We start from the raw sequence: 144,179 nt of genomic DNA, 5'->3' as shown, positions 1-144,179 counted from the left end.
CTTTTGCTGTATGTAAGAAGTTCTTATAAAGAAAACACTGACATTTTTCTTGGTGTCAGATGGAATAAGTAAAAAAGTAATGGGATTCAATTACTGCAAAGTTGCAAGTTGATTTATGTAAGATATTAGGAAAAATTAAATGATGAAAGTTATGAAGCACTGAAAGATGTATCTAAGGAGGCTTAGAATTTCCTTCACTGTACATTTTTAGCAACAAATTAGACTGAAATCAATCAGGAATGGTCTTGAAATATTTATCCAACTGTTGTGCGAGGGGAGGAACTTGCTGACCTTTTGAGTCTTCCTTTTCTATGATAATCTGTCTCAAAAATCAATTCCTGCTATTTTGCTTACAAGAAATTCAGCTTCTAAAATTCTCATGTGCGTGAAGCTGGTTTTGTGACTGTTTTCCAATTTGTTTTTTTCTCTTACATGTTTTGTTTGATTTTGCCCCGCGCTTGTGGATGCGTGTTGGCTTTAAGACATGCACAGGGCTGGATGGAGAACGATAATTTTGCTATGTTGAAAATATTGAGATTTCTAGAACATTTTTATCTACTTACGAAGAAAGAAAACTCTATTTTTTTCAAACAAATTCCATAAAACTTGGGAAAGGTCAATGCAAAATATTCATTTTGATATGTTTGGCATGTTTTGATGCCTATCAGTAATAACACATGGAGAGATAAAAGTAGGGAGGAGGAAAATACTGATGTTGTTATTAGAAGACTAGGTTCATGTCATTTATTCTGAACAAATACAAAACTGCTACTTAACGCAATGCTGATAAGTGCTTGGACGACAGATGTAAGTGTGAGAGTTGGGGTTTGAGCACACAGTTGGCATGTAGCAGCGCAGAAAACCACTTCAGGCCGTGTTGTTCTTTGTGCCAGTGCCCATGCTTTTGATGTGGCTGCCACATGTGCACGGCCTTGCCAGGACCGAATTAGGCAAACATTTCATTAGAAAGAAAATTGTCAACCACTACTTTTACATGCTTCCAAGAGCGAATCCTTCCCTCCACCCCACCCCCACTCCCAATACTGTTATTTGGGGGGAGCAAAGCTTTCTGGATAGAAGTCTGGTTTCTTGATTGCGTGAATAACTAGAACTGGCCAGATACAGAATTTGCCACCTTGACAACACCAGGGCTGACAGCAAGGCGAGGACTTCTTTTGATTCCAGTGATCGTTTCGGGTGCTCATTTTCTGGGATGACAGACAGGTGTCTTGGTGTCTTGATTAACGTTGTCAGACCTCAGGTTAGCTATAGAGATGACAGCAGGAAGAGAAAATAAATCAGTTAATGAAGTTGTGTGAGTCATTGCTGGGTATCCATGTTAGAATAACGCTTTCTCACCCTCCTAGCAGGATACGTGACCTCATATGCCCACAGGAGACTCTCCGTTGGATTTGTTCCATTTTGTGTAATTTTGAAATTCATGAAGTTCATTGGAAGGATTAATTATGTATAAGGCATGTGTCTGCATGTTCTTTTCATCTGTGAATGTTACCCTGCATGCAGTTATTAGGGGCCTGATTGGACTGAACATTTTGACAAGAATTCAGTGACAAAAGGGGCCCGTTAGTCTTTGAAGTCATGGGCCAAGGAAGAAGAATGCAAGTAACATCAGTAATGACCTCATTTAACTTGTGACAGAGTACAAGATAATCACGAAAGGTCACTGTAATGTAACTGCGTGTTACTCTATATGCTGCACTGCTCATGTTTCAGCCAGTCTGTATTGCAGTTTTAATGAATGCTGGAATCCTCTTGTGTTCAAATACAGGAAGGATGGACAGAACAAGACAGCAAAAACTGGAAAGACCCTTCCCTCTCTCACATACTTAAAAGTGAATTAGCAAAGAGCTAGAAACAGTGAAAGACTTTTTATCTACTGCGAGTTTTCCATGGAAAAATTAATTTTTTACTAAAGGAATGATCTTGTTAAAAGAAAAAAAAAAAAGTGGTTTCCATAGAAAATGTTGTCTTTTCATCATAGCTACAAAGCGAAAAGATTTCTCTTTTCAGTCAAAACTGAAAAGCTGTAGGGACAAACAGTTTATTCAAAATTGCCAGGGAAAACAAAATACAGTCAGCATTAATAGAACATCTCTGTGAACCTCTAATGTAATTATCCAGCTAGTTTTATGAGCAGCAGGAAAAGAGTATTCAGTGGCCAGCTTTGGAAATCCATCTCCTTTCTCCATAACAGTTACACTAAAAGTAACAAAACTTTTGGGAAAGAAAAGAAAATAAGCAAAAGGAAGGCAACTTTATTGCCTATTTCATACTCTTTCCTTATATTTTGCCCTCTTATGACTCTGTACACTTTTAGATTTTGGAACAGATTTATATAAAAGTACAAAAATACCATAAACCAGACAATTCTCATAGTATTTTTGTCCTGATGGGAGACAGGCATTACTGGAAATCTCTTGGAATAAACCTGCACTCAGAGGAAGCAACTCTCCATGCAGTCCTCAGAGATTTGAGTATTTTACAAACGGCTTGGGTCAACATAAATCTTTTATGTTACTAGTGTGGATCAGCTTTTGTGTATTGACACTGTAGGCACTTTCCATTAGATGACCGTAGGCTGCCTTTCTCTCTTCTGTTTTGCTTCTTAGCTGTGTCTTTTCAATAGTTAACTTCTATGGTTTCAGCAGTTTCCAGTTGAGGTTTGCAGACATCTCCAGTCAGGATGAATTGTCATCCATATGGACAGACTTCTGTTTCATAAAATTTTTGGAATCATGAATATTTTGTCATCAGCATAAGAAAGGATGGTATTTCCTTTGTTTAGCCCTTGTTGGGAATGTTTTGAATAGACGCAGCCCACAATGGCCTGATTTCCAAAACCAGCTCTAGATAGTGCCATCAGCTTATTTCCCTCCTGTACAAAATTGGCTTGTGTTTGTGTTTTAAGTAGCAAGCCATTTAACAGCCAAGGTTGCATGCACAGTCAATTATGTGTGGACCCGTTTACAGAAGATGGCAAATCTACATCTATGTGGACATGGGGTTCATCAGACTTGAGATACCTCCACATTGTGTCTCAGAACTAAAATAACTCTGTAAAGAAATATGTAAACTCTCCCATTATGTACAAAGTATACCATGTTTAGGAGACCAGTGAAGCAGGAGATAATGTATGATGTAAGGTCTTGTCTGTGCCTTATGCACAGCAGACAAAGTTATTTGGAAATCTGCGTGCTTTTCTGATTTCTTCATGCTGTTTGGTATTACGTAAGTACCGATGACAGTAACCACCATGTGCTCAGTGTTCTCCATTGATCACATCAACACTGTACAAGTTTCCACACAGCGGTGATTAAACTTTGTGGATCCTGCTTTGGGATGCATTGATTGCAGGGTAAAACACGGTACAGATTTTTTTTCAGGCTAATTCTTTCTGCTGGTACTACATAGTCCTTGTCAAGAGTTTTTGAAGGGATATTTCTCATCCCCACCCCTAAAATGTTGGGCAATGCTACAAATTTTAATTCCACAGGTCTGCTTGAATATCCAAACAGTTGACTCTTATTTCACAATAGCTGCATGTTTGAAAACATTCAAGTGTGTAGAAATACTGTTATACTAATTTAAATGTCCCACAGTCAAGCCTTGCAGTTGTTTTCTTGCAACACGTGTCTCTTACTGGAAGTAAAACAAGTGGGGCTAGTGGAAAACATGTGACTTTATCCGTTATTTACATCTCCTTTCCACCCCCACCAGCCAACATAGTTTGAACATGAAAGTCACTGGAGAACAGCAGCCTATAAATATTCAGAGAAATCCAGGCAGGGCAAAAACTTTGCAAAAACCTTTGACTCACAGACCCTGAGAGTTCGGACTAACCACTGCTGGCCAGGGACACAAGCTGAATTCAAACAAAGACTGATTGTAATTTTGTGGTTGGACATGAATGTTTTGCACAACACTGATTGAGGCTACTTTGAAAACTGGGCCAGGGTTGTAAAATAACCTATTTACTGCAGTGTGCATTGTATTTGAAAACACAATGAAGCCTTGTAGATTCTAACTGGGCTTGGTAGAGACCTTACAGCTGAAAAAAGCTCTTCTGGCTATGAGAAGCCTTGTGGGACCTTGCTGATTTTATTTGTTGCCCTTGATTAGGTGAGGTAAAGTGGATTAAACACAAAGCAAGGAATTGGGTATAGTTCTAATTCCAGTTTTCCCATTGATTTTTTTCTTTGACCTTTGGCAAATCACTTAACCCTTTGGCCCTTTGATTTCTTACCCAAAGAACTGGCATAAGACTGGGCCACTCAGACAGCTTGGTGTGATGACTAATGAAATAATGTTAATGAATTAATAATTGTAAAGCCTGTAATACATGAAAAGCCTTGTGTTAGTGGTAAATTATACAGGAGTCTCATGAGTCTGTACGGCATTGTCTGTGTATGGCAAAGTCACCTCCCATTGATTTACTTTGGAGCCTCAGTTGAACGCAAGCTTGAGCTTGGGGATTGAACTTGTGACCCATGGCACTGGCAGTGTGATGACCTTCTGCCTGAGGCAGAATATTACCAACTGGAGTCTTAAAAGTAAGTAAGTGTTGAAAGATGTAGATTGGCTGTTTCTGAGCTTTGCACAAGGGTGTAAGTGCCTGAAGTCCATGGATCTTTGTGGAGCTCCCTCGGAGCCTGTCTGTAAGCAGCGCGGTCAGACAGCCAGCTGCACCTGAAACGAAATGAAACCCTTGTTCGGCTGTGTGGTGTAATCTGAGGAAACTCAGGCATCCCGAGGATAGTCCCTGGTCTAGCTAAGGAAGAGAGGGAGCAAAGGCCTACACTTGCTCCTCACGGAAAGAAGGCGTAACCTGCCTGCCCAGGCTCCCTCCAGTGCAGCAAGGAGTAAGTGGGTTTCCTTGACTACCTGAAGTTGTTGATCAGTCTTTTCGTCAGACAGTTCATTTGGTTATTTCCATCCTTTCTGTTATATCTTGCACAGCAGATCTAAGTACCTGCCTGCCCTGGAAATATGAGTGGTTTGAGATCAAAAAGAAGTGTTGTCTGTAGAGACTGAGCCTCAGCTGAGGGACCGACTCTCTTTGTCACCCTACTAAGACTTGGCTGTTTGTGGCAAGCCGAGCAATCCATGGCTTTCAGTAGTTAGCATGTAGTAGGCTCCCTCATCCCTTTCCCAGTCATTTTGGGGTCTGAGAGAGAACCTAATTAAAATACTTGCTTTGATAAAAAAAATAAGCAGGTCTTGACTAAATTCCAACAGCAAAGGCAAAAATGTGTGTGTGGGGGGGTGATGCGGAATAGACAGGTATTGTAGATCATTTACTATAACAAATTTGCTTTCAGATGTAACTTTGGCTTCTTTCTCACCTGTTTAGGGCCTAACTGCTACAAATCTGCTCTGCATGATCTGCCTCCATATATTTATATGTCGTCTGTGTGACTTCCACACAGAACAAGCCATGATAGAAATCTTTCATTTAATTAAAATTGATTTTAAAATTCCCTTGATCAATAATGAGTTAAAATTCATCCCAGCAGTGATGGGAACAGCAAACCTTCTGAGAAAAGCTTTCAGGCCAGTGGTTTTGGCTCTGGAGACTGGGTCTTGCCTGAAATTATCCCTTTCTTGGCTCCAGGCTCCGTGGTGCTTGGCACATTATGGTTTACCCTATAGCCCAGCTTGTCAACCACCCATATGAAAAGCTGAGACATCCAGGCTAAAGGTCTCTTTCTGTTCTGCCTTTTTCAGTATAGATGCTTTAAACATCAGACTCTTTATAACATCTATTGCCTTCAGGTTGATAGTGCCTACTAGGCTTCAAAATTAAATTAGTATTTTGTGGAAAATGACCCAATATTTCTTCTTTGATTCCTATACAACAGCCTATCTAATCCTTTTGAAGTGCTCACTCAGATGGCAAAATGGGGGTAAGTTATTAGGAAAGCGATATTTAACAGCTAAGTTTAAAAAATTGCAAAAGGGTCCCTCTGCATTTGAATTTTATGCCCCTGGAGAAGAAAGGCCCCAATCATATATGTATAATAGAATAGAATATGGTTTATGTAACCTTTCCTAACAGAAATTTGAGAGATTAATAAAGATTGGCTTCAAATGACAGTAATACTCTGTTGTTCACACTCCAGGGTGCTTCCTAATTAATTGTCTCAAGCCTTCACTGAGAGATACTTTATGAAAAGTGCTGTGATCAAGGAAAATTAAGAGGCTGAAGTACTCACTTGGTGTGGCTTCTCTCCTGAGAGTTGCTCATTTGGTCCCATACCAGCACGTGATGAGAACTTTGTTCCTGATCAGGCTGGATCACCCTGGATCACCCTGCTTGACTTCCTCTGAAGTCACACTGACCTGAAATAACAAATTAACACAGAGGATCTGACAGCAGGATTGGGGCTCTCATTAACTCTGGACTAGAATAAATGCAGAAGGTAGCACCAGAGTGGTTTAACTTAAAAAAAAAAAAAAAGAAGTCAGCTATGTAACTAATGTGTAAATAACAGCAGTTTACAGTTTCATAGAGAGTGAAACTGGGGTGCTATAAAGAGTGCATTGAACAGGAATTACAGAAAATTTGTCCAAGCAGATTGGTCCAGTAGAAAGTTCTGGCATGATCTCAGATCTGGTGGGTACATGTTACCATCGTATTCCCTAGTTAAGGGAAACTGGTTTATTAAATTGCTAATTCACATTTTGTGTTGAAAATATTGTGAGATGATTTGCTGTTGTTTGCTGTCTTTTATAGAAGTATAGAATTCAAAAAGATGCCATGATAAGAAAATGGTTTTGGAAGTAGAGAAACAGGCACCCCCCTAAGCATTCCCTAGCACGTGGAAAAGGGTACACAGTGCAATAATGGCTCAGTTTAAATTAATTCTATAACATTGAAAGTATTGTGTAAAATTAGAAAACATTGTGATAGTGGGACTTTCTTTGCCATTGAAAAGAAAGTTTAGACACCTTCATGTTAGTAGGAGCGGTAATAATTAATAAAAAGATTTAAAACTCTAAAAGATTGCAAATCTTACGCAAACAACAACAACAAAAATCCTTGATAAAGTATTTAACGTATATATCTATTCAGAGTCTGCCCTTGAATAATGATAAATAATAATACCTATTACAACCTCTGGGGCACTTGTATGTAAAGGTCTGAAAAGCACCCTGCAGCCATTCGTTACGCGAGTGGCACGGTGCCCTAGCCGTGTAGCTGCCTGTGATTATAATACCGGCGTGACAGGGGAGTAACATGAGCCTTAGCGATGCTAAGCCACTTGCTGGGTGTGCTGCCGCGAGCTGATGACAGTATCAGGAACAGACTCCGGTTCTCCCAGCTTCCGTGCTCTCACCTCTAGACAACACTGCTCTGCCTGCAAAAATTCCTTTGGCAATTTTTTTTTTTTTTGTACCTGTGTTTTTACAGAGCCAGTAAAGCAGCCAAAGCTTAATCATTTTACTTTATGATGAGAAACATTTTTCACAGCTCTGCTTGATAATAGAAGTAGATGCTTGATGCTTTTTCAATCATGCATGTTGTGATTAGGGACTTGTTTTATGCTTGCTGCAGCCCAGTTTCTCTGAGCACCTTGGAAAATTCCACTCTCTTCCCCAGATGGACTTTAGGCCATCTTGCACTGTGGCACCCTGTATTTCAATGTACTTGTTCTGTGATGTGAGATGACTGGAACTCTTGCCTTCCTGTTTCTCCATCCTTGCTTTTCCCCCGTCTGCTCCCAAACAACTAAAAAATATTGCAGGTAATGTGTTCTGACTATTGATTTCTTTTGCTTGTCTTCCTTAGCCCTGGAAGTAGGAAGAAGAGCCTCTGAAACAACCAGTAGGATGAAACACAAATGCCTTTCTTGAATTTGCTTATTTATATTTAAAAATAAAAAATCAGTAACTGACTGAATTTTTGTTTTTCTCAAATGGTTCCTTCTGTGGGGGCATATTCTGATTGGATAGTATGAGCACTAGTTTGTATTTCTTGTGGGAAGAAGACTATTGTCAGAATGGTAGGAAAGAATATACTGTGATTTTTTTTTTCCCCCCCCTTTCCACTCTCCTGATACACTGTTCCGCAGTGGAGCATAAAGCTGTTAGATCCTTGCTAATAGTGTAGTTCCCGTGACTGTGCAAAGAAATGTCAAAATGTTAATATAGTTATCAAGAGCTCCCGTGCTGCCTCAGCTATTTGAATCTATTTCAGAAAGAGAGTTCTGATCAGAGGAACAGTTCCTTGCTTGGAGTTTAAATATGCTTTATTTTCCGTGAAGGTATTTTGGAGCCTCTACCTTCCTTCCTAAAGACATAGTTGAGGGAACATTTGCCAACTTAAACAACCCCCATTTTCCCTCCTCACCCACGCACCTGCTATTTGTTTCTCTGCTGCTCCATCCTTGTAATTGTGCCTTTACAGTTGTTGCTCATTGCCACAAGGGAACTGGGTGCATAAAGCTGAGGTAATTTAAGGGAAATGGCAGACAAACGTAATTGCCTGAATTTTCATTTTGGCCAGTATGAGCTAACACACAGGTATTAAAACAAAAGCTTTCATATATTTCAGGATGAAGAATGGCCAGTGTCTGGATTTCCAAATGATGTGAAGAACAGGACCTCTGAACAGCCTGATGCCACCTACCCCTGCCACAATGGGAAGCTCAGTAAGTCCCATTTCAGAGTAGAGAGACTTGTTGTGAGTAACCACCACCACCTCCTCGGTGAGAAATGTTGTCCTGTTTACTTTGTCGTAATTTTATTATTGAACATAATTTCAAGTTTCCTAGGCAAGTTCATTAAAAGATATGTGTTTTGCTGTAATAAAAACAAGAATATGTATCATCTTAGCTATAGAGAAATGGTGGTTATTTCCTTCATCTAATTGTATTTTGATTGCAGATGAAAACAGACAGTGCTTCCCAGAAGAAAGCTTGACCCTGCACAAGACTATACTGGAGGAAATTTAGGGATTATAGTTTGTGTTTTCTGAAAGCATTGTCTGTTTTGTGGAAAATTCAGTTTTCAGAAAGTCCACAAAATTGGACAGAGGTAGAGAGATATTCCACTACTTTCAATCATCAAACAGTTGGTTTAAATGAAAGGTCGTCTTGTCTTTGTTGTATGATTTCTGCCTCAGCCTTATTGCTTGTGAGCCATGTATTTACAGTCTGTAGATCTGAAAAGAGCACCAAAGTCTTGGCAAATTATTTTATTTGGTGTTTCTGGTGTGGTGTATCTGGTGTGTTGCAAAATGGCTTACAGAGCTTACCTGCTTCAAAGGCAGAAAGCTTAGACAATGGTTTGAGAAAGCCGAGAGAAAGGAAAAACGGCAAAAGCTGCCGCTGCTGTATCTGTTTTTCTAGTGCATCCTTTTCAGTGGTAGTATTGAGTCCCTAGGACACACCTTGAGTTCTGTTACTCTCTGCAGTTCCTTTGTGGTTGCTTTTTGTCTCTTCCTCTCAGGACCCTTTTGACCATCTGTGGCTTGTGGAGAATATGAAAGCTCCTTCCTGTGTCCAAGATCAATAGCTTTAAAAACAGAGCACAAGGAGCCACTAATCATCTTTTCCACCAGGCATGATTAATTTCTGAAGTGCTTCAGCTAGTTCCCTTTGAAGTTCCGTTTCCATTTTTTTAATTTTTTTTTTTTTTTTCCAGCAAGTGTCCAAAACTCAGAGGCCCACACCCACATGTGTCCTGCAATAGGCTGGGGCTGGCGATGACTCCTCCAGAGTCTATGCTGTTTGGACGTGGGTGGGCCACAGCACTTTTTGGAAAGCTCTCCCAGATCCTGGAAATAAGATTTCAAAAGCCAGTTGAGAAGTTTCCCAAAGCACCCTGGCTTCAGTGGAAAGCAGTGCTGCTTTCCTGTCTGAATCTTGGACTAAGAAAAGAAGGAAAAGGGAGGGGGAGGAAAAAAAAAACCCCAAACAGCCACTCTACAAACTTAAATTGAATGTGGTTCAGTTCCTCAGCTCCACTCCAACTGAATAACAGAGTGACTGAGAGAAGCTACATCCCCACAACCACCTCCTCTTTATGTGAGTAAATAAGACATTCCAGCAGTGCTGAGGCTGGGCCAGTGGAAAGATTTTTTTTTTTTAAATATTATTTTTAAAGTTACTAAGTCATCCACAAATCCACCTGGTCTCTCTTCCTGCTTCTGCTGCACTCCACAGCAACACTGAGAGCTGCTATTATTACAGCATTACTTGCAGAAGGAGAGATTATATGTAAGGTGTGTGAACTGGTTCCCTGGAATTCTGAAACTCCACAAATTCGACACTGTCTTCTTTGCAAGTACCAAAAAAATGGTTGCACTGCAAAATGGGTGATATGGTATTGGCTCACTCAGAAATGAACAAGCCAGCATATCGGTGTGGATACGTACATGAGCCTCAACGTTGCTTCCAGTTGTATTTGGCCAGAATTGTCTAATACATCTTTGGCACTCAAAGTTGTGCACTTGTATACAAGCCATTGATGGCTGACTTGTAACTGACTGTTGCTCAGCTTGCAGGTACAAATAAACATGTGCATACATTTCCTCCTTTGCACAGATACATTTCTAATGAACAGACCTTGGAAATGTGTTATATTGCATGTGTGTATCAAAAATATATGCTACTCTTGTAAGACTGCCACTGAATGCTAGGTAAGGAAGACGTCCATAATCTGTTGCCAGGAGACCCCTGTTTGAAAACAGGACCTGGCTATCATTTATTTTTATTATACTGGATTTGTTTATTTTTTGTTCATGTACATCTCAGTCATAACCACTTCTGGCTGCTACAGAAGTGCTGAGGCTCTACGAGAAAGTGTGTTTTCTTCATTTTTGCAGCATTAGTTAGGATGGAACTGAAATGTAATGAGGAAGCTTGAGCTGGCAAGGTTTCTTACCCAAACGTATCAGCTTATGAATTTCTGGGCATCTGTGCTCAATATGAAGCACCTGCTCATGTAAGGTATGTTCTGTAAAGATTGGATGATGGCCCAATTGGAAAGGAAGAATTCCCACATTTAAGAAAAAATACCTGTTGAAGGCACAGCAGTGGGCAAAGAAGCATGTGGCTCTACAATACACAGGAATAACAGGGATGGGAAGAAAGTCTCTACAGCAGGAAAAGATAAATGTACACAAGAAATTAAAATGTTCTGTAGTGATTACAGTAAACTGCTAATGTGCAAAATGGAGGAAAGTGTTTCCCTCTGTGTTTCTGGAAGTGTGAAATGCATTTTATACTGTCTCTTGAGGGTGACCCACTTACAAAGCAGATGAATGATGACAGTGAGGCTAAAACTAAATAGATACAGCTGTAGACATTTTCATAAAAAGAGAATCTCCCAGGAAATAAGTCTGTTAGGGAATCCAGGCCTTGTTTTTAGTTAATACTGGATGCAGTTTCTCCTGATCTTACTGGAGATGTGTGTTTGTCAAATTAAGTATAAAAACTATGCTCCATTTAATCCATTCTCCCTTGTTTCTTTCTCACCTGTCACATGTAAGGAGGCTGTTTCTGTTGTATCTTCTAAGATTACTTGTCATGTCCCAGAATGGGATGAGGTCTCTGTTCTCTGGGCACTTCGTGTTCCAGGGTTTCATAGCTAATGCTCGTGCCTCTGGTGTCTCCTTTCTTGTGGCTGGCCGTTATGGGGGAATCATGACTAATGTGATTTGGAGTATACACATAAACTGGGGTTTTCAAGTCCTTGTAAGAATCAGGTGGCAAAAGACAGCCTTCATTGAATTATGTGATAAATAGTATATAAATATTTATAACATTTTTGACATTAAAAAAAGAAAAAAAAAGTATTAGTCCTTATATAGGATTTTCATGTGCTGGTCACCTAGTGTGAAACAAAGTTTCCTGCATGATGGTCCCCAGTCTCTGTCCAGAATTACATGCAGCTGATACGATATTAATTTGGCTGATATCCAAATAAGGACTTAAAGTGAAATTCTGTCCCCAAGAAAGAAAATGGTATCATTGCCAAGTCAAGGCTTGGATTGTCACTGAGCCATCTTATAGATTCGTTGCTTCGGAAAACATGTGATTCACAAACTAGGTGTTAGTGCAGAGACCATTTGAAACCATCGAGTTTAATTGCTTTGCACTCTCCTAGTTTCAAAACAGGCATGTGATTTTTTTTTTTTCTGTCATAATTTGGGCATGGAGAAAATATTTGTTTCTGGGGCTGTAACGTTGTATTAAATACCAAGTTTAATTCTAATTCAAATACTTACGGATGAGTTAAGCCCCCTTTAAAAGAATGGGGCCATTTATTTAGAGAGTAGAGATGTTAGTCTTCAGGAAAAGGCTGCCAAGCCATTTATTCCCCTCCTTCTCCTTGTGTGCCATACAACTATTCCTTAAGGTGTCTCTTAGACAATAGATTTTATTGTTAGCTGTCCATTTACTGCAAAGGCATTCTTGCACCTGATGCAGCAGCTCCTGGCAAGGAATATGGGGTACAAGGGCTTGTGCTTATGCTGGAAGTTGTAGGATGTTTTAAGGGTTCAGTCTTTTCCCTGTGATGCTCCATCACTGTACAGTTCTTTTCCTGTTACTTTCCTCCCAGCTTATGTTCCCGTGCCTCAGCCCATAGAATGGAGGTTGGTTTGTCTCATCAGGACTGAGGACCTAATTCACAGCTAGAGGCCTCTTTTCTGACTTTTTTACATATTGTTTTGCCCCTTGTGCCAGAGCAACGTGGGCACAGTGTGTAAGTGAGGTTCTGCTTGATCAGAGTGGCAGCATTTCCCCAGTCTGCCATGTGATGAAGGGTGAAGGTGGCAGGACATTAGGTCTAGCATTGGCTGCTTGGATGATATTTGTTTAATATAATTAATAATTTTAAGCTGCTTTTTTTCCTTCTTTTCTTTTTTTTCTGTCTCCTTTCCTCATCCGTTACAGGTTTTCCTTTCCTGTTTTTGGGGAGGTTTATGGGTGAAGCTGTAGTCTCAGTAAAGTTAGTAAGAGTAGAATTTCACCACACCCACAGAAATTATGGTTGGTGGTGCACTGTTTCTATACAAATGTTTCACTGAATCTGTAGCCATTGTATTAAGCTGCATTTTCTCCCTGAATGGTTTTAAAATGGTTGGCAAGTGAGGATTTCAGGCCCTTCAAATCTCACCCACCCCCCAATAAAATTAATGTTGCTATTGAACATTTTGGATGGAAAAATAGTGCTAAAAAAATTGCTTTGAAAAGCTATGAATGTAAAAATGTAAGAGGTTTTCCCCATGGTTGTTTATTGTCTTTATCTTGTGCCCGGGAATGCTATTTTGGATGCATGTGTGAAATGGCGGGGGCTCCCCGCTTCCCCCCCCCGTAAACAATCTATTTCCTTCTTGTGGAGAAAGCAGCTTTGCAAAAAGAAAGGAGATAAAGAGAGGGCTACATGACTGTAAGGGATAGATGATGGAGTGCTAATATTGGCATATGTACAGGTCTGTCTTTTATTTGTGGCTAACTGAAGCGCATTGTGCGTATGCCTCTGTAAGGCAGTGTCTGCCTTGGCACAAGAGCTCCCTAATATTCATGAAACTTATAAAGCACATGAAGATACATTTCTTTCTCTTCCCCTCCTTTCCCCCTTCTTTTGAAACCTTAAGGTGTTGACTGGTGGCTCACTATAGCACTTAGTATGTTACCACCCATTCACACCTCTACTTGTCTACTGTCCCCACCTACTCTCACACTTCTCTTGCTGTAATGATGTGTTGCAGAAATAAATTGTGTTGCACAATGAATGCGTAGAAAGAACAAGGGGGTATTTAAAAGCTGAGAAACAGGAGAACTAGTGTGGAAAGAGAGAGAGGGAAGTGCTTTTGGCACATTGAGCTGGTAGTGTATTATAATTCAAGCTAGATGACTGCTGTGCCGGAGCGATTATAACATTCATTTGAATGCTGGAAGTTGAATTTAACAGGAAGGGAGGCCAGGGTGTCGCTTCTCTGTTTTGCTCTAGGACCTGTATGAAAAAGGAATCTTTTTGTGTGTTTGTTTTGGGCTTGGTTTTTTCCCCCCATTCAGGTCTGTACCCCAAGAAGGTCTTGGGCAGGTACTGCTGAAATGTGGATCCTTAAAAATCCCACTCAGCACCTTGGATTTTTTACTTTATTTTCCTCGATGTGAGAGAAGAGAGACTTTCTGAGAGAGAGAAATGAGTTGAAATAAACATTTAGTGTTTTAGCCATGCAATCCTAACACTTGCCTGTAATTCCATGTCTCTTTGGGAAGATTGAGCCCCTTGATCCCGCTTTGAATGAGCCAAGGCTGTGCTTTGCATTCACAGCACGACCAGACACCAGGCAACTTTTGCATTCCATGTGCAAACCTCCTTTGCTCACTCCTCGGAAGCTGGTGCTGCAAGAGATGGCACAAAACTTTATTATTTTCTTTCCAATTTCGTTAAATTTCAGTGAGCTCACAATTTGAAATGATGGCTTGCCCTTAAAGAGCTGGTTGTACTTGACAAGTGTGTGGCAGTACTTCATTAATTACAAGCAGCCCTTCCCAGTGCAACCTCAGTTAGGTAGAATATTTGTTCAGCTCACATAATTATCTCTCTGTCGTTTTCTCTCTCGTATTGATTCATGTGGAAAAATATGATTAAAACATGAACATCTACAAATGATTCAGAATAACAAGAGAGGAAAGGCCATTGTTTTTTTGCACTGACTATACCAGATTACTATAATTACAGCTGAATGGTTATACATTTCTCTGTGCCCCCCACAAGACTGTATGCTCCTTCACAGCTCCGATGTACCATTTAAAAGTAGAAATGTTTAAAAGAAATACGCTGTTAAGGATGTTTCTTTGACCCATTAAGAACCTTTACCTTGGCACTTGTACATGTAATCTCTGGCATAAGGTCATGCGAAGGGGGGGTAGGGATAGGAAAAGAAACACCAACCCTTCAGACATCTGTTCTGGTGTTTCGGCCAAGAACAGGAGGGAAGGCTGTGCCAGTTCGGCAGCCGCTCCTGCAGATTGCAGTCGGCTTGCTTTTGATGCCAGCGTTAATAATGTGGGCTTCCCGCTGAGGGGGTGGCACTGCCAGATTCCTAATTAGAATCCACTAAGAGCAGCAAAAGGTGAAGTGGTCATTTCTTTCCACCTCCCACGTCTTCAGCTCTTCTCCTGGTAGATTTGTTTAGCCTCGTTTTTATTTTGGCCACTTAGCCCAATGGAGAAGAGTGGGGCAGGGTCCTGTGTGCTCTTGCCTTGATCTCAAATTAAACAACTGGAAATTTTGATGTGCCGAACCCCTCAGGAAGGCCTGATTCACCGTGGTGTGTGTGGAGATGACAGAACTAATTTCACACTTCATCCATTGTGCGCAGTGGGTTTACTTGTTGTTTGCTCTTGCAGCTGGTGCAGACTCCTAAGACAGGACGTTGTTTTCCTCTTCTATTTTGATATGGACTATGTTGGAAAAGCCTAGTTCAGAGGGCAAAAACATGTTATGTGTATCCCGTTGGCAGTTCTTGCTTCCTCTTAAGAGGCTGTAAATACTATTCAAGAGGTCTTGTTTGTTCCTGAATAGCTTCAGGCCAGTTTTTGGTCAGTTCTGGATGAACTGGCTGATTTGGAGATCCTTGAAAAGGTTCTGGCAACAGAGGCTGAGAAATAATTGCATTGTGGGATTGTTGGCATGAAGTGTTGCTGGTATGGGTATATGTGCCCATGTCCTCTGGGAGAACAAGCCTGGAAGCAGGCAGGACACAGAGACGCAGCTTGGAGAAACCAGATCAGAGTAGCACAAGCCAGCCTGAGTGTCCTGTGGCCACCCCTCTCAGACCGGGTGGTGGCACTTCCCAGGATCTCTGTTGTAAAGGAAAGGATGGCAAGTTTGATGGAAGGTGGGATAATGGTTTTCAGGATAAGGTGTTGGGTTCCCCCCCCCCCCACTCCTTCTGTTTACTTTTCTTGAGAAAGGGGCCTTGTAGTTTATTATAGATCTGTTTGTCTCTGGTTACTTGAGGAAGGAATGGGATTAGTTGTATGAAAAATGCAACCTGCAAAATGTGGGCCAAAGAGTTCAGCAGGAATTGCAGCCCTGAGCCTGAAATGACGGTCACTGGAGCCCTTGTAAGGAATGTGCAGCGCTTTTTTCTTGACATGAAACAGGGCATTCAGCTTTTGCTTGTAAGGTTTTGAGTTGCAAACCTGGAACTCGGGCTGTGCAAAGTTGCTTATGAATCAAAACTGAAGAAAGGAGTCCCGTGAACCTTTGCCAGCTGAAATTTCTGACTTTTCCTTGGCTTTACCTATAATTTGCTGTTAGAAAACCTGTGATCAAGTTTTAGCCTGTGAGCCAGCAGTAGCCAACTAATCAGCAGCCTTTCTCATCACCTGATTAAATGAAATCCTTCATACGGTCGTGCCTTTTGATCAGTAATGCAATATGATGCATATTCCAGTAATTGTGAATACAGAACAATGAGTCTTCTACCAGAAGTATTTTAAAACAACTGCACTGCCCACTGCAAATAACATTTGATTAGCCGACCTTCATGATGGAAGGGAAATTCTCTTTCTTGATGTCCGTGAAATACTTACTGTGAGCCAGTAAATATCTTCTAGTTAGCACGTTATTTCAGTTCCTTTCTATTTACGTCCTATAAAACTAAACAATGCCAACTCTCTTTTTGGCTATCTACTAACAAGGACATAATATTTGTAATAAATATTTTGGAAAATTCCTATAACATATGTATGGATATAAATGAGAAAGAGCTGAAAAGCTGAAAAAAGTCCAGGTTCCAGACAGGGTAAGACAGAAAGGGAGGGGAAAAAAAAAGATTTTGTGAGAGACAGCAAATGTGTATCTTTTTGTTTGGTAATATGGTATCCATGTAATGTCTCTGAAATGGCCACAGTTAAAGTTCATGCTACATTAGGAAAGCAAAGTGGTTTACATTGAAACTTAATAGAAGTCAATTGTGTTTGAAACATCTGATGCAGAAATAAAACACCTTATGTTTTATGGGAGCGAGGAGCTGCATATTTGGCACTCGTTCCTCTTTCTAACCACGTGTGCTCTCTCTATCAGTTTGAGATAATCCAGGCCTGGCGCCTGCCCAGTCACTCCTCCTAACCAGAATTACGCGAGACGTGCTGCACTGCCTGCACGCACACACGTGCACACGCACACTCCCTCTTGAACCACAAATTAACTTGAGTGAGAATTAGTTGGCATCTTTTACAAATCTTTCGCCTTCCAAGAGAGCATTATTAACAACAGATATCTCTTCCTTCATCGATGTGATATTTTTCATTTGGGAAGACCTTGGTTTTTCCCCCTATATTTTTGCTGTTACTCAATGATTTCTTGATGCAAACTTCACACTTTTGAAGTTCACATCAGAGTACAATCTATATAGGACTGCTGTTGCTTTGATCCACTTACCTAGACAACCAGAAAATGTCGTTTCACTGACAAAACCACTCTATTTTATAGATAAGTATGGTTATGAACTGATCCTCCAGTTGAACTAAATTTTCTTGTGGACATCTTCCAACTTCTCTTGCTGCTTTCACTCAATTACATGCTTATTTTTTTATGCCTCTACTTGACAGGCACAGATTTTTACATTCTTGCATTCAAACTGAAATGAGGACCTCTGTTCTCTGCTGCATTACATGTATGCAGGCGTTCACACCTCCAGAGTGCGGGGAGATCTAAACACAGGGAATCAATCTATGAAAACATAATCTAATATTAATGCATTTCTTCACCTTCTTCCTTCTGAGGATCTCAAAGTCAATTTAATTAGCTATTGCAATATCCTGTTTGGTAGATTAGTTAGGATTTGGATTTTATGACAAGATCAATGTTTTGTTCTTAGCAGGTTATATGACAAGTCTACAACAGAACTGAAAATAATAACCAGAACTCCAAATCCCTAGTCTGGTGCCTTCGCTATTGCTTCATACCTCCTCCCTTTAAATTTGACAGTGTTTTCACCGGGAGCAAGTAGCAAACTTTATGCAATCACATACGTATTTTAGAGGCAAACTAAGTTACTCAATAACTTTAAGTAAATGACATATTTGGTTTTTTTCTTGTCTAAACTTAGGTAAACGAATGTGTGAAAATTTGTAAGACTCTGTTGGAAGTCAAAAAATACAAGAAAATGTGAGCTCATCAGCCACAGTTAAGATTGTATACATTTAGTCAAATCTTTCACAGTAATCCTTTTATTTTTTAATATAAATCTAACTTTTGATGGAAAATTAAACACAAGTATTTTGTTTAATATATTATCTTTTTTGTTTACTGACAGAAAGTGAACAATTTTCACTGGGAGACTTATACATTAACTTGTTTTGTACAGCTAACAGTGGTTAGACCTAGCAACATTTTCTATGCTTTCAGTATATTTTAGTTTGCTGTTAAGGACAGAATTAGGATAGGCCCGTTGAAATTAACATATTCTGCATTAATTATGTGAGTTTCTGACTTGACTTTTCCAATTAATCGTGTGCTATTGGAAACCAGGATTTGTCTAAAGTCTTGATCTGTGCAAGAAATGGAGATCAGGTTGTTATATTTCATGTACCAGTATATTAAAGCATATTCTCCTAACAGCTATTTCTAATAAATAGGAATCGGTCAGTTTTGTACTATTTTATACTATGCTAGTTTCATAAATAGGAGAACAATATGTTTTGTGAAACAATCTAAAGTGTGTGGAAAACCTAATCCCAAAGGGGAATGTGATAAAGCAGTGAACTTTTTATGTCAAAATTTTTAACTCTGCTCTAGCGTTACCTTTCCTGGGGATTAATTTCCATAGCACTGAAGCTGTAAGTCACCTTCCGTTACCATGCTTTGTTTTTGTTGGCTCTCTTAGAGGTTTTCCTTTTTCTTTTGCAAAGCTTTGGTGAGTATGTGAAGGCAATCTAGTTAGCTGTGCATGAGAATGTGAGGAAGGCAGATCTGTCTGTAAAGAGGAATGGGTATTGTTCTGCGTGCTTGAGAAGTACCTTGTATAGTGAAATATTTGTCATGAGTAAGGAAACAGACTCTGCTCCAGAAAGAATTAAGTGCTGAGCACGGAACTGGAAAGGAGCTGAAGTGTAGAGCTAGTGTAGAGTGTAGAGCTGTATTTTGAAGGCTAGTCCTCTCTGAATACGTCTTCAAGATTCAGAAGTCTACAACATGAAATTTCTTCCTGGTTTTAGCTATGGCTGCTCCAAGCTTTGAGCAATTGTTTCGGTTTTGGGTTTTTTCTTTTTTTTTTTTGTAACACAAGAATGATTCAGTTTGAGGCTTCCAGCTTTTCCATTTCTATCCTTATTTGTCCATCTCTTTCCTTCTTTTTTATGAGAACAACTCCAAAACAAACAAGGAAATGAAATAATAATAACCTATGTTAATGCAAATTTAAAGCCATTTGAATCCACAGCATAAGGCAGGAAATGCAAGTTTTCTCACATCAACACTAATATTGTCATAAAAAACAGATGGTGGTGTGGCTAAATGTCAGTCCTACCTGGGTTTTCTCAGTATTTTTCCTAAAGCCACAGTTCTTGCCATTCTAGAAATAGGTGAATATCTGGTCTTCCTGGATGGGAGAGAAAATTTAGGAACTTGAGCAAAACCAGTGATTTAAAACTTGAAAAGAAGACATGTGATTATTATTTTAAATTGGATTTTTTTTTTTCCTTTTAGATTAGCTCCATGACCTTTAAGTCCTGAGTCCTGATTTTTGAATGCTCAGATTTGACAATCCTGGAGTAATCTGAAGTGGAAAGCCATTCCTGGTAGGGAAGACTGACCCAAGCATGGAGTTCTGCCATGGTGTATGCTCTGTAAGTGGGCCTAGTGTAAAAGTGAGACTTAATATTGCCCTGTGCCACAAGCCAGAGGAAGAGAGACATTCACTGGACAGTCTAGGCTTTCAGTGCAGTTACTGGGACAGCAGTCTTTCCTTCCCCTAAACTCCTTGGACATATGGTCAGCTTATGTGTCAGCCCTCGCCATGTCTCCCCAGGGGCTGCTGGCTGGGGGTGAGGAGATGTGATGGCCCCGCAGCTGGCTAGCATCAGTGCTGCTGTCAGCGGCAACTACTAGCCTGGAGCACACACTGCTCCTGTGCACAGAAAAAGCCAAGTCCCAGCGTGGTTCCCTGGCCCAATCTGTTGAAGCCAGTAAGTGCCCCTGAGCAGGGAGCTTTTGTCTTTTCTCCCCTTGATCATACTGACACAATTGATAATTACAAATACATTTCATGTATGATGTCTGTGGAATTCATACAGCAGTGCAGACCTTAGTCTTCCCTGTCTCTTTTAAGTTCTCAGCGTTAGTTTTGCATGCATCTCGGACAGTCTATCTCTTCCCTTCATCGCTGCAGTGGCAGTATGGCAGGAAATCCTCTCTTTTGGGTGCAGTCATTGCTGTCTCCTTCTTCCTCTTCTAGCCCCACACTTGAGCAATCCTGTTCCTTGATTGCTATCTAAATTGTCCTTATCATATGCCAGACACTTGAAGAGCTGCAAGGCATCATTTCCTGCAGGGCAATGCCAGGCACATAACATATGCTAGACATCTACAGGCAGATGGGGTTGGTTAGGGCCAGTGAAGCATGAAAAAACAGGGGCTTTGGTAGGAAGAGGCTAAAGAACTCCACAAATTGGTTGAATGCCATATCCCAAGCAATGTTAACAGCTCATTAACATTCCCTGCAGGGCTGGCAGGTCAGTACAGGAGGTCAAAAAAATTAAGAACTATTTCCTTAAGGAAACAGGAGGTAAAGAGGGTTAGGTACATACAGCTGGTGTAGGACACAATGTAAGGATTGGTCTGAGAGAAGGCAAAGGGGAATGCTTCGTCTCAGTCTCTGCCTGCTTAACTAGGACCAGCCATCTGTCCATTTTCTACCTGGGATTCTCCCCATGCTGAGCTGAAACTTGCTTTATTATTCAAAAGCAAACTTACCCAATGGCACAAGATGTTGGGAGGCAGCTGATTCGTGACCTAGCCAAAGACATCGGGAGGAGGGAGCGAGGCTTTCCTTTGAACCAGGCTCTGTAAGCATATGGTAGGCCTTGTACTTCAGGACGTGATCCATATGCTGCTCTTCAGTGCCCATATGCTTTCTATATTTTTCGTATTTATTTATTTTAATCAGGATTGAGTCTGTGATCTTGATTTTCCTTTTGCTGCTGGCTGTAATTACATTTGGTCGTGCTACTGGAGGTAAGGCAATGAGGTTAAAAATGAACACCAGAGTGTTCAGTTGTGTCCTTTTAACATTGTCCTGTCCTGTGCATTTTGTGGAGAGAATTGTATTCCAGGTTAACAATCTGTAACGCTATTAGTTTACATTTCTTCTTCTTGTTGGAGCTCGGAAGTGGAGTTTCATTGACTCAGGGTCAGAGGAGAGACAAGCTCCAACAAAAGCGTTTTACAAACATTAACTGATATTCACTGTTTCTTGTTGGGTTAGAGGCTATAAATCAGTGTATTCTTATTTCACTGGAAAGAGCAGTGGATTTGAGAAAGCAGCTCCAGTCTCTGTCTCCAACCAACGTGGCAGAATTTGACCTAAGATAGTTAAGATTTATAGGTACAAGGAAGCACTATCAGCCACTCTCTTTATCTTCTTTACTAATATGGGGACATTTTGCCTTCAGTAGGGCAGTATTTTCTGGTCTCTTTAGCCGAACCCTTCCTGTCACATAGGCTACATGGTGGAGACGGACACGGCTCCTTAGGTCCCAAACCGAGCAAGAACGGCGCTGTTGAGAGCCCACCTCTGCACGGCAGACCTGAGCACAGAGGGGCCACCGCAACCAGGGAGTATTAGCCTGACCCGAACCCAGAGGAGCAACGCCTGCTGAGCACAACAGTGGGGCTGTTGTGGCCCACTGTAGCTGTGTACAGGGTCCAAACGCACTGTAACTCCGTTAGTGCCTGTTCCCTCCTCCCACGCTCCGGCAGGGATGCCCCTTGCATTCCTCGTGCAGCCCTACAACAGAGAGCAGGAGTAAAGGGCTGCTGGAGTCACAAGATTCTTTTCTAGTGTGCCCAGCCCATACCCATCTGCAGAAAATCCACAATGTGCTAAAACAAAGTAATTGTAGGCACAAAAGGTATTAAAAAAAAAATGAAAGCGTGGTCCAAAAAGAAGAGCTACAATTTCACGTATTTAGTTCTTCAGCCTGCAAGAAGTCTTGCTTTCACACTGCCTGCTGTGGAGGGCCAGGGCTGAAAACAGAAAGTAATTTCTCACAGCCAAAGTGCTTTATGGCCAAATTATTTTAACCCTGTGCTTTTTGTTTTCTCGTGAACCTGCTAAAGAATTAATTGTGAAATCTGATTTCTTTTTCATTTCCACATTTTTATACAAAAATAACTCCTGACAAAATAATTCCTCTTTGGTTTTGTGATATTGGAGTGGGGAGGTATTGGTTTTTTTGGTATATTTTTTTTCTGTGGGAAAGAATGCACTATACTATGGGTCTACTGTTAATGAAACCATACTCTTGTGAGGATTCACACCAGTGATTACATGCATATTCCTCACTTTTCATTGCATACAAATAGCAAATGAGCAGACTGGGTATATCCTGCATGAAGTGATAACATCTGCATATTATTGGGGAATACTTAAGTCCTTTATCACTGTGTAGTAACTCACATTAAGATTATTTGGAATCAATGACAGTTTTGTATGAGCAAAAACTATGTCCTGGCTTCTTAAAGGCTTTATCATTGACGTGTTTTACCACCACAAAATTCTTAGACGCTGAGAAGATCCTGTGATGTCAAGGTCTTGGAACAAAACAAGAGCTTTCTTGCAAGAAGAACCATCTCAAATCTTCATCTTGTGCTGAAAAGTTTTCAGGTAAGAAAAAGTTAGCAGTATTTATCCATAAATACTTTTTAATTTCATATTTGTTATTACTGGAGAATTGGAAGTGGCAAAATACTGCATGGAAATCTGTTGTTTCTGATCTCAAAAGGAAGCAGGAGATATTATAAACCTTGCAGAAGAGCCTGCTTTTGTAAGAAATTGGAGATCCTTTCCAGAATGAAGCTTTAGAAAGAAAACTATTCAGGAGCTTTCTGCTGAAGACCATTTGGTGGAAAATAAAGTTTTTAAAAAGCAAAGATTTTTGCAAGGGAGGTATAACACGGTCCTTCCAGGAGAATAGGGGCCACACAACATTGAACTCTAACTCCTGTGAGGCATCACAGTGTTTGAAGAAGATGCAGTCCAGTTCTAACAGGGGATATTAAATCGCTTTGTATTAACAACAACGACAAAAAAATTCTGCTTTCTCCAGTAAAAATTGCATTGAAACTATCTGCTCTACCCTTTCCCCTTAACAAATATTTTTATTTTCATCTCAATTGGGAAGGAGAGTCAAATTAAGAGATACTGGAGTTTCCATAGCACATGAATTCCAGTGTTTAAGGAACTCCAGTTAGGAAAGATAGCCTTCAAACAGAAAACATAGGAAAGGATCTGAATCTCAGACCTTGCAAGGCTCAGTCATTTCTCTACTTTAGAACTTACATTGTCACATTAATATAGGGTCTCATTTATTCATTTTAAAACTTTTCTGAGTCATAGAATAGAAACCAAATCTTTTAGATTATCACAAGATAATTCTCTGGGCAGTCTTCCTTTCTGTCATAAGCAGCTGGGGAATGTGACAACCTCACTTGGCTTTTCCAACATGGGGAGTTAGGCTCTGCTTTCTTAACCTGTGCAAGCCTCAGGCTGCTGTCAAATCAATTGCTGATAATGATGGTAATCATTGCTCTACTGAGGCTTAAATGACAATCTTCCTTATAGTTCTGGAAAGAACATCATTATCTTGCAACATATTCTGAAAAAAATCACATTTTAACTCTCCTGGAGAAGCCGTGGAAAGTACCCGTGTGTTTTATGGCAAGCCTTGGATGGGATTTTCCAAGCATAAGTAGACAATAGAGGGCAAAACCAGTCTTGACTGAATTTTAAGAATCCATGTGAGGCAGGGTATGTCCTTGATACAAAGGAGAAATAAGCAAGATCATCAATGTTTGCTTGAATGTGTTGCTCGCATGCTGAGCAAACTGTGTTATTGGCCAGGAGTACTTTGGCATTCTGGGCTCCAGGTAAGTGGAGAGCAGAGTAACACCTGCATTGTACAGCTTCAGGGAAATCCATCTTCCTTGTCCACCCTGAAGAGCCAGAACTGGGTAAGAAGAGGGGAAGCTCTGAGACCTACAGCCCATCTCTCTGGATGGGAAATACTATCATTTTCTCTTTGTTCTCCCAATGAGATTTCAGGGCATCTGTCATTATCTCTTCTTTCACCATTTAAATGATAAGAACCAAACAGATCGGAAAATGTCTCCTGCATCTTACAGCAGTGAGCTTTGATTCACACTTCCTTTAATTCACTGCTGTGAAAAATGGGCTGGCATCCTACTGTGAATTTAAATACTCCCAACCCAGAAATAAATGGATCCCATGGCTCATTTATCTTTCAGCTATTAATTAATAGTGGTTAATTGTAGTTATGAACTGCAGCATTCCAGTCTCCAGCATCCATACATTTTATTTAATATATTCTGATTAAGGTGGAGTCAGCGAGTTGGAGAATAATTAAAACAGCTCCTTACCATCAGCTTCTTACAAAATTTCAGCTTCCTCATAATTCGTAAGATAATTGCATCTACCTCTTTAGAGAGAGAGTTGCTTTGGGACTGAAGCATAGCAAACCCTGTGAGAAGATCCATCTGAACACAGCACTCATTTGCCTGTCTTTGATGTCACAGACTGACTTCTTACTACCGTTCCTACCATTGCACTAATGGAATAACATTGCCCATCTGCAGTCTTTGTTCTGGAATCAGAGGATGAGAACAGTCTCAACTCTTGCTTCTATCCCTCCTTTATGCAAAGAAATAGGTGATAATATGAGTAGGGCAATCCATGTCTGTGAGTCTACAGTTGGAGATAATTCCATGAATGGCTACTTCTGTATTAACTTTCTGAAACCTGTTGCTACCCCAGAAAGGATGGGTCAGAGAACCCTAGGGCTAGGGCAGTAGTTTGCTTAGATGGACAGCATTTTCTTAATTCACATTTCCTTTTTCTGCAGACATATAAATAGTATTTTTCTGGGCTTTATTGAGATTTCATTTACTGGTGTTTTAATAAGTAGATTTTAGGCTGATGGAAATATAAAATGTCATTTATTTGAATGTGTATTAGTGAGCTTTGGTTTCAGAGCTAGCCCCCCAAGTTTTATTTTGAATGTAGATCTATGTTTCAGTCACTTTACATAGCTCTAGGCAAAGTGGGGGTCCATGAAGACTGGCAGGTGTTAAGGCACATACATGGCAAGCTTTAGGGGCTGTTTCCTGAGAGACTTCCTCCTGAAGGCAGCTATTGTTTGTTTAAGAGAAAGCCATATGCACTCTGCTCCCAGTGGCATCCTGAAACATACTTGCAACACAGAAAAAATGATGACTCTCAAATTGATTTGATGATAAAGCTTCCCCCACCCCCCATAAATGCTTGTGGCTGAGCTCTGGCAGAGAGATGTCCTGTTGGAAATTGAACTTCGTTCATCTGTGCTCTGGTGGGAACCCTGTGTTCAAGATAAACATGCTAGTGCTCTTTGAAGTTGTTTGCTCATCAAAAGCACAGTTACTTTGTTTGTATTATGCTTGATACTCCCGTGAGATGTAGTTCGATTTATGGTATAAAATCTTGGCAAGAGGAAGGCAGTTTAAAAAAAAAATCCTCCCAAAATGAAACAAAACCCCCTTTATGCTGCTGGGAAGGTGGGAATATTGTCCTCAGAGTCCATCATATGTTTCTTTTCACAGTATTAACAGATTTTACTTGTACTTTTTCCATAGTTTATATGAAAAATCTTCCTCATGCCTCCAATACTTTTCTAAGTGTTTTGGGGTAAGTTACAAGTAAAATCTCTCGATATTTTAAACTGGGCCAGAGACTCTGGTCTGTTAATAAGATGGTAGTTACTTCTTTTATGATCTTTGACTGCCATTGCTGTAGGAGTAAAAATCCCCTTGTTGGGGGGTCAATCATTTGTTCCTTCTTTCTCTGCATCCCATAGGATGGAAGTTAGTGATGTACCTTTGGTGGTAGTTTTTAGATGGTTTCATTTCCTTCTAGATTTGAAAATGTCCTTATATACAAATTCTAAGCTAGGTGAAATACATATCACAATTAGACCACCAGGAAGCATCATGAAACATGGCAGGATGGGAATAAGTACTGTTCCTACTGAAGGCATCATCCATCCTCGCGTGAGCCAGGATACATGCGCAAGTATTAATGACTGAAGGTATTTGAAATGTATTTTTATCAAGCTCAGACGGTTCATTGCACTTTTGTGCAAAGAGAAGAGTGTGTTCGATTCCAACCTTTTGGAGCTGAACTTTACCTGGGAAAAACATGTCTGTCCCTTACCTATCTTCATCTCATGGACCCGATACGGGTCCCACTAAGCTTGGGTTTTGGAAGCACAATGTGCTTCACCTGCAATATGATTGTTCTCACAATTGGGGATTCACTCCACCGGCTCATAACTGCTCTTCTCAAGTTTTTTTTTTTTTTATTCAAACTTAGCTGGAGCCTCCTAGGAACCTTTTGTTGTGAACTGTGGCATCTGAATTGCAAGGACATCATTTTCTGAGGCTGACAATTTAGCACTGACAATGTAAAGGAATTTGAGTTCTAGCGAGTTTTGCTAGTGGCTAACCCTAGTTTAAACCTTTTTTTTCCCTGATCATAATTTGAAAAAACAAAACCCAACCAAACAAAAATTTTTAGAAATAAGCCATAGTAATGACCTGCTCACTCTAAAATGTAAATTTGTAAGTTTTGTGCAGATATAATCACATAATCTCCAAGTGTGACAAATCTGTGAGTACTGGCAATTTATAGCAAGAAATGTACTATATACATAAATATGTATATTTATATATATTCTTTACAAGTGGGTAAAAATGCATTCTGAGCAGTCGTAGCTGAACTTAGGGAAGTTTGTCATGTTGTGCTAAATACTCAAAGAAAATAGGAAAGGAATATGACTTATTTTTCTTATGCTGTGCTTTCTTTTTCTTTGAGACAAGTCTTATATTCCCCGTCTGTCTTCTAGTCTACATTAATGATAATTGATACATCTGAAGAAGTACTGGTAAATTAAATGTAATTTTAAGCTTCTGCATTGCCTCCTGAGAATCTTAAAGTAATTTGCTTTTAGTAAAGAATTAAAGAAGGATGCCACTGTTATGAAAATGACCATCATTGTAACGATGATAATTTTTTAAAAGGTGAGACATCTAAATCATAGAAACGCTAAGCTCAGGATTTTCAGAGCACTTTAAGTACATCATTTTTGTGATTGCTTGCTTTGAGATTGCTTAATGTAGTCATCTAAAATTCAAGGCTCCTAAAATCACTCCATGGAATCACTCCATCACTACATGGATTTTGCCCAAGATCACGGTGGGAGCCTGTAATAATGCTGGGCCCAGAACCTACATGCTGATTCTGACCTTGCTTAAGCTAATCTTAAATCTTCTACAGCTATTAATGTCAGTAGATTTACTTTTGATACGTTACTGTCACTAAGATTAAAATTCAGATTTCCAGACTTTTCATCCTGTGCTTTAGCTCAGCAGAAAATAATTCTTTCTCCATATGCTATTTTTTGGATGAGCCTTAAAATGAGATGCTTATCTCAGTCTCTTCTGTTGGCAAAAGTGAACTGGAAATCCCAGCTGGAGTTTTCTATTCTGGTTGTGTCAGAAATGTCTCAGGAGCAGCTTTCTTTGCTATGTTTCAGTGCTGCTCATTCTGCTCCCATTCACAATATCAGGAAGTACAAAACAAAATTTACATTCTGGTGTTTTAGACTTAAGAAAAATATTCTACTTGATTGGTTTAGCGGTGGCTGAAAACATTTGTAATTTTGAAATAGTGCTGTGTAGCTGGAGATGAGATCACAAATGATTTTTATGTTTTCTGTATGTTTACCACTTACACAATACCAAAGGTAGAATTTTATTTCATAATATCTGATACAGCTCATAAGTTCATACTTAGCCATTTGGCAGTCAACATAAAGTGTTATCCATAAAACTGTTTTGTCTTTCTCATTCTATCTTTATTTCTATGTGCATACACTGATAGTGACGATGCGAGGAGGTAAAGTTCAGCTGCATACACGTTTCAGGTTGTATCTGCTTGTTCATAAAACTATCCCTTCTCAAACAGATTTGACTTACTGCTTGCCTAGCCATGAGTTTCTCAGTTATTGTTATGGTCTTAATCATTATTCGAAAGATGCTTTAATCTATCGAGAATGTCGCCTCTTTCCTATGTAAGAGAAGTGCTCAGATTTTTTCTGTGCCTTGTGGCTGTGGTTCAGTACAAGGAAGCTGAGAGAATGTGCTACTTTTGCAAGCAAACTTCACCAATGATTTAAGTGAAGGTAATATTTTAGGTTCTTTCAGAGGCAAGTCTTTACATCTTCAACAAGGACCTCCTGAGTCTTGGTTTATCCTCAGGTATTTACATTGACATATAATTGGCTATGAGAACAACCGCATGTATTCTGCTAATGGGAGACACTGCTAGATAGCCTGGCTCCCTCCACAAAACTGTGTGTATGGTCTGGTTTGTGCTGGTATCTCGGTTTGTTTTCCTTTCTGTGTCATCTTGGAGGGAGCTGGCTCTGAAATGAAGAGTTAGTGGAAGAAGGTTCACTGAAAAGAACAAATGAATCTTTCCTATCTTCTGCCCATATAGACTGGTTTTGGGCGGTGCATCTCCTGAGTGTGTACCGTATGTAAGTACTTTTGAAGATGGTTATTCTCTAATGTCATGACCTACAGAACAAATACAGTATTGTGGAGCGGATGAGCTGCAGTTTTTTTCCCTTTTCTTTGTTCAGTATTTCTTAATTTCTACATTCATGTTTCAGTCCTGTGTTTTTATTTGCATGTGACATCAAACAGACCTTTTGATTCTGTACTGTCAATGAAAATCAGGGTTCACCTGTGAATCAGTAAACACAGAGTTAAATCAGGAGGCAATAACAAAAAAAACCCCATTGCCTACAGTTGAGCAGTTTATGAAATATGCCACTATGAGAGGGGCTGGAGGCCTGTTAGGACCCTTTCATCAGCGTCCCCCAACCTTGGGTGGAGAGGCTCTCCTGTCTTCCTCTTCTGCCAGGGAGGGCAGGTGTGGCAGCATATAGTTCTGCCATCCCTAAGGGATCAGCAGAAGAACCAGAGGAGTCCTCAGAAGCTGGATCATGTGTGTTTTGGTGGGTTGACTTGTCCTCCTTCACCGTTCTTTGGCTCTGCAGGTTTCCTAATAAAATTGGTGTCAGCAGAACTCAGCAAATAGTGATTCTTGCTGCTCATACTTCATGGCAATGATTACTATAGCTCACAAGTTTGCAGGGTACGGATTGAGGCTTTTTGCAAAACAATAATTAAAAAAAATGTATTTTTGTTTTAAAAGAAGGTTGAGATTCTGACCTATTTGCTTAATTGTGGAAATTAGGATTGTACTCTTGTTGCCAACACCTTAATTTGTTGTCCTGGAACTTCAGCTTTTGAAATAACTTCTCATTTGACCAAAGAACATCCGCGTTTGCTGTCCTCCGGTGCCTGCCACAAGGCCCATCCACTCCTGGCTGCAGTGGGAGGCTTCAGGACTGTTGGGGGGTTTGGTGCTGTGTTCATGTAGTAAAAAAGGGGGGGATGTTCACAGTCTCACATTGTCACTGGCTGCCCTGTCCTGCCTCCCTCTTCCTTGTCAGTTCATTTAGCTAATTCCTTCCCTCTTAAATTATTCCCTTCTGCTTAACAGCTTTCACAACTTGTTTGCAACCACCCGCAGTCATTGTGGTTGTGTATTCTTTTCTGGGGGATATATTAGACTGTTTATTTAGGCTGAAAGCTGCTAAGGGAAGGTTTGCAACTGTGTTCTCATGCTGTCTAGCACAAACAGAGCCTGACAATTGTTTATTTCAAAATGCACTGCAATGAAAACAATTGATGTTGCATGCATTAATCAAAAAAGTTATAACACAGTTGTAACTAAATCCCTTTCTTTATTAAGTTGTTGTGCTCCAGGACTCTGTGAATGGGCCAGAGAAAGGCAAATGTGGCCCACAGCAGCTTCAACACATGGCGCAGTAATTGCTGCTTTGAAGAGACCATTTCACCTGCTCTCTCCTCCTCGTTCATTCCCGTCAGTGTCTCCACTCAAAGCTCGTACTCAAGGCTCCAATCAAGCGAGCACCCAAATTCCTAGAGGTACCATTTTGCAGCAATATGAGCCTAATTGTTTCTAGATTGAATATTTTCATGGGATATCAGTCTCAGTGTTCCTGGAATTAGCATGCTCACTGAAGGATTGAAGATGCTTATCAGGCCCGACAGCTTTAGTGTCAGCGGGATCGTCGACAGCTCTGCGAAACTTAGCTGGGCTGGCGACAATATTTATTTATGCAGAATGGAGACATATGGCCAGAATCATCCGCTCCCTTTCCTCAGTAATTAAAACATCTGGGAGCACAAAAGGGCCGTAAGAATCAAAAAACGCTCTCTCTGCTAAATAAAACAGGAGCGTGGTGCCTTTACATAATTGCCAAGGCTTTCTTCTGCAGTCATGGTGGGGTCTCTGGAGGACCAACCTTCTCTAATGTTTTTTGAATGTGTGACGGTCAATAGAAACGCAACTGAACTGAGCACAGTGCTCAAACTTTTTATTAATACTGTATCTTACTTTATTTTCCAAAGGACAGATTTTAATGCTCCTGAGAGGAACTGGGGATTATTTAAAGAGTAGCAAAAGCATACTGAAGTCATCAGCTGTTTTACAGACCATGATTACACAGTGATAGCTTTCTCCGTCTGGAGTACTCTGCAGATATATCTTTGATAAACACTATTTCACTGAGAGCTTTGAGGTTCAAATTCAGACCAGGGCAGTATGATGACAGCTGTTATCATTTGATGGATATTCAGTACAGTGTGTGAAGTGTGTTTAATACAGTTTTATGTAATTTTCAGAGATTAGGTGTCCCAAACACAAAGCCATCACAAAATGAAGTAATTTTATAACTTCTTGGCCCTTGCAAAATCCCCAGCTGAGCTGTATGCTCTCAGCCTTGCAGGGCTGGACTTTAGAGGAGGGATCTTATTTTTGATATATGACACTTCTAAATCCTAAAATCTGTCATCTGCAGAGAGGGTAGCCATTTTGAGAGTTACTGTTGTTTTATTATACACAGGGCTCATGCTATGCTGCTTTGTAGAGACTTTACTTATGTCTTATTCTTTGTTTTTTTAAAGAGGATCATGATTTGAGTGGTAGTCTTCAAGTACCTGAATAACATCCCATCCACGTTTTGCTGGCAGCAGTGAATTTACCCTCACAGTATCTCCTGTGGGAAGAATGAGAAACTGAGGCAAAGAGATGGAATAGGATTTGTCCACAAACATGTAAAATGTCTGTGGCTAACCTGGAAATTGAATCGAGCTCCTCTGAGGCTCCTCCTGTGACAGCTCTTTGTGTTTTGAAACCGCAGCCGAGCAGTACGCAGTGCTCCCAGCAAGGAACCTGACTAGAGGGTCGCAATGATTTTTTATGATCTTAAAATCTGTGCAAGTAAAGAAGTCGCTGCTATCGGGGAATACTGCAACACCCTGTTTCTGTGAAAAGTGCTCGTTTGTCAGTCCCAGTCTGTGAGATTTGCACCTGTGTGGAAAACAGAGTTGGGCCAAATGAAGACTGAGCTGGTAATGAAGTGATTAGTGCACTCACCTGCTACACAGGGGCTGGGGTTTAAATCTCCGCCCTGCCTGGCTTAGAGCACGAGCTTGGTGCTGTCTCCTCTGTATCTGAGGTGAGGGTACCAGTTCTTTGCTCTTAGCTGTTTTCTATGTTTAAAAACATTTTCAAGAAGTTGTGATGCTTGGGTACCTATGCCTCCGGTGCTCTGGGAAGCATCTGGCAGTGGTACAGCAGCAGCTCTTGGCATCTAGACACTCTGCTTTTTATAACTGCTCCAATGTAAGAACTTCTCTGCAGGCAGTTATGGGGCTGCAGTTTGTGCTGTGTGAAGTGGCATCGCCTGCCTCCGGTCTCTTTTTGAACCATGTGTGGTGGTGCCTAAAGCGACTTCAGCTTGCCGGGACTTGTTCTTGTGGGGCAGGATGAGGTATGGCCCAGGGTTTGTGAAGTGGGCTGTGCTGTATGTAAGCAATAGACTTGATGGCTCCAGTTTCAAGAAGGGTTGTAAGGAAGGACGTGGGATGAAATGCTGATTTAGGGAGGTGGGCAAAATGGCAGAAGAAGGGCAGTGATGTGAAGAGCATGAAGCTCCTTATTGGAGATTTAGGAAAAAGCATGGGACCCCAGCAGCTGGGTGCTGCTGGTATTTGTTTTGCTCTTGACACTAACTATTGCTTCCAGCAGCACCCGAGCAAAATAAATTGGGAGCCATTGGCAGCAATATCCCGACTAGCTTTAATATAGGACTGGAAGCCTCTGCAGTGTAACACACCTGCACTAATTTAGCTCTTTGTCAATAAAATTAGCTCTTGTGGAGTGCTGTGACGTTTCCAGTAACTGAACTGGCTCGTTGACCTCGCTGGGCCATGCCGTGCTGCGTTGCCCTTTGCGCAGTGCAGCTTGACTCAGAAGTGAGGCATGTAAGGAGGGCAACATAGGGAATCTCACTATCCATCTTTTTGGTTTGTTACTCCTCCTCCAGGTACTTTATGGGTTCTTCTAGCTGCAGGTAGCTAGTCCTGCAGTGTTAGCAGCGATTGCATTTAGCAGAGTACCCCAAATAAAGAAAACAAGAGATTTTTTCCTAAAGAAATCTTATCCCAATAGAGGTCCAGTCCAGTATATGTATATGACAAACAACTGAAGTCTTGGAGATGTCTAGCTAGCTCAAAGATTCAATTAAACTAGCCCAGTTCTAGGTGTACTTCTTAATTAAAGTATTTGACATCCATGCAGACATAAATATTTATGCTTGGTAGAACCTATCCCGAACAGCAAAACAAATTACTCTGACAACATGGAAAACACAAATGCTCTCCATGTGATGGCTCTATTATCTGCACTAATAGCTTAAGTTTCAGCAGGTGTCATTTTACGAACTGTGGAAGAAGCTGTCAGATGTGTTTGGAAGAAGGCTGACACTGTGGGGGAAGGTGCTAGTTTTAGTGGGAAGAGAACAAGAATTCTGCAAGCAGCACCTTGGGCCTGATTCTGCCCTCACTTTCTTAGGCTCAAAAATCTGGGCCATATTCTCGAAGACCTGATGTCCTTTTACCCTGCCTGTGTGCCACAAGAACCCTGACGGTGCACATAAATGTGGCAACGTGTCATTTTTACCTTGGGAATTGCATGCGAGTATTTGTTTGGTGGGTTCCGCGTTGCTGCCTCTCATGCCGTGGCCAACGCCCCCAGCCAGATGCATGTTCTGCTTCCATGTTTCCTGGCTTCTTAACAAATCCAGAGACCATCCAGTCCCTAGTAAATTCCAGTGTTATCAACCCATAATTCCTTCAACCCCACAGTCTAGTACAGACAAGCAGTTCGCAAAATATTTAGGGGCTGTGTTTTGCCGGTTGCTTTGGAAGATGTAGTTGCTGGCATGAGTGGAGTTCTTAATTTATAACATTAGCTAATTTGCCCTGGAGACGCAGGATCTTAAACTGTCCTAATTCTGTATTTTAGGCCCTATCAAATGGCATAATGAGGGTGATCATGATTTAGCGTTGTTCTGGCTGGTGTAAACAAAGGATCTTGGATTCAGAAAGACCCCAGTGTTCAAACAAAAAAAAAAATCTCAAAAGAAGGATTCGGAACCAAGACACATACAAGATTAGGTGTTTCTGCTTTGTTTATCAGCCTTCATTTAACCCCTAGTCTTCATTTTCCCCTGTGCAGTACCGTTAAAAATGGGATTAAAAAAACCAAGCTCAAAGCTGGAGTCATCTCACAGAACAGAAAACACTTGCATTTATTTTATTTATTTAGCAATGGACATCTATTTTTAAAGGAGTCAATAATCACTCACATCCCTGCTTCCAAGCAGGAAGAACACCGGTCATAAATAGTGCAATAGATTTGGTGCCAGGTGAGCATCTACACATTTTTCCCATTTACCTCCCTTTGTGCTGGTGATTTTCCAGGGTCCCAGAAAACCAACTGTCTTCCCGTCCTCCCCTCTGTTTCTGCGGTCACTTATGGAGCTGCCACCCCTTTATCCCACCCACCTCGGCTATTCCCTACACGACAATCCTGACCTCTCGTGTCGGCCTCTGGTCCACGTAGGGGAACAGGAGCCGTCCGTGGCAGCAGCGCTGCTGGTTCAGAGCGAGGCCAGGGAGAGGTGTGAGGCAGGGGTGCTCTTCAGGGGAAACTCTAGGGGTGTGCCTTCTCCCCAGGCAGATCTCCATGTGAAAAAACACCGTGTATAGATCCCTGCGGAGATGTTCATCAGAGTGCAAATGGTAGGACCGGGGAACCTGCACAAGCTTACCACAGACAGCGTTTCTAGGACTTGGTACGTGGGAGAGAATCCCATATTTACACGCCGTGGCTGTGTAGCTGGTTAGTGTTAACACTGCTCCTGTGAGCATAGGGGGAATTGTAGTAAATCTTCTAAGAATGGAGAGCTAGTTTCATCTTGTTTGACACATTGTTTCCTGATAAGAGCTGTTGGGAAAATACTTGAGTTTTCTTGTCAGACCAAGCTTGCTGAGTTGCCAGGAGAGACTCTGAATCCACAAAGTCCTGAAAAAGAAATTTGAACAGCCAGGCTGTGGAGGGAGTAAACAGTGAACTGTGAAATGGCTGGACAGCAGGGGCAGCTTTCTGAAATATGGGCAAATGTAAAAAAAAAAAAAAAAAAAGTATGGCAATATCTCTTTGGCTCTGCCTGACAAAGAAAGGTGAAGCTTTTAATTTTCTCCATGATTCCTGGTTTGTCCCTGTTGCTGGTCCCCCCCAGCTGTGCCCCTGCACGGGCTGCAGCAGGCAGGTGGAGCTGAGTGGCTGAGCTGGTTGGTGATGGCTGGAATGTGCAGTGGCCAAAAAACTGCATACATGGGACTTGTTCACCTGGGGAGACTTTGGAGAGTCAAGGTGACTCAAATGATGCTGTGTCGTTTAAAGCCAAAAAGGAAGAGAACACAAAACCACTACAGGGATGTTCTTTTTTTGGCCGAAGGGGTTTGTTTGCGTTCATTGTAGCTTAGTCCTGCTGCAAATGTGTTCCTGATGTTGTAGTTGCAGTTGGTGTTCCCGTACATCTGGGATTCTCTGATAATCCCACTGATGTTTCTTGGAATCACAGTCTGTATTGCAAATAACATTGTTTTGAAGCTGTGTGTGTGCCAGCAAACATGGAGGCTTCTGTTCTGAAACCCCAAAGCTTGGATAATTCTTGAGCTCTTTTTGTGCGCATGAAGTCAAACCTCGGTCTAGTTTTTGGTGGAAAACACGCACTAAAATTTTATGTCAACCTATGTTGCAAACTACAGACTGTGCATGGGCTCGACATGACTTGATTGCTAGTTTTTGCCTAAAGTTCTTTCAGACTCTGAAATTCAAGGGTTGCAAGCTCAGATAAAATAGACTTCCCATGAACCACAGTGAACTGAAGCCACTTATTTTCAGCAAAACTCACACTGGGTTGTGTTCAGCCCTGAACTTCACTGACTCCAGCAGAGGTAGAACATTTGCTGTAAAACTGTTGTGGATGTTTATTTTTAGCATCTCTGAAAATCCAGCCATGTGCATAGGTGTCTAGTGAGGATTTATTTGCCACCTGAACTGAAAAGTATTTCCTGTATATCCAGCATGAAAAAAAAGTCAAAACATGAGTGCAGAGAGAGGGGTATGTTTGTGCCATTTTATCTGCGTGAAGTAGGAAATCTCCCTACATACCTGTCTGTTCTCTGTGAACGTTTCTTTTCAATCTGAATTTCTTCTTGCCAGAAAGGATAAGCACTTGTGGAAGAGCACACTTGTGACAGACACACACAATGACAAACTTTTTAAAAATACATGTCCCTAATTTTCTGAGCAGCTGTTTAAAACTATATACATGTCAAAAATTACCCCAGTGATGTCAGCTCAGCCTTTTGCATTTTTCACTACCTGTCCCTGGGCAAATTCTGATCCATCGCCCTGCACAATCAGAGATGCGTTCCTTCTACAAATTAAAGTAGTTACACAAAATGGGAGCTTGAATAAAAAAGTTTATAAATTAGCTATGAAGTTATGTAAACATGTTTGCTGCTTTTTTTTAGATTTAATTGCAGCTCTAAATGTTTAATTTGGAGATCTCAACAGCAGACATAGCTAAGGATTCTGATGGGGCTGCTGCAGCACAGCCTCCTGTCTGTCAAATGGACAGTGCTCCCAGAAAGAGCAACCCAGATTCCCCAAAAGACGTCTATGTCAAATTGATGATGAGCTTGGCTAGCATCTTAGAAAGATCTTGAGATGACAAGATTAACCCTCAAATGCCCTGGGAGGCAAAGGGCATGCCATTTGAAAAGAGGGGCACACACATGACTTGGCGGATGGAAAAAGCTGCCAGGCTCAGCTAAATGCAACTCTTCTATCGCAAATGGTAATTTCCAAACTGGGGGAGGGGATGCAATTAATTCTGTTGGCTTTCAGTGTTTTTTCTTGGGGGGGGTATTTTTTTTTAAATGTGTTTGCTATGAAAATAACCGCTGTGGAGTCCTTCACGAAAGTTATAGACTGTGTAATATTTTTCAGGCGCTATGTCAGGAGGTCCTGAGCATCTTCTTGCTTAGGGCCTTGCTGCTTTTCTCCCTATCTGGAGAAATCCTTCATAGCAGGCACTTGGTGCTACTCTGGTGCTATTGGATACTAATGAACCACCTAAAAAATTCAACAGTAGGTCCTTGAGATTTCCCTGGAGAAAAAAAATAAGCATGAAAGACAGACAATTGCCCTGATAGTGAAGGGAGAGCAGTTGGCTGTGTTTGAATCTGTGTGCTAATTGCTGCTACCGTGGTGTCAGCAATGTGGCTCCTGGAATGGAAAGAGCCGGTTCCTCCACTGGTGTAAACTGGTGGGTCTCTGCTGCAGTAGGTGGAGCAAGATTTATTTACACCAGAGGAAGAGCTGACCTTCATAAATTGTAAACAGTCCTTGACAGAAATATGTACCTGTGGCCTTGTCAGCTCTCAAAGGTTTTGTCAGTGTTGGTCTACTGGTAAACATATTGGCAAACTTCCTCTAGCAAAGCCAGCAGAATTTTGTCCTTCCTGGCCTCGTATTCCAGCGTCTTCTATAGCAGTAAGAAACCTAAAGAGCCATCCGACCAAAAGCGAATTTTGCTGTTGTGATTGTGTCCTCGGCATAGTTATGTTGGTTAGAAATTGCATGTCACTGTGTTTCTCAGTGGCTGTATTCTTAGCAAAGTTGTGCATTGTAGGAAAGACTTGATGTATGTAATAACACCACCACTGGAAGGTAATTGACTGTCTCAGTGAATTTAGCTTTATTCCCAAGGCATGCAAATGTTTCTAGAGCCATGAAAAAAATTTATAATCTGGCCTTAAATAGCTAATCTCTATCTCTTTTAAACATATTTTTAGATCTGATAAAGATGTAGACTGAGGGAAAGATTTTGGGTTTCCTCTCGTGATATTCATAGGTCTGAGTTTGAAAGTAGCCTTTTGAACCCAAACGTAAATTGCGTGCAAGTCTTGCATTGCTAGTCGTGTTATGAGAGCATTGGAGCCCCCCGTGCTTTCCCCTGTGTCCTGGGAATTAATCAAGGCGTGCTCAAAACTTTATAAGGGATCAAAATAGATATTTAACAGTGGATAAACACTGAGGGTGTTTTATTCCTAAAAATGAGCAATAAATTGCCTAGAAATAGTCACTGAAAATGTAAAAAGTATTTAATATCTATTAGGCAGAAGCTGATGGACCTCAAGGCACTTTATTAACAATTAAGGAATATGGCTCCCACATACTGTTGTGATTGATATGAGTGTCTCCATGTACAGATGTGAAATACTAATGGAGGCTTCAGTCGAAGAGTTAGGACTCTCCTGGGGATTTATCACACTGCTTTAGACTGGTGAGAAGCAGAACTTAGCAGCAAGTTGCAAAGGCTGTTGCATTTTCTTCCCTGCTGTATATTCTCATTTAAGGGACAACAGTTTTATTGAAGGGAATGAAGAGGAAATGGACTCTGAAAATATAAGCTTTAATGAAAAAATGCATTTGGAAAAATTTGAGGACATCTGAAGGCCAGGTGGGGGCTTCTAAAAGTGGAAATGCACAAAGTGTACAAGTTTTGGTTGGGGTTGCAGGCTGAGATCGGGCTTTAACAGAACTTAAAACTGTAAGTCGGGATGGTAAATGCAGCTGTACGGCTGAGACTGGCTCTCTGCAGCCTTTAGAGAGCCCTTCTTCCAGTGTGGATGATGCCCAGGAGAATCGTGGCCGTGATTGAGATCCAGGGGATGAATAGCAGCCATTTAAGATAAATGCTTCCTATCGGCCTGTTCACTAGGATCGTAAATATAGGTGACCAGCATATTAGCCTTTGATCTAACTCTGTGTGAGGACATCCACCATCTTTGGTTTTGTCTGTCATTAATATCTCAAAGTTCTAAACTGGCACAGACCACAGTGGTTTACAGCAAGTGAATTAGATCAATTAATTTCCAAAGCAAACCTAATGGGCATTTTAGAAGAGGATTTAATGTCTCATTTACTCTCTATAGCTATCTTGTTAAATGCCAATTAAGTATCTAAATATTTCTTACAACCTTAATGAATTACAGTATAATAAGTAATAAATGATCACTAGTTTTTGCTAACATGCTGAAGTCTGCTGTTAACTTTAGAATGTGAACATTAAATTTTTCTAGCACACTTGTTTGTCCCAGTGAAAGAATTATTTGTCATAACTAGAAAATGTTTAAGTAACACAATAACTAGCAGAATACAGACTTTTTTTGTCCAGTAGGATAATGTTAACAAGGAAAAGTTGAGATTACCCTTAAGGGTCATATATTTGAATAAGTTTTTAAACTTATTTATTTTTGCTTCTAAATTGTGCAAATACTTCTGTTTCTTCCAATTAGTTGCTTATATAATTAACTGCATTTTCACATGCAATTGCACAGCTAAACTGAAAATCTGGCCCCACATTTGTTCAAACTGATGAAAATAGTCTTGTGGAATTTGAGAGTGCAGTAGCACAGATAAACTTTTCCAGGTGTACTTGGTGTCCTCCAAAAACATCTGTGAATTTTTTTCTTTTTTATTTGCAGTGAACCACAACAGAATATATATGAGCATGCAGGCACAAATAAAATACTTGCAGGCGATTCCCTCCCCCCCATCCCAGCCTTAATATTTGGGCTCCATCCTTTCCTTCTATTATTTGTGAACCATATGCAAACATCAAGGAGATGATTTTTAATCATTCCTTTCTGTTATCTTCAAAGAGAAAGAAATCTTGCTTGTTGTTCTGGACAAACTGGTTTATGTCAAGATAAGAGGTGCATAAAACTGCAAAATCATGCAAACAGGGTCAGGTAGGCTGATGCAAAGGACAGGATTTTCACGTGCTTGTGAATAACCCGTGGAATAAAACATCAGCTGCACAGTTTGCACAATAACATGCTGCTGATGTTTCGGACCTATTGCGAATGGCCATCTTGGCAGTGAAAGATGTTTCATTCTTCCAAGGCGACCCAGGACTCGGTCCCTCTGATGAAGTGAACGTGAATAAAATTAACTCTTCACAACGCGCTCCCTAAAGTTAGGAGAGACACCCCTCCTGTGATTATTTGGCACCCCACTACCACCACACAAGAGCAGTCTCCGTTTTCCAGCAGGATGAAGTGTCATGTTTGGCACTGGGTTTTTCAAGACTGCTCCAGCACCTGAACGCAGTGGGTGAGTTTCCCCGGGTTGTGCTGCGCTGTCGGGGCGATGGGAGCTGTGCCAGGCACTAAGCTTTCTCACAGGCGTGCCTACAGCTTTATGTTCCTCTATGAGTGCTGTTGCAAAAACTGGCTTGTGGGTTTTTTCATGCTCTGTTCCCAGACTAGGGGCTCTTAAGAGTATTCTTCAGGTATTATTTCTAAGCAGTGTCTCTGTACGCTGTATTAAAGGGAATGCAAAGGTATTTAGTCTCCTATGCTGTATTAAAGAGAATACAAAGGTATTTTAAGATTCTCTTTTTTTAAGCAATGTCCTCCCTATTTATGTCAGCAATTAGTTTATTCTTAAAAGAAAGGAGGAAAATAGAAAAAGCAGCACACAAGCACTCAAACTGTGCAGCTCCCTAAGTGCTTTTTTCCAATTTATGAAACAAACAAAACAAAAAAATACCCTCCGAAGTTAAACTAATATGAAACAGCCCCAGCATTTGAACTTGTCGCACGAAGCTGGTTTAAATTTTAATGTGAGCTCTGGAGTAGATTTGTGTAAGGCAAGGTAAAGCAAGTCCCATGAAATATTGATTCTGTACATTTTCTTATGAATTTTTATACTCCAATTTAGTAAATTTTTCATCTCGCCTGCACTTAGAGGTTGCCTATAAAGTCGTTACTACCAATTGTATTAACTGTTGTAAATAAATCATCTTGGTTTGGGCTATTTGTATGAACATGGGCCGACAGGACCCGGTTTTGTTTGAGCTGTGGCATGTTATGGCCTTAGTCTAAAAGGGCTAAAAAGAGATTATCAAAATTTTAAATCCATCATGGCACAGTGGCAGAGATGCAAAACCCATGAGCATCTGCCAGAGGCAGGCATCTTCCTTTTACATTTCCCACCTGGGTCAGATAAAGCAGCATGGAGGAGTCTCCCATAGAAAGGTTCTTTTCTGTTTCATGGCAGAAGAAAATTGGGGGGTGGGAGGGAGGGTGGCATTACACCCTGCAGCGCTTATACCTGCAGATCAATCCACTGAAGATACAAATAAAAACTATAAAGGTTTGTACTGCTTTGGGTATAGCCTGACTTTGCAAAACAGTATTTTCTTTAAAATACCATCTGAAAGGGGACATTGGAACACCTGATTTGAGGGAAATCTGTAAGTAAAGATTTTTCATTTGGCAGTTTCGAGCATCTAAATCTCAATATTCTCTATACCTAGAGCTTTATCTTGAGCTCAAATTAATATCCTCCATCAAACCTAGCTTATATGTTCACACTGCCTCCTCATCTCTAATTATAACGTATTAAGTGGGTAGGTAGGCAAGATTCTGTTCTGCTATTTTGTCTCTCTAACAAACACAGTGAAATGTAGGTTTTCTGATGCCTTGCTTTTAAAAAAGTATTTCAAAACAACTTTTAAAATATTACATTGCATTCAACTATGTAAGCTTAACACTTTCTTTTCTATGAGGTATAGCACTGGTAAGTTTGACTGCTTAACTGTTACTAGAAACACAGCACAAGAGAGACTCAAGGTGTTTAAATGGTTTCCTTTACTAACCTTGAACTAATCTCCAGGGAATGCTTTTTTATTACTGTTTCTTATTTCTGTTTTTAATCCTCTTTTTCTGTTAAGACTCTGACTCAGCAAGTTTCAGCAACATACTCTTTTAGGTTCGAGTTGGTCAAGTCTGAACTGTGGACAAGTGCAGGCAGTGCACTGTTGTTGTGTAGCTCTTTGGACCATAAATGTCAGCAATCATTTGATGAGGACCTGACTTGAAGAAAGTTTTTGCATGTGCTTATACCCAGTAGTCTTGAGTGGTGCTTAAATAAGTCCTTAAAACTAAGTCTATGCTTCAGTGTTGTTCTGAAGATGGATGACATGAATGTGGCTTACTGTGGTTGATGTATAAATAAGAACAGATGGTTTTTCCAGATTCCAGTTAACGGTAATTAAACTCTAATTTATTATTTTATTCAGAATAAATCTCCATTAAATTTCTGGTTTTATAAATATTCTGAAACAACACTTTTTGAGAAACTGTCATGAATATTTGGGCTATTTTGAAATGAGCCTTATGGTAATTTGACAACAAAGCATATCAGGTGCCCTTTTCCTGATTCTTTGTTGTCTATGTATAATTTTCCAATCATTTTTTAGTTCACCTACTTATAAATAAAGATTATAAGTTTATTTTCACAATAACCCTAAGCATGACTTGTTTCAGAAAATGATCCTGTTAGTAAAATAATGTCTTCAAGTGTTTGAAGACAACAGCAAGACAATTCATAACTGATGGAAATCCAGTCAAAATGTTCAAACAATACTCTGACTTTCCCTCTCCTATCATAGCTTAGTCCTGCTCAGAAACCAGCTAAGCTCTATTGTTTCGAGTGTTGCTTGTCGGTTGGTTTGTTAAATACATTTAAAGCTCTTTTTTTTTTTTTTTTTTTAAAATTCAGAATAGCAATAGTATTCAAAGGAAAACTCAACTATTTTTCAAAAGGAGCAGCACCTCATTAGTTAAATGGCTTTCTGTAATAATCACCTCGTATTCAGTTTAATGTACCCTACGTAGCTGGAGCTGACCTTTCAGCTGTCTGTATATTTTAAGTGTTTATGTAAACAGCAAAGGATCCAGTTAATTACAGAGCCTTCCTCCCATTCAGCAGAGCGATGTCCGGCCTTCTCTGATTGCGAAAGCGATAGAAGCTGCTGGGAGACAGGAAGGAGCTTGCAGAAAGGGAAGACGGCGGGCGGGAGGGAGGCAAGGCACGCGGGAGCACGCCCTTCAGTAAGGAAAAGTGAAGCGGCGCAGGGCGCGCAAGTAACGTCGCGTACTGGGACCTCGGGAAGCTGCGAAAGGGATGCGTGTAATTACAGAGCGTAATTCTCTGTGGTGAGCTTACTGGGGTTATATCACCAACAGGCTTGGCCCTAAAAGTTCTCACGCGATGTTGGGGTTTGGTTTTGTATTGTATTCTCCAGTACGTACTGGGGAATGGGCAGACTGATGTGCTAAGGGCTGATCCAAATCTGTTCTCCAAATTCACAGCCACTCCCTGAAGCTTAGGGGAGTTCTCAGAACAAAACCCCCTGGTGTTGCTGCTGTTCCCCACACCGCTGTCGCTGAGCTGCAGAGGAGGTTGTCCTCAGTTGCAGGTCTCGCTTCTTTGAAATCTGCTATTCCTTTCCCCTGACACAGCGCAGCTGTTTGTTCGACTTGGTGATCTTACGCAGAGAGAGCAGCTCTCGGTTTGAGGTGCCTGTTCTCAAGGGACATGGGTTTTTTGCATAATGATAAAAGGAGTACCACTACAGAAAGTAAGGCTGATAGTAAACCTTCATGAAAGGGTCAGTATCTGCATTTCCTTAGTGTACAGTACCAAGACTGGAAAGGAGAATGAATTGTAGAAGAAAAACAAAAAAAAGATGCTTAGTTTTTCCTTTGTGTATTTATTTTTACAACCGTGATTAGTGTTCGTTATTCTAAATTTCCGTGCTAGTCAGCTTCATCATAGATTCACCATGGAATGACGGTGATGGTGTTTTGCTGGTTTGGGGTGGATGGCAGCCCTGTCTGGAGCTATAACATTTGGAGAATCTCAGATGAGACTCTCCCAGTACAAATCTATATGTTGTTGATTCATCTTTTTTCAAAGGTGCAAGTAAAATCCTACTGTTTGATTGGAACTAACAACGTGTAACTCAATTGGTTACATATGAAATCCTTTTGAGGGCAGCTGGAAACCAGTATTACATTACGTTTGGATATTAAGACTTTAAGATATATGGCAAAAGCCATACATTTAAGTTTTTAAAAGCCATTTGGTCGTAATAGTATTCTGAACCTAAAATTTTTATTTTTAATAGCTGCTAAATGCATCATTTTCAAATACTGTATGTGCAAACAACTAAGATGTAGGCACAGCTAATTAATCTGTAAATAAAGTATCAGAGAAGGGACGATAGTTGAACGCAGGAAGAAAACCTTGCACATATTCAACTGAATTTTTAACAAATTGGGTATATGGGGTTGTCATTTTGGCTGTGATGTTGCCTGGCGTCATAATACAAAATTACTCTCGTTATAAAGGAGGCTGAGGGATAACTCTGTGGTCAGGTAGGGACCTGTTGTTCAGATGTCAGCTAACTAGGCTTTCTGATACGTAGGGTCAAGGACTGTTAATATTAGTACTTTTATTTTTTTGTTAATCGGCTGGGGAAGTAAAAGCTGCGAAAGCTACATGTTGTGATAGAAAAATGTCTAATTTTTAAATGTGCTTTCCTCATTTTGCATTTGAGGTACGGATGGAAGCACGGATAGCTAACTACTTCTTTGTGTGTTTAAATGGAATAATGACCATCTAGATATAAACTCCTAATGTAGACATCAGCTTTGGCATGTATCTGCTTATTTGCTGAGTTTCCTTAACTCCTCGTAACTCACTCTGAAAAGACTTGAATGTCAGGTGCTAGCAAGTTCAGCAGAGAGCAAGGTCAGACCCAAGGGCCCAGCATTTTTAAAAGAGAGGAGCAAATTAAGTTCACCCTTCAACCCTCTACTCTGCGAATCTGCCACTCCTGTAAACCTGTTTTAGCTGTAGTCCCCAGAAGTCTGCCAAACAGAAACCAGAAACATTTCAGTATATATTTCTCCTGGAAGCAGACAGTGTCAAGAAATACAATTTTGTTAGATGACTGCATTAGCCTTGAACTTTTCAGACAAATCTAAATGAAGAGAAAGAGTTTATTCTGGCTTCTAGAAACTGATGGGAGCCCTGTGGGGTGTAGGTTCAAATTTTTAAATGTTCACATCAAATCAGATAATGGTGTCCACCCCCTCAAAAGCTCAACGGGTGGAGAAGAAAAGAACATACCAATAAGCACATGCAATCCTTCAGAGTTCATTATACAGCAAGTGTGTTTCAAAGGACCTTGAGAGCATGTTTCCAAGGGAGGGGTAAGGTCGATGCTTGGATGGGAGAAGCCAATTGAAATCAATGGGAATTGATTTAGAGTCTGGGGGCACTGTGTTAAAATCTCCAGTCTTACGATACAGCTTCATGAATATTAACAGGAGCAGGATCAATACGCAGCTGATTTTCAGATGTACAGCTGGCTCCTTTTCGTCTGTAGATTAAAGAAACGGCAATCTTTCTTTCTTTAGATAATATTCAGAATTCCAGAAAAAGACTTGTGACTTTATATCCCATCCTCCAGGACTGTTTGATAAAGTTTATGATCTTTTCCTACTTTCTAAGTATGCATTTTCCTAGTTGCATTTATCTCTGGTGTCTGTTTCAAGGATTTCCTCTAAAGTAATAAAGCGGAGAGGGTTTCTCTTGAGGCGCTGAGGTGCCTCTTGTGTAGGTGGCTCTTTTCTACGCTTACAAACCCTGAGTTTTGGGGAAGCCCTGTGAGATAGCCCTCCTTGCCTCCTACCTGCCAGCAGATGGCTGCCACTCTCTTACGGAAGCGAACGGCTTCGCTGCGCGTTTTATCTCGTGCTTCACAGAAAGTCACCGAGTGCTGCAAAATGCTCTGTTTGTCTAATCCATGACGGGCCTGCCTCCAAATGCATAATCCGCCAATCTGAAAGCCCAAATGACTGACACCATCCGCTTGGAAGAACTCTTCAAGGTTCACAGGTGGAAACCTGCGCTGCTGCTGTGCGTGTAATACATCAGCTGAACCTTCACAGTCCCAGATGCTGCCTGAGCTGTGAAAGTGAAATCAGGCTTGAAAAAGTTCTCCCTTAACAAAGGATGCACATTATTTGAAACATCCTGAGTGTTTTTGTTTGTTTTGAAAGTGCAGGTCAGGATCCAGACTTGGCATCTTGTCCTGACTTCCTCAAGGAGCAGAACAAATGCCCCAGGTCCAACCAACCTACTTAAACTCTGGGAACGTTTTGGGCTCCTCTCTACAGCAGACAAAGATTTCCATATTCAGGCTGCCTAATAACAAAGAATCGTGCCTTGTTTTTTTAATTTAAAAAAACCAACAAAACAAAACCCCCACATAAACAAAAAATACTCCAACCCAAAAAACTACTTCTAAATGGAGAATGATATTGATTTGGCTCTGATAAATTTGTTTTCGCTGTGTTCTCTTTGTTATCAGGAGTGTCACCCCTGCGACAGCCTGCCTCAGCTGAGCAGTGCTCGTGGGGCAGCGCCAGCTTCTGAGCAGCAGCACTTCTTGCTCCTCCAGCATTGCCAGTACTGTGTATGTTCAGCAGCAGATTCAGAGGTCTTTCCATGGGGTTTTTTGGACTCCTAGCATGAACAAGCCAGATTTTGAGTGCCAAGAAGTGTGAGACAGGAGGGGAGAGACCCTCCTGTTCAGAGTAATTTGGGGCGATTCCAGTGTTTTATTGGCAGTTTCCTGCCCTGGAGCTGCTGTGCTCAGAGTCAGAGGTAGCCACTGTCAGCTCTGGCTGCGTATCTGTTGTGCAGCCTGAAGTGTTTTATAAGGACTGATCATTTGTTTTCTTGTGGGACCAGAAAACATGCTCAGGATGTGCTGCTCCCTGTACCAAAACTAGATAAACACAAGCCATGATCTGTAGCATTTACCGAGTAAAAAAAAGCCAGAATGCCCTAAATCTCACTTTGCCAAGGGACTGTGATGGATGGGGTGTTTTAGTTTTATGTAAAGCAATGATAATTAAACCGCATGTCTACTTAAGGGGTTTTGAAAATCCTTCTGTAATGCGATGAAGATATTTTACATGCATATTGCTCAAATAGTGCTTCTGAGGTTGTCACGTCTGAGGTGGACATTTAAATGATGGAGCTGAAGCTCCTGAGAGCTTCTCCCAAGCTGTCTGAAGTGAATGGGAGGTAACAGCCACTGAGCTATTTAGTAGCTTAAATTTTGCCTGAATTAGGTTTCTAAATACATTGCAAAATACTTATAGAAAGCTAAGTATGTCTTAGGACTTACAGATTTAGTGCTATTCCCAGTGGTAACTTTAGATAGTATCTGTCAAACTGTATATCAGAAGGTCATTGAAAATATGTTTGTTTTATTCCAGTTTTATCACTATGGCTAGTGATAAAGATGTACACAAATGCAAGATATGCACATTATCTCTGGCATCAGATACCAGAGTAAGTTACTGGGGTTCAGCAGTTCACCGTAGGGCCCGTGCGTGCTAAGGGTGGTCTGATGCACTTCAGGAACATGAAGTGGCAAGGTTTCCTTCCAGGCAAGGTTTGCTGTATCCTCATGCTGCTGAGCTGTTCCCGGGTCCTCTAGACAAGTGTTTATTGCAAAAGTGATGAAGTTACCCCTGTGCTGAACTCTGGTGATTGCTTGCGCCTCTGAAGGCATCAATGCCTTTGTATGTTGTGCTTGTTTTGCATTTAAGAGAATGCTGGTTTGGGGACAATTTGCTTATATTGATTACTCACTGAATTCTGCAAAACTGGACTTTGGAGGTTGAGCTGAGGCTTGTGATGGGGAAAAAAAAAAAAAAGCTTGAAAAATTAGGAAGAATGCTAAAAAATGGTTCCTGTAAGTTTTTAAAGGTCCACATAGCAGTGCTGCAGTGGGTTTCAGAACAGGTTTTGAAACATAAAAATGGGGTGGGGGAAGGCGATGTGAACAATGCAATACAAAATACGGTAAACTTTGAGACTTTGTCTTTCTATACATTATTCATTGCAGCTAGTGAAAGGCAACTTGGCTTCTCTTGTGTTTTTGACAGCCAATTGGAAATGGTGAAAATGTTTGTAACTTCTATTGTGGTTTTTTCTAATTAGACAAGGCAAATAGTTTATGAAGAGCAAGGACAGAATTAATCACGGGCTCTTGCTCATCACAGCTGTGCTCTGAATGCCTGACAGAGCCACTTTATGGCATATAATTCAACATATAGAATAAATGTACTACAAAGGACATAGCTTTGAAAGCATTTTCAGTGGCGATCATGTTTTTTTGCAAAGTCCTGAGCACAACTGATTACAATTGAACTGAATGGGAACTGGGAGATGCTTTGGAAAGTGAAATCCTTGCTGGCATTTTCAAAGAGGAGATCTGAATCTGGATTACAGCTTTTTATGCAATTTGGATATAATTTTCATGTCTAATTTTGTGGCTGTATTGAGTGTTTTCTGCAGGCAGTTGGTTACCTAAGCATCCAGCTATCTCTTTAGGTTTAAAAGCATAGAAATCAGGAGGTTCTGAGGGTACTTTCAAGCCATATGATTAAAGTCTTCCCTCTATGTCAATATTAAGACTAGAAGCTGTATTTATATTCTGTATGAACTATATGTATATTTTTTTGAATTATCTGGTGCCAGTAGCAATTGTACTTAATGTTCTTATTAACTTCAAAATGTATATTACTTAGCATTAGCTTTTTAAAGAAGTATTAACTAGTTTGTTTATTGCTCTTTGAATGTTTTTCTTTTCTCTTTAACCAAATCTGAAGTACTGCTGCTGCACTACTTTTATTTTAAAAGCCCTCTCCCACTTTTCCTTTAGTAAGAGTGTCCACACTTGAGAATAAGGTTACCTTTTGAATTGAAAATCACTAATTTAGGTTTATGGGGTGCAGCTGAAAGTAGCTTCGCAGTCTTTTACCTGTTCCAGACTACAAAAATGATTCACAATCATTTTCACTTGCGATGCTTGTCTGCCTGGTACCTATGTATACTGAATAACTGACCTACAATTGGAAATCCTATCTAGACATGCAAATCCCATTCCTTTGCAAGTTTAAGTAGTTGTGTCCACGCTTTAAAGGTCTGTTTTAAATCACTTGGAGCATGCTACTGACAGACATAACCGTGAATGTAAATGTTAGTTCTTAAAATGTCTAGCATAAAAGAAAGGGTATAATTCTCTATTACATCATTATTATATTGCAGTGATGTCTGTAATATCCACACTGATGTGAAAACTGAATTGAATGAAAATGTGGCTCATTTGGCTCTCAGTTTATCTATTGTTAGAACAAAATGTTCACAGATTTCCATTTTATTGTGTCATGTTTGTATATTGTATGCTAAAACACCTGACTCTTAGAAACTCTTCTGCCAGCTCTGGCTGAAAACACTGAAAGCATTGCAACTGCACAGAGTTTCAGAGAGTTTAGATAGGTGTCTGAATATGTAGGTGCTCAGTGAAAACAAACCTGGTCTTGTCAAATCTTTTGCAGTTGGCCCATGTGGTGTAAGCATATTGTGGATGTTGGATCAAATACACTTTTGGCTATGGATTTTTGAAGCACCGGTTTTCACAGAGTGGAACCATATTCTTGACTTGATTATTTGTATTATAAACTACAATGGCTAGTCTGTTCTTAGCAGAGAGGCTTCAAATGTGGTTGTCTCTTTCAGTGCCTGATATCACACGCGCTGGTGTTTAGCAGAGTTAAGTTCCTCATAATAATAGATCATGGAAAACAGAACTGCTGCTCTTTACTGGTATTTGATATTTACTTCAGTGTAGCAAATAAAAAGTTTTACTGGGTTCAGGAATGCCAAAGCAGCATGTTTTGTACTCCTCAAAAAAATATCAGCTTCCGGAAGTGAAGAACATCTGCATCTAAAACACTCCAATTAGCAAGAAGACACGAGTGATGCTAATGCTCTTGGTCTATTTTTGGTCACTGTCTACATGATCAGGAAAAAACAGAGAATGCTATGGCTTTGGTTAACTCTTCTTATTCCTTTTTTAAAGCATTTCTTCTTATTTTCAGTAGTGAGGTTGAGGAACAAAACATGCCTGTGGAGACTTATAAGTATGGCTAAAAGAACTGAGCAAATACATGGTCACTGGTAATTTACATGATATATTTTCTAAATATTCTGCAGGCTACCAAGTATAACACACTGCACCGTCCCATACAGAAGGCCAAGAAAAAACCTATATATTTACATGCCATATTTGTATAGCTAAAGCTTGAATTTTCACATTTGCAATTTTTATTTAGTTTTGACTTCTGTTGTCTTACTTGACGCTGTCTTTTAAAACTGCAATGACAGTAAGGCAAAAGAAAATGTAAATTTAAATTTCAAAATAATTTGAAATCATCTTCAATGGAAAAAATAGCTTTGAGGTCAGTTTTCTAATGCAGTTCTCTCCCTTGGGAGCAATCATATATCTTTGAATTATTTGACGCTTGTCTACATATATCTCAATGACTTCTTGATTCAGAAGTGACTTCTACAGACAGTGAAAAACACTGTACTTGTCTGTGAAATACTGTGCCATCATAAGTGAAATATAGACAAGTTTTGAAGGTGTTGGTGTGTGGTTATTTTTTCACTCTTAATTGTGAAAATGTGATCGGATTCTTAGCTATTGGAGTGTATGAGGTTAATATTCCCATCCTGTGAGCATTCATATAAGTCATACTCAACTGCTCAAATGTTAGGTGAAGGCGGTCTCTAGAGAAATGTAAATGGTGAACAAACTCACTGGAAAATTCATTTGGAGTTGCAAATATTCTTCATGTTGTTGAACTGGCTTCCTTACAGTTGGGCGTATCATGTTTCCAGGAATGACCTGAGTTAGTGTTTAGGTCTGGTACAAGTAACCATGATAAAATGGCAGGTCCTGCTATCTTCACCTCTAGTAATGCATCATGTTTTTTAATTATCTCTCTTTTTCAAACATCGTTACTCTCATATTCCATTAATTTAAACAAAAAATACTGTTGAAATATTGACCTGAAAAGAAATATGGTTTCTTCCTATAAGTTTCCTTATTTCACAAGAAAGTGTATATTTGTTATTTTTATGCATGAATTGTAATGCCAAATGCACTCATCTTTGGAGTGAGAGAGTTATTCAGAATCATGTAGTGACATTTTATAAACAAGACAGAGAGAGAACACAAAACTGTTTAAAACTACCTGGTTTAGAAATTATCCAGGGGATGAAATTTAGTTGTCCTTATCTTCCCAGAAAACTTCAAGGGATCTGTCATCATCAGAAAATGCCAAGGCCTCTGTTCTATTTTGCTGGCAAAAGATAAAGAGCGATCCTCTGGTGCAGTCTGGTGTAGTTGTGTTGCTCAAAGTGCTTTTAAAAATACGACCCAAAGTCTGGATGTGAAATAGCTAAAGACTTGTCCTTGATCCCTTTTGAAATTGTTGTCCTCCTTTGTTCCCTGAAAAGTCTCAGTTTTTGTGATTTGCTGTTTTATTGCCATCGTACCCCATATTGTTTCTTATTCCAGCCCTGATCTGTTTTGAACTATGCGTGTTGAGATTTTAAAACTGGTAATTGGTACCAAACTGTGTTGGCAGAAGAAATCTGAGTAGAACCTGTCAAACTTTTTTTAAACTCGGCTGACTTTCAGAGAACAGAGATGTACAGTTAGTGTAGGAGCCTTTTTTTTTTTTATGTGGGTTTCTTTATTTTTAGTAACTTTGTTATAAGATAATTGTCTTTTTCCAAAATCACTTGTTGAAAAGTCTGTTGAGAACATCCTTCAGACTATGGAAAGCATAAGCTTGTAATATGTTGTAATCCTTTAGTTCTTCAGTCTGTGTCTAAATATTTTACAGCCACCGAAGTATAGCAGAAGGTGCAGCTGTAAATTAATCAAGTAGATTTTGCCTTTTCCATAACAAGGCAGAGTCAACATCTTAGCCCTCACTAAGGACATAACAGGCAATCCCATCGATACTGATCGTAAAAAAATACGTCAGTTGGAAGTTGAATACATATAAACTGTAGCAAATAATTCAGTTACTTGCTGTTTATGTGAACTGTGTTACAAGTTGTTCAAGGCTTAGCTTGAGAACTTGTGTGACTTCTCAGGCCCGTGCAGAACATAAGGAGTATCTCAGCTACACTTGCTCTTTTTTTTCTTCCTTCCAGAGGTCAGGTATTGTCAGTACGTGATACCTACCACAGCCTTGTAAATGGACTCCAATGTCCATTTGTCGGTGAAATTCCTGATGGCCTGGTTCAGCCCCTTTGAAGTGAAGGCAAAAGTTCTCATGGATTCTGTTGGGTTTCAGACAAAGCCGTTAGCAGTGGTGAAGGCTCTGCACCTGCTTGATGAGCTGCAGTTTGAAGCCATACCTTAATGGCTTTGAAGCCAGTTTACAGATATTTTAGTGGTGTTTTCTCTCAAATGTTTAGCAGTTTTCCTTGTCCTGTCAGGTAAAACCGACTCAAGTGTTAATTATTGTTATTCAAAGTGTAGCGTATGGGGAAATAAAAAATGTATTGCAGGTACAGCAATAAAATGAAATCCTAATTAGTCATTGGGTAAAACTGACAACAAAAGAGGGCACCAGTTCTCCACAGATCCCAGGTTTGGTATGTTCATAGGTTTCCCTCACGGTAAGTGTGGAGCACTGGTAATGGGACAATTCTCATTTTGGGGTGGAGTGAAATCTGTGTTTACTCATATCTGCAATTTCAGTGGAATCTTTCCAATGCTATTTATGAGACCTTGAATAGACTCCAAGATTATGAGCAGGCAAGCTCACTGCAGAAGAGCAGTAGCCTCTATTTTAATCCTCCAGACCAGATGTGTTGAAGACATCTACAGTCTTGTGTAATAGTTGGGACCTGTTAAAGGAACCACTTAGGTTATGCAAAACTGCACAGAATAAAGAAACACGCACCATCAAGCTGTTCTTTCTGCTCTAAGAAAGAACAGTGGTGGGCTTGTACCATGTCGGAGTTGCAGAGACCTCCATATTGCTTTCACAGGCTCTGTTCCAGAGTCTGCTGAAATTAATGTAAGATGCCTTCAGAGCGAAGTCATGGTGACTTTGCTGGGCTTCAGGTTTTGTTCAGGAGGTTCATGGCATCTTCTTCTGTGCTGCCAGGCAGTGGGTCTCATCTTAGCTCAAAATTTTATCCCTTTTGCTCAGCAAGAGTTACAGATGGTGACTAGCCCCAGTCTGTGGAAGAAATAAAGAATTAGAAAAAAATTTCCACCTTTTTTTCTTGCTGATTTTTCAAGGTCCGTGGATATTCTGGTCTTTGTATTTTGTGTATGTTGGCTGTGTATCTTCCCTCAGCAAAGCAGGTGGGTAAGTTTGCACAGCACTGGAAAATGTGCTTGCAGCATGGGTAGTTAGTTTAAACCTAGTTCAGCTAAAATATAGGGAGCCACTACCTTTGGCATCAATCACCAAAGGGCTCGAAGGAATGTGTTAGTCATGCTGCTATCGCTACCCCATAGGCAGGCTGAAGCCTTGAAACATCTGAACTCTGTTGTGAGCAGAACGTCCTGAAAACCGAGCAGTGGAAGTGTGGGTAGTACCACTGCTCAAATGGCCATTAAATGAAGCTCATCATTTATGTATCGAGATGCATTTTATGTATCTTGTTCCAGCGATTTCCTTAGTTCCTTCATTTGAGCTTTGACTTAAATGGTAGTATAATTTCTAAAGATAGCCAACAGGTAACCCAACAAGAATAGGAAATGATCCTGTACAGACTAGTTATTCCAGCTGCAAATACGAATGATAGGACAAAAAAAAAAAATCACATTATTTTTAACACTGTCATTCTGAAATGGTATTATTTAAATTCCAGGCATTTTCAGCATTCCAAATTCCTTGAAATCAAGAAATGTACTTAGTGTTTATCCTGTAGCTTTTTAGGTTTCTCACTTTAGTGCCTTTGGTGACCAATAGGCTCTATTTATATCAGGTTCTGTGTGTCAGTGTAACTAAAATCAAGCCAGCGATGTTACTTAAGCGTCAATGGAAACATTGAAATCCTCTGGCTTAAACTCCGTGTTTAGGTCTGGCATAACCGGATAATGACTAGGCATCACACAGTTCAAATACCTTTGCATTATAATTGATGTCTCTTACATACCTATCAAAATTTCTTTCAAAATTTAGAACAGCCTGAGGCTTTTCCCGTGTAAAAAGTGGATCCTGCCTTTCCCAGATTTGAAGAGTTGATTCCAGAGAGGTTTGCCAGTGTTTGGTTCCTCTTAAATGCTTGCTATTTCTGTACAATTCCCTGAAGTGTATGATGGTTTATTCTATTTCATTAACATTTGGAAAGGATTTGAGGAATTGCATGGTTTGGTCAATACAGTAAAAAGATAATAATGCTCTTGGGAGAAGCTGAATGTGGAAATTGCATGTAAGAAGTTGCGTGTCCATCCTTGGAGGCTGTAACAGCCTTTCTCTATGGTGTGCTATAAAGTTTTAACTGCTCTAATCAGCAAGGACCATCACTACCACTCATGTCAGAGGAATGGCTCTCTTATATGATAACATCTGAAGGCTGTTCTCATTGATGGCCATGCCTATATATAATTTTCTAAGCATGAGACCATGCTCAAGTCCAAACGTGTCACATATTGAAATAATTTGGAGGGAAGGCCACCATGAGAGGAGGAATGGCTGCGATCTGGCATCGGATGGGGGAAGCTTGAATACACGTTACCTCTTTCCATGTGCTCAAGCATGCCTGTATTACAGGCATGGTTATAAAGCCATTTTCTTTACCTAGCTATCTCTTTTGCCAGCTACATAATGCCATGCAGTGGTGTCACACTGCCAGAGCAGAGCAGACTAGTTATCTAGTTTCCTTTCTTAAAAGAAATGTCGTTAGTAGGAAGGCAGCAGGGGGGTCGGAGGCAGCTGAGCTACACCAATCCACTTGCTGGCGATGAGGATGCGTACAGAGCCTGTGACAGCCCACAGTGTGCTCTGCGCTGCTCTCGTACGGATGCTTTAAGCCGCAGTCCACATGAACTAGCTGACAAGTGTTGATATGGCTCCTGTATTTCAGCAGCACGTTACAAAGGTGCTTGTGGAGTCTTGCGAGTTGTTTCGGTGAATTTGGCAGGATGTGAAAGGACTTGTGGGCTGTGGCACAGTTAAAACAAATGCATATCACTTAGGTTTTTGCAAGACTTCAGAAGACGTTGCAGTGATTCCTATGTCATAACTTGCTGGCAGTGGTTTTCCCCAGAGACCTTCCAGTGTTGCTTGCAGCCATGGGAAATTACAGTTAAAAGAGGTTGCTATTGCAGCAGCCCAGGTTGACAGCAAGAATAAAATAGCGTGTGGCCTGCAGCATGTGCCTTGCTCAGTATCACTGCCTGTAAAACAGCAGAAGTGCAGGAATACTGTTGTAGGAATATTGAAGTAGATCCTTTTTTGGACTTGGACTTGAGGGTCCTTATATGTTAACATAGTCATATATGTGTTACCCGGCATTTTGGGATCATAATACAGGGTTTTATCTCAAATCTTTGAAAACTGCTTACTTTGAAATCTGAAATGATGTGTATGATGTAGCCGTTTCTTGGGAGCAGGGTTGCGCTGTTCTAAATTAAAAATAAAAAGCTTGATTTTATTTTTCTTTTCTTTTAGAAACAAACTAATTGTGAATGAGGCACAGAAAAACTTAGCAGCATATTGTCACCATAGTCTCTTGTGCTGAGAATTCAAGCTGCAGTTTACATCCCTCCCTCCTCTCTCAGCCCTTCCCTCCCCACCTCCTCTCCCTGCTCCATACATGTGTTTAATCTTAGACATGGATGTAAACCTGTCTATCCCTTATTTTGCATCCTTTGAGTATTATTATAATCAGGCCAGTTTATTAAGAATTAATGCCCCTTCGTGAACGGAGGATAACGGAATGGCCACATTTCCTCTTGTGCTGGACTGTGATTTACTAATAGGAGCTTCTAGGGAAAGGATCATAAAAGACTGCGGCCCCCACCTCTGGATTAATATTTAATCAGGTGTTAAGAGAGCCTTGTGTTGGATCCTACAGTTGCTAACAGAAACCTGCAGGGGAAATGAGAGGATCCTGCATCTTAAAGGAGCAATGCAATTATAATTAAAGGCTTGAACCAAAGCTCATGGACATAAATGAAAAGCTCCTGTTGATTTGAAGACCTTTGGATCTGGCCGAAAGGGAACCAAAAATAATGAATGTTTTTGCATGTGAGACAGAAAAAGAGACAGACATATGTTGGGTGTTTTGGTTTGTTTTTTGGCGTTTTGTTTTGTTTTGTTTTGTTTTGGTTTTTTTTTATTCCAAAGATATCAAACAAGGTTAACATGCATGGTCTATATTTAAAATGAATGGGATGGAAAAGATCAGCTGCTAAAGACATGCATCAAACAAGCTGGGGGCTGAAATGTTCACAACTTTTTGAAAATTTGAATATGAATTCAGATGGCTTATTTCTTGTATTTCATGGTTAAATAAGCTACGCTGAGAGAATTGTGGTAGTTGAGTTGTTCTAAGTCTCATTACGGTTTGTGAACTATAGATCAATAATCTGTTTTTAAGTAGGCACAGATCAGTTCCCTTCAGTTTACAAACAAAATCTGCCCCCAGTTCCCTAAACCGGCTGTAGCCGCAGCCTCTGCAGCCCTCTCCACTTGCAGGAGCAGATCAGGTGTGATTGCTCTCAGGCTGCCTCTGCAGACGCCTCGGTGGGACACGGCCCTGCAGACTAACAAAGCAGAAAGTGCAGATAGCCCATCTGATGATGCATCTCATAAATCTACCTTCTGCAGAGTAAGTGCCTTTTTCAATGACTGTACCATGTTCCCGGTACTGTTACTAGGTTATTTCATCATAAAGCTGGGCCTAAGGATTTACTAGGGCTTAAAAAAATGTTCTTGACTTGGAACAGGGTGTTGGGGGGGTGGGTTGTTGGTCAGTATGGTTGACTACTGTATTTTAAACTTTGCCCTATAAGAAGAGCCTCCAGCTGACATGAAACCTCTTATAAGCATAAAGGAGGCAAAAATCAGGGTTGCGCTGAGGCTGTTCTCTCCAAATGAGGTGGGAGAGGAGTGGCTGCTGTGCTCTTGCAGTGGCTGCGAGAAGAATGAAGCTTGACCGTGGCAGATCTCTCTTCTCGCTAGAGAGAATATTTTGCCTTCCGGTGAGTGTGTGTGTTATGAGGGGCTGCCCAGCTGAGCTGATTTATATGATCTTGTGTCATCTTTTTAAACTGGCCTTTCAAACCAATATCCTCAGTACGTATGAAAATACATTAAAATTGCACAGGAAGATGGCACACATAGCTGCCTAGTGTGGCTTAACAGGACCTATCGTATTTCATTGCAGGCTGCCATGTCCTAGGTCACCATTTCAATTGATCTGAGTTTGCATCTGTTCTCCATCTATGCTGGTTTCGCATTTGTGCTAAATATAGCGTAGACGAGGGACAGTGGTTAGGACTGTGTTTGTATCGATAGATCTTCTCTCGTTCTCTGTGTACATCCTCTGGATGCCTTGCACAAGTTAACTTTGTGCAGTATAATATTGAATGATAACATGGTGCATTACATCTAGTTAATTTAGAAAATCTGCTGGTATTCCTTCAATTGATTTTGGCTAAACTACAAGCCCACAGATCAAGTGTTTGTATGAGTGATAAATCCTTTGAAAGAACTTAGGTTGGACATTTTCTGTTCTTTGTTTTGTGCTTTTGCAAAATCCTCAGATATTGAATTTTGAGCATGAATTTTAGTTTTCATGCAAAGTTACAGCTGTTTCTAACCTACAGAGTTCAACAGAGAACTACAAAGTCCTGCATCTTCCAAAACAACAGTGGATTTCTTTAGGTCACAGACAGGGTCTTGGGAGAAACTTGGTCCTACAACCCATTTTTCATCTTGTTTAGGCCAACATTCCTGCACTGAGGATAGTAGCACACTTCTGTGGAAACTATATTGTGTGTTTAACGTGGAACAGTGACATAAGGAAAGTCATGAGTGTGACTGTCAGTGTTTGCAATGAGCAGTGGCAGCTAGAAAGGAAAACCAGGCGAGAGTAACAGGGCAGTTCCTCCAGTGTCATCAGCAGATGTTTTGAGGACGGTACACAACTGGGAAGCTCTTCATGTGTGTCTTGTGTGCAAGACTGAATAGACAGAGGATAGGAAAAGGCAGAACTGATTGATGTACAAGCAATACATGTACAGCTGCATCATTGCACAGACAATTCCACTACATAGTTAGGCACAGGGTAGAAAATAGCATAGTTTTCAAGGAACTCATCTTGGGGTGCCATGGGACGTGTTCCTTGCGTGGAGGCAGAACAGCACAATGGGGTGTTGGTGCCTAGCACTTCTGAATCTCTTCAAAGATCAAGAGTATCACACTGTTCATTAAAAAACACAAAGCAAAGCAGAGCATTTTGTCACCCTGAGTATACAGCATCTTGGCCTTAAGCTGACTTCACTTTTTTCTTTTTTATAACTGTTCTCATTAAAAAGGCATATTTAAAAACAAACAAAAAACCCCCTGTCTTTTTAATGCTATGCAATTTTGGGGGACTGTTGGAGGAAGGAGCTGGAAGAAGACGACTCATGTACAGAAAGACTAGATTTTTCTTCCCCATCCGTTAAGAAATAGAGGCATTTAGAAAGAAATGGATGGATACTTTGGAACTGGATACTTTTAGTCCTAATAGCAAAATTCTTGTAAGCTGTATCTAAACTCCAGATATTTATAATAATCCTCGTCACTCCTCTTTCCTGCAGTCATCTTTTAGTTCATTTGACTACTGCTGATTTCATTGGAGAAAATGAAAAACTTTTAAACAGAATTTTTAAACTACTTGTTTGTGGTTCTTTTTTTTTTTTTTCCCCTTGGACCTTTGGAATTGGAAATTAAAAATGATACTTTTAATTTAAGAATTGAGACCTGACTACAGTAGAGTTCTTTTCACCTCAGATTTACACTGAAAAAGTTGATTTGATTCTACCCTAGAGTTTTCATGATCTGAAAGCAAATAGAAACAGGCTGTATGTTTTTGTTGGTTTTGTTTTTATCATCTTGAGGTCTTTGCAGCTACCTCAGGCTCCATAAAAAGATAGGAAGCCCAATTTTTGCATTTTGAAGTATTGTAGTACAGTCAATGTCTTTAGGATCAACAGCACAGAGTTGCAGGGATAAAGAGGGCACATGCAAACTAAGAGCAGGGAGCAGAGATGGATGTGGAACCTGCATCTACTAGATCTTAGCTGGGCTCCTGAAGCACAAAGCTAAATCGCCATCTCTCTCGTAATGACTACACCCTGAGAAAGGCTTTCCCTGAAAATCTCTTTCCAACACCATCTAATAGGCAAGGCTTAATTCAGAATTTTATTCCAGCTCATTTAAGTTTAGGGACCTTCCCCATTGCTCATTAATCTCAAGAAAAAATGCAGATGAGAGAAGTTCAGTCGGTATGCAGCCACTCTGGATGAATCTGGGCAAGGTCTTTTCTTTCCTCCTGCTGGCTGAAGGTCAGGAGCCATGGCTGTATTAAAACACCTCAACAGAACAGTACCCAATTACACAGTCTCTTGTAAGGGCTGGAGATTGCGAGACCATTACTATTGGATGGGAAGAGCTGGATCTCCCCATAATTTGGTGGGAGATGAGAAATGATCAAAGAAAACTGACTGGTGTTTGAAATGGAGTAGGGAAGGAACTTTTGCTTTTAATGAAACAGTAACAGCTGCTTTGTGATTCAGCCTGCCGCCCTCTCTTGAAAATAGTACAAAATTGTCTATTAGTGGCACACAGCGCTGCAATAAAACTTATGAAAATTATTTATTGCTACATCAAGCTGTATAGTTCCCTCTTATAAAGCAAGATAGAGCAGAAATGGGGTAAAGGCCAAGCATTTAGCATTTAGTTCCCAAATACGAAGGCCTTACCTAATGTGAAATATATCCTTTGCAATTAAGAGTAGAAGATAATGAAGTTATGACAGTCCTTATTTTTTCCCAGGGAAAGTTTGGCACTCTGGGGGTGGCCAGAAAGCAAGTAATCTCCAATTCATGCAAACCTCAGCTTTGCTGAGAAAAGCTTTGTTCTTTTCTCAGAACATACATATTAACCTTGATTTCCTCTTTTTGAGACAGAAGTCCTTTCTTATAGATGTTGCTGCAAGGGAGTTTGTTGTCTGTGCAATCTAGGAGTGTCTCTCAGTCAACCAGTCCTTGTCCCCTTGGTGTCTGAGGGCTTCAGTAGGTAACAACAGGTAGCTGATCTGATCAGGCAAAAGCCTCCTCTTCCTGTGGTCAGTGGGAATTTTGCCACTGACTTGTTAGAGTCAGGATTTCAGCCCTAATGTTCTCAAAGAGATATTGATTATACATGGTGGAAAACACAACAAGGTATTTTATCAGGAAAACAAGCACAAATGTGCAAATAAAAACACAGAGATAATAAAGGTCAGAGCTGTTTAATGGGCCTTCATAAAGTTATGCAGCACTTAAATCCTAATTAACTCCTATTTTGGGCATTTCAGTGGGATTTAATAAATAGGCTTGTGGAGAACCTCTGCACAGGGTTGAATTTCAACCTTTGCAAAGAAAATGGGAGGAGGTTAGTTTACATTAGGCATCTGTGTATTTTGTTCCCAAAGTAGCATTTAGGAAAATGGCCACAAACAGCACATGCTGTGTTATAGCTAGCAATTTAATCTGCAGGCACGAACATATAAAATCCATGATAGGATGGAGTTTGCATTGCTGCGAGTGTTGTATAATGAAAGTACTCACAAAAGCCAGAAGGCTGAGCAACAAGTGGCATTTCAAACCTCTGAGTTTACCACAGCCTCACGTATTTTGCATGATGGATATTTTTCTTAGGTTTCTTGTATTTCAAATGCTTTACTTATCATGGAAACAGCGAGGCTGCATTAGCATGGGTGGAGCTGAGTGGCGTTACTACAATGCAGAAAAAAAATCAATTTATTCTGTGGCTTACAATTTATTTCATGGTTGGTGAAATATCAGTTTAAGTGATGATTATGTTACCCAAGTATGTGGTATACTGTCTCTGTGTCTAATATAAACAATTACTGTATATGGGTTGCATGTGTGGTTATAATGGGATGGTGTGGTGTGGTACTGAGATTTTATCAGGTTGGGCTGGTCACATTACTCACAAATTCAGACTTTCCTTTTGGGCAAAATCTTAATATCTATGCAAGTCATCCCAAATGAATGTGAGCAAAACCTTTACACCACAAGTCTATCATCATATATTCCACCGTTGGCACATATTGAATAGGCATATTATAGATTCAGGGTTTGCCGAGTCCTTAAAAGCACTTGTGGGACACTACCTGGAAGGGTTGACTCCTTCATTGTCAAAAGTTCTGTGGAACAAACTGTTGAGGAAAAAAAAAGATAATTTCTTTAAGAACCTCCGGATAGTATTTCTTTATAATGTAATAGCTTGGTGATTCTCTGTGTCATCTCAAGATTTTTTGGCAATGCAGGCCTAAGTGGTTTGAGCTTCTTGAAAGTAAACAGGGAATTTGGTCTGTTCAGTAGCACATTTAGGTCACAAGATACTGGACTGTAAACCTGCCACTTTCTGGGCTAATCCTGCAATCCTTGTCATCTGTCTTCTGAATTTGTACCACAGAAAAATTAGTTTCAGAATTGCAAAACCTCGAAAATTATAGTGCTTCTACTCATTTCAACCTCATTCCTGGATCCTAGTGATGCATTTGGAGTTGTAGGGTCAAAGACCAGGGGTGGGATGCCTCCATGCCTAGTCTGTAAAGGCCGGTAGAAGTGCTATGAAACACTGACTGCGTTTTTATGTGCTCCCAAAGACTCTTCCCTCCCTTGGTGCAGTGTTTGGCAGGCTAACAGCCAGCCACGCTAACCCTGACGGGAGATCTGGGTCGGGTATGAAAAGTGGCCCCGTCACAAAGTCTCTGAAAGTAGTCGAAGCTCTGCTTTTGGTTAGTTAGGGGAGGAAGGAAAGAGGAAGAGATAGGACAGTTTTCCCTTCCTAGCAGGCAGATAAGTCTTACTCTTAATGTGGCATTTCAGTCTTGCCTCTTACTCAAGTTCCCTCCCCCCATTCTCCCTTCAGCTTTAATACCTAGGTTTGTCTGATTTTAAACTGGGTTATTTGAATGTCAAACTTTCAATAACACTTTAATAGAGGTGTCCATTAACCCATGCTAAATTACAGCAGAACATCTCTGGAAATACATGTGACATCCACATGAATACCAAATGAATTCATTAGGATCAGCGCTATTACAATGAATACCAAATGAAACCCACAATGATGGGGACATCATCTTTCTGTGAATAATTGACAGCGTTCCTTTGGCACTAGTCAAACACATCAGCTGTTTGTTTCTACTGATGAGAGGTGGCAGTCTAGGTTTTGGTTAGATAAACAAATGATGACACCAATAATCACTTAGTTGGTGGCTGTAATGCTTAATAATCACATCCTGATATCATGCATACTAGACGCAGTGCTGTACTTTTTATGCATAATGAATCCTAAACACTTCATAAAAGGTGATAACTTTCTTTGACCACTGAATATATTATTTATAAAAGTGCTCCATTCCCTTCCCCCTCCCACCCGTGGAGATCCTTTTAATTTTTTTTTATCATGTAGAATACACTGGTAGCACATCTTAGACTATGAGGTCTCTTCTTATACATAATTTATAAAACAATTTACAAGTGATTTATTTTTAGCAATGAGATAAAACATGGTGTGAAGGGTTTTGCCAACAGAGATATAGACAGTTTGGGAGTAATACTTGTGGAGGAGCCTGGGGTCAAGTGAAATTTATTTTTCTGTTTTCCCCTGAGGTGAACCTTAGGGAGACTGCTTTTGCACTTGTTTACGTACTGCACTAAATACACGCATTTCCCTAAAATTGCATGAAGTTGTATGGCACCATATTTTAGGTGGCCTTGAAAAATATTCTTTAACTGAACGTACTGGTAGTTAGATCTTGTTGATAGATACAATAAGAGTGTCCTTTCCAGATGCTGTGTGGTTTAATGACTGGCTCTTTCTGGGTGAAGCCCCTACTGAGTGGTGGAGCTGCTGATGTCCACGTAGATGATGTCGAACTCTAGTTTATAATATAGAACTCGCTGATGAAAGAGGAAGGATTGTGTTATCTCCTGTCTCCCAGGAGATGGCAGTGTTTAAGAGCATTAGCAGAGCATCTTGCACGTCATTAACCTCACGTCCTTGCGCCAACCCTGGTTCACAACGATCAGTTAATTCATGAATATCATGGTGGTAGCCTAATGGAAGGAGAAACATGGGTTGACCTAAGGATAGAAAGAGGGAGTGTTGCAGCAGAACCTCTTTATGTCAGCTGTGGTGGTCTTTGATTTGAATTTGTTATTGTTTTGGGCTTGTGTGTAGCAAAATGTTCAAAAATGTTGACCTTGTAGCTTTGCTTCTGTCCCAGCCTGCAGCTGTGTGTACTGCAATAGGAAAACCCATCTAACTGGCCTCTCATACTAAATCTTATTTCACATCAGCCATGGCTTTCTGCAAAAAAAAAAAAGTTTATTTCTAAAGGGTGCCTTGGAGAGCTGGTAGTGAGCATCAGTGACAACATGTGCTTCTCCAATAACCATTGAATTAGGTTCTAGTCTTCTCTTTCCTAGTTTTTTCAAAGATACGTCAGGAAAAATTGCCAGTCCTCATTGGCTATGTAGAAACACTGGTCAAAAGTGATCCCTGCCTGCTGGGATCACCGACTGGTGGCTTTCAAAATTGAAGCTATAGTCTAGGTTTTACAGTATCGCGGGTTGCGCAGTCATTTGTAACTATGTGATATGCCACCTAATCAGCATGCCGGTACTCCACTAGCGTGCTTAGAGAGTTTTTAACTTTTGTTTTGTACATGACTGTAAGACACCGGAGAGCAAGACTCCAAATCTCCGGTCTCTGTTTTCCATGTAACAGGCTGAGCTGGTTCTGACTGTTGGCATTTATGCAACAGAGCTGGGGAACTGTGTAGCTATTGTGGGCTTCCAGGTAGGACGAAGGCACCGGCGCTTGTGTGCCTAGAGGGAACATCCTCCTGGAAGGTCATCTGAAAGAGTAAACGTATTGCTAAAGAAACTTAACCAGAGCAGTGGTGCTATGTCCAGACGTTGAAATGACTGTGACATAAGGTGAGAGTACAGAGATTGGGGATATTCAGCCAGTTTGGGGGTCAGGATGAAAAAAACTGAGGAAGAAGCTGGGAGCACGGTCTGGGCTATTCTGGGGTCTGCCTTGTTGCAGAATTGCTTTTGCGCTCTCTGCTCCTCGATGTGTCTCGCCCTGCGCTCCTGGGCCATCACCGAGGTCTCCGTTGTGCAATCCTGGCCTTGAAACGGTTCAGCCTTCCAACTCCTAGGGAACTAATTTCCTAGTAATCTATTTGTTTAAAATTAGTATCTACAAAGTTAAGTCCTTGAACAGCCCAGACTTTGATTTGGGGAGACTGGGGACATACACCCTGGAAAACTGTAAATGCAGGCACTGCTTTCCTTTGCATCCAGAATTCAACAGAGCTGTCAGATAACACATGAGAGATGGTTAATAATAAATTAAAAACATTGCAGCCACAGGGAAACCGCATCTCTCCCCTCCCCCCAAACTCCCCCTCTCTTTTGCTTTTTTCTACCCCATGGGCTTAATCAGCATCAAAGAGTAACAAATCCAATAAAATGTTTCCCTGAGCCAGGAACCAGCCTGAACTGGATATGCACACACACACACCAGCCTCTCTCCCTGACTGCCAGCCCCTTTGCAAAACAGCTGACAGTTGAGGTGAAGATAGAACAAAGGAAGAGAGGGGGAATGGTAAATCACGGAGACACCCCCTGTCTCTCATCTGGCGTTAGAGAGCTCTAATAGTCCTCCTGTGCTTTTAGGCTACCGGTTCAGAAAGAGCTTTTCCGGCTCCTGACTTGGTTTTTATCCCACTAAGATCAGAGATTCAGGGAGAGGGAATGAAAAGGGGAAAGCATACATTCATTTCTACTGATTTCCCCCCTTTTAAAATTGAATTCAGACAAACGCAGTTCTGACAAATTGCAGCGGGCCATATGTACACCTCTGATGGCTTTCCAGCCGTGGTGCTCCACAAACACCTGCCAGCGCCTTGCTCAGCTGAGAGCGAGCGATACTGTGCCGGGAGCGCTGCCAGGACCCGGCGAGGGTCCATGCACTGGCCCCCTCCCTGCCCAGCCCACCCAGGCTCCTCCTGTGCAGGGACATCTCTTTTCAGAGCTGCGGGAGATGTAGGTCACTCCTGAGCAGGACGAGAAGGTGGTGTTGGGCTTGGATCTTCAGGGGTGAAAATCGACGTGGGTGTATTTGAACTCAATGGGCTGACGTTGCTTTTCCGTAGCTGAAGATTCAGCCTGAGGTATCCACCTGTCTAACAGCGGTGTGCGAGTACTCCAATAGTGCTTATGGCACCAGGAGATTAAAAAAAAAATTAGAAAAGGGTTAACAAGAAGAACTAAGGAGAACGTAGCCTCAGCAAGTTCTTCATTCTCTGCTGCTCTTTGTGGATCACTGCTCTGGGTATGTCTATGTCCCCCGAAGCTGAAATATCTAAGCACTTCCTAGTTATTAATATTGTGAGCACATCTTCTCTATAGCCTTGGAGAGAGAGTTGCCATCATTTCTGTCTTAGAGATGAAAACTGGAGCACAGAGGAGGGAAGGTTTTGCTCATGGCCATGCAGAAAAGCCTATGGCAGAGTTAAGAAATGAATCCACATAACTCAAACTCTGCTATATCAGATCATAGCCGGGAGAACATCCTTGCCTTTGGCCTGTCTGTGTGAGCCGTAACACTTTCAGGTGAGTTCAGGCATCAAGTCTGCTCTGTGCTGAGTCCAACTTTCTAAACCTGCTGTTCTATGCTAGAGCGTAGCCATGCTAAAGGTAGAGATTTCAAGTAGCTGACAGACAGCTCTGTGTGCCAGTGTAATGGACATCTGGGCAGTGAGCACCTCATGACTCAAAAAGTTTGACAGCCTTCCAAGTGAGATAGATTGGCTGTGCATTTTGCCTGTGCATGTCTTTCAGATGAGATCCCCAAAACCTGGTCCTGTTTGTTGTACATCACAAGAAATATCCCTTGGCATTTTTCATATTCTTCTGCATTTCCTGTTCTGTAATAATTCTTCCTGCGTGTAGGTGTGCTGTGGGTGCTGTCACCCTACTTAATGCCTGTCTCCCAACAGATAGCTACTCTGTGAGTGAAAATTGCTTCGTTTGGAGAGGTTAGGTGTAGGATAAGAGGAGCCTGTGGCTCCTGCTGTATAGGGCTGGATTACATCTATAGCATATACAGTGTTAGTCATGAGAGGCACTGTAGGAGGTTGAGGTGGTGCTGCTGCTGAAGAAATTCTACCATAGCACTAGAAAATATTATCTTTCTTAGAGAGTGTAGTGCCTTGGATACACTCTCTCTGTAAGGGGGCACAAGTCTGTCCCATGACAAGCTGTAGCATGGCTGGCACTGTGAACTAGACGGGCTTTAATGAATGAATTCAGAAACTACCAAAGAGTTCCTATGGAAATACAGATGACATCCGCATTATGGCCATAATTAATTAACCAATCAATTATCATGATGAATGCTATTTTAATGAATCAGTTGCAAATCATTTTCAGTTCCTATGGTTTTCATTGGGAGCACATTAATCATGGAAGACTCTTTGGGTTGCAGAGGCACGTGGGATGTAAATCCAAGACCTGAGTAAATCTTTACCAAAGGTGAGCCAGATTCTCAGCGATCAGATCCAGAGGCAGGTATGGAAAGCTCTCCTGAAGGTCAGAGGCTCTTCAAATTTGTAAAAATAGTGCTGGCACATTATAGCGATTGCCCCAGAGCATGAAACAAACAGATCTGAAATGACCCAGGACTGGGATGGGATTTCGAACACTTTCAGATACGGACTTTCCTGCTAATTCTGTTTATACTAGGAAGAAGGTAAAATAATGTGTAGTAACTGTTCCTGAAATGTTGGATCAGCTGTACTGGTTTTGGTTTTTTGGGTTTGTTTGTTTGGTTTGGTTTTTTTCCTGATATTAGGTTAGGATTCTTGTAACTTTGTGTAAAGACAATTGACTTTGGTGATACTCTGCCCAGGAAAAGTGGCTGCCTGAATGGATCTGTTTGAGGAATTGGGGCTTAAATCTGTAAAGACTGTTCATGAGTGTCAGCTTGGACATTGCACTTTTTTCAGTTTAGTGTTCATTTACTCCTGTGGAGAGCTTGCATGGTTCTACCATCTCTGAATGCTTCCAAACAGTGTGATCAACAGAAGCACTGATCTAAGCTAGTGGTTAGACTTACACCCTTGGATGTAACATCTTTATTTAACTGAGGTGTTGCCAAAACCCACTGGTTGCTCCTGGAATTAGCCAGGAGGCATACTGACTGAGTTTGGGTGTTTTGTACAGCTATGCCTAAAGCTCCTTGGAGCTGGAGCTGCTACAGGGAAGTGCAATAGATACATCACAACACTCAGAGCATTGATGTGGAACAACACAGGGAGCACAGGCTTTTCTACTCCAGGAAATAGTGGATTTGTGATGTGGCTGGGGGTTTTGTTTGTTTGTTTGTTTTTTAATGAAGAGATAGCGTTAAAAAAAAGAAGTAGGGAGGGTTGACGTGAGGTCTTGGGGAAAAAAAATTCTGAACTGGCTTTAGGACATTGATAGGCTGTGCATTTCAGGGCATTGTACTGAACAAAGAGAATCACAATGGAAAAAAAACCTAAACCAGTTAGAAAATATGTTAAGTAATCCACAATGTCAAGCTTGAGCCTGAGGTAGTTTTATAGTATATGTAACCATATAAGCATTAATTTAGGAATTGATCTCTGTAACATTAAATGTAAATTATAAATGGCTTATTTCACTTGCAGCTAAGAAATATAGAGATATCCCTCTTGTATAGCTGAGGGAACCTGCTCATCATGGGAAGGAGCTTGTATATTTTATTACATTGGTTTTACTCACCCTGTTGGTGTAACAGGTTGGAATGCAGTAAGAAGAGGTATCTTTAATGAGTTTAATAACATGGGTAGATAGAGATCACTGGAAACCTTTTTGTAAACACAGATATAGTTCAGATAATATGTTTGTCTTTAGTGTCTATTATATGTTGCAGTCTAAAAGGCACAATTTTGGCAAATGTGAGCCTAATCTTTGTTTCCTTAAAGCTATACAAAAGTATCTGTTGACTTTTGGAAGCCCTTGGAAACCCCTGTTTTCTGATGGGATGTGGGCACCCAATTCATGTAACAAATACAAAAGCTTGAGACTAGTCCTGACATGGCTATATTAAAAAATGTGGGGAAATATTTGTGGGATATTTTTTGGAGTCTTTATACTGCTTTACTGGCAATCACATGAATTTTATATCTGTCATGAAATCTCCTGACATTTCCACCAATATGTCGCAAGGAGGTCATTACAACAATTACTGAGATGTGGGAAGAGAAGTAGCATTCCATAGCATCAATTGCCAGCACTGCCATCTCTAAGCAATTAAAAACCATGAGAACAAAAATTTGACATTTTTCTGGACTGTGTATCAATAGGGTGCACTCACATTTGTTTTTGAGGTTTTCTGCACTGCTATAACACTAGACTTACGTTCTTGAAAAAGATGAAGCTGTTTTGGAAAAATTAAAGTAAATTGAAAAAATCTCAAGGAAACTTTTTTTTCATCCATTAGAATTGCTGACTTGACACATTTGAAGATTTTATAGAAATGATTCAATTTTGAGAACTTCCTGTGGGTAACAAACAAGTCATGTTAGAAATCAGTTTGTTTTCTGAGGTTCCATCAGATTTTGTTTCAATTATTTGTGAACCTGAAGCAAAGAGTCAGTCCAGTCCAATAGTCGCAGTTGCCTAAGTCACTGGCCTGGCCAGCTCAGGTGGGCTAAAGAGGAGCGACTGTGTCCGGGAACACCATCCTGATGTCGGGCACTGGAGCTGGGGGAAATGGAGTTGCTGGGCTCCCAGCTCCTCACCCGCATGATGTATTGCCAATGACCCACGGGTTTCACAGGCTTTTGGATCTCGGAGGTCTTTAATTGCCAAATGGCTGCGACAGATTTGAAAATGAATGTGACTCTTTTCAGCACGGAGTGGTAATGGCAAAATTACTGAGATGCTAGTTCACCCCTGCTTGGCAGTGACGGGCAATGCTGAAGCCAACGAAAATTTTGTCAGGCTTGGGCTGTAGCAACCAAGGCTGTTTCACTCGCTGTAGTCCTCTAGGAAGGTATTTAGACATCTGAGAGAGCATAATTCATTCTGGAAATGACATATTTCAATATTAAAGTTGAATTTCACTTCCATGACATGGAGCTGATTTCTGACTCCAGATGGAAAAAATTCCCAAACTTAAATAATTGAATGGAGCTGATATCTGGTTTCCTGACCAGCTCTATTTCTCATGCAGCAATAAGCTAGAGTTCTTGAGAAAATCATCAAGTATTGAAAGAACCGAGGAACGGGTGTATCGAAAGGCTCAGCCAGTCTCCCACTGTCAATAAGGCACGTAGGATTATTTCCCTGGAGACTCAGAGCAGAGTCTGCTGATGGTGTGGCCGTTAATAAAACAGGAAAAATATTAGTGAGGTTTGTCCGAGACCTGCTTTGAGTTTGTGGAAACGCCTCTTAGTCTTCCTGGATCCAAATGCGTGATTTATTCCCCTTAAGTCCTAAATTTAGCAGAAAATAGACCAGACCAGGCTTTCCTCATTCAGGTACGGAATTTCAGTTTGTTATGCTGCCGGACCATGGTTTTGGACTCTAGGAATACAGATCAGATTCAATTGCTTCTTCATTGCCATACCTCTGCTTAATGCCAGGTACGCCCACCCTCTTCCATGCCTGATTTTTTCACTCATTTGGGAGCATTAAGTTGATAGTCTGTACAAATAATAAAACTGCACCTGCATTGCACTGGACGGGGTCTGTGATGGGTCTGGTATCTCCTGTTGAGGCACAGCCGGGATGCAGGGTAGGAGGCTGATGGAGCGAGAGGGCTTTGTGGAAGCACCTGTTATCCCTGGTTGGGGTGAGCCCCTTCTGCGTTCAACTGAGCAAACTGGTCCTGATCCTCCCAGACCCAAACCCCTGGAGACTTCACTACTGTTGGAGAGGTGATGGCTTGCACTTTCCCAAACAAAGCACAGCAATGTTTCCTGTAATTTGAAACAAAGAGACAACTTGCTGCTTTGTAATCTGTGGGTGGGGGAGGCACTGTTGAGTCAGGAAGCCCCCAGAGGGTGCTGGCTTTACTGGTTTCAGCTGTGAAATCAAAACATATGCATGAGTCAGGCCAGTGGTTAAGTTCTGCTCACTTTGAGGCCCTGGCTTTGATTAAATTCATGTGTCATTTTAAAAGGTCCATGTTTAGCTTGGTTTTAGATCATGCTTGCATAATTAGTTTATTTAAACTATGTCTCATGTTAAATCAGATTTTGCCTGTGGACTTAAGTACAACTATGTAATAAGATATACCTATTAAACAGATGTTTAATCTTAATGACTATGTTCTTGACAATCAATTGAAATTGAACATCTAATAACTACACTGCAACTAGACATATCTCTTTGCATTTAATAAGATACTATAGTAATATAATTATAGTAATATAGGATATTATAAATAACATATTCATGGCAATATACCAATGTTTGTATAATACACATAATATATATAAAATCATCTGAGAAATGAGGAGGCTTTAGCTCAGCTCATCATTTTCCTGATGGAGAGAAAAAAAAAAAAAACCCAAATGTTATCCTCTTACAGAAGAAACAATTTGTATTGGCACTCTGCAGTGTGTGTCCTGTAATAGCACTGTGTCCGCAGGTCACCACCCCAAGTAGTCACTCACCCCAAGTAATGTCCAAAGCAGTGGTGTCACAGAACAAAGCTCTACATTTCCTTTAAAAAAAAAAAAAAAAAAAGGGATAGGTTTGTGTTCGTGTGTATAGTGACTGTTGGGATATTTTTGTCACACTCAATAGAAAAAAAGGGAACTAAGAAAAATAATGAGGAACAAATAGAACAAATCCAGGTGTGGAAATATTTGTTGGAAAAAAAGCCAGCCAACTCTGTGTCAATCCTTATTGCAACTGGGCTTCTAGTTGCATGTAAATACGATACTTCTGCAGTTTGACACCCGAGTCTCTGATTTGCGATTGTAACCATACCAATAAATGAGCTATTTCATTAACATATCCCACAGAATATCTGATTGTTCCACCAATTGGATCTGATGTTCCTGACTCCAGAGCTTTACATTCTGCTGTTAAGACATGCACAAATGATTTAGTTTATATCCCTTTGTTACGCTTCTGTACCGTAAGTACATACTGATGGACATTTAAATATAAAATCAAATAACAGATTCATAATGTTCTGTTCAGAATTAGCAAGTATGTGTCAAACAGCCTATTGAAACAATTGAATACTTTGGTAGATGTGCAGTATTTTAGGTTTTTTTAAAATTATTTTTCTTTTTTTTTTTTTTTAGGCCCTAGTTTGAAGAGGCATTTAAGCCCATGGTTAAATCTATCTTTTTGGCAAATCTGTTGCACATGTGTTCAGTATTAACTGCATGCTAACTAGAAATAAGCTGATTAACTTTTGTCTTACGGTTGGACCTAGTATTCATTGGACTCTATAGAAAATTTTCCATCGAATCGAATGAGCTCTGAGCTAAAGAGTTCAAAAATGTGGTGGAAAGGCAGGGAGAGAGGGTGGGAAACAGGTGGGTTAAAATTAGACTTTGGATTATTTGGTGTCTTTTGGGCTATTAAATATGTATAGAATGGAGCTGTCGTTAATGCAAATTACAAACATGTTTCAGAATCTGTTTTATAGCACATGTACGGTACAATGATGGACTAGTAACATATGAAAGACATACTGATGATAGTAAACATTAGCTCAGCATTCTGGTCTCCAGTATTGCTCAAAACTGGGGGGGGAGGGAAGAAGTCTTCAAACTTTTCATGTTCCATAGAAATGATTATCAAGGTCTCTCTTCGTTCAGCCTCCCAGATTCTTCTTTATAAACTAGGTTGGTTTCCCTGAGCATCTCTTTGCCAGTGCATTGTATTTTCCCCACGCCTTCCTGTGTTAATTTTTGTTAATATTGTTGTTGCCATCTTTACACTAAAAAATGCATGGAGAAAAGTGTGTGTGTGTATTTGTATTCTCCCTTCCCCCTTTCCTCATCTAACTCGGACACTAGGAGGGGTAAAAAAAAAAAAAGACACTTAAAATTTTCTTGTCTCTCACGCGCCAGGTTTACAGTGTAAAACTAGTGAATTTTCCAGAGTGAAGGCCTGTTTTGGTGGCCTTGTAATTGTATTACTGGAGGGCACCTCTAGCTAACACTGCACTGGGGTAAATTAGGCCTAGAACTTGTCAAGAGATTATTTTTTCTACTGACTTTCTTTAGTCCACTTTACCCCCTATTTAGGCTGGGAGAGGATGATACTTTGTGTTTTGTTTTGTTGTTTTTTTTTTTTTCATTCTGTTTGGTAATTTTTCCACACACCTTTATTGAAGACAGTGATTGCAAACACATTCGACTTGATATTCAACTCACACTTTAACTTAACAAGTAGTTCAAAGATTAATTACCATGTACCTTGCAGTTCATAGATTCTATTATGATACAGCTCAAGCAAAGAGAACAGGGGAAGAATCCAGCTGATTAGCCTGTGATTATGTGTTAGCCTGTGCTTACGGTCTTTGGTTGGTTGTCACTGCGTGATGCAAGAACTGCTACTTGGTTATGGTTTCCCAACTATATTAATTTTAAAGTAGTTGATGAGTTTCTAGGACTTAAAAAAGTATTAGTGGCAATATTTGTCAGGTTAGTACAGTTAAATTTGTTAATGCTTAAACAGATGAAATTAGTCTTCTCAGCAGCAGAGCAAGGGAAGTTGTTTTTCACGTTTCACACACGGCTATTTGGACTGTGGCTCAGCTATTGCTAATAGCAGACTTGTGCACTCCCCATCCCCTGGGGTACACATCTGAGCTGGATCTGCTGCGGGCGTGCTTGTGCTTCTGGCAAGTTAACCAGAGCGCAGTGTGAAAACCTGTTTTCCTGCCAGCTTGCTGGCTCCAGAAGGGAGCATCAGACTTTGAACCTGTACGGTGAGACCGTAGTGCCATGGCTGGTGTGGTTTGGTGGCAAAGGCAAGTTTAAAAGGGTTTTTGCCTTACCGTAGTTCGAAAATGGATAGTTCTTAGTAATTTGGGTGGGTTCAGTGGCGTAGCTCACAGTGACCTCACAAGTGGTTGGTCTGGAGCGGTGTGGAAAGCAGCTTGCCGTAGTGCAAGAAGTGCAGGTGAGAACTGGCAGGATAAAAATGCCCGAAGCTGGCACTGCAGCCAATGTAACACAGAAGCACAGCTGAGTCTGTATCGTGTCTGTGGTGCTTCTGGTTTGGTAGTACCATACCTAAAACTAGATTTAGCACCTCATCAGACTGTAGTGTCTGGTAAGAGAGGAGCTTAGCGATGTGCAGAAAGCCCCAGATGAAGAGTTCACCCTGCCGTCCCTCTGTTAATAGCTGGAGTTTGCATTTTAAGATTTGCAGAGTGAGACCTGTCAGAGATGTGATTAGAATTTGCTTCCCGCTCTGTTCTCAATGCGAGTAACTCACTGTTCCCCTTATTCTAGAGTAAATTGATTAGGACTCAATAAAAGCACGGGGAGAACCCGCTTGTCACTTCTTAAATGTCTCAGCCTGTTTGGAGACTTTGCCTGAATCCCTGAGCAAGCGGGAGCTCTTTCTACTGTGAATTCCCCGCATCTATAGTTTCGCTGGCTAACAAGGGAAGGCAATATACATAGGACAGAACAGGTTTCTATTCAGCCGTGGAGAAAGCACTTGTGAATGTTGCAGGAAATGAGATCTTAAGTCAGTGCATAAAACAATCTAATCCATCACAGCCCCTAGAATGGCCCCTCATAACTCAGGGGCTGTCATACCCCTTTGTGTGCATGAAGGCAGTTGTGGAAGAAGTGACGAACTGCGCACATATTCTGCTAAATCCGTTCTGGCAGCTGAGGTAATATATTTTCAATGCCAAGTCACATAATTTTACTTTAGCTCATTTGACTCCAGGCTACAAAGCTATTCCAGAAAACAAAGGGATGGTGTTTGAATAATGAATAATAATGAATTTAATTCCGTGGGCTTGTGCTGGGCTGAAGCCTCTAGGAGGTTAAATGCAGATAAAGTAATGGAAAGCAAAAGTTTTACCTTAGTATTATTTTACCCTAGTCGTCTTGACTTTGTTAGGCATTGATAGCTTTGGACAGATGCAGCTGGCATCTGAATTTATAACTGATACATCATTAAGTGTGATTTACAGATTTACACCTACAAAATAGCATAGAATTACTCTCAGCATCTCCCTTTTGCCTTCTAGTTTTGTTTTTTCTTTTTTTGTCCTGTTCCTTTTCTCTTGGTTTTGATAGTTGTAGACCTTCACAGTAGTTGCAAGGAAATCTGAGCGTATCCTTGCACTGTGATAGATATACATGCACTCTTTTTTTGGTGTCACACGACATCCACAGCTGATAATTCAGTGCTTTTCAAGAAAGAAGTAGGGCAATATTCCCGTAGTTCTGGGCAAAGAGATGATGCCTGCGTCTGCCTGTACAACACCTAACATACAGTAGTCCTGATGCTGCTTGACACTTTTGACATTAGTTTAATATTAATGACAAGTGGGCAGGCAAGAAGAGGGATTCCCCTGTAGAGCGATCCTGGAGGGCAGCTTCAAGGAAGACTTTGGTATTTGTTAATGTGCCACAGACAGGAAATTAAATGCTACAGTGGCTTGAAGACCACTGAGCTCTGGGTGCTTAATTCTTCTTTATCCCTTTGAAAATCCTCCTTTCCTTTACCATTTTAAGGGAGCATGAATTTGTTTACAAACTGTTTAGGTTGTTCATGGAGTTGCTTAAGACTCTCAAAGATTCTTGCAGGCAGATCCAGGCAAGCAGGAATGTGGAGAAGTGCTACAGATGGTTGTCTGGGAGGTCTCGCCCCATCTGGAGAGGAAGCTGGTGAATGCATGCACGAGGCTGCCTTAACCTTTGTGTTTCTTATACAGCACGCATACGTAGTTGTGCTCCATCAGAGATGCTGTTCCAGCTCAACTGCTTCTTCAGCGGGTGGGTCTTTTACTGCAGATGGTGTCCTCGGAGCCCTTTCGAGCGCATGCACGAAGAGGCACATGCCCAGATCCTGCTCTGAGAGGAGAAGGGTGAGGTGAAAGAGGGAAGGCAGGAGCAGAGCGGCAGTAGCAATCTGAGGCAGTAGCTGTATGCGGCTTCCCTGAGAGCTGCAGGAAAGCCCTGGTGAGGTCCTCCCTGGAGAAGGTGGCAAAGGCCCATGGTCAGGGGAAGGGGAGGAAAGGGAATCACTGCTCGCCTGGGCTGGGGGTGTGCTAAATGGGTAGCTGGCAATCGTGGGGGATGTGCAGCTCTGGTCTTTCCTGTGTTTGTAACTCTACGGCATGGTGCTACGGAAATCAGTGTGATGCCAAAGATTCAACATCATCTCAACATCATGGCAGAAGAAGATCAGATGAACCAGGAAGGGGCAGTCACTTTTAGAAACAATTTGATAAGTAGTAAACATTAAAAAGGAAAAAATCAAGAGGCTTGATAGGCAAAGTGGGTTTATGGAGAGCCATTTTTGGGACAAGGTAACCAGTGTTTTCTGATGCTATTTAAGAAGCAAACTGATTTATAGAACAACTATGTGTGGGACCTACATTCTTTGTCTGCAGCCTGAATGTGGCAATACTTTGTTAATTTGAGAGAATGAGAAAGTGAAGCTGATTATAAACAGAAATGAAACAGTCATTCAGGCACCATGTGCATGGGACTTCTAGCGAGCTCCACCGGAGGTCCAGGCACTGAATATTTGGAGGATTATGTGTCATCTTGTGGATTTGTTTTCATGTTCCAAGCCATCTGGCATACAGGAGTAAACAAACAGCAGAAAAGATAATAAGTAAACTGTTTGTTAACTATTTTTTCCCCAGTCTTAATACTATAAGAGCAAAGGACTTTTAATTCCTAAAACAGATTAATTTTAGATTACATCTAGTATTAAGTGAAATAGTAAATGTAACGTTTCCACCTTACAGGAAGGCAATCTCCCATTTCCTTTGTTCACAAGGCTCTGCACGTGTTTCCTCCCAGCTCTAGCTATGGTGAGAAAAGGGGTGAGCACGCCCCTGCCCAAGGCTACTGTCAAGTCTCTTAACTGCTGCTGATGCAGCTGGATAGTGGTGTGTCCCCAGCACTACTGCAGGCAGCTCTGAGCATGACTCTTGGTGCCACTGGGAGAAGCTATGATGGTTTTACTGGAGACTGTCCATTGGTTAACCCTGCCTCATCTGACAGCAGCAATTCACAGGTGTTGCCTTGTAACACTGAGCACAGAATTTCACTACAGTGAGGGAAATAACATTGACCCAAACTTGTTTCTTTCCTGGTTTTGCTGAGGAGAGTTTGGTAGAAGGGTTACAGCATCCACTTGCTTGAATTCACTATGTTGGTTCAGAGAAATAGTATCTCAGACTAGCTAGAAACGTTCTGAATTTCATCAAAAAGTCTCTGAAAAAATTCTATTATGCTTGATTAACCGTACAGTAGATTTAAAACCATAGCTCTATTGAAGTAATCCAAACATGTGTAGTCAAGGCCCACTGATACCAATTCATACCATTTAATTGAGTACTGCATTATTTAATCATTTTCCTTTCGGTGTAATCTCATTTTGCAAGAAATCTCACTCAAAAAAGAAAGGGAGTTTCTAGTTTTCCTGGCTATAGAGGAAACCCAGAGCATGTCAGCACATAGGCTTCCCAAAAAAGAAATGAACTTAAGTTCTCATATTTTGCGGTGGGGAAAGGAACTCCATCATGTGCATGAAATTATACCAGACAACTATTACTCCTTGTTATAGTACTTTTGGAAAGCTGTAGTCTGGAAATGGCTGTGCTGGGGTTATCACTTCTTCAGAACTACTTCAAAATCAGCTGGTTAGTCTGGGCTGTAAGAGAACCAGGTGGGTTAGCTCAGGGTGCCACTTATGAGTGTGATGCTCTAACCCCCAGCTCCCATCAAATGAGTCAGTCCTACCATCCTTCTTACCTCCAACTGCACGTTCCTGCCCCATTTTTGGTGTTCATTGGCATTTATGAGAGAAGCTGGGCCAAGGAGTTAAACTGGCTGGGGAAGACCACTGCAAAAAGACTAATTCTCTACCAGTTCAGCCCCTTGGATCTAAAAGAGGAAACTTATCTACCTTAAAGTATACAAAGCTAATTAAAATGGGAACTTTTTCTGTTTGAAGATGGAATACTTGTAGGGTAAGGTACAGTGAGAAAAACTGACAGCCCTTTCTCTCTGGTCGGAAAGATTTCCAGGAACTTGTCTCATTTTTTTTAGACACTATGTGAAGTATCCTCCCATCCTAGACCACTGTTTGTGTCAGAGTTTAAACCTTCTCCAGAAAAGGAATGAAGGCAAAGCCTTTTCAAGCTGCTTGGTGTTAACATTCTCATTTCTGAAAGGTGTATAATAGCTTTTAACATTTTGAACGGAATCAGAAATACCAAAGAGAAGGAACAGGCTCAGGGGGCAGGAATTGTCTTGATACTGTTGGGTGCTCAGTTGCCTTGTTGGTTCCTTGTGCATGCGTAAGTCGGTGTTTGTTTATGCCTGTTTGATCTCATTTCCCAAAAGTATTTCCCAAAAGTATTTCCCAAGCTGTGCTCAGACAGAGGCTATGGGAAGGAACCTTCTGACTGAAATGGAATCCCTCATTCAAGATGAAATAGGATTATTTTTTTTTTTTGGGTAAGCTGTTTCCTGGCAAGGTTTTCATGTGACATTTGCTGGGAGGGTAACCCATTAATTTGAATCCAAGCACCAGCGGGAGCTAATCTGGATGACACTAGATCATGCTTGGCATTTGTTTCCACACTGGTTAGGTGCCATGTGAAATATTTCCAGTGTTGACCCATGTTTCCAGCTTTGGAAGCTGTGCTGGAAATTGCAGTTATGCTAGAAGAGTTGTCTGATGATTTTTTTTTTTTAATATGAATAGTCCAATGGAAACGTTAACTAGTTCACAGAAAATTCAGGTGCAAGCACAATTTCACACCTGTGTCAGTACCAAAATGAGGAGTTGGCACACGATTGCTGTCACTGTTATTTATTATGTTTATTATGGAAATGCTTAACTTCCCGACTGAAGATGAGGATTTCTGCTATGTCTACCTGCGCAGCGTAACCTGCTCTTGAACCTCATAGAATGCCTCACTGCAGCCTGTGTCTGCACACGAAGGACTCCTAGAATGAGCTGCTTGAATTGTGGTCCTCGGGGAATACTGCAGAGCTATGCCTGGAAATAGTGGGTCACGCTCAGAGCTGGCACTCCACATAGCGTTGTGTAGACTTAAGAAGCAGCGAAGATTTAAACAGTGAGGAGGAGAATATTTTGGTCATTCTGTGTTCATGTCAGCAATAGCTGCTGGTCCACTTCCCATGGGCATTGATTGAGTTTAAGTGCTCTTCCCAACACAGAGTCAGGGTACGTGATGAGAGAAAGCTTTCAAATTATGTGGTTACGTACCAGTTTCGTACTTATTGTGGCACAGTGCAGACCGGTTTGGTTCTAAGGACATGATGTTAAGTATTTGTATGTATTTTAATTTCTATTGAAATAATTATCAGAAATTTACCGAGGTGATAAAAGAGGGATGGAGGAGTAAATGGCTAAAGCAAAAAATAAAAATCTTGTCTGGACACTTTAATGTGTGTTGAGATGCAAAGGTGGACTATGGAGGTGCAATCTCTTTGGGAAGCAGGTTTGCTGTTTGTTCTCTCCATTTCGCAGTACCTAGCCCATGGGGCTTCTGCGTGCTACTACGTTATAAGGAATGAATGACCACGAGATGGAAAAACACAGCAAGAATAACAAGGAAGTCAAGGCAGTTGCCTGAGAGGGCTGAGTTGTTCTGGTAGTTGAGCATTGCCGAAAGAGAGCTTTCTCGTTGTGTTGCGTCAGGTTATGGATGGGGCTGATGAATACCGCGTCTAGAGCAAAGAAAGGGGTGGGACCCATCACCAGGGTCAGGGGCAGAGAAGAGAGGCAGGAGGGATGCTTCCCTGTCTTGGTGGCTGATATTTGTGGCTGGTGAGTGATACTGGCTTATATATTTATGGAACTGATTTATCTGGGCTCATAGAAGCAGAAACAAAGTTTTCTGACATGCAATCCTTTCACTGCATCCTCTATTTAAAAAAAAAAAAAAAAAAAAAAAAGCAAAGCTCTCCAGCCCCCTGCCCTTTAAGAGCAAGGAGAAGCTTTTTCACCCTGCCTTTGGGCTGATGGGAGGAAGGACAAGGCTGAGGAAAATTTCCTTGGAGGAGCGAGGACAGAACAGACCCAGGCCCACTGTAGGCCTTCCTAAGTGGATTTTTAGGCTGCAGTTTTTCAGCCCCTGAATTTTTGTCTGTGTAATTATCAAACCTAGGGTGAAGAGTAGTATTCTGTTTCTTGAAGTGCTATAAAGGAGAAATGTTGGGATCCCAAGCTGTTCTTGTCATCCCAGGATAATTTCCAGGGCAGAGTCTTAGTATTACCCCACTGCCAGTTCTGGGATCTGGGAACTCAGCCCCCTTGGCTCCAGATGATTAGCCCAAAGTATGGTCAAGATTTTTGAGTGACAAGGTGAGCTTTAAAACATGTTTTGAATTAGTTTTGAAAATCCCTGGAGTCTGGATATAGAAGAACCTGCTTTTGCTCAAATAAGGGAAACATGCAAACTGGTTTCCCTTGGAATTGCTGCAGTTCCGAGTTCATCCTCAGTTACAGTCGACTCCTAACACCAGCAACTGCATTAATTGTAAATCCAAACCGCCTTTTTACCAGATTTGGTTATCTCAGGCCTGATCTAATGCCTTTTGAGATTAGTGGGACTTTTTTCAGTTTACTTGAGTTGAAGCTGGGTCAGACCCATATTAGATGCCTGTCACATTGGTACCTAAGCAATTTGTAATTCCAATGAGACCTTAGGTTTGATTAGGAAATCTTTAATAAGATTGCTTTTGTGTTTAAACAACCCATATGTAAAGGCTTCTTTCCCCACAACAATAGTAATTGGATATCCTCAGTACCCAGTCATTTCATTGCAAGATGTTTCACTATAAGAAAATAATTTCCAACCCATGTTTCTTTTCTTCTTTTAACTTAAAAGAGCCTCTTGTCTTCTTTGTGGTCAGTGCAGTCCATTTGTAACTGCCTGGCAGGAACTGAAATCTGTACGTTTTAATCTCCCTTGCTTTGTGTTTCTGTACCAACCTGCAAGCAAGCCCTGAAGTTTGTTCAGATTAGGGATCAAACACTGAATTTCTATTTCTTTTCTTGCAAATTCCTAGGGGAAAAAAAAAAATCAATATGCTAACGCTGATGCATCAAACTTTCAAATCTATGCAGACATCAATAGGCAGCTGTTCTGTGCTTTTTAGCATTTTGGGCCAAGTTTCCGATTTCAAACACATTGATGTAAAACCAGAGGAACTTCATAGGAACTTCTCGGGATTTACACCGCTTGCTCAGACTAGGTCAAGCTGTTAAATCAATCCAGTATCAAAATTTTTATTTTCATTGACTGTTAATATAATAATTAGAATTTGATTAGGAATGGGGTATCTGCACCTTCATAGCTACTCCCTAGGGAAATTAAAACATAATTTTGTGACATTGTGTGCTGCCCAATATATATAGCTATTCTTATTTGGTAAATGTATATGAAATAGTATTTGCTACTTCACCAATTTAATACAAAATAAAATCTTTTCAAGTCAGAGTAATGTCCTCTGCTTTATATTTGAAAAAACAAATGAATCCCATGATGCACTGTGATTTGCAATAAAGTTGATCAATGTGATCTACCTCCACAAATTGCAGAACATACCATTCACATTCTTTTGAGTAATACTGTTGTTTTACCTTGAAGTACATTACTGTTGTTCCTGGTGTTAAGTATGGCATCTTAAGACTTTTTAATAGAAAGAAACTAAATGAAAATTGATTGATAAAAGCTCCATCAGGGTGTTTATTGTTTTTGCCCAGGGGTAAAGCAGAAACTTTTGAAAGCCATGTCATTTGTATTAGATACTGTTTTTCAAAGTGCATGGCCAATGGAGATGTGAACACAAAGGTAGGAAATTGCTTTTAATCATTAATAACTTGCACAGGGAGCTTGTAGTACAAGGTAGAGTGTCCAACTTCATGCTGGATAATGATGATTTGTTGCAAAAATTGGTGTGCGGAGGCGTAGTGGAATATTGTGTATGCAGTCATAGTACTGAAGTTGGCATCTACAGCAGCTTGAAGCATATGCAAATGAAAGAGAAAATACCTGGTGAACAGGGGACACTACGTTATACTTCAGCTACGTTAGACAGAAGTGCAGTAGTGGAGACAGGGTGTGGCTTAGCAGCAGTTGCCTGTAGGGCTATTAAAGTTCTTAACCCTTTGGAGCAGGGCCTGAAATAGCTCGTCTCTCCCTAGTTCTTGGAGTATTCTGGTTTGATCAGGGCAGAAACAAATCCATTATCATCAGTAAGAGAATTTTAGTGAGGGTAAGAACTGTAAATTGCCCTATTATATAGGGAAATAACATTCAATCTGAGAGCCCAGAGTAAGTAACAGGAAGGATGATGTTAGTGGAAGGAGTCTTAAGAGAATTGTGGGAGGACATTTGTTCTTGGCTGTTGTGAGGGAACACTGTCTTGAAAACGCTTACTCCAGACAGTAGTTTGCTGCATGACTGCCTTTAAACCGCCGCTGCCAAGGCAAACTTGAGTAACCAGCTCCACTGTGTATAAGTGAGCAGGCTTGAGCTGAACATGTTATTTTTTGGGTTAATTTGATGCTGTACAGAGGTTATTTTCCCCCAAAGTATCCCAAACTGAAATGTCTCTAATTCTGAAGAAGTGTGAATGTGTATGGTCAGAAACTTATCTCCTGCTCCCCACCACCCATGGGGGCAGGGAAGCCCAGTAACTTGCCTCTTTGGCTACTCAAGATCATTTTGCACTCTCAGGTCTCCATGGGCCTTTTAGCTCTTCAGGACTGTGCCACATTTGGGCTGTGCCCACTCATCACATGTTAAAGGTAATTATTTGAAAAGATGAAGGGTAGAAGTGCGCTTGGCCTCTCTGTAATCAGATACACAGACAATAGCCATGTGGGCTGCCTGTGTTGTCTCACCCTGACCATCACCCCAAGTACTGGGGCCGTAGTGGAGGGCTCTGGGCACACAAGTCATGACACCCAGTTCCTGACTTGAAAAGCCTCCAATCTAAATGGAAAATCAAAACTCAGATTGGAAGGTTTGGGAAAATGGCAGGTGATGTGACTTGCCCAAGACCATACAGAGTTGGTGGCAAGAATTTTGTGCACAGGTTCCTGGTGATTTGAGGGTTTTTTGTTTTGTTTTGCTTGTGCAATATAAACACCTTAGAAATGGCATACATGCCAAGACTGCTTCTTATGGCCTATTGGGAAGGTAACTATTAAAACTGGCTACAAAGTGTCCCAGATTTCCCCTCTACCTAAGATGAATTTCACTTTTTCCTGTTAGGTTGAAGAAAGAAAAAGCATTTTGTTGATTTTTTTCTAGGGAAAAATGAAAAAAATTCTGTTGAACAGCATGCTACTTTTTGTTTGAATATGTCATTATTCATCAGTTAAATAATTTAGGTAAAAAAACCTCCAGACTTCAGTTCTAGAAAGGATACTTGTGGTCAGAACACAATTTAACAAAACTCAGTAATCTAAAAGTGGAAACATGAATTCTTTGTTTCCATACACTATATAAATCCATGTAAACTAATAGATTTATTTCTTTTATACTTGGAGAAGGAAGGAAGGAACTGTTTAATTGGAGAAAGTTCAAACACTGTAGTGATAAAATCCATGTTACTCTGTGTGCAAGTAGTGTGCATATTTGTAATGTTATTCTATTAGCTTTACCATTTTTTGGTTTTGGCCTTTCTTACTTGTAGATAGTTTCTGTAGCCCTTACTTGGTGTGCATATGTGCTAGTTTAAAAAAGAATTAAAAGGGTTTAACAAAACTTTGTAGGTATGTTGTACAACTTATCTTTTATGATGGGATATCAGGTAAGTATTTGAGAAATAGAAGGTTTCAGGCATAATTGCTCAGTGTGTACAAACAGTTGTAGTGACCATGCACAAATTAAGCAGGCAGAAATGCACAGTTGAGATTAAACTCTTCCAAGGTCAGGCCCTACGAATACACGGCGTATCAGCTGGGCTAAGAGTTGGCAATGGGACTTGAGCTAAACATGTGACAAACATGGAAAATATACTCCTTTGCTTTGTATGTTTAAAAAATGGATCATACTCAACGTGCTACTGCCTTTGAGGGCTATAAGATAAAATGTTGCAAGGTTCAATGACTTTGAGATGGGAATCCTGGGTACAGCCCAGATGGAGGCCTGATACCAAAAGCTGCTCTTGTCTTTGAACATTATTGGCCCCAAAGAACTGAAATTCCTTTTAGGTTTCCCCCCACTCCCTTGAAAACAATATGAGTGCAAACAGTTTCCACTTGTTTTTGTCCCTGTGCCAACCTGCAAGTTTAAGCACTGAGGAAAATGCGTTTTAGGAGAGGATTGGCTTACAAGTCCTCTTGAAGTCAATGGCATGGACTTGGAAGATTTTTGGGAAGTGTAAAAAGCCCATCTTAAACTGCTCCAAAGTTGCTCCAGTGTAGCTATTCTGTTGCTTGCAGAAAAGATGGTTTAAGAAGGTTGTGGGCCCCCCAGGCCTCATTCTTGGTGCCACGGTGATGTTTCTCCTTCTGCACCCTGGTTGGGCTGACATAGTCATTTGTGGATCTGATCCTTGAGTTAGATCTTCGACGTGATCAGGACTAATATCTGCACTTCACTTCCCTCTTTTCATTTTATAAAGTTTGTTTATGTGTGGCATCATTTCATACTGATGCCTTAGAAATACTTGCGTGAGCAACTGTGGGTGGAAGGGCAGGTAAGAGTGTGGACAGGGGTGGTGCTGGTACCAGAATCAACCCTCAAATGATACCTCCGGTATTTTGTGAACACTTCTGCTCTTTATACTGTTTTAGAGACACAAATCAGCTGTCAACCTTGTTAACTAGGCTGGTGTTTGAACACAATATATGTATTCCTGTATGATGATGAATGTCTCCAGGGGTAAGGTGTGAGAGAGGCAGGGTATGGAGGAATACACTGACCTCTGGCATCCACAGGAAGTGTCATTGTCACAGATAATAGGGTACCGCTGACATTGCAGCCCAGGTGACCTAATGGCTTGTTGGCATAACAAGGAGCAGCCCTCCCCCACCCCCTCTCCTGCCCCTCCTTTGTGCATTCCCACTTCCTCCGTTGTAATCCTGAGCTGAGCTAATTCAGGCAGGAAAATACTTTTTTAAGGCTTATTTTCGTATTGTTTTTGCTCCCTAGACTGCTCATTGAAGGGGTTCTGCAGTTCATTACAGGGTACCACGCAACTTATGGGGAAGTGGGACCTCCCTTTTTGGTGTCAAGGTTAAACCACACTCTTGTAGGAATAGCTAAAGCCTCTGTTCTGGACCCAGCTCATCTGGTGATTAGAGCACAGAAGGTGAAAAGATGTCTTAAACTTAGCTTTTCTTTTCCTTCTTGCAGTCTTGCGCCAATTAGGGAATGGAGAAATTGGCTCAAAAGCCTTTATTTTTTCCTGCTCATTTTCTGTCATTTGTTGTTTTTCTTTTAAAGTAGACTTCTAGGCTGAATGCAATTTTCCTGTGGGAGTAAATGCTGAGTTCTGTCTGTGTTTTTATCTCTGTAGCTGACAATAATAAAAATTCCAAACAACTTCCCCCGCATTCCCTGTGTTGCTGTTGTCATGTTTTCTGCTGGTTGACAAAGTCACCTCTGTGGCCTTAATATTTGGGTACATTTATTTTGCAGAGTACTGGGAGCTGCATGGCTTGTTGATGTTTTCAAAAGCTTTCACAAAAGCTGTTGAAACACCACATGTTGCACAGTTAAGAATTTAGGAATTTTCCACTCCCACTCCCCAACTGTTTTTTAGATTGGTGTTTGTGTTTCTCTAAAGCACCCTGCAAACACCTCCTGTCAATAGGGGATGGGAGAGAGCCTGAGGAAGTCAGTCATGCAGTCTTTTTTCCGCGAAATATTGCTTGTCTACTGGGATCCCATAAGAAAGTCCTGGGAAGATTAGGTATATCTTCTCTCCTTTGTGTGCACAACTCTTTCAATGGAAGTGAAATCACAGAGCACTTAGAATGGTTTCTTTTGTGGAGTTGAATCCTTCTCTTTTCCCATTCCTCCCTTGCCCGTTTCCTCCTTCCACCCCCAGATATTCTAAAGTATAACTTGCCTAATCAGTAACTTTGTTTTACCTATTTGAAGATGGAAAAAAAAATACCCAGCAACATAAAAAGAGTATCTTGAGAGATACTGGTTTTGGGAACAACTGAGACAACAGGATTAGGCTTAACTTTAGCTTGCAGTTGATGTGTGGCTAGAAGAGGAGCGAAGTCTCTTCTGGCCAGAGGAAGGAAAGAACAAGACATGATTCTCGTGCTCTTTTGCAGAGGCATTGCTGATGCTATTGAATCTGTGGCTTAGGGTCTAAGTGATGTTTAAACAGTTTATTGAAAGCCAAGGACTTTTTAGGGCATGACCATCTCTGACAAATGTTGCAGTCTTTCCCTTCTGAAAGGTCTTTCCACTGTTAAATGATACAGCAATGGTACAGCACCCTTTCTACTCAGTTTTCAGCTGACAAATCAACAATTTCAAATCTTATTAAGAAGATAATGCAACTTATTGCTTGAAAACAAGACAAATAACATTAAGTTGAACTCTAGAATTAAACCTAGGCCAGACGGAGCTTTCATTCCTCTTCCAGTTCTCAACCCTTTCCCAAGCAAAGGGAGACATCGCGAACTCCACTTGTGGTTTTGCTGTGACTGTTTACTCTAAGTGGTATTGCTTGGACGCTACGGTAGCAAGTAGCCGCTGAATAAGAAGGAAAACGAAGACAAATAACTTTTTACTTTAGAACACCATCATATTTTTAATGCAGGCGTTGTTTATTCGACTGCAAATGTTAGCTTTTTCATGGATAATGGTCTCCTTATGCCATAGTGTTATGTGTAAGCTATTCATCTTGGTCATCTGTTCTTATAACATGGTGTAAGATGGTTCTGATGCTGGAAGAGGGAAGAGAAGCCACTCTTTGCATCTTGAGGAATCCCCAGGAGCCAAATAACATAGCTCCCTCCAAGCATTAACTACTTCTGTGCTCCAGAGTCCTGATTTTAAAAGATTGCATCTTGTAGATCTGCCAGACCATGAATCTTGGCAAGCGTGAACTTCTACACATTTCCAAAATGACATGAAAAATAAAATTGACTAAATTAACCACTGAACCCGCTTACCCTTTCCTACATCTTCAGTAATAGCAGTAAACATCATTAAGACCATTCACTTTTTAGTCAAATATTAAGTGTGACTAAAAGATACTTTACACCAAAAAAAAAAATTCCGACAAATGAAATTCCAGGCTGGATGCATATAATGTAGTAGTTCAGAAATTCACTGCCCTTCATTTCAACCCCATGTTGTACAAATCAAATTGCAAATGAAGTCTGCTTCTGTTGGATGGTGCCAGCCATCTGATAGGGAGATCTTGGCTGGCTACTCCTCATGTGTCTTAAGGGGATATAAGAAATGAATATTTGTAATTTTTATACTTTTTGAAAATACCATTCTTTTTATGCCTTACAAAAACTACTTGATCAATTTGCATCTTAAATCAGTTATCACAGGGCCTTTTCTCTTTCTGCAGACTGTTAAGCTTTTGTTTCTCCGAGTTTATCTTAATAATCACAAAAACAAAAAACCTGATGACCTATAACAGGATTCACTTTGTTCCTTTTTATGTTTTACTCTGTGTACAATTTGGAAATGTCTGATTCTGAATGGAGCTGTGATTGAGTCTTTTAGGATGGACAGGGGCACACAGAATATGAGCAGAAAGCCGGTGGTACCTCTTCATTTCCAACCAGGTCAGCATTTTTCCTTGCATCCGGACCCTAGGTTGCAGTTTCATTTTAAGTTTCCTTTGATGGCTGTACTGCTTGGACTTTTGTTGTAAAAGCAAACAAATGAGTAGAAATTTGTTGTTTTTAACTTGGACTGGGCCCTTATCTGGTTAATAGTGCACCGCTGCAGGCTGTTACTGCTGGGGAGAGAGGAGCGGTGGGTGCTGGTGGGCAGGGGAAGGTGGGTGCTGCGCACGCCAGCTGTGCCCCTGAGGAATGGAGTGTGATACTGGGGCTTTTGTGCCTCCAAATATTCTTACTCTTCATACTTTTAGGCTCAACAAAATTGTCTGAGTTGGAAGTCAACACCATTCATACTGCATTGATTTCTGTGCAGTGTTAATGAATGTAAATTACCACAATGATGAAACAGATATGTAGTTTTTATCGTATATTTGTTACATTTTTACTCAGCTTGTATCAGGAAGAGAGGCTGTTTGGTAAAACTCCCTTAATTTTTTAAATTTTATCACTTTAGAACCAAACATATCATTTCCATAAATGGATAGTTACACTAATTATTAAATGTTTGCTTAGCGTTAAAAGTTTTCTCAAAGTGTGTGCCTGCCATATGCTAATGGCAAGCTGGTTAATATTATTTATTCCAGCCTACATGTTTTCTAGCAATACGAATTTGTAGAAAGAATTTTGTGTGCGTTGTGTATTCATAGCAAGTAATTTTTCAGTTTCCCATCATCTGTTGGAACCTGGTTTGAAGAGCTGTGTTTGCTTATTGTGCCTGTAATCCCTATTTACTGAGTTTATTATCCTAACTCCAGAAGCCTGGGTTATGTACAGGTTTATGGATGAAACCTTCAGTCAAGCGGAGCTCGGTCCTTTAGGTGTTTTACACCATGCTTTCTAGGACAAGGAATCAAGTGAGAAGGGTACATAGCAAGCAAAAGTACTGAACAGCAGAACTACAGGACAGGATGTCTCCACAATGATTATCATTATTATCAAAGTGTTATTTATCCAATTAGCTGATTCCATTAAACAGGTTCGATTGACTCTTTTTTTTCCTGCCACATTTTAATGTGTTTATATCTTGAACGAGTGAAGGATGTATTGTTTGACATGACAGCTTTCTTTGTGTGTAGCTACCTCTTTATTTCAATCCAGTGACTGACAAAAGATAGGAGTGGGTCTTTTTGATGTAGTGTAGGGAATTATTTCCTGATTTGACATCCTAATTGATTGGGGTTTTCTTATTATATTAAGGAATTTTCATCCTGAATTGCTCAGCAAAGCAGCGTTGGTGCACTGCAACAGGAGGATAAAAATGAAGATGTTAGGATGTATCAAAAAAGAACTATTAAGCATACTTTCTGTACTGTGATTATTACACGTGGTTAATAATCTTTTTCCCTCTCCTCTTATTGCCTTCAATGCTATGCTTCTGTTCTCTGAGGTGGCTTCAGAGCTTCTTTTTAAAGATAGTGGCTCCTTTTTAAAAAATTGTCAAATAGTGCCTGTTGAAAAATACGAAGCATGTTCAAGTAAAAAGTTGACAACCTGCATATTTTCACTACAAAACTAAAAACATTTTGAATTTTGGATTTTCCCCTCTCTTTTCAATGGCAAATGGAAAAGAAAAGAGTTAGGACGGTAAACGAGAGCGGGCAGAAGGAAGAGAGGGGAAGGACACTGGAGAAGGTCTTTAGTAGGGAAGGAAAGATACTGTGCAAAGAAAACTTCACCCTGCTTGGCTGAGCAAAATCTGGTTTAGTGGCATTACTGTAGGTCTAAGCTCTCGTCTGCACGATCTGGGCAATCCTGAACATCAGCTTTTCCTAAAAACTGTGAGAAGTCCTAGCGGCCTTCAGTCAGACCAGAAAGCATTTAGTTGATGGGATGCAATGTGCTGTTATGGTGGGCTTTCACCTGCCTGTTTTTGGCATCGGTGCTCACCCCGGTGTCACCCTTCCGCTTTGCCAGGCTGGCTGCTGAGACTGGCTGGGTGAAAACCAGCTAATAGCAGTTAGCTATTTGTATCAGTGCTCCCCTCTTGCCTGGCCCCTCAAACTTTGGTGGTGGTTGAGCTGGCATTGCTGTCAGAAGAAATATTTGGGAAATTATGTCCTTAACCTTGAAGGAAGGTGTAGCCGATGTGTTTTACTGTTGGGCAGAAATAGCGATATCAACGAGTGCTAGGGCTGGTGAGATGCAGGCAGCAGGGAAGCGCACGCTCAGCACAATGACATCTTAAAAAATTTGAACAAATCAAGTGAATTGGTTGTTTTTACAGAAATTTTTCTTTAGGGAGAAAGTTGCTCTGACTTCTGGAAGGTGCTGGATATTCCATCACATTCCTGTGTTTCAAGAAATGGAAAATACAATGATGATGACGCTGATTATTTTTAAAATGAAAATGTCTGTAGTTATCTCTAGAGATAATAATCCCCTGCTGGTTTAGTGCTTCCTTGATTTCGTTCGTATAAATCTGGAGAATGAGGCATCGCAAGGCTGCGTCAGCTCCCCCACGCCACCTCCAAGTAACAGTGTCTCATCTCAACCATGTTTCAAAATATATTTTCTAAATCGATTCTATAAGGTTTTGCTGGGATGTTTTTGCTCTCTTGTTTTTTAATACTGGACCAAAAGCTTGAATATAGCAATTTTTTTCCCCACTGATTTTACCTTTTTGTTGGAAGCTAATTAACTTTGGCCCTCTGATTTGCATTGCACGTGAGACCCTATGGCAGGTCTGTACGTTGGGGTGTTTTAGCACCTCGGAGGACAGAACAGATGCTGCCTGGCACCCAGGTATTCAATTACCACTGTGCAAAGTGGGTGTGAGTGGACGGATGGTGCTGATTTCATAGCTTTTTTTCATTTACTGGAGTGCAAATGGCCACATGCAAAGGGTAAGATTCAGGATTTGTAAGCTTATGTTGTTTTTGCATATAGGAACCTGGGTGAAGCAGCTTTTGACGAGTGATTTGACAACTACTCCTCCTTAGGGGCAGTTTGGTCTTGTATCTACCTTTTTGATTTTTTTTATCCAAAGATCTGAAAGTACTTTTCAATTGTTTAGATTCATTATTTACATTTTAACAACATAGAAAATGGAAAAGAAAGTGGAGAGAGGTTAAACATGCAAATCTCTGTTGCTTATAATGACACCAGGATCTTAACCCAAGTTTGCGTAGTTCCCACTCTTGCATAGTTACTTTGAGACAATTGTTTTATGTGACATTTTTGTGTATTTATTTCAGGTGTGCCTCATGGTCACCCCAGTTTGTGGTTTTTTGAAATCAGTATCGGCTGAATGTGCTGTTAAAAAACAATGTATAGAGCTACTTTTCAAAAGAAAAATTTTGCTTTGATCCCCATAATTCCATGTTAAAAAAAAATAAATCCCTCTGTGTGTGTTCACAGATTGGACATACATTTCTAATGTTGGCAGTAGGAGACGTAACATCGTGTGATGGGCATTACATTAGCAAAACGTGTGTCGTTACCCCTCTTAGGGGCTGGGCCACCAGAGGATAAGAATTTGCTGCTGCCACCAGCTGATGGAGTTGGTCCTTCAGCTGAAGTGATGGATGTCAGCAAAGCTGTGCTCAAACTGTGCATTCACAGATGTCTACTGAGGCAATGTGTATGTGAAAATGAAAACTATGTGTAAAAGTGCAGCCATGTATAGGATGGGTTAGATACGCTCTGGAATTGTATTTGTAGAGTTCAGTAGGCTGCTTTTCTCTAAATTATGTCAGTATAACACAGCTGATTTCGGAGCCTAAATATGACAGTGCTTAATTGGAAGAAGCATTTTCTCCAAATGTCAGGTTTAAAAGAGTTTAAAGTGTAATAGGGGGGACAGTCATGAGGAGGAAAGTCCTGGGGAACCTGATGAGTGACCTTCCCAGGGTATGAAAAGCCACCAAGGGGTTAATCATCCCCCACTGCATATGAAATGACAACAAGCTCTTGGCAGCTTTCCCCATTCTTTATATAACACTTCCAAGCGCTGAAGCTTGTATCCTCCTAGTAATGCTTTTAATTTGTGCTCTGTTGGGGAGAGGCCAAGATTTAATCGAAATCATTAGAATGTCTTTGCTTGAAGTAGCTGAGAGCTTGTAGTGAGCTGGAGGAGGTTACTTCAGAATAATTAAAAGAAATACATAAGGTCGTCATTGGTGCTTGAGCTATTCCAGACACTAGGTTCAAGGGGGAAAGGTTGAGTTTAATGACAACTCCTCTTAACTTAAGTAGGATGCTTGCATGGCCGCATAGTTTTAATAATTAAACTTTGCCTTTTTCTCTTCCCACACACCTACCCAAGTGGACTTTGTTTCTAGCTTTATCTCAGTACAGTAAAGATGGGCTTGAACCAAAGCCCGGGAGCCAGATTTCTCAGGGCTTTGGGGGCTCTACCACCTAGATCCAAATCTAAATCTTGTCGTTTATCTCTAAAATGGGAGAATTTCGATGTGCTTATAAGCATGCACGTGTGTGTGTGTGTGTGAGAATGTGGTTATGAACAAATGTGAACAAGTGTGTATATTTGTTTACAGTCTCAACTGAGGTCTGTTCTTGAATTTCAACTCTATTTATTTAAATGGGACTATCAGAATGCTGGTGCCATTGCTTTCAGTGTGATATTGATGTCTATGTATGGATTTTAGTCCTATATGTGCCTGAAAGGCAATGCTATGCTCTGGGTGTGTGCACAGGAAAATAAACTGCTGAGGTAATTTTGAGGCATGATGCATATGTTAATTGCTTAGTGTAAATTAGAACATGCATTTTCTTTCTTTGTTGGTTGTATATTAAACAAAAAGGTACTCAAAGGAAAGTTTTAAAAAAAATTAATTTCATATCTCTTGCGCTGTACGGTCCCAATGTTGTATAGGCAACGATGGAGCGGACGGGCAAGTGATGAATTTGTGTGAGAAACTGTCGTTCTTGAATGACTTTTTATGCCTACATTTGAATACAGTCTCTTACAGCGGAGTAGGTTCAAATAATGAACTAATAGCAAATGTTAAAGATTTAGGGAATTGGCTGTGAACTTTTGACCCTGGGAATATAAGGAGGCTTGCTTTTCAGGAGAATTAGTCTAGCTGGGCTAATGGGTGCCAATAAGGGCTGTAAGCAGTGTGTCAGGGACCAAATCTTTTAATTAACCGCTGAGTGAAAAGTAGTTTGGGAAATGCAATAAGTCAGATTCAGGTCAGATCAAGCAGAATAATATGTGGGCAATGATGAAATTAACATACTAGGAAATGCAAGCTGAAAATCTCCAAACTTGCCTTATTAGACTGATAGAAAATGGGATTTACTTTGATTGCTTCAAGAAAACATTGCACCTACTTCTCCTGACTCATTCTAGCAAGGTTTAGACTGTCCTGGCCAATGTCATCTGCAGATGAAAAAGATTAAACTTGATTAACCTGGAGACATACCATGGTCCAGCTTTGAAAAACACTGTGACACATAGTACGGGCTGGCTCAGAAGCGTTGGTTGTGCTCCGATGGTTTTGTTCAAGGCTATGATGCCCACAAAGTTACATCAAGGATTAAATTGGTGGTATCTCTTGTCTTCCTTGACAAATAATATTGTCTCTGAGTTTCTTTGAACTCTGAGTTTTTCTGAGTCTACTTTTGTCTGTTGCTCTGACAGTGGTATTGTAACTTTTCAGGGAACAGAGTTTGTCTTTTTTTCCTGTGCTTGTATCATACCTGTCACAGTTGTGTCCTGGTCTGAGAGATGAATACCACTAAACACTAACACAACATGAATATTACATTCAGTATTGTCCTTGTAGATATAAGGATCTCAATTTTAGTTATACCTTATTAACAAGATGAGTAGGATCAGAACTACATCTACAGTTTAGAAGGTACACCAGTGCCTGTCAGTGTATCATTATAGAGTAACGTTTAAATTATTAGTTTAGTTCACATCTAATAGGATTTTAATCCTATTCTGATTGTTCTCTGTGCACATCAAAAAGTATGATTTTAAAGAAGGCCCATGCCTTAAAGTTTGGTCTAGAGGGCTTTGAAATTAATGGAAAAACTCCAGCTGAGCTTAATGGGCTTTGAATCAATCAGTTTTGAGTCTTTTCCATCAACACTAAAATTTAAATATGCTTTGAAAACTTTGATTGTGGGTCCCTAATTTCCTAAGAATTATTATCAACAATGACATTGTGGTATCTGGTCTGCCAAAAAACTTATTCAAACCTCTACTGATGTCTCAGCCGTTACTAACAACTCAAGTCATTACTTAATTGGAAAGTGCACTAACTTCAGTGTTACGTACAATGCAGAGTAGTGAGGGATTCCATAAGATCAGAAACAACTCCCCAATGCCCCATTGCATTTCCTCCTTGCTTTCTGACTGGCTTGATAGTTGCAATGTTTAGCTAGAATAATATTTTCTTCCTTCATAATTGTTGAAAGAGGCACTTCTTGCCAAAAATCAAAGGGCTAAATTGCATTCACTGACTTAAAATCAGTCCTGCTGTCAACTACGATGCATGTTTAATTGTTCTGCCTGTACGTTGTTGGGCTGGAACAGTTTCAAACAATCTACCAATCATGAGCAGAAAAAAAATCATTAGAAAATCAATTTTTGCTTAATTGAATATCCTTCTTCCAAATGGGAATGAAGCAAGATTTATAACTTCAGATTCACTGACTCTGTAATGATGGCACTTGAGCTTGTCAAGGTTTTCATTTGGTAGCTGTGGCATGGACAGCATTTACTTTTTCCACCTGCTGTGGGTCAACACAGCATGGGCCCTGGGGAGCAAGGGACTACAGTATGTACTAGGTGGAGCACGAAAGGCCATGTTTACAAATCAAGAGTAGAAAAAAAAGCATTATATAGGAGTGAGCAAAGTAGTAGAAGGGCATTTCAAATGCATTGTTTATTTATAGGTTTGTTCTGAATGCTGTGAGTGGAAGTTCCAGTGACTGAGTCATGGAGACATCCCTCTGGCATCTGACTACTGATGCCGACATTGGTAAAATCCTGTATCCGAGAGCCTTTTGGGTAGTTTGCTCTCTGCTCCCCGAACAAGGGTGCCCAAAGGTAAAATCCTGTCTCTACTCAAGACAGTGAGAGCTTTGCCATTGATTTCAATAGGGTTACTGTTCCATTTCAGGTCTTTTAAAAACTTGTAGCTTAATTTTCTTCTATTGAAAATTGAGCAAATCTACTGAATCAGGGTGTGGTTAAATGGTAGCAGGCAAGAAGAGCATAGGAAAATGGAAAACTGACAGGAAAATTGGACTTGTTATGATTATAGTCCCTCCCCCCTTCCTGGTTTCCCCTGCTGTGCTGAGAAAATGCAGCATCATTCTCCTTTAAGTTCAAAATGAGTAGAAGAGGGAGTCATGATGTAAATATCAGGCAATAGCTAAAAGTGAATTTACCAAAGTTCAATAAACATAAAAATGATGAATTTAGATGTCATGTAATTAACTCAGAATTACATGAGCAATAACCAAGTAATTATACCTTTAATAATGCATTAAACTTGTCAGGAATACTTAGTCATTCAACTAGAATTTAACAAGATAGCCTATAGCAAGTTACAGTAATTAGATATCACTACTGAAAACATTGACAGTTCCTAATTGATACCTTTTATTATAAAGTTAAATGCCAAACATTTCTTTTGAGTGGATTAAGGAATAATATTAGCTGTGTTTAAGACCATACTGCCTACTCTTATAAATTGCATGCAGGTATAAAAAAGCAGCAACAACAAAACCCTAAGAAAAAAAAAAGTATACCAGCTAAACCCATCAATCACTCACACAAATTTGGTTCAAGTTCTCACTCCTGTGATTTAAATTACAACCTAAGAGAGTCTGCTCCCTGGCACGTCTGTCAGCAGCAAAGGAGAAAGGGAGGTGGAAGAGAAAACTTTGTGAAACAGGTAAAGAGAATAACAATTGCATCATTGGGAGGATGCAGGTCCTCAGTGTGAATAAGGGACACTGCAGCCTTTGCAAGAGTACAGCAGGAAAAATAAACAAGCTCAGGAGTTTGTAAATTAGATATTAAGGCAGGACTTGGGCTTGCTAACAACTAAATCAGATTGTTTAGACTACAGGAGAAAGGGGTTTTTTGAGAAAGAGATGGAATGGAATTGAAACTATGTGTTTACTTGCTGTTTCTAAATGTGGGAGATATTTCTGCTGGTTTTATGTTGTTCAGTCTATGCACTTGGCAAATAATTATTTTTCTTTTTTTTCTTGTAACCAAACCAAAAAGCAAAGTTTATTCCAGGGGAAACTGGAAGAATAATGTAAAAAAAAAAAAAAAAGAAAAATCTTTTCAGTCAACTCAAAATGTAGTTTTTCTGAAATAAAAATGTTTTATTTAATTCTATTTTTTAAAAACTTTTGAACCACTTTCTTATTTACAACAATAATTCCCATATTTGGCCTGAATTCACAAACATTTTTGTTTTTCTAAAGTTCATCTCTTTAGCAAATTTCTTGGGGGAGAAAGTATGCAACCCTATCCTGGATATGTACTGGAATCTCTGATGCTTAGTGGAACCATCTGTACTTTAAACCAAACTAAACAGAGATTAATGCTGTCTGTGTGAAACAGTAGAGATCATCTAGAATGATCACATACATCTTTTGTCATTTTTTTCATCCGTATAATTACAAGTCTTATCAGGCTGCATGCTGAGCTATGTCTGATTGTCAATAAGACCTCTCTTGATTGCACCTTATATAAATATTCCATGTCAATCTGTAGGATGCAATTTTAGGGTCCAAACAACTATACCTTAGTCCACAGATACAAGGTCCTGGCCTTCTTTGCTACACTGATAATTAAATTCCTAAAATGTAGGCTCCCAGCTACCAAGTGGTTAATTCCCTTGCACCTTTAATGCTACTTCTCTGCTCTGATGTATCGTGGCTCTGCTGAGCCCTTCTCTCCAGATACGTAAGATTATTCATGAAAATGAAACTACTGCATTTATGTTTACATGACTCTCAGCCAGTTGCATGGCAACTGGAATTGTCTTTACTTTTATGCATATTAAAACACTCAATAGATACCCTTTCAATAATTAATTGGTAATGAATGTAGAGGCTGTAGAATGCCTTATCTGATGGTTTTAGGCTTTATCCAGTGGTTAAACTGGCTAAGAGAGCCTTGTTTTTCTGTGTTAGGGCTTCTTTAACAGGAGATGCCATGCACTCGTCTCAAAAATAACAGGCAGTAAACAAAACCCTAGAGGAGCTGACTGACCTGAGCAGCATCAAGGCCAGCCATGTGTGTGTGTTCACAATGCACAGGACAGAAACTGTGTGTGTTGCAGGGCAGACTGCAAAAATCTATGTGGTGAGGTAGACAGCAGCAATTTTCAATCCATTCTCAACACCCCTGATGCTCTTGACAGTCACCCAGCATGCTGCATCTCTCTTTGGAGTCTTCCAGTCTGAAGGTTGGCTCTTCCAGTCTGCAGCTTTCTCCTCAAAACAGTCAACATCACAACAGCAATGCTGTGGCTTGAAATAGCCCTGCAGGACTTACTCCTCTCTTAGTTGACTGTGAAATACAGGGTTTCAATTCCATATAGAAAGTGAGCATTTGTAGACTCAGTAAATGTTTCTTTTGTTCCTTCTTGCTTTTTTCCTGGCCTGTTCCAGAAAAAAAAAGATAACCTTACCTCAGCTGTGGCTAGACTTCCCCATTTAACTGCATCACTTTGGCAATTTCACCTCCCCATCATACCTTTGGGCTTCTCTTGATAGAGAATTGGGATTCCAAAAACTGCTGGCTGGGACTGGCCACCCTTTCCTCCTTATTGGAAATGTGAACAGGACTTTTTCTAAAGAAAAGGCAAGGAGGCAAATCTCTGTTTTCAGCATGGTTTTTATAATTGTTTTAACACAAGATGGAGTAAGATGTTTCTTCACTCTCCAAAAGTCTCTTTCTGACTCATTTAATTAGACCTGAGCACTAGTGGGTTCTCATGCTTTGTAGAAAAGTTGTATACAAGCTTGTCTGGCCTTGCTCTTGTTAGCATTAGCTCTGCACGGATGTTCATGCAACTGAATTCATCAGTGAAGTCACGCACTGCCTTGCTTCTCCCCTTGCCTGGAGCATATCTGGAGTTCAGGTGTCACCACTTTATCCCAATGTATATCTGCTTCTGTGTATGTATGCGATGAATGGATGCGCAGTGTCCTCACTGACCCTGTATGCAGTAGCAGCAAGTTCAAGGTATTTTCTTGATGCTTCTTCCTTACTGTCACCACTACTATAATAGATTAAGTCATGTTGTTTTCTTTACCTATGAATGTGTGTGTGTATTTATACATAGGTAACGTACTCAAACCAGTTTGCTGCTATGAAGGCTATTCTCTAGAACATGACTTTGTCATTCAGAGTTACTTGAAACAAGGTATTCTCAGCAGTTGGGATGGGAACTCGCCCAGCAGATACGTGTCTGCGTTTCTGTTCATGCAGTTCCTCAGGTGGGTGCACAGTTACCATGGCTGCAAGATGCAATCATGGTGAGTCACATAAATGAAGGATACTATTGATTGTTCATTTTTGCACACACCATTACATGCACTCGCTTTTGAAAATAAGGCTCGGGGCATAATTGGTTGCCAATGGAGCTTCACCAAGTTGGCTGCATACATTTGGTTTCCCTTATTTTTACATTTTAGAGAGGTATTCATGCTGATTCTCAGAACCTTTCTTATGGCTTTGAATTTCCTCCTAGATGTGTGTGTCTCTGCATTACTCTTGTGTTATGCACCTGAAATAGATGATGTGTTTAACCTTTCAGATCCGCTGGTTGTGTTCTTCTTTATCTCTACAAAACAAGGAATTAAGTGTTCCCCAAAAGGCTTCCCAGGTTTGTTCCCAGAAGCAAAAGTATAGGAGTTTGTTGAAAGCCTGAGACAAGAAATGTGTGGAGGCAGATTTGGTGAAGTAATTGACGGGTGTACTACTGAACAAGTTGCTGGGGAAAATCAGACAAATTCCGTCTTGAGATCCAAAGATTACACAGTGTATTGAGGATTCTCAATATTGATCCTGAGGATGGGCAGCTGCCGGTGAGTGGGTGCTTTCCTGGGCTCTCCAGGAGCGTGAGCAACCTCATGCTGTTGAGCACAGAGGAGGTACCTGTGTTCTCCCAGGCTGCCAAGTAATGAAGTGACAATCGGGTGTGATAACTCACCAGCCAGTGCTGGATTATATAGAGTCACTGCAGCCCATTAACACTTCGTAAAAATCCTGTATGGCTTAGTTTCACTGAACCTGAAAAGCATTAGAATAAGGACTGAAAAGCTGAAGCCCATATGAAGTTACGAGTGTTCCTGGGACAGCAAAACTAGAGGCTTTCAGATGATTTTTTTGAGCCAGTTTGAGACTGGGGGACACATGTCTAAACAATTTTCTGTATGAATGCCCAACATGTTGTATAAGGGGGTTTACATGAGGGCAGATCCTCTGGGCTGCTACACAAGTGCCCTGGACAGGAGAAAGGGTACAGTGAATTATCACCTAAGTATTTTTGTACTAACTTCCAACTTTCCTGGAGAATGTGGAGTCCAGCCTGTCCTTGCAGGTCTTGATCCTGCAGTGGGTTTGAACCTGATTTGCCTTCCACTGAATTTCCTTTAGACTCCACTTCAGGGTCATGGACGTAGGGTACAGTTACTGAAGAAAGGCTGATCTGATCTGTTTGCTGCTGCTGAAAGGAGGCGTTCTGGAGGTTCTCCAGAACAGGTTGTTTTGGCCTAGTTAGCTTCCAGCTCCTGAGTTAGTGAGCTCATATAGCTCAGAGAAAGGTCCCATAGCAGCGGAGCTGGTGCAAGGGCAAGGTTGGAGTTGTGCAGCTGGGAGTGGGGAAAATGGGAGGGCAGTAAAATTCCTGTCCTTTTAGTGACAGGGGTATCAGATGTTGTGAGCTGAGTAAGGTCACGCACAGATATGTCTCCCACTCCAGCAGGCAGTCTTTGTTCTAGGTGCTGTAAGCTCTCAGGTCCATCCTTTTCTTGTAGTAATAATTCTGTTAAAAAGTCATAGTTTAGTGATACTTTCTTAAACATATTTTTAAACTAATGCACTGCTCACTCAGAAATAATCACACTCTCCTGATTCCTACGTGCAGGCGTACTCACAGCTCTACAGTGGGGGCTGTGGTGCCACAAGAGGAAGGCTTTGGTGGTTATACTGGGAAATGCTGTGTTCCTCCAGCCTGCTGTTCGTTCCCAGGCGTTTGCTGCAGTATGCTGACCCTTCGAGTTTTGGTGATACATCTGTGTGACTCCACTGTGGATGACGTGAGTAAACATATTTGAGTTGAAAATAACCCTGCAAAAAGGATTTGGTTTTAGTCCATACTACTTAATGGCAGGCAATTAAAGGGTCAACAGGAAGAAGGGAACGAGCCAAAGGCATTAAGAGATAAATGGGGAAAGAATGTCTTAATTAAGACGTTCTACCAGTTCTATCATTGCAATCATGAAAATGGTGTATAGAAGAGTTTCTCTAGAGCTACAAAAGTTAGTCCATAATTGTTGTTACATATTAACTGTATTCTAGCTGCTGCCTAAATTATCCCTTAGTGGTGTGCACAGTGTAATAACCTAGATAGACAGATACACCTTGACTATTATCTTTCCCAAACGGTGCAGGAGCACTGGACCAGTGCATTACACCACAACTGCAAACAGTCACATCATAGATGTTCAATCTGGAAAGCTCCACAGGATATATTTCTCATACTGCCTACTTGCCCCAAAACATTTTCCAATGACTTATTTAAGGCCTAATGAAAAAGACCAAAAGGCTATAATACACCAGAGGAAGAGAGCAGGAGAAATCGAAGTCATCAGCAGTGTCCTAAGGTCTGGGAACTGCAGGTAACTTGCTGAAATTCCCAGGTAATCCTAGGATGCTGACAGTGCAAGCAAAAAATCTTCAGTGATCGCTGTCAATATAGCTTGGAGGAAAGCTCTTTCCTCCTTAATGCAGTATCTTGTGATGGGTTCAATTCTGTGTACCCAAGTAAGATATACCAAACAATAACTAATGGCTCTAACGTCACTGTAGGCCCTGATGTGCCCTACTTGGTGTCCTGTTTCTAGTTACAGCTATCTTCGGTGAATCAGGGGAAAGCATTAAAAATTCTCAGAGTCCATTTTTTTCCCCCTTTTGATACATGCAGCTGACAGTAGCTGACAAGACATGGGCGGCGCCAGGAGCAACGGGGGGAGATTTAAATGTGGTGTAACCAAAACTAGCACTCAGTCGCCAAGGCGAGCAGCTCCGGTGCTGGCCCAAGCCGCAGTGGAGCACTCTAGTGTGGTGCACGGGGGGTGTCTCGAAGCGGGGGAACCTCAGGGGAGCCGAGAGACCTGCCAGGAGCCCGCAGCTCATGTGACAGCAGCTGACGAGACCTGTGCGGGGCCGGGAGCAATGGCGGCCAAGCCCTCCACACGTATAAAAGAAGCCCTTAGGGAGTGCTGTGATCAGGAGTGCCACCAACAGCGCGGGCACACAGGGCGTGGCGCGGCAGTTTGCACGGAAGGGCATGCAGGAAGGGCACTGAAGCTCTGCCAGCTCGACCAGGGAGCAATGGTATCCACCTGGCAGAAAGCCGTGGCCTCTCTAAGCTCTGCACCCACCATGACCGACGCAGCTTCCCAGACAGAGCTCTGGCGGGAACACGCTGCAACCCAGGTGCCAGGCCCCAGGGTGTGCCCTGCTCTGACACCAGTACCGGACAGCAGCAGTGAGCACAGCTGTGGGAGTGTGCCCAGGAAGAGGAACTCCTCCGCTTAGTGACAGAGCTCCGGAAGGAGGCGAGTGGGTTGAGGAGTATCGGGGAGAGTGAGAGAGATGGACTACTGGAATCGCACCTTACCTTCCCTGGGACAGGCCCAACAGGCAGACAGGACATGTGGTATGGAGGATTCCCTACCCTCTCTCTGCTGGGCTGAACACAGTGACTTAAAGGATAGGGGTCAATGGCGACAAGTTCCTGCCCCACGCAGCAGGCACGTCTCCTCTGTGACTACCCCACCTTCCCAGGTCCCCTGGCATAATAGCTATAAGGCTCTGCAAGTGGAACCGAACCATAACAAGGATGATGGTTCATCTAGCTTGGAGGTGTCGCTGAGGTTAAGTTGGCCTATGCTCTGTGTCAAAACTGCTTCCATAAAGAAAAAAAGATGGGTCATTGTCATAGGAGACTCCCTTCGGAAGGAACAGAAGGCACAATATGCAGCCCAGACCCACTTCTTAGGGAAGGCTGCTGCCTCCCTGGAGCCCGGGTTAAAGATGTGAAGAGACAACTTGCTACCCTGGTACGGCCCTCCGATTATTATCCGTTATTGATTTTTCAGGTAGGCAGCGATGAAGCTGCAACTAGAAGTCCAAGGGCAATCAAGAGAGACTTCAGGGCCTTGGGATGACCGGTTAAGGGATCAGGAGCACAAGTAGTGTTCTTCTCTGTCCTTCTGCTTGCAGGGAATGATGAGGAAAGAAACAGGAAGAGCCAGCAGATCAATAGCTGGCTCCGAGCCTGGTGTCACCAGCAGAATTTGGGGTTTTTTGATCATGGGTCAGTCTACATGACACCAGGCCTGATGGCAACAGACGGGGTACACCTGTCTCAAAGGGGGAAAAGGATCTTTGCACAGGAGTTAGCAGGGCTCATTGAAAGAGCTTTGAACTAGATTTGAAGGGAGAAAGGGATAAAACCAGGCTCGCTAGAGATAAGCCTGAGGGCAGCGCGCCAATGTTTGAGGGACAGTGTGCTAGCGAGGTCCTTCGGTCTGCCGTCCCAGTGGAGGTAGGGGATGGAGATCCACGCGGCAGCAAAGACCAAAGGGTTATGGATGTGTTAGAAACCACGGAAGCGCCTGAGTATGGTCATGTAGGAATTAGGGCTTCTCACCCCAAAAAGGTGACAGGATGAATAGCCCAACTGAAGTGCATCTACACCAATGCACGCAGCACGGGCAACAAACAGGAGGAGCTGGAAGCCATTGTGCAGCAGGAAAACTATGATATAGTTGCCATCACAGAAACATGGTGGGATGACTCACACAACTGGAGTGCTGCAACGGATGGCTATAAACTCTTCAGAAGGGATAGGCAAGGAAGGAGAGGCGGTGGGGTAGTCCTGTATGTTAGGGAGTATTTTGGTTGTCTAGAGCTTGATGATGGTGATGATAGGGTTGAGTGTTGATGGGTAAGAATCAGGGGGAAGGCCAACAAGGCAGATATCACAGTGGGAGTCTGTTAGAGACCACCCAACCAGGAGGAAGAGGCAGACGAAATATTCTATAAGCAGCTGGGAGAAGTCTCACAATCGCTAGCCCTTGTTCTCGTGGGGGACTTCAACTTACCAGATGTCTGCTGGAAATGCAATACAGCAGAGAGGAAACAGTCTAGGAGGTTCCCAGAGTGTGTGGAAGATAATGTCCTGGCACCGCTGGTGAGTGGGCCAACTAGGGAAGGCGCCCGCTGGAGCTGCTGTTTGTGAACAGAGAAGGACTTGTGGGTGATCTGACGGCTGGAGGCTGTCTTGGGCACAGTGACCACAAAATGATAGAGTTTTTGATTCTTGGAGAAGTAAGCAGGGGGTCAGCAGAACTGCTGCCTTGGACTTCCGGAGGGCAGACTTTGGCCTGTTAGGAGACCGGTTGACAAAGTCCCCTGGGAAGCAGTCCTGAAGGGCAAAGGAGGCCAGGGAGGCTGGACATTCTTCAAGAAGGAAATCTTCAAGGTGCAAGAGCATGCTGGCCCCATGTGCCAAAAGATGAGCCGGCAAGGAAGAAGACCAGCTTGGCTGAACAGGGAGCTTTGGCTGGAACTCAGGAACTCAAGAAAAAAAGAGTTTATGACCTTTGGAAGAAGGGGCAGGCAACTCAGGAGGACTACAAGGATGTCGTGAGCTTATGCAGGGAGAAAATTAGAAGGGTCAAAGCCCAATTAGAACTTAATCTGGCTACAGCCATAGAAGACAATAAAAAATGTTTCTATAAATACATTAGCAACAAAAGGAGGGCTAAGGAGAATCTCCATCCTTTATTGGACGCAGGGGAAAACATAGTGACAAAGGATGAGGAAAAGGCTGAGGTACTTAATGCCTTCTTTGCCTCAGCCTTTAATAGTAAGGCCGGTTGTTCTCTGGCTACCCAGCCCCCTGAGCTGGAAGACAGGGACGGGGAGCAGAATGAAGCCCCCAAAATCCAAGGGGAAATGGTTAGTGACCCGCTACACCACCCGGACACACACAAGTCTACGGGGCCGGATGGGATCCACCCGAGGGTTTTGGTGGAAGTGCTTACCAAGCCACTTTCCATCCTTTCCATCCTTTACCAGCAGTCCTGGCTCACCGGGGAGGTCCCAGTTGACTGGAGGCCAGCAAATGTGATGCCCACCTACAAGAAGGGCCAGCAGGAGGATCTGGGGAACTACAGGCCTGTCAGCCTGATCTCGGTGCTGGGGAAGGTTATGGAGCAGATCATCCTGAGTGCCATCACGTGGCATGTACGTGACAACCAAGTGATCATGCCCAGTCAGCATGGTTTTATGAAAGGCAGGTCCTGCTTGACTAACCTGATCTCCTTCTATGACAAGGTGACCTGCTTAGTGGATGAGGGAAAGGCTGTGGATGTTGTCTACCTAGACTTCAGTAAAGCCTTTGACACCATTTCCCACAGCGTTCTCCTGGAGAAACTGGCTGCTCATGGCTTGGACAGGCGTACGCTTCACTGGGTAGAAAACTGGCTGGATGGCCGGGCCCAAAGAGTTGTGGTGAATGGAGTTAAGTCCAGCTGGCGGCCGGTCACAAGTGGTGTTCCCCAGGGCTCAGCACTGGAGCCAGTTCTGTTTAATATCTTTATCAATGATCTGGACAAGGGGATTGAGTGCACCCTCAGTAAGTTTGCAGATGACACCAAGCTGGGTGGGAGTGTTGATCTGCTGGAGGGTAGGAAGGCTCTGCAGAGGGATCTGGACAGGTTGGATCGATGGGTCAAGGCCAATTGTATGAGGTTCAAGAAGGCTTAGTGCTGGGTCCTGCACTTGGGCCACAACAACCCCATGCAATGCTGCAGGCTTGGGGAAGAGTGGCTGGAAAGCTGCCCAGCAGAGAAGGACTCAGGGGTGTTGGCTGACAGCCAGCTGAATGTGAGTCAGCAGTGTGCCCAGGTGGCCAAGAAGGCCAACAGCATCCTGGCTTGTATCAGAAATAGTGTGGCCAGCAGGATTAGGGAAGGGATTGTCCCCCTGTACTCGGCACTGGGGAGGCTGAATATGAATGAGGGGCTCAAAACTGAATACTGTGTTCAGTTTTGGGCCCCTCACCACAAGAAAGACATTGAGGTGCTGGAGCGTGTCCAGAGAAGGGCAACGAAGCTGGTGAAGGGTCTGGAGCACAAGGCTGATGGGGAGCGGCTGAGGGAACTGGGGTTGTTTAGCCTGGAGAAAAGGAGGCTGAGGGGAGACCTTATCGCTCTCTACAGCTACCTGAAAGGAGGTTGTAGAGAGGTGGGAGTCGGTCTCTTCTCCCAGGTAACAAGTGATAGGCCAAGAGGAAATGGCCTCAAGTTGCACTAGGGGAGGTTTAGATTGGATATTAGGAAAAACTTCTTCACTGAAAGGGTTGTCAAGCACTGGAGCAGGCTGCCCAGGGAAGGGGTTGAGTCGCCATCCCTGGAGGTATTTAAAAGAGGTGTAGATGTGGTGCTTAGGGACATGGTGTAGTGGTGGACTTGACAGTGCTGGGTTAATGGTTGGACTTGATGATCTTAAAAGTCTTTTCCAACCTAAATGATTCTATGATTCTGTAAGGTCTTTGTGATCCTTGCAGCAAACTAATGGAAGCCCTGAAATATGGGATTAACACAATATAAAGATAATGTGGGCATGCTCTGAAAAGATTTGAAGTAACATATTTATTATGTCCTTATTGAAAGTATTAACCTTTTGTGACAGGATGAGGGAAAATTAAGTTAAGATGACCTAGCTGTTTTATAACTATGTAAGTACACAGTCTGTACAGATATCTCTGTTTCAGATAGCAATGGGAGTTTTCAGTGTCCACCAAAATCTAAATTTCAGTCTTTGTCTTATTAAAGCCCTGACTCAGCAGATCCCTTCAGCATCATTTTGTTTTCAATTACATTATGCACAAACTGGCTTAAATGCTTTGGACTCCCCAGTCTGATTCAGAGTGAGATAGAAAATGGCAAAATTTAGAACATGGAACCAATAGGTACACTAATCCCCTGAGGTCCTTGGTGCCAAGATGTGTTTCAAGTCTGGCCCATGTGCAAGAGATCCTCTTCCCTTTTTATAGTTCATTTAATCAGGGGTGTTTTTGACAGAAACCAGCAAAATATCCTGGAATTACCTAACGTGCTCCAAGTGATTGTCCAATGGTTTGCGTAGCGTTCCCATGCAGAGGTTATATAAAAATGTTCTGTTGCTATGTGAACTGGAGGTTTGTTTTGATGTAGCATCAATACCCAGGAGGGGAGAAAGGCGTGGGGGGAGGGAAGAGAAGACAAGACACTGGCATAGTGCCAACCTCTGGAGTTTTTTGTGATGATAAATGGTTCACAAGGAGTCAGCATGACCCGCCAAGTAAACCCAAATGCTCTCAAAGAGCCGTGGGCTTCAGATACTGCTGACAGACAAGTACTCCTTATCAGCTTTTTTGTTTAAACATACATGCAGAGCATGCACACGTAGGATATCTGCTATAGCAAGAGAGAAGGCATGCCAGCAAAGTGGACTGCACTGGCAGATAATGTCCACCCAGATGTCCAGATCTGATTTCTGCCCCCCCCCCCGCCCGGACCCCCGCCTTTGACTTCTATAGAAACTTTGCATTTCCTCTCAGCCAGAGGCATAGATCACAGTAGATACCCTCTGCTGTTGCTTGCAATGGATGAGTTGCAGAGTACAGCGAAGGCCTCAATGGTTTCTAAAGGGAGGAATTAACATTCAAAAATTTTGACTGAGCTAGAAGGGTCCATGTTTCTGTTGTAGCTGGTTCAGAGGTAGAGCTTCTCTTCATTTGGTTTGGTTTTTGTTTTGTCCTGCTTTTTGGTTTTTGTTGTATTTGACTCAGGTGAAAGGTTTGGGAATTATAGCTTTGAAAATGGTTTTAATATTTATTTCTGATTTTTTTTTCCTTATCCACTCTCTCCTAGAAAGTGCCAGTCTTGTTCTAATGGGCAGGTCAAGGCATGAGCTCAGTGGTGGTTTGGGGAATGCTTATGCACCACTTAGAAATCCTGACTGATTTTATGGAAATCCGTCTATAATTCTAGCCCCTGCGGTACATCAAGCAGCCATTTGCTAACAGAGACTGCACACAACTTATTCTTGCAGGAAACAACCTCAGGACAATCAAAGATATAATTAACGTGAAATAAGTATTCCCTGGCAGAACAGACTTAGGGAATTGACCAAGCTGAAGAAAACTGTTTTTCTCCAGTTGCTCTCAGGGGGCAATTTTGAAGCAATGGAAACTCTTCAGGAAAGTATTCAAATGTTAGACATGTTAGAAAGAGCCTGCCTTTAACTGAAGGGGAACCATTCAAATCCTCTAAACCTAAAGAGAATGAAAAAAATTAAACAAGATAGATTGAGAAATTAAAGATGTAAACCAGAGAGAAAAGATAAAGGGATCGAATCATGAGTCTTCTATTGTTTGGGTGAGTTGAATCGTCTCTCTCTTATCCACTTTTCCTATGTATACAAAGGGCAGGCGACAGGGGAAATAAGAAGTACATTATGAAGCATAAGTAGTCACAGGACATTTGAAAGTACAAAGTGTTTTAATAGTAGTAACTGTGAGCAGAGTGGATTAAATAGGTGCTTTGGTGAATAGCTGAGTTAAACGATCTGCAAGTCAGGAGCCGTGAAGATAGAGCCTGGTGTTGGCGGCAGTAAGACTGGTGGCGAGCCGGCAGGAGACATTTCTTAGGGGAGCGAAGGGAGCAGAAGAAACACTTGGAACAAGCTGTGCCGTGTATCCCTGAGACAGCTGTGAGTGAGCTGGAGCGCCTGCACTGTGCAATGAAGCGTTGGGAAGAAATACTGGTGTGGGCTTCAGGAGAGGTGTAGCTACATTAGCTTTGTGCCTGAGATTAATAGCTCAACAAGCTAGTTGGGCTGATTAGCACCATGCTGGTGAGGCTCTTCTCGTTCTGCACTGGAATTAGCTTTGTCAGTGTTAGTGCAGGGTTTTCTGTGCTGCACTTCGCTGTAAGGTGTTGATGAGCCCTGAGGGCTTGCTGTGAACTTACTTGATCAAGCTGAATCCTCTGTGGTTCCCATAAAGCACGTGGAGTTAATGGAATAATACGTTGTGGTAAGCACAATGCAGACACAAGAGTTAACGCTTGCAGCCCATACCTGGCTTTCAACTTGATTGACTTTGTCGTGACGCTTTATTTATCACTTTGTACATCTGAAAATGAGGAGAGGTGGCAATAGGTATCACCTTTCTGTTACGATTGGAGAGAAATAGGAATCAGATATCGAAAAGGAGAGTCTAGGAAATAGGTTGACACAAGTGGGTGAGGCTTCCGGGGATAAGGAGGTGGATTATGCGATGGGGTAACCAATTACTCCCTCTCTGTTTTGTTATTGTTGCCATCAATGTGAAGACCTAACATCTGCCATACATATTTGATTTTGTGAGCAGGACTTAAGTAGAGAGAAAATCAAATTAGAGCCAAGAACTAGCCTGAAGGCAGGCACACCCTAATGCAAAATTTTTTTAAAAAGGGATTTGAGCATTCCCTGTGGCATAGCTTCCCTGTCCCACTGCTGCTGATGCAGCATGGACTGGTTTCCCCCTATTTCCCCGAGACCAAAGAAATAAAATACTGTTTTGTCAAAACTGAAGTGCCTCTGGGCAGCAGATGAGGAGGGTTTTGGAGTTCTTCTCTATCTTTTATTGTTTTAATTTTTTTTTTCCTTTTCCATCCCGCGTTTGCACTTTAAGAAATTGTCATTGGGGGGGGAGAAGGCAAACAAAAGTTGACTTTTGTTAAGCGGCTGAGACTTGGCAGTTGTGTGGAGGTCACGGTGCTCAGTCAGTGTCAGCCTCCATTCCCCAGAGTTGTATCCTGTAATGTATTTATTTATCATTACAGACGGCCAAAATTTTTTTTTCCCTTTCAGTTTGTTCTGTCCAAGGCCGCAGGGTTCCGACAGAGATCAACAGCATTCCCGCAGTGATGAAGCAGCTCGTCAAAAGCTGAATTAGATGTTAAATCTTTCTGAAGTGGGGAGGAGGTGGAAGGAGGGGAATCACATTGTGCTAAGAATTTATCATGTGTTGTTTCCTGTGAGATAATGTATAGGAGAAGATTTGTTATGGTGCAAGTTTCAAACTGCTGTTTCAGGGCTACAGTGTCTGCCAAGCTTATGATGTATTTGATCTTTTTTGAAAGTCCTTCTTTTCCTTTTCTACCTTTTGTTAAGCGGTCTGTCTTCCAGGTAGGTAAATACTTAAAATACTCCACCTACTGAAATATGTACAGGTAAGCACCAAAATTTGCATGGATAAGAGGAATAAGCAGAAACCTGCTAGATTAGACTGTGAGATTCAGTGAGGCTCCAGCTCCTGGACGGAAGGTTAGACACTCAAATTGTCTCTTAGCTTTGCAATTGGATATGTTAGACAAGTTGTGTAGGCATGCCTTTTTATAGAAATTGTTATGAATTTTGGTACAGACCTTGAAGAAAATAAGGCCTTGCCTTTCAAAGGTGCTGCGTATGCCCAGCATTACTTAAAGCCAAAAGGAGCAACAGCTTGACGGTTCTTCTGAAAACGTTTGTTGAACCATTCTGCATCAGTGACCGTCTTTTACAGTGCAGGTCACTGCCTCGAGCTTGCACACTTGTAACATGGTGGAAATACTCTTTGTGTTCTTATTTTGCTCTCTCATCACACTCCTTTTTCCCTCAGAAGAAAGTGTAGATGAGTCTCATTCATTTATGCTTTCTGATGTAATTGTGTTTGCTATCTGCAGTCATTGAAAGGGACCCATAGGCAACTCATGTACCTTATTAATGGACTATAAAATGCACCCCTTTTCAATCTAAATTGAGAGGGGGAAAGTGTCAGAAAGATTTTTCTCTCTCATCCACTAAATAAATATGCTGGTGTAAGAACCTTTGGGATAAAATAGTTTTGCTCCGATTCTTCAATAAAATGTCAACTGCAATGATAGATGAACTGGCAATCCTGAAGTTTACTCAACATTGTTTTGTTCTCAGTATCTAGGTCAAGATATTTCTGGTTTGCTTGGATCAGACAAAATTTCCACAGATCTTAAATAACACTGTTAATATTATAAGTGGTTTGGTTATCGAGCAGGAAGGAAGCTTATTGATCAGCAGGATAAGCACTGTGTGCATATGAGCCATCTTTTCCTGCCTGGCTGTAATGAATCTGAAGACCAAAAGCAGGCATGGCAAGTCCTCTCTGCTGAGGGGTGTGGGAAAGAAGCTTGTGGCATACCTGTCTCCCTGCCTTAGCTACTTGCATGGTCCTCTTTACTAGAGGCACCCAAATAACCTTTAATATAACTTTTCCGTAAAGCAATCCTGGAAGTAAGTGCTACTGTGTACTTTGCAGAGGAGGGAATGAGGTGTAGAGGGGAAGTCACAAATTCACCCACTGTTGAGTGAATTTGGGCCTTGGCTTTGGACTTGAACCTGATCTACTTACTGTCTAAATGTTGGTTTGGCCTCTGGACTGGGTCAACGTGCTTGTCAGATGCTGGTTCCCACCTGAGTGTCCTTATGGGGAAAAGACATGACTGGTTCAAGCCACTAAGCTCAGAAAACATGAGCAGATACCATATGTGTCATGGGTGAGCAATGACCTTGGCACAACCTCTAACTTCAGCCAGGGTTTGGGACCTCATTCAGCTACTCAGGTTGCCTGATTTGAGTACAAGGGACTTAGAGGTCAATCTTGTCTCTTCCAGAAAAAAAAATGTTCTGACTTTTCTAGGTTGTCCTAAAAGGAGCTTTTGTCCATCCTTCCTTTTGGAGGTTGCCAGAGAAATACAAGGTAACCTGCCTTTGCTCAAGCAGAAAGGTATGTAAGTTGTGACATCATCTTTCTTAAGAATGGCTCCCATCTTTCACATTATATTATTTACAGAAAACAGCTCATAGGGTAGTAGCAGAAATCCCTGAGTGAGCATTGTGGTCATGAGATAAAAGATAAAATCACAGTGTTTCCTCTGCCCATTCACTCCATGAAACTTGAACTCTTTTGTGAAGTGGCTAGGCTTTGACAAGAGGAGTGGAGAGCACCTCCAAGAAGAGAGGGTGGCCAGGGGAATGACAGCATCATTCTGGGACATGGGAGATGTTTATCTGAAGCCCTCTTGTTGAGAAGTGGAGGCTCTGCAGGAGTGCAGGAGCTGCTGAGTAATTCAGTGAAGCAGCAGTGGCATCTACGTGGCGTGATTTGGCCTGAAAGGAGGCCCAGGCAGCCTGCTTTGGGAGGAGCACGCCCTACCTAGGAGTGCTTGGCGCTCATCCGCAGGTCCTGCAAGGGATTTAGGTAGATGAAAGCCTGTTTTGTGGAGTCCAAGCAGGGCTAGGCGTGAGCTTGGTGTGCAGCCCAGCTCAAGTGGTGACGTGCGCAGATGCTAAGCTGTGTAGGGAGGGCTACTGCTGGAAACAAAGATGCATAAAAAGTTAGGGATTAGGCACATCACCTCTTTCAATGAAGGTGCCCAAAGGGCAAGTTGCGCAAGGTGGCTGAGCTGCTCTAACAGTTCACTCCTGCCAAAAGAGGGAAGTCTCTCTTTACCACCCAGCTCTTGTTGGATCTTTGCTGAACCACTTCCCCACACTGACTGCAGCAGTGGTGAGCTATCAGAGCAAGTATCTCACGGGACTTTATCCTGTCAGGTATTTGCAGAAGTTCACAGTGAAGCAGAAAATTGAATCCTTGCATCTGGGGTACTATGCTAGCACCTTCTCTGGCAAGCAATTTTATTTACCATGCGTTCCTGTTTACAGTTTCTGAAGGATCTGGAAGAAGTTACAAGAGTGATGGTTATGAGAGGGGACATACTCCAGGTTGGTGAGATTGGTTTGTGCTTTGTTACCACATTGCCTCTTCCTAGCAAAATGGACGTGCTGGTGATATTCCCTGATTTTCTTGAGCTCTCATGTTAAGTCTGGTAAGTGGGTATAAATGGAAGAATTAACATTGTACAGCAAATAACATTTTAGCTTTCAGGTTTTTGTAGAAGACCTGTGTTTCAGGCTGGAAAATGCCTCTGCAGCCCACTTAGATGGGAGTGTTGCTGAATTGTTTTTCCTGGTTCTTTATTTGCTCCATATTCCTTTATGTTCTATCAAGCTGTCCAACCTGTGTTTCAGGGAGGATCTGATCCTCACTGTGACACTGCAGGTCACATAGCAAAGCCCCTTGGTAAAGCAGTGTATCTGTCACAATAATATGCTTCCAGTGCACAGAAAAGAAATCCAATAGAAAAGTGACATGATAAAAGATAAGCTGTGTTAAACAAAGACGTTTTCTGTGTATCACACCAAAACATGGTGTATTTCATAACACAGCAGAGCACACTTCATCAGAATCCCAGGGAAGAAGCAGACCTGCTAAAAGAATAACATTTTGGTGCCACGGAAGTTATGCATTTAATAGATCTCCACTGCATTTTGCAGAGAGATTTGCAGCTACATTCAGCCTTGGCTAAAATGTAATGGCAACATGTTGTAGGAGCCAGTTCTCCTTAGGGCTTCATATTGCAACAATGGAGCTATAAATGATGTTATTGAAGTGTTAACTGTCAGAAGGCAAGCAGGATGTAATTTCAATTGGGAGGTGCTTTTGATTAATCGGCCCATTTAAATGCTGAGCTGTCCAGGAGAAAATCCAGTCAGGTTGCTTTTTAGACACTTGAAGGGGAGGAAGTTTGACTGTGCTCTACGTGCTTGGTTGCAATGGATCCTGCTTCTTACCCAGATCCACTCTGGCTAGAGCACAAACTCGGGGAGAGAGTTCATTTTCCTGTATGCAGCCTCCCCTAACCACTGGCAGCTGCTGATGTGATGCATGTCTTGCTGAGAGGCAGGGCGGATGGACGGGACAGGGATCGGTGGTCTTTGCACAACCTGTCTCTTACTGGCGTTTCTTGCCCAAGAGAAACCTCAGCTTAATGTTTTAAATGGAAACCTTTCCTAACATTGTCAGCCTCTAGTGAAAAAAAATGACCGTGGTGTTTCGCGTTTGCATAGAGGGTTTGGAAAATATAACCTACAGCATGTCAGAGAATGACTATCTCTTGCAACCTTTTTTATGGGCACTTCCTTTCTGCAGCATTCAATAGAGCGAAGAGCTGATCCTCTCTTACTTTTGTGTTTACTTTGGAAGGGATCTTTCTATTGCAGAACTGGGATTGTCTCTAAGAGACCAAGCTGTAATTAAAAGTCTTGTGTGTTCTGACTACATGAGGAGAAAAGCCAATTTTATAAAGATATGTCTCCCTTCTCTGCCCTTGCCTCCCCACATCTACCTGTCCCCACTCCAAAAGGAGGTTGAAAGGGAAGAGGATGGCTGAGTGGGATAGTGAATAGTGCTCTTGGCGGGCATCAGAAGGGACCGTGCCAGCAGCAGAAGGACAGAACTTGGTCTGCAGGGCCCTTCTACCTTGCGGTAGAAAATCCTAATAGGGATTTGTTTTGTTTTATACTTTGAAGTCAATAGGTTGGTTTTCTCTTCCCTCTCCTATTTATGGAGTAATAAATTTACTATTTTCTGACCGTGGAAGGAGGTACTGGTTGAATGCAACTATTCTGTAATGCATGAGAGTAGAAGACCTCCCGGGGCCTGGGCGGATGGCCGGGGTGCATGTGCAACGTGTGGAGGGGAACATCGGGCAGCGGTGGGACGTGGGTCTGCAGAGTGTTGTCCGTGTGCGTGGGGTGATGAGTGGGAGTTTTCACCATCGGCACTTAACACTGGTGCTCCAGGACCTACACTGTGTCTGCGGTCTTGCGGGGGAGGCTAAAATAGATTCTTGGCATAAGGTCTTGGATCTTGGATCCTCTTTGCTTAATAGATTGCTCTGTCTCCCTAGTGATACCACTGCAGCTGCAAGCCACAGAGGCATTTTGGCTGAAGTCCTCTCGGTTTAAAGGAGAGAATACTGGATAGATCTCCTCAGCAGGAGCATGACTGAATGCTCTCTTTCCACTCCAGCCTGGGAGAGTCCAATTCTGCTGACCTGAGGGACACATCTCCTCATGTCCCAGGCTCTGGAGAAGAGAGAAATAGTGTGTGCAAACGTTTTCAGTTTATATAGAAAGATTTGAGGTCTCTGGCCAAGAGGCTTTTTTGTGCCTTCTTTGGCTTTTGGAAGTTGCTGAGTTTATTTTTGTCTGTGTGAGTTGGCCTGTTTTTTTTAATATATGGCAAAGGTGGCTAGAGTCCTGGATAGACACTTTTTTATATTTCATATAAACCTAAACAAATACATTAAATAAAGGTCCTTTCACCTCCAGGTTGGTGGTTCAAATCCAGTCGTGCTTGGGAACAGAACTGTTCAAGCAGTAAAAATAAAACATCTCCTGATTTATGAATAGAAGTGTCAAGTTTTGACTTGTTCTGATTACTGGCATCGCATTATTTGTGAACATTCAGACAACTGCCAGAAATTCATGAAACACGTTTGTGAATCCCAGAAGTTTCATAAACTTCAGCCTGAGTGATTATTTGCTTTCTGGTGAATAAGTGGGCTGGCTAAATGGTATGAAAAGAACAGCTAACTAATGCTCAGGTCCCATAGTAATAATAATGAGATGCAAAGGCTCTTGTTTCTGTTACACAGAAGAGGGTGGCAATTCTGCTCCAGTTTACACCAGGCAATTGCCATTTTCTCTGGGGAACTGTTGTTACTGGTTTGAGAAAGCCAAGGAGGAAGGGATCCAGCTTGACTTTCGAATCTTACATTGTTTGCTAGGCCAGCTGTTGGGAAAAAAAATAAAAATCTATTTTTTGCTTGAAAGCTGAATTGTTATATTGGAGAAACCATAGCAATAATAACGCTAGGTAGTGCTTGCAGAGTACGGGAGGTGGGGAAAAAGCGGGGCTGTGGTTCAGAGCTCTGTGCAAGACAGGATGGAGAGCTGCTTCCCAACACATGAGCACATCAGCAGCTCTATGAATTTGTACTAGCATTCAAGTGCCTTAAAAAGCAGAGGGATTTGGCTAATCCATATGGATTTCACACCAGGAGTAGAGATTCCACAATTAGAGCCTACATTCAAGGCATAGCTGTGCTAAGATGACTCTCTCCCTAGCAGACCTTGCCATACACCTATTTGTTGGGCATTCAAAAGCTATCAGTTAATACCAGGCTGTGGGAAACTTGGCTAAAAGCAATGACAGTGCATGGCCTACAGTATTTCAGAGCTACTCTGGGACTAATTGTAAATGACATTTTAAACGTTTTTTTAATGTTCTTTTCCTTCCTCTATGTGAGTCTTTATATTCTCTCACTGCTTTCTCTCCATCTGCAGAAAGTAAAATTTAGAAAAGGTTATTATAGCTGTTTTGTCACAATATGTAGTACTTGCATGGGGAAGTTGCAGGACAGGGATAACATGGCATGGTTTGCTTCTGCTGCCACTTCGCATAAGTGTGAATTTAAGACATTGCTTGTAATTTCTATTGGTATTATAAATAATAGATCAGGTCCACAATTTATTTGCTGAAGGTTCCAACAGATGCAGTGTAATTAACAGAGTGTAATCATTAGGTTTTGGAGAGAGGGTGACACATCAATTTTTTAACTGCTTTTCTGCTTAGAAATACATCCAAGTAGTGGTGCCTCCAGAGGGATATGCACATGGATGAATGTACTTTGTGCATGCCATTTTATATACATTCTCACTTTGCTTTCCAAGTATTAACATGTGTAAATCCCTTTGGCATGTGCAGATACGTGCAAGTGGGTTGTGCATCTGTAGCATTTATTTGCATATGGAAGAAAGCATATGTGGGATTGTGTGCACTGAGTTATGCTTGCACCGAAGTCCTTTGAACGTTTGACCTTACGTAGTATCTCTTTAAATCTGCAACTCAGTGATTCAGTTCCTTTTGCCTTAAAAATAAAGGCAGGGTGACTTTGGGTGGAGTAATAATGAAATTATTTTACGAAATAAACCTTTGAGGCATATTGCCCAGTTACGTCTCCTTTAATCGGTAACATGAAAACCACAGGGACAGAGAAACCAATTTTGGTGGATGAATACAGGTGTAGCTCAGTGGTGCGGGTATCAAGCTAATACCCAAGCCTCCAGTGAGCACAACCCATTTCTGCCAGGGAGATTGTTCTTTCTACCCACAAAAAGCATAACCTTGTGGCTGCAGCAAGGCACCACAACCTCTTTACTGTTGTAGGTCCCATCTGTTCAATGGACTTGTCCAACAAGTTGTATTTAGCTCACGGGGTCTTGAAGCAGGAGGGAGACTGCAGTGCTGTGATGCCCCTTCCCCAGAGGAGGGCGGGACGTGGCCCAAAGGAGTGAATCTCGTGCAGGTGATTCAGGATAGTAATTGTGATTAGCTGCTGGTAATGTTAATGCACACATTTGAGTGTTGAGGGTGGTTGAAATATGGAAAAAAGTCCTCAGGAGAACTGCTTTTTCCTTACCTTTTGGGAGGGCTTCTAATGTTTTTGCCCAGTAGCTCCTAATTTCTGCCAATGAATTCTATTCTTTGTGCATGGAAGTAAAGATGATGGCAATATTTGAAAGCATTTCCTTGCAATGCCAGTTAAAACCTAAGAAATTTTGCCAGGAAAGCATGTGAGAGCCTTCTGGCAACTGTCAGGTTGTCCACCTCTAAACAGCTACCCTTGATTATTTAATGTTTTTAAAAAAACAATATGTAAATGAGAGTACTCCTGATTTCCCCCATGCAGATAATTGGGTTCAACTTTACGTAAGCCCTGGCCTTCCACCAGCTCCTGTTAGACCACACTGTTAGACTACAACTGTGCCCATGTGGATTTATTTTTCCTCTTTTGGAGAAATCAGAATTTTAATTTTGTGTCTTTTAGCTGCTCTAATTCAGGTTTCCTACTATTATATCACTTTATTTAGGGACAGTGCGGGAGACAGGAATCTGAACTGACTGCCTGATCCTTAAGAAGGTGAATAATGACTTGGAGGAGAACTTGCGCGTATCTTTTGATCTTTGGGCTTCAGACACCCCTTCACCCATAATTAACTTGTGTGTTGACTGATCACCTGAGTGATCAAGGGAGACTCAGTATGTCAGTGGAAACCAGGAAACTATTACTCTATGGCAAAACAGCAATCAGGTCAACTCGTCTATGATACAAATCAGACACCTGCAAGAACAAGTCACGTAATGGCAAGCTGTAGTGGAGATGGATGATAGCCTAAATCATTATCTTCAATAGCATCAATTATGTTTACAGGGTGAGTAAAACCATGGTATCTTCATGGCAAGCACTGCATCCAGATAACAACAGCAGCAGCAACAACAAAAATTAAAATTGCAGCATGAATTTCAGGAGGCGCAGTGCACTGTACACAACTAGCCAATAAATCAAGACCATCAGTGGATTAGATGGAGTGGAATGGTAATGGTTAGCATTCTGTTGTATAAAATGCACAGCTTAGGGTATATAGATCACTTAAAATATATATGAATTTGAAATCGGCCAAAATATGTGTCAGGTATTTTTCTTCTTAGAATTATACTATGTTTTTAAAGCATAAGTGCTTTTCAGGACAAATTTTAGCATGTTTTGCATTCAAATGAAACATCTACTATACGTGTGAAGCCCTTGCATACACTGCCTGTGAAAGTGGAGGGAATCATTGGATTTATAGGTTCTTCTGCACATTCTGTCAAAGTCAGCCTTTCTGCCTAATGTAGCACATGGAATAGGAGAGGCTTTCATTGCACAACTTTCCGTACGAGAGAGAGTGTTTACTGTCTGACACATCGCAACATGTAAACAAAGACTCAAAATAAGCCTGTATTACAAGAAGGAACTCCAACTGGGAAGGGATTAAGTTAATAACATTTTCTGTAATCTCTTTATCAGCATTTCTGTGGCCAGTTTATGATCATAAACAGGCCAAAAAAGATCATGTTTGAGATGGCAGTAAATTGCAGTCTGATATGAGTGATGTACCTCATAACCAGTTATAATTAGAAGGGAGGCTTCTTACAGCACTGTTCCTCTACAAATCATAGCAGATATAACCCCAACTTGTACAACAACTATAAAATATGCTATGAAATGTGAAACTCATGAAATAGGTTCATTTGTTGCAATTTCATTCTCAGAAAAGATCTAATTTGACACAAGCTCATGCCTTTTTTTTTTTTTTTTGAGGGGTTGCTTAAAAATAGGGTAAACAGCCCCAGTTCCCTAGAAAACGGTATTAAAATTTCTATTTAGTAATGACTATTTTGTTTTTTATAATCACAATTTGTGCAAACTGAAAGCATTGCATATTTTGGTACACAGCATCCTTTCTTGGAAGAGTTGATTAAAAAAAAGCCAAACAAAACTTGTCTACGGCACAAGCTTCATATTGAGCAAAATTTTACAGTGAACAAGAAGTTAGAAATATAGGATGGTAACTAAATAGATGCGTATTTTCCTTTCCTCTTCTGACAGAGTCAGCTTTGACCTGGCCTGGTGCCCACCCACTGTATTCCAGATGTGACCATGGAAAGTCCGTTAGGGGAGGGAACTATAGGGAAGAAGGCCTTGCTGGCTTGATACCTAAAAACAAAACAAAAACCCAAATAGTAAGATTCCTTGAGTCTTTTTCTTGTATTAAGGTCTAAGCCTTTTTCCTATGATATTTTATTATATTTTTAATGGAAAACGGATGGGTTTATTTCAGAAGTGTGTTCTCTGAAAACTTATGAACCTCTGAGGACTGTTGGTATTGTACGGTTGTAGCTACCTCTATTGATCCTAATTTAAAGCTGTAATTGCAAATAAAAACATCACTATATCCCCCAGCTACCTTAATTGAAAGGATTGATTCACAGGAGCAAAGCATAATAAGAACTTCTACATGGGCCAAGTGTGTATGGACATTTTAACATCTTCATTTCGACATGGCCTGTGTTTGTTCTTGTGTGGAAGAATGTCATAGGCGTTGGGGAGAAACTCTTTTAATATCTGACCTAATTTCTTGGGCTCCACTTAAAATAAGGCAGGGCACCTACCTAGGGCTCTGTAGGTAGCAGGAGGATCACTGGCTTGGTCTCTCAGATGGCACTAGAGAAGCCACATGTATATCAACGTGTCAAGGATACGTGCTCTAGTTGTGTGAAAGTACTAACATAACAGGTTCCTATAAGCGTAGGACAAATAATATTATGACTATGAACCAACTCTCTAGTCTGAAGTGGATTAATTATTTACATCTTCACAAACTGTTTTTCTTTCAATCATTTCCCCATAGACAAAATTTGAGACTTTTTAACCTTACAGTATTGTTTTCTCTTGGTACAATGTAGAGTAGGATACTGTCAGGTAATTTTCGTCGCAGCATCAAACTGCTGTATTCCAGAATTACCCATTATATTCTATGATATTTCAGGTTCAGGCCTGAAACCCATGTAGTCTGCAGAATCACTGTCTCCACCTTTTGACTGTATGAGATGATCCTGTTAGTCTGTATGTCAGCCTCTTAGCTCTAGCTTACTTCTCATGCCAAAACTTTTCTGGTCTTAACTGATATTACAGTTCATTAATTAGGTTCTTCAGTTATAAAAGAGCGTAAAGAGGTAGAGCATTTTGCAAAGTCCAAGTCTGAACAAATATATAAATGAATCTAGGCAAATCTGACTGAGGTGAATATAGCCCCTATATAAATGGATCAAGCAGGGGACATCATAGTGATGCATTGAGCCCTATGCAGGCTGGTGCTACAGGTGTTGCAGCTACAGAGCTTAATCTCTCTGCCCCCTTTAAATCCCTTTCTAAATATCTGTTTGGCAGAGCAGTTGATGCAAGAGATTTGGGGAAGACTTAGAAGACGACCATGTTTCCCCTCCTCTCAGGGCAGTTTTCGTGAATGAACGTGTTTAGAGGATCTGAGGAGGAATAAAAGTAGAAGATTGTTCCATCATAGTTTCTCCTTGCATCTGACCATATTAGGGCATGCAAAGCATATTAAGGATGCCAAGGTCTTTTATCATGACTGGTCCTCAAAGAAGATGAAAAACCCCATTTTCCTTAAAGGAAATGGTGGAGGGTTAAGATACTGAATTACTCTTCCAGAATAGGAACCTGAAATAGAACAGAGGGCACTACTTGCACTGGCATTCTCTCAATCTGCAAGAACATGACTATTTCATAACAACTCAGGGAGGTGAACACCCAAGACTTTCAAGGTACCAAAATGCTTTCAGGGATCTCAGCCCAAGAGATTAGCTCTTCTTTAGCAACTCAGATTATTTTATCTTCAGAGACAAATAACGCTACTTATGGTACAGTGTAACAAGCCAGTCATGTCTGCTTAATGTACACAACTTGGAGGAGTAAATCTGTAGGGCAAGAAATATTTTTATAAGTCTTAGATTAAGATCAATAGGGGAAAAAAAAGGTTTACTACTAGGATTGGCTGGAAACAAGAGTGAGATGTCATTACTCAAAGGAACATATTCTGTCAGGCAGCGTTCAAATATGTGGGACAAACAGCTCCTTTAAAAACAAATTAGTATTTTTAAAGAATTAAACAAATCTCTTGTTTATGAGATGAAATTATCAATTGTTTTGTCTTCCAGAGGTAAACAAAGAACTGAGGGAGTCTCAATCAATCACTCAGTCTTATGACCTTATGGTCACTGTCCAAAATACCAGCGGTAACGTTCCATGCTGTAGAACTAAGAAGAAGAAAAGCAGATACTCAGCAGGGCTAGCCCAGTGTCTTTCCAAGTAATCCCTTATTTTTGCAAAACATTTCCATATGGGAAACTCAATCCCTGAGCAGAAGCACTGAAAATAGTGTGGCCAGTTCTTTGTGTTGATACTGATATTGGCTGTTGAATACCTAAACCGGTTGACAGACTTTAGCAGTGCTGCTTTGTATGTCTAAATGTAAAACTGATGCCTGGGGCTGAAAATTGATCTACGGCATTAAACTCTAACCACAAAATGGGTATCACCATTTGGAAGGGAAGCAGATAGCTGGTATTAGCTCGTCTGGTGAAGACGAGTAGCTAGAAAGGGTCTGAAGAACTAACTGTTGCAGATATGAAACCCTTACCCGAACTTTGTGAAAAATTGGTTCAAAACACAAATTTGCAGCGTATACTTATTTAGGTAATGGGCCTGAGGTGTAACCCTGAATCTAAATCCTTTTCCGCTGGGCAAAGTTGGGATCTGGCTCTTCGATGACCCTGCAGGCAGGCCTATCTACAGTTAACTAATCCTAGAAAGCAAACAGACTTATTCTTAAGAAGAAGTCTCTCTCTGTTTTTTTTCCTCCCTCTTTTATTTTCTTTTTTTTTTTTTTTAAGGGAAAATGTGTTGCAATAATACAGAGCCATCACGCTCTCTCTGGTTACAGCTGAGTGACACTACATCAGCAGCAGAATATGTACAAATTAAACTGTAACAATGTACCAAGGAGAGGCACAGCAATATCATAAAAATTATCCACAGTACAATATAACTAATGTTGTGTGAAAAGCATTCATTGGTGAAATGATGTCTAGGTGTATCTTAAGGAGTTATGCTGATGGAGATAATGGTTATAGAACAGAGATAAAGGAAGGAAAGGCGAGTGAAAGACAAAAGGTTGCAGCAAGGGCAGCGTGGCCAGGGAGGATTCTCGAGTAGGCGTGTTTGAACGGGGGAAAGCTGTGTCCCTGTGGAACATAGAAGGGCGTGATAAGAACCCAGCTGCACCTTTCCTACTCGCAGGCCTGGCATGGAGGTGTGCTTGATGTTTCGGGCATGCACACGTGTTCCTGTGTTCCTTCTCACCTCCTTTCATGTGGACTTTTTGCAGTCAAACATTTATCTAGAAACACAAGCTGCATATTGTTAAACATTCTCTAGCAGTGTCACTTATAGAAATGTCTTTTGTTTTCCCTTTCTAAGTACAAAAGCAAACAAAACTCCCAAAGAGAAGGAACCAATATTTTATTAGCATGTCTAAACCCAAGAAATCAGCTCAAACTTACCCAGAGAGGGGATGGCTAGAGCAAACACTTCATTAAGGTGCATTCAGAAGTTGTCAGCTCCTTCCTTAGTCTGAGAATCTTTCTGAAGTGAGTAAATGTTTTGCCTGAATAAGGAACTTGGGTATTGGTAAATTAATTTGATTTTTCTCTCTCTCTGATTAACATAGATTTGGAAAAAATCTGTCCAGTGACCCATCGTGCCATCACGCTTATCCACAGATGTTTATCTAGTACGTGAATATTTTATTTTCAAAGGAACTTAGGGATTACCCAAGTAAGTCTTTTTTTATAGCTAAATTCCATTTTCCAAAACAGCTGAGGTGCTTGAGAGCTCACAGCTCACTGAGTGTCTCTTAAAAACCTCTCTAAATACTTTTTAAAATCGGAGCGCTGGACAGCAAAGTGGACCTGCCTGAAATAAAATCAATCTTTGTGCAGTGTGCTGCTGGAGTGCAGGGCCTGGTCTCTGATGCAGTCAGAAACTCTCAAATTACTAGAAAAATGAAGCGTTTTTATGGTGTTCTTGATTAGTTTGCTACCTGGTTGGTTACAAAAAGAAAGCTTAGGCCAAAATCGTGCAATGGTTCTTGTTTCTGATGTGTTGGAGCCATGTTAGCTAGTTTATTTCCTCATTTATTGATATGTATGAGAACAGGAGGTAGACCCAGCCAAAAATGTTGGGATCCAACTATTTTCAAAGTCCTAAGATATCCAGAGGTGGGAGTTCGTTTTGTCTCCTAGTGAAGAAAGGGTCCCCTGTGAACATTTCCATGGGAGGCAAAGCTCTCCATAGACATCGGGTGTGCTGGACTGAGCATTTCTGTTGTGCTCCAAAGGCAAAGGAGGAGGAAGGGATGTGATAAAATCAGTGTTTTCAGCCCTAAGTCTGACTTGGATCTGGGGGTTCTTTGTGAACCTCATAAAGCTTTTTCTCCAACCAACCACCTCCCCTCACTGCTGAGCATGGGCCAGGAATTCCCTACCGAAGTAAGCTGCCAAAACTCATGGGGCTGCGATAACCCTCTGCTATCGAATGGCATAAAGCTCCCTGTCAGCGCTGCGCTTTCCCCTGTGCAGGCAGGGGCATGGCGTGGCCAAACTGGAATATCCTGAGCATGGAGCCCGGGCTCAGTGATTTTGTTCCCTCTCCGCGCTACAGTTTCCTGTTTTTATAGGTCTGTGATGGCTCTATGCAGAAGAATTTCTGCTTGCCCCCTTCATTTGGGAAATAAACTTCAGCCATTTACTCTCAGCATGGGAAAGCATACTTCTCCTTCGCTTTGACAGGAGTGTGTGCAGTAATACAGCAAGCTCAACCTTGAGAAGGGGGAGAAGCACTCTGGGAGCTGGGCTGGTTTATATCTCAGCTGATTCTCTTCTTTCTCTCTTCCGTATCCCCTTAATAGCTTGACAGGAGAAATATAGGGAAGATACAGCCATCTGATTAACAGTGCCGGGGGCTGGGGGGGCCGGGGATGGATGACAGGGAAAGGGAGCGCAGTGTGGCTACCAGCCAAGTTCCAGCAAGAAACAGAATATCTGGCTTCCTCTAATCTCTAGAGGAAAATTAAGTTACAAAAACCTTTAGTGGAAACTTTGCATACGTTCAGTACCATTGCCATGCCTGACAGAAAAAAAACCTGATATATTATTTAGTTTATAGTTATAGAATTAAAGGCATAAGCTTTCCCACCAGGAATGAAGAAAAAAAATCCTCTCGAAAACCAAAGACAAAACCCTTAAACCCCCCTGAACGTTTTGTGCTATCAGAGTTCTTGAGAAATTCTCCTTTTTCTGTTGATGGATGCTTGTGTGTGAATTGTGCGTCTGAACATCTTCCCCAATGAGTAAGATGAATTTTAGCACTTGCCCAGAGAGCTGCTCTTGTTTTCCCAGCTGTTTGCGCCGCCTTCTGCAGGAGCACAGTAGGGCAGGCGAGGGTGGAGGTGGGGAGGAGGCTCTGAATTGCCCGGGGCAGGCACCACTGGCCGAGGAAGGGGCTTAGGCTGCTCATGCCACCAGAGAGCCAAGGCCATCGCCTCGGACGAGCGCTCCTCGTCTTGGCATTCATCAGAAACGTGCATGTTACACGGAGAGGGGAATTTCTCCCCCTCTTCCATGTCTGTCATCAATGTGTTGATGAAAAATGGAGTTTGATTTAAAAAAAATACTATAGGCGTTAAGTGAGCAACAAGTTGGGACCTATGCGTATGAGATAAATCACTGATTAAAATTAAATAACCTGCTTACTGAATGTTACATCTGAAGCAGTTGCAGTAACCATGATGAAAGTATTACTTACACGTTACTCAGTTTTATGAGAGGAAGAAAAAGAAACTAGACTGGCTGGTTAGATCTTTCCTTCATTTAGTCTTATGTCAGGTTCATATGATATGTGTGAAGTGAGATTTCTTTCACATCTGAAACACTGACTAAGGGTCTGAAATGGCATCGTGTGGTTCAGCAGTGTGCGTTCCCCTGGCTGGCTGTGCTCTTCTCTTGCTTGTTGCTCAGGCTGGTAGGGAACTGGCTCTGTCTGCTCAGAGAGGAGAAAGTACAGATGCATTTTGCAATATTTCCCTCCACCTGGTTGCAAGCAAGTTTGCTCCCAACCTGCACGCTAGCAGGCCCTTTCTCATGTGATTCATTCACCAGCCTCGTCTGAAGGGAACGTTTTCCATGCAGGCGAACATAAGAGCCATGTTTACATGCCATGTCCCCTCTGAGAGCTTTATTTCTCTTCAGCCTCAGGGACCTCAACACCAGCCAAAACTCAATATGGGGCTGAAATTGTACACTGGCCGGCCCTGGCCCTGGCCGGCCCTGCAGCAGGAGAGAGGGTTGTGTTTGTGTAAGCGTGCACGTGCGTGTGCACACACAAAAACAGATGTGTGCTGTCCAGAATAAATGAGGCTATTCAGAATGTCACAAAATGGACAATTTATGGCCAGTTTCAGCAATTAGTCAGACCAAAGAAGTGAGGTGGGTCAGTATTAAAACCTCCCTGTTTTGTTTACTTTAAAAAAGCAACAGAGGGTTCCAGCTGATGAGCAAAGATACTGAGAGAGGGTAATTAAAGAGAAACAATCTTTGATGTTTGTCTTATTGCAGTTTCTCCTCATTTTGTTGTGCTCTTCTTACCCGCTTTTGAGAAATAGAGCTGCTGCTTTCTTTTCGGGAGGGCGGTGCGTGGGTGGCTGCATGGGCAGTTCTGTCGCAGGAATTCGTTACTCGTCTCCTGCCGGGCTCTCGCTCCTTGCGGTGAATTAAGGTCCCTTGTACAGAAGTGCTGGCACCTAGCAGAGCTTCTAGGTACCGGGCTATGGGGCCATCCCCTTGTGTGACTACTTCTGTTGTGCTAATGGGGGAAAAAAATGTCACCTGAAAAATATTGATAGCTTCTAAAATAATCCCTCAGCCCAAGAGTAACTTCAACTGTATAAGTTAAACCTTGAGAGTGACCCACACCCCATATTTAACCACCTTATTTTAGTATAAATATTCTGTTCCATTTGGATTAACTATTTTGTCTACTCAGGTCCCAGTTTTTCTGCTTCCAACACTTGATTTTGTGCCACAGTCCTAAGATTACGGATTTCAAATATGTTCTTAAAAACTCCTGAGCAACCCAAAGATTTGGGCTATATGGAAGCAGGCTCTAGCCCTCTTAACTGCAGGTTGTATGTGTACAATAAGAAAGTAAACTTCTTTGCATGACTTTTTGTGTTTCCTGGTCCATGGGCAGCCTTGCCTGTCTGGATGGCTACGCAGCATGGATCAGGAAACCCACTTCTTGTTTGCTGCTTACTAGTTCTTCATCTAGTATGTCTGGGATGTCCGAGGGGGGACGGTCTTTTTTTTGTGGGTCACCATGATGGGTGGACCCTCTGAAGCAATATAAAAAGCAAGGCGGCCTCTTCTGACTTGTGCATCGTGGGTGTGCTTGGTGAAGCTGGCTCTTGCTCATGGATGCTCTCTCATGTGTGGGGGTGAGGGTGAGAGATGGAAAGTGGAATGGAATGGTTGGGAGTTATTTAATGAAAGTGTTTTAATGAAACAAAAGATATTTAAATATGTGGTTTGTTTCACTGCAAATTTTTGGCAGTAGATGGGGCCCTTACTGTAATAAAATTCCATCGAGTTGGGAAGCCTTTTGGAGATGGTGCCCAGATGCAGTATGTTGGCGCTGACTTCTGGAAGATCAGCTCCGACTTGACTCAGGCACTTTGTTGTTTCCATGTAACAGCCCAGCATGAAAAGGAGGAGAGGGGGGAACCAATGTGAATACACCTCTATACCTCTATCTTTTCACTCCACTCAGTCCTAATGCTTTCTTTTACTGTCTGTCTTTCCAAAAAGCTGCAAACCCACATCTGCAATTTGCCCAGGCTCCCTGACTCTGGTCCTGCTTACTATGGTCAGAACACCGGGCGTGATCAAGGATGAGCAGGAGGGGAAACGCACCCCTGAAACAGGATGGGGACAGACCCAGACCCTCACATTCTGCCGCGACGCTGTGTATTTAACGTTTCATTCATGCAAATGCACATTTCCTGGCAGTGCTGGGGCTGGCCTGGAATCCAGACCTGGTCTGCTCGAGGTAGAGCCATTATCTTAAAGTGCTTTTATTGATCTGTTGACTTTCTGTCTCCCTCCTTCTCTTCCTCTCTTCACCCTGCCAGCCTCCTAAAGACTCATATCTTGTCTCATACAACCAAGGTATTTTAAGGGGCGAACAATGATTTTGAAGTCAGATTAGACAAACTGTACTTGACCAGTGAAACCAGATATCCCCTGAATGACATCTGAAGAAGGATCTGTCTACATTTACAAACAGTCCCTCTTTCTCTTCTCTTCTTATTTTTTTCCCCTCTATGTATGTCCTGGTGATCTTGAAAAATTTGGAAAATATCAGCAATTAATTTCAAGGCCAAGTACATCTTCTTTGTAGCAGCCTATTCCCCAGAGTGGCAATGCCATATTTTCATGCTTTATTTTCAGTTGGTTAAAGAGAGCTATAGTAGTAAATCTATATATCTGCTGTGATATCCAGCAGTATTAAAGGCTGAGATTTAAAGAGAGGCCTGAAAGACTTGGTAGTTGATGCCTGTAGAAAGCCAAAAAGAGCTGCGTGCCTTACTGGAAATTTCAGGCGAAACGTGTCAGAGTGCAGTATATTACAGTGACCTGAGCTACAAATCCATTTGAGCTGGAAGTAAAGGGAGAAAGAATAATACTGGAGAAAATGTTTACAATCCTGTGTATTAACAAATACTAACAGAGGGGTTTGAAGTGGGTTGATTTATTTTGATTTGTTATTTCAGTGTTCACAGTTTCTCAGGTTTCTGGAAAATTGCATTTCCTTCTAATAACATTGCTCATTAACTAATTGGTTAATGCATGGGCATTTATTTAATGGTCTGAAAAATATACAGGTAAATATAGAACAGTTAAAAAAGGTTAAATTTGGTTATAAGAGTGGGTTTAATTTTTAAAAATCTAAACTCCCAGGTCTTTCATATAGCTGAATACATCACTATTCATGAATGCAGTATTTGACAGATAAAGAAGTTATCAGTAGTTTATAGTCAGGTAAACATAAATATGCATAAATGCTTTATCAGGGAATAGCTCTCTAATTTTTAAATGTGGAAACAATATAAATAATAACATATTAGAGTAAAAAACAGAAATTCACTCTCTTTTCTTAGGCTGAATAGTACTTTACTCTGTGAGGAATGCCAGCGAAAATAGTGTGAATGTTTTCACTGGAAAATATTAATGAGGTTAAGGACAAAAACTTCTATAGTCACATTTATTCCTTATCCAGTTTATTCGTATCACCATTACTTTACTTTTTATGGAAATTCATGGAAAAGAAGATAAATTAATCAGCAATACTAATGAAAATGGTTGCCTGTGCACTACTGAAACCCTCATTTCAAGTACCTGCTATCACTCTTGCAAGCCAGGAACAGAAACAGCTCGGTGTGACTTAACGTGAGCAGTTGTGCAGCACAGGTCATGGATCACGACTGGCGCTTTGGTCGATAATCAATGTGAAGAGTTTACAAGCAATCTGCTGCCTGAAATATGTTCAGGTAAAGCATTTATCTAAGAAATTTGGATGTAGTCAAATGTGTGGAAAAAAAAAAATCAAAGCCTGTTTCCATATTACTGGGAAAATGAAAAAAATTTTGGTGATAAGTTTCTCAGACCATGGGATGCCCTGTTATGCACTGAAGATAATGGACCTTGATTGATCTGGGGCTTCATGTAATGAAAAGCAGTTAACAGTTCACTGCATTGCAGATGATTTAGCTAATTCTAATACTATGACAGTAACAGTAAACTTTCTTTTTGAAATCACAGACAGGGAGAAGGGAATTGGAGTCCTGGGGAAAGAGAATCTTGAAAGATCGAGGCTTGGCAAACACCCCTTAGTCATTTACTTTCTTGGAGAAACTACAGCAGGACCACAGCTACAGCTTGATGTGCGCTGAACTGCATTGCTTGGGAGTAAACCGCATAAGCCTCGTGTCATGCAATGAGCTAGTAGATAAGAGCCAGAATTGTCTTTCCTTCCAGACAATAGTTCACGTTGATGCTGCCGATGAAGAAAACATAATTCAGTGTATTCCAAGCTAGACCCAAATTTGCATTTCTTTGTCAAAACCCATGCTTACAGATTTTGAGGCAATATGTTTGAGCAGTTCTATAGAAATCTTGATCAAAGCACCAGCTCAACCTGTGAGATGCTCCTAAATTCTGCTATAAGTAGACTGAGAAGAACAACCTAATTGCTGAGTGGAACTACCTGAGTAAACAGGTTTCAGGGCCAGAAAATGTTCATAATCATGCTTGTCTGTTAAGAGATCTTACAAAGATAATGCTGATGTTAATTCTACCAAGTAAATATGTCTTTATACAGAGCAAGGTGAATTTGTGGACTTCCCTCCTGCAAGCTGCTATCAGCACAAGCCGTGAAGGTGGATGTCTGAAACAAATCAAGATGATTTTCTGAACATCGGTACACAAGTAAGCTCTCTGGGTAATTTGCAAGCTAGGGAAAGTGAGCCAAAAATCACATTTCAAGACAGAAATGATGCCTGAGCAGAATGATGTAAAACCCTGTCTCCTCAGACAGCAATACTCAATATTGACAAGTGCGTTTTGTGATGTGGCACCGCCGAGTGTGAGCCAGCGCGGAGGCAGGAGCTTGGGCAGGTGAGCTGATCCCCTGTGGGAAATCCTGTATCGACAGCAATACTCTCGTTGTAGTCTCTAGGGCTTTAGATAAAAGAAGGTTCCTACATATTAGAATGCAGCGTTTGGTATTGTCGATTACACAGGATTAAAGGCAGTCCCAGTGAAAAGGATTATGAGCTGGGAAGTGCTTGGCTATTTTCAGTGAGTATCTGCCAGCCAGGTGAGCCAGGCAGCTATACGCCTGGTCTGTGGGACCTAAAATAAGAGGAAGAGGGAAGGGAAATATTCTCCGGTAATTCGGGGGGAGGAGAGAGGTGGAAGGAACCCCACGCACCTTCCAGCTCGCACCGAATCTAATTGCCAGTGGAGCAGTTGTGAGCTGCTAGGTGCGAATCCCACAAGAGCCTGCTGTAATTAAGCATCCTGTAAGGTGAAGAGGGGTGCGAGCGCTGCGATAAGCTCATCAGCAGCGTCTGCATCAACTCCCCGCCCCCCTCGGATACCCTTTGGAAATCTTCAGCGTGTTTTGTGTTTGTTTCAGAGCCAGGAACAAATGCTGGCAAATGCAAAGGTGTTAAATGTTAGCCAACCTATCCCAACATGCCCTACAAGGCACTGAAGGGAATATTACTCTAAGTGGATGATGAGCTCAGTTCAGAGGCTGTTAAGTTAAAGCTTATTACCCTCATTAAGAGATGTGTGTAATGTGGTTTCAGGCTTCTGATATGGGAAAAACAACATTTTCCAAGTGTTTTGTTGTCCTGTCTGTTATGCTTGGAGGGGAATTCAGTTTCTGTTTTGCACTGGGTCAAATTCAGCCCAGAGAAAAGATTTCTGCACAAAGTTTAGAGTTTGGGATTGCCTCTGTGAAGGCAGAGGCTGAATCTGGGGCAATGTGCTTTGTCAGAACCAGGAGGGGTTTCCCTGTGAACAGAGGGAAAACAAGGAGCAGGGTACGGAGATGTGCACGTGCCTCTGCTGGGAACCAGTCCTGTGCCGAGAGCACTGGGGTTAAAATGCAGAGCCACGCAGGTGTCCCTGCCCTGTGCTCCCCAGAGCTCTGCGTGCCAGGAGATCAGGTTGTATTGCTCCCAGCAGGGTGTAAATGCAGAAAGCTGGCTCGGGTTTAGCTTTCCATGCAATTTAATAAGCCTCGCAGAACCAGGAGTGCCGGGGCAGGCGGTGCCGGATCAGGAAGCAGTTTAGATTCACCAGATATTAGTCGCTCGAGCTCAGGACTGGCCCTGCAGGACTGGGCTAGTTCGCACAAGAAGACCTGAGCGTCTCTGCCGTGTGCTCCTCATCATCTCCATTATCTGTGTTTTTCCTTTATCTGAGGTACCACAGCTCCTCCCAATGATGGAGCATTGGCTCTCTAGTCAGCTTTAATCTCTAGATGTCTTTGGAGGGTCAGGTCAGGAGAGGTTCGAGGTCCTTAGCCCTGAAGTGAAGCCCTCCCTGCTTCAGACAGGGCTGAATTGAAACCAGCTGATCCCAAGTCCCTTGCAAACATTTCCATTTCAAACCACTGAAGTTTTATGTCTTCCTAGTAAATTTTTTTCTTAAGCCTCATAAATCTCATAAAGATCTGGAACAGCTAGTAAATTTGGCCATTCAGATACACGTTTTCCAGTAAAGAGGATAATGATTGCTGTTTCTGATGCCACCTCCCCTACCCACCCCCCCAGCTGTAGGAGTTCACCTCTTGCTGGCTGACTGCTGCTTGCACGCAAATTGGGCCATACTAGGAAAGGCAACACATACAGGTCCCATTTGCACAAAGGATCGAGGAGTTGCTGGACCCGTGCTAGCTTTGCCACTGCCCCTATATGTGACCTGAGCAAGATCGTTTGTCCTCTTCACGTCTCAGGTCAGAAGAAATAGGTTGATGCTCGCCTGCTTAGGGGTTTGGGAATCTTGCTCAATTCAGGCTGGACGGCATGCGTTCGCAATGGGAGGCTGCAAAACTCCAGGCTAGGGATCCTCCTCCCAGAGTCCCCACCGCACGCAGAACATGAGAGGTCTGCACTCTCAGCAGGGCCACGGCCTCAGTGCCTCCTGCTCCCTGCCCTCCACACAAGGTTGCTTGTGGCAGTGCCCAGGAGGGCTGCAGAGCTCTGGTTGTCTCTAGTCCCTGGGATAATCCGGAGAGGAAGCTTTCTGCATCCTCCCTGATGCACTGATGGCAGGTCCAGCCAAGTCTCTTAGGCTTGCGTTTCCAGCTAGGCTTGAAAGAACGTGAACCCAAGGACAATATAAACCCAAGACTTCTCCAACTTCCATTTGAAATACCAGGCAAAAGTGCTGAAGATATTTAGAAAAACATAATATAGAAATAGAAAATTGCAAGCATATTTTCCCCTTTATTTGTTGTCTCCCAAATCCAAACAAGATTATTTCCTTTCCTGCAATGCTGCTTTTGATAATCGTGTGCCAAAGGCTCTGAATCTGTTCTTATTGCTGTCAATAGCAAGATGCCTGTTGCTTTTAACGGTTCAGCTATTAAAACACCGCATCCCAGTTGTCTGGCTGTGAGCAATCCCAAGTTATTGCAGTGACAATATGGAACCTTTTTCCTCTCTGAATGTTTCTCTGCAAAGTTTGACCATTTTGGCTGGGGTAAAACATGTGTCTATCTGGGATTCTTTCCAAGGATGAGATTTGGACAGCTGTGCTCATGTTGGCAAAAATCCTGACATCTTGTCCTTCGTTGAAATAGCAGATTCTTAGTGGAGAGGGGTGGGAATCCGATTTCATAGATGAACACTTATGAATTGAAGACTGTGTGCCTGGCTTAGCTCTTTTCACTTGGGGGAAGAGGTTGAACCCATCCTCTGGGAACAGGGTGGAGCCTTTCTTTCTTCCCGTCTCCACCTGTGGGCACAGATGGCTGATGGGCAGTGGGGCTGACGGGAGCCCTCTGTGCCTCTGCCAACTTCGTGCAGCAGTTTGGGACATGCCTTGGACTGCACCCATGAAAGTGGGTGTCAGCCCGTTTGAGTACATGCCTAACAATTTTCATTTACATATTAGATGTTTGGGCATGAATGGTGGGCGGTGTTAGCGCACTTTCAATGAAAATCCACCTTTGCAGCCGTGATCAAAGCTTGACCTATTATTTATGCCAGATAGCTTGTGAAAAAACAAAGCCCTGGTATAGTTTGAAATAGCCTGTTTTGGGGTTTTTATTATTACTGTTATGATTATGATGATTGAGTGTGTGTTTGTTTGTTTGTTTTTGTTTTTTTTTTTCCTAGAATCTGCATCTTGAACTGGAGAAATATTTCCTACAAAAGCTGTGATTATTCAAAGCTGATATATTTCTGCAGTAACCTTCAATCTGATGAACTGTCATTTTTCTGATGAAAAATCACTTATTTGGAGACTAGAATTCCTATTATCTCGACAAATAGGAAATGGTGGCACAGAAAATTGTGTCACAAGGTCGCCTAGGAGCTCCACATCAGAGCCAAGGATAAACTGGAACAGGTCTGGTGGAAGGTCATAAAAAAGTTTTCAGATGGTATTTTGCAAATATTATATTTATTTCAAACTTTCCAGTGGCCACATAGTTCCTTTATGTTTTACCAAGAAAAATAAAAAAAATCAGGAGGTTTTAAAACCATGTCAACAATAATTTTCCATTTCTGGTATTTCACTGAAAAACAAGGAAAAAAATTTTTCAACCACAAACAAGATAGTAGTCTTGTTTGTGTTTTAAAACCCCAAACAAAACCCCAAACAAAACATACCTCCTGATGAAAACAATTCAAACAGTTTTGCTCAGGAAAGATTGTAGCTTAGGGTTAGACACACAAAATCAGACATTCACGGCTTGCGTCCATGGCAAATGTGAGGTCTTTTATGTTACTTTAACTTTCAAGGAAAAACAGCTAAACTGGCTCAAATTCATACTTGCTGTGCATTAAGTGATGTATACAGACATTCACCGCACATCAGCAAGCACTTGGTAGCCTTTTCATGTGTTTAAGCCCTCAAGCTTATTTTAAGGGTTTGGGAGGCTGTAGGTCCCTGTTATATGATAGATGAGTCAGATTTGAAATGGTTAAATTTGGGACAGTCCCAGAACAAGAAGTCATGCATGTGTGGGGTGGCTGCACCCTATGCTGTGATTGCAGTCAGGCATGCAGGCGAGCTAGAGGTGAGCTCTGAGCGTATGTGATTTATCTGCGTGTAGCCTAGCCATGTCAGCTGAGTGGCCAGAAAAGTGACCAGTAACTACAAATTTATATGGGAAAAACTGCACCCCGTATACTTTGCTGATGGGAGATAGGGTTGAAGAGTGTAATAAAGGACACTGTATTACATGGGATGTTTGGTGAGTGTGGCACTGACCGATGGCTTTACAGGCCCTTTCAAAGCCATGCCTTAATGACAAGCTCTCCCTTCCTCTCCCACTCATTTCTTGAAAACTAGGGCAAATATTAGCACATCTGTGAGTGCTGGGCTGCTGTGTTTAGAGTGCTTCTAGCACCCGTGTTAGCTTGATTAAAACTAACATGACCATTCCTACACTGAGAAATGCCAGTGGTATGTCTACCATAAATTAAACTGAAATTCCAACTTTAAGTTGTCTTTTAGTTCTGCAGCAGATCTGTTTACTCTGGAATAGCATAAGGCAGATGTCCTCATCTTTGCTGATTCTTAACAGGTCACAGGCATTGACTTTCAGTAACTAAAAGCCTTTAAAATAATTTTAAAACATGCTTTCCCCTCCTCTACAGACCTTAACCTCTAGTTGGCCTCAACCAGAAATACCCAGGATAATGTGATTCTAAAACAGACCATCATAAACCGAGCAGCAGCTTTAAATATATAGCGTGATCATTACCTGAAACCAGTGAAGAGGTTGGAATAATTATTGCTCATGTTTACACTTCTGTATCTCAGTGGGTTATGTTCAGTCCCTTAATGATGATGATTAAAAACGTACTGGAAACATGTAGGAATTAGAGAGAGCACTTACCATGATTCTGAAAGCACAGAGGTAGCTTTGAAGTGGAACTGGACACAGCGACTGCTGCCAAAACATTGCGAGAGTTAGGAGCGCTATGCTGCAGGTCGTTAGTAGTTGGACGTACGATAACGTGTCTGTTTTGGCACATGCAGTGTCTGCCTTCAGGACCAACCTTATCATCGCTTCTTGTACGATTTGCAACTCGCAAAGGAACAGGTTGATGGCGGGTGAAGGATCATGTAAAATGCTCCGCTTTTAAATTTACTTAAAGCCAAAGTTGACCTTTGGTTTGTTTCTTCATGGGGGACTTTTCGGAGGGTGAGGCAATATTTAGGAAGAGGGAAGGAGGAGGAAGTTTGGGGTAGCAGCAGAGAGTGGGCACTGGTTCAGGCGCTTTGCCCTGCCAAGGTTTCAGTGTGGGTTCGGACATGAAAGGGAGTTCTCAAGCAGCGAGCTGTAAACCTCATGTTTTAGGAGTGTTTCTGTGGGTGAGGGATAGGGGCATGTATTGCGGAATGTATTCCTTTGTTTGTTTTTCCCATTTAAACAAACAAAAATACTCTTATTATAATAAGAGAAGAAGGGAGGAGTGATGAGGCTTGTGCTGTAAAATCATGTTTGCTGGAAAAGTTGTCCTGTTTTCCATTGCTTAATTTCAGCTGAAAAGGGAGGGCACGAAGGTTGGAGAGAACACAGCTACTTTCTTGGGAGTATTTGTATGAGCACTAGAGACGAGCCCTCTCAGGAGGGAGCAATTTAGCAGTATGTAAAGAAAGCAGAGGTAGAAACAGGCACTCCCCAGCATTCCCTAGCATTCCTTTGAGGCTCAAAGGGACTCACTTTCGGTCATTGTCCTTTAATTTTCTAAACCATACCTCTTGGTAATTTTCTCTGCAAACCCAAATTCAGCTTCTGTCCCCGTGCTGATGCCACGGAGACCTACCTGCTTATACTCCATGTGTCTCCCATTTCAGTGGTGTTCCTGTCCCCCCGATGTCCCCTCGCAGATGACCAGCTGGCAGCTAATACTCAACACGCCTAAAACAAGGCTCTCCCCCGTAGATCTGCTCTTTCTTGAGCACCGTGGACAATATTACAATCCTGCCTGTCACTCAGACCCGTGGATGTTATCTTTGACTCAGATGGCTCTCTTGGTTCATGCCTCCAGGCGATGTCGAACTCTTGCCACTTATTTCTGCATAGCCTCTCTAAAACACTGCCACTTCTGTCTCCCCTCGTGGCTCACACGGTTGCTCAGGCTGTCATTATCATGCTCCTTAATCACTATTACAACATTGCTAACTCTGGCCTTGGCAAATCCAGTCTCACCCTGTTCATGCATGTTCTTTATGCTGCAAAAAAGGATCATTCGCCTCACCTGCCCATCACCCCTCTCGCTGCATCTCTCTTGCAAGTCTCTGCTCTTGATCATATCAAGCATAATCTGCTTGTCTTTGCTCCCAAGGTCTTTCATGGCCTTTCTCCACCCAATATATTTCTTTTGTGGTTAAGATGTCAGTTTTGGCCTCTGATCAGCCCACTGTACCACTCTCTATTGCCCAGCTTTTAAAATTTGAAAGCACCCTCACGTGTTTTCCTGTGCTGTTAGGGCAGCTTCATTACTGTCTTCCCGGTTTCTCTTTAAAACTCCTTTTCTAAGATGGCTATAAAACCTTCACAGAAGTGAAGTTGTGGGTGTGCTGAGCTCTGTGATGACTATGGTGGTAAACTTTGGTGGTTTCCATGGACTCCCCTTGTCTGTAACATCATCTGTCGCCTTTTGGCTTGGAGTGAAGACTCCTTGGTTCAAGAACCATCTGTTTGTGCTGGCTTTGCACGGTGTCTGTCACTGTGGGTTACTGTCCCACGAAGGCAACCCACAGGTGCTATGGTAATACACAACAATAACAGTAATTTAAAAAGCAAGCATCAGTAGCACCATTTGTCTCTTGTCACTGGTCTGCTGTTACCCGTATGACACTGAACGAGCACTGATCCTGGAGAAAGTTGACGGGTTTTACCTGCTGCTTGTAAAATGTGGAGGAGTGGATTCCCCTCCCTACTCTATGCCTTTTGCACAGGGCCCTTTCACTGTTTCATCATCCATTAAAATAAAGGCTTAAAAAGCAGGATGGCAAGTGGTGGGACCAGCATTATGCAATTCCACTTTTAGGTCTTCTGTCCACTCTGTTCAGAAATCATTGCCACTTGGTAGATAGTTTGGGGGACTTGCAGAAAATGAGCTGGAGTTCGTTTATGAGAAGAGACAGAGAAATGTCATGGGTCCACATCCGATTCCACCCTTTATTCTCCTTGGAGTGTTCATTGGAGAAGCCTTTAATTGTATGTGGAGTCCACAGTGCCCTCTCTCCGGTCCTGGCCTGTGCAGAATAGGATCAAATGCATACTGATGGGGCTTTGCAGTGTGCTCTGCAGCTATACTTCAGCCCACAGTCTCCTGAAGCTGCCAGCCGCATGAAACCGGCGTGAACAGTGGGCTTCAGTCCATTTTCTAAATAGAGTTTTGCCTGTGAAAAAAAATCGGATGCCAAAATGTCAGGCTGCAAACCCCAACTGCCGAGCAGTTAGTTTTCCTGTGACAAGGAAGAACTCCGGTGAAAACCAAAAAAAAAAAAATAAAAAATCCAGCCCTGTGTCAGGAACAAAGGTCGCTGCCTCTGCAGCAGCCAAGTGTGTAGCCCAAGGCCAGTCAACATCTTGAGCTTTCTACCGTGGCTTTGGGACCTTTTACAAAAGCTGGGCACGTTTCCAGCGCTGAGCTGTAAGAAGGACAGTTGACCCATGTTGCACCTGGGGCATCTCAGCCTTATTTCAGTTTCACATAAGGCTTTGTCTAGGTTTATTTTATTTAATGGACTTTTTTTTTTTTTCTGGTTATACTGTCACAGGAAATTCTCACTGTTCTATTACTTTTTTCCTGTTGGAACTAGCCTTAAAATAAAATGAATAAATAAATATATATACATACCTATAAAAATATGCAGACAGGAAAGCCATTCAGATCTGGAGAGGCCTTGATAACGCTGCTGATGAGGTTGCCAGCTTTCCCTGACTCTGAGCTGAACAATTCCCCACCACCTCCCCAACCCCTGGGAACTTAAGCGGTGGTAGTTGTGAAGCTTCTAATTCTGACTACAGGTGTTTGGTTTGAAAGACACCACGTGCCATGTTGTAATCTCATTTAGGAAAAAGGTAACTAAATAAAAATACAGATGTCTTAAAGTCACAGTTCCTGAACATCTGAAATGCCTGTTGGTTTAAAAAAAGTAAAGGATAAATCTCTGTAAAGGAGCACTATCCGCTTGTCTTTTGTAATATTATCCAGTATTAGTATTTTAAATTTAAAAAAAGAGAGTTTCGAATGTCAACATCTGCTCTTAACCAACTCTTTACAGCAGGAACATTGTGTCTAAAAATAAACAAGATAGGAATGCCTAAACTCCCCTCATTCTGCTGCTCTGCATATCCCAATATTCCTGCTAATGTTTACTTGTTGCACATTCTGCTCCATTGTTTAGGACCGTTTTCTTAAGGTACCGTAGATTATCAAAAACATTCCTGGGGTGCAAAGTAGTAGCTAGACCTGCTCAGCTTTGTCATAACAAATTGGAGTCACTGATCTTGCACTTTGGGAATCATTAGCTTGAAATGTGTAAATGCCAGTATATTCTGGATAAATTGCATGAAAACATTATTTCGAAAAAGGTTAGCCAGCTTTAACATGGACTGTTCTCTGTTCAGCAGTAATGATGATAGTAGTAATGATAACAATAAACTAACTATGGAATTCATCTGGTCTCAATCCAGCAAAATATTTAATCCCACACTTAACTTTTTAACCATGTGTGCGTTCCTGTTCATCAGAGTTAAGCGTATGCTTTAGCTCTTTGCTCTGCTGCTGCTTGATTCCAGCATGTGCTGCTCCTGTTGTTTGAGATGTGCTATTTCTGGTTTTGACTGGCCAGAATAAACCTTTGGAATTAGCAAATGCTGAAGAATGGCTAATATATTCATTATCCAGTACAATTTTGGGGGGTTGCAACAACAGCTGAGTGGTGTTAGCCTGTTTACTACATATTTTACAGGCTTGTTGGTCTCTCCTTGCCACTGTTTAACCCTTTTTCTGTAGTGCTACCTGAGGGAAGGAGATCCTCAGCTGTGAGTGGAGACTATTGGCCTTGGAAGAAGAGTACAAAGGTACCAAGCCTGGTAACATTATTGTGAATCTTTCCCGTAATGCTTGGGGGTTCTCTTAAAGCCTGAGCTCTTGTAATCTTGCTATTTCTTTGAACTCTCACTTTTAATATACAAAAAATAAACCCCAGCACATTTCTTCTTTATAGAGGTGCAAACCCACACATTTCTAGTCTTCATGGTATTGTGGAAGAGAGTTTGAAACATGATGTGGTTATTATGTTCTAGGCTCCAAAATCAAAAAGCAGATAAAAAGTCCCCTACATTTCTTACTATTTTTTCACATTTTTCAAGCCAATTTCAAGCCTTTCTGAGACCTGACAGGTTTTGAGCACTTAGTGCTGGCAATTCCTTGAGCCCCTGCAGCCTAGCTTATGGGAAATCAGATTTTTATTGAACTTTTTAGAAAATTCTTCCTTCCTTGCTGTGCCGAGCATTATAGAAACACCACCTGAGAGAGGGTCGGGGCTTTAAAGTCTGTACCATCTAAAGTGATTGCCAAAGAGTAGGAACTACAAGAAGTTTCGTCATCTCAGATCCCATTTTGCAGCATTCACAGAGGAGCAGAGCCCTAACGCAGCACCCAGCTCCTTGCGTGCACGGCTAAGTGAGGCTGCGGGTCCGAGCTTCAGGCTGCCAGGGGATTTCTCAGGGCTGCCACCACGTCAGAACATGCAGGGATGCCACACATCTCTGCGTGCAGCCATGTGAAAGCACCGGTGAGCAGGGGGAGCACAGGTTCCCAGCAGGCCCATGAGAGTACTGACTTTCCAATTGGACTCATTGGGTTATTATTAAATGCCTGCAAAATACATGAGAATCCTGCCATTGTCTCAACTGGTCTTTGAATCAGGCGCTCTTAAACAGAGGATATGCTATTCTTCTTTTGTTCCACATTCCCGTAATGCTTTTAAAAGAGAAGAAAGAAAAAACAAAAACCCCGAACCTAAAACGTGATGTCAGTTTTACCCTGAAAGCCAGAGGTGGAAGGGATGGTTAGCCAAGATTAAAGTCCTATGCTTTGCAATTTCTTTATGTAAGTTACGGCTGTATGTCATAGCAGTAAGCAAAGCAAAATGCGGTAGCTAGACCTGTGTTCTGTTCAGTTGCCTGGGGCCCCAACTGAAATTTAATAAGCAAATGTAAGATTTTAGTGCTTTGGAATGGAAACTTTATGGTAACTTCTTTCTGCAGCCCCTTTTTAAGTGATGTATCACGTGTATGGTTTGTGCAGTGCACCTTGGATGCTGAATCCAGTTGTGCTGTTGTGCTGTCAGTCCTGCCTTTGCTCTCTGGCTAGGACAGCGTCAGTGTGGTACCGGGCCTGGCTGTTGCAGTGTGGTGGCAGACCGGACTGTATGAAGCCACGGCCTTCCTCCCACAGGTTGGAGCCAGGTGTATCTTCAGGGCACAGAGCAAGCTGGTGTTGAATACCATTATGACTGGGGAAATCTTCCCTGCAGCTGCCATTCATATGGCTTCTGATGCTAATGGCTAAGGCAGGCGGGGGAATCCCTACTGGCGATTTCTTTTTTAAGTCAGGGGTTACCAAATCATGTTCAGGGATGGCTTATGGAGAGTAAATCCTGGCTTGGGGATGGGAGAAAAGGGGCAGGACTTCTTCCAGTGCTGTTTGTTCTTATTCTTTGGGTCATTCTTCAGCTTTCAAAACACAGAGGTCTTCTATGGGATTCTCTAATTTTATTTTTCAAGACACAAATTAATTTATTGCTCAAGGAGTTGCCTGTCAGAGCATGTTTGACTCACCAGTGAGGATGCAGAACACTCTCATTTAAAAAAGCTCCTAATTTTAAATGTCCAGCGCCTCTGTTCCCTGCACAACAGTAGGTGAGGAATATACGCTCTCCTCTGTTGCTTGTTGTGTTTTGCTGTATCTGATATTTACAGTTTCTTCATTATGATGGTTCATGGAGACTTGTTGTAAGCTGTTCCTCATCTCTCTCCAGGCATAAAAATCCAGTCTTGAGGGTTGTGTTTAGAATCAGATCGTATCAGTAGCTGTTGGCAGGAATGCACTGAGATGGCAAAGGGAGCTTTACTCTTTCCCCAGCTCCCTACTGCTCTTTCCCATTAGTACCAGCTGGTACAGCCCATTTGTCTGGGATTTTCTGCATGTTACTCAATACCTCCAACATCCGTTGCTGTCTTTAGGAGATGAGGAGGCTGAACAACTCTGAAGAAGTGCTTAGCATCTTGAATTCAGTCTAACCATGAAAAAAAAAGATCCTCTTTACCTTGCACAACTATTCCAACTTTATGTCCTAACAGCACGTGCAGATGGTGTGCAAATGGCCAGTCAAACATGGAGACCCCTCTCTAGGGAAACACATAAAAGCCAGCTCTAGTTCTTACTCTCCTTGGGTACCTCTTGTATGCTTTTCCTGGGTTAGGGCCCAAGATGAGGCTTTCTCACTGTGCATCTTCAGCCACGGTTACTGAGGACAGAAATTACGTATACTCTGTTTCAAAAACCATGTCTCTGTATCGGTAAAGTCTTTAGAGTTCAGCCAGTGAAAGGTCCCCCATGATAATAAACCACCGTTCATTCCTCTTGCCTTCTCACACATGTGTTTATTTCTGTTTGCTCCTTTCTTTTTTGCAGATGGCAGATAAATCTTGTCAGTGCTTTTTTGGCTTTGCAGCCTTTTCTCAATCATCTTTCCTTTTGTATCTCCAGCAATGTGCAAATCTGATGGTTTGCTATTTCTGCTAAGCATATTTCTTTTCCATGCTGTCTCATTGTCTAATTCTTGTGCTTTTTTGCTGGGTGAAAGAAGAGACAAATTTCCAGTAGGCAAAAAATAAACCATCCCCAGCTCACGAAAGAAATGAACCCTTTTTAATCACTGCTATAAAATGTAATAGTTTGATGCGAGTTCCTTGTCAAGGTTGGAAGACTGACCAATAGGTCCCTGAGAAGCATCTTTTGATGTGTCTGTTGGATCAATTGGAATTGTATTGCACACGAGGAGAACAATGCTGCACGAGCCCTTGAAGTGGAGCAAACACAGATGACATTTTTATTCATTCTCAGCCAGATTGCTTGGTATTGTGTCCTTTCTGTGAAAAATGACACTCTGGCAACAGGCCGCTGACTGCAAAATAACTTGGCATGGGCCTCCTGTTTGTCTCAGCCTGAGCCGAGCATCACCAGAAATGCCAGACTGCTAGCCACAAGCTCAGAGTGTTAAAGCACCATCTTTCTTTAATCAGCACCTCTCTACCATTTTTGGTGGAAAATACGTTATTGGTGGAACGATAGTTCCTGACTGTTTAAATCTTTGGTGGCATCAGCGATGGCACCTGGCTCTCCCCTTGGTAAGAGCATTAGCTCTCCTGGCTCAGAATGACCGGCAAGCTTGGCACACTCTAGCCAACCCTGAACAAATTATTTTTCAGAGCTTCTGATTCTATGCTTCCCATCTCCCTTTTTCTTTTCTTGCATCTTAAGTTGAATTTTTGAAAGTCCCCGACTGATTAGGAAGACAAATCTGATTGACTTCCAGTTTCATCTGAACCACCATAGTTCCTGCAGCGGGTACCAACATAGCCAAAACTCCATGGATTTCCCTGGGACTTTTCAGAGGGCAACTCCACAGTTTGTGACTGGGAGCTTTCATGAGATGACTGGGTATGCTGTGGACAAGGTGACACTGAGCTGTGGGTTGTATTGTAGCTGTGGTCTTGGCATCAAAACTGGGTGCAGTACCAGGGCATTTCCACCATTATCCAGTAATCCATATCACAAATCATCTTTCCACAGTCCCTGTTGGGGCTTTCTGATTTCTAAGAAGTAGTTTAAATGGAGAAAGTAGAGGAAGATTGTCCTTCTCAACAGTTTAACTGTTAATTTCATAGGATGCCCAGCTATTTTATTCAAGTTAAATGGTTTTTGTTCCGTCCAAGTAGGAGCGTGGTAAGATATGCAACAGCCACCACTGTGTACTAGGAGGCACTGGACTGAAAAACCGGATGTGAATTTCTGTTCTGCCTGCTGGAAAGAGGCTCTATCTGTGCCTACTGCTGTGGAGTGTATATTTCCCTAACGAAATAGTTGCTTTTTTCTGAAGTAAGGACAATATCTTTGCTTTCAGCTCTGATGCAGTGTGACATGTACAGTAGAACCTGTCATAATGCATGAAGTCAGTTCTGTTTCAATGTTAATAAGTCCTTAATCAAGTCATTTGTTTCATCCAGGATGTCACATTTAGCAGTGGATTGTGAAATGCTTGGAAACTGGAATCACAGGAGCATTATTTAATGCCAAGTGTTATCCGCATCATATCTGAAGCTGGAACATGCCAGGAAAACATCCTTCACGTTCTGCAACTGATATATCCGAGCTTTCAGGATCAATCGTGAATTGGCTGGGTACGTACACTATTTCTCTCTGTTTATGTGTGGCATAATATTATATGCCATATTCGGGAACTCATTCTCACATTGCTTATCTGTTACCTATTTTCTATGGCTAGTTCTTTTGCTTTATAAAATAATACTGTGCAACGTTGGACCAATCATGTTAAACCAAGATTGGCGCTTTAAATCCAAGAGAAAATAACTGAAATTTAAAGCTAGTAGTCCTCATTCTAGTCTGTTTGTGATATGTAAGGAGAAAGAAGAGGTTTGAGCCAAGCAGCTGCTGGTGGGATTAAGTGGGAAGCTATTCAGAGAGACCAGGTTTATGACTATCATCTCCTGTTCTTGATGGTGTCTTCAAGAGGAACAGAGCTAAGGGCTAAAACTGTATTTTTAATATCAAGTTCCTGTAAGTCTTTTCCATTTGCAAAGAAGAAGCAGAAGTCATAGTGAACTCATGGCAGATATTGTCCCAATGCGTTTTCCTTCTTTATTTAAATTACATTTAATGTTGTGCCATTTTTTCTTATAAGCTTGTTTCTTTCTGCAAATAGGTATGTTACATACTGTTAGCAATAATAAAAACCATACCAGTATATGTGACATATGTTGCTATACAGCAATGTCATTATGTACAAAATTTCTGCGGAGTGGAGCACTGAAAAGTCATTTTTTTGCCTTAGGGAACCATTTACATTTACATTGTAAATCTCTCTTACTGTTGCGTCCTTCTTATGAACCAGACCCCTTGTGGTAGGTACTGTGAAGACACAGGAGGAGTCCTGGTCATATCTGTGAGGAAAACATTTTGGTTTGGGGTTTTTCCCAGTTTCTGTCCTGAAATACTCAGTAAAGAAAGGCGTAAAAAGGGAATTATAAAATATTTCTTCAGATTTTATTTTGCATTTCCACAGGCTCTATCAAAATGAATCCTTCCCAGTTCCAACCAGTTAATCAAAAATACTCAACGTTTTAAGGATCCATGTTTTCTGCAAAAATTTTGTGTTCTCCTAAAAGCTATTATTCACTATAAAATGTTTTATTTGAATTTAGTCCAATTCATAATGAGTGCTGGAGCAATTATAGTATCAGCCACTATAAGGAGTCTTGGGAGCACAGGAGACAGATAGGATCAGGGCTTAAGCTACTGAAATACCTTTTATGAGAAATAAAGATTTCACAAACCTCAGTTTCAAACAAAATAGTTGACATATGCTAAGCTCAAAATACTAAACTTCTTCTCCTGCCCTCTCCCACTAAACAAATAAAGATCTATGAAATATTCAAACTTTATATCTGCAGGAAGAAAGAAAACACTTTATTTCTATTTTGAAATTTTTGGCAGGTGCTCAGATATTTATGATAATAGGATCATAAAATGACATGGAAAGGTTAGTGGGGAAAGGTGCGGTGGGAATTTTGAGTATGACTTTGTAAACTGTTGCATTTGTTAAATCTTAAACTTCAAATTGTAGCTAGGTTGTTTGTTCATTTACATGTGTCATAGTGTGGATATTGTGGGTTAGGAAACTCTTAAATCAACCAAGTGTTTATGCGTAGGGCTGGATCATGCCTTCATATACTGCAATCAATTAAATTTCTTTTATTTAATCCTTGTAGCCATTACCCTTTAAAAAAAAAGAAAGAAAAAGCCTTTTAAATATTTTTCATTAACACATACTATTAAGTGGGTAAGTGCCCTAAGTATGTTTTAATTTAATTTAGATTTAACAGCAACATTTTTCCCATACTAATTAAATGCCAGTTTGTTATTAAGAAAATATTTATTGAAGTTGAACTTGGTGATAGATACATATCTATCATATCACTGTTAAACCTCATTAAATAGTGTTTTAATTGCAATTTGTTTTTAATTACCATTCATTAAGCATATTATTAAATCTAAATTGCATGCTTATGAAAGACGGGTTTGCCAATATAAGTGGCTGAGGCCCTTAACTACTGCCTTATTTCTAGGTTCCCATAATTTGAGGTGTGTAGGGTGAATGTTTGATCTATTTGCATTATTTCTAACCATGTGCCCTCCCTCCCTCGCTGCCTGTGTCTCCCACCTTTATTAAATAGAATTAATAGCATCCGAGCCAGTCAACGTATATA

Source organism: Ciconia boyciana, chromosome 14 (genome assembly GCF_034638445.1).
Source record: "Ciconia boyciana chromosome 14, ASM3463844v1, whole genome shotgun sequence".
Taxonomy (NCBI): domain Eukaryota; kingdom Metazoa; phylum Chordata; class Aves; order Ciconiiformes; family Ciconiidae; genus Ciconia; species Ciconia boyciana.
Note: the sequence above shows the minus strand (reverse complement) of the source record.